Source organism: Crassostrea angulata, chromosome 3 (genome assembly GCF_025612915.1).
Source record: "Crassostrea angulata isolate pt1a10 chromosome 3, ASM2561291v2, whole genome shotgun sequence".
NCBI classification, from domain to species: Eukaryota; Metazoa; Mollusca; class Bivalvia; order Ostreida; family Ostreidae; genus Magallana; species Magallana angulata.
This window is the reverse complement of record NC_069113.1, coordinates 14,644,427-14,766,322: the sequence shown is the minus strand read 5'-3', so window position 1 is coordinate 14,766,322 and position 121,896 is coordinate 14,644,427. Positions and strand designations below refer to the sequence as shown.

General features: G+C 33.4%; 11 protein-coding genes and 1 long non-coding RNA gene across 15 annotated transcripts; 8 read left to right on the top strand and 4 right to left on the bottom strand.

The window, feature by feature from the left end:
• The first annotated feature begins 367 nt into the window (after nucleotides 1–367).
• LOC128176475 (protein-glucosylgalactosylhydroxylysine glucosidase-like) lies at nucleotides 368–11,620 on the top strand. 2 transcript variants are annotated; one of them, XM_052842857.1, is made up of 13 exons: nucleotides 368–427; nucleotides 574–633; nucleotides 1,640–1,836; nucleotides 2,261–2,463; nucleotides 5,217–5,418; nucleotides 5,716–5,894; nucleotides 6,025–6,242; nucleotides 6,493–6,676; nucleotides 6,936–7,142; nucleotides 7,369–7,578; nucleotides 8,084–8,184; nucleotides 8,599–8,724; nucleotides 10,694–11,620. In XM_052842857.1, the coding sequence occupies exons 3-13, from the start codon at nucleotides 1,640–1,642 to the stop codon at nucleotides 11,135–11,137; spliced, it is 2,271 nt and encodes a 756-aa protein (XP_052698817.1). In that variant the 5' UTR covers nucleotides 368–427; nucleotides 574–633; the 3' UTR covers nucleotides 11,138–11,620. The 2 variants fall into 2 exon arrangements, with proteins under 2 accessions (XP_052698817.1, XP_052698816.1); XM_052842856.1 differs by lacking the exons at nucleotides 368–427; nucleotides 574–633 and having other exon boundaries at nucleotides 1,593–1,836.
• Nucleotides 11,621–12,089: 469 nt separating this feature from the next.
• Nucleotides 12,090–17,202, top strand: LOC128177005 (protein-glucosylgalactosylhydroxylysine glucosidase-like). Its single transcript, XM_052843515.1, has 11 exons — nucleotides 12,090–12,496; nucleotides 12,972–13,174; nucleotides 13,356–13,575; nucleotides 13,727–13,905; nucleotides 13,984–14,192; nucleotides 14,324–14,507; nucleotides 14,589–14,798; nucleotides 14,978–15,187; nucleotides 15,290–15,390; nucleotides 15,721–15,846; nucleotides 15,976–17,202. The coding sequence occupies exons 2-11, from the start codon at nucleotides 13,051–13,053 to the stop codon at nucleotides 16,441–16,443; spliced, it is 2,031 nt and encodes a 676-aa protein (XP_052699475.1). The 5' UTR covers nucleotides 12,090–12,496; nucleotides 12,972–13,050; the 3' UTR covers nucleotides 16,444–17,202.
• Nucleotides 17,203–19,327: 2,125 nt separating this feature from the next.
• LOC128178884 (mammalian ependymin-related protein 1-like) lies at nucleotides 19,328–22,176 on the top strand. The gene is made up of 5 exons (XM_052846272.1): nucleotides 19,328–19,418; nucleotides 20,613–20,647; nucleotides 20,996–21,130; nucleotides 21,669–21,931; nucleotides 22,011–22,176. Exons 1-5 carry the CDS (start codon nucleotides 19,328–19,330, stop codon nucleotides 22,093–22,095), a joined length of 609 nt encoding a protein of 202 aa, XP_052702232.1. The 3' UTR covers nucleotides 22,096–22,176.
• Nucleotides 22,177–24,282: 2,106 nt separating this feature from the next.
• On the top strand, nucleotides 24,283–26,208 carry LOC128178885 (mammalian ependymin-related protein 1-like). The gene is made up of 5 exons (XM_052846273.1): nucleotides 24,283–24,424; nucleotides 24,769–24,807; nucleotides 24,942–25,072; nucleotides 25,670–25,941; nucleotides 26,068–26,208. Exons 1-5 carry the CDS (start codon nucleotides 24,358–24,360, stop codon nucleotides 26,138–26,140), a joined length of 582 nt encoding a protein of 193 aa, XP_052702233.1. The 5' UTR covers nucleotides 24,283–24,357; the 3' UTR covers nucleotides 26,141–26,208.
• A 25-nt stretch (nucleotides 26,209–26,233) lies between these two features.
• LOC128178883 (carbohydrate sulfotransferase 12-like) lies at nucleotides 26,234–28,195 on the bottom strand. The gene is made up of 2 exons (XM_052846271.1): nucleotides 27,792–28,195; nucleotides 26,234–27,617 (listed from the first exon to the last, which is right to left on the bottom strand). The coding sequence occupies exons 1-2, from the start codon at nucleotides 27,877–27,879 to the stop codon at nucleotides 26,458–26,460; spliced, it is 1,248 nt and encodes a 415-aa protein (XP_052702231.1). The 5' UTR covers nucleotides 27,880–28,195; the 3' UTR covers nucleotides 26,234–26,457.
• Nucleotides 28,196–29,690: 1,495 nt separating this feature from the next.
• Nucleotides 29,691–34,972, top strand: LOC128178081 (carbohydrate sulfotransferase 11-like). Its single transcript, XM_052845079.1, has 4 exons — nucleotides 29,691–29,813; nucleotides 30,767–30,915; nucleotides 33,391–34,073; nucleotides 34,858–34,972. Exons 1-4 carry the CDS (start codon nucleotides 29,758–29,760, stop codon nucleotides 34,858–34,860), a joined length of 891 nt encoding a protein of 296 aa, XP_052701039.1. The 5' UTR covers nucleotides 29,691–29,757; the 3' UTR covers nucleotides 34,861–34,972.
• Nucleotides 34,973–35,619: 647 nt separating this feature from the next.
• LOC128178082 (uncharacterized) lies at nucleotides 35,620–37,566 on the bottom strand. Its single transcript, XM_052845080.1, has one exon. It carries the CDS (start codon nucleotides 36,853–36,855, stop codon nucleotides 36,193–36,195), a length of 663 nt encoding a protein of 220 aa, XP_052701040.1. The 5' UTR covers nucleotides 36,856–37,566; the 3' UTR covers nucleotides 35,620–36,192.
• A 2,604-nt stretch (nucleotides 37,567–40,170) lies between these two features.
• Nucleotides 40,171–46,618, top strand: LOC128178980 (uncharacterized). Of its 3 annotated transcripts, XM_052846427.1 has the most exons (6): nucleotides 40,172–40,741; nucleotides 41,974–42,166; nucleotides 42,301–42,614; nucleotides 42,722–42,973; nucleotides 43,098–44,996; nucleotides 45,159–46,614. In XM_052846427.1, the coding sequence occupies exons 1-6, from the start codon at nucleotides 40,327–40,329 to the stop codon at nucleotides 45,191–45,193; spliced, it is 3,108 nt and encodes a 1,035-aa protein (XP_052702387.1). In that variant the 5' UTR covers nucleotides 40,172–40,326; the 3' UTR covers nucleotides 45,194–46,614. The 3 variants fall into 3 exon arrangements, with proteins under 3 accessions (XP_052702388.1, XP_052702386.1, XP_052702387.1); XM_052846428.1 differs by having other exon boundaries at nucleotides 40,171–40,741; nucleotides 42,301–42,548; nucleotides 43,098–46,618; XM_052846426.1 differs by having other exon boundaries at nucleotides 40,171–40,741; nucleotides 43,098–46,617.
• A 3,007-nt stretch (nucleotides 46,619–49,625) lies between these two features.
• On the bottom strand, nucleotides 49,626–51,779 carry LOC128177686 (uncharacterized). The gene is made up of 2 exons (XR_008242865.1): nucleotides 51,041–51,779; nucleotides 49,626–50,252 (listed from the first exon to the last, which is right to left on the bottom strand). It is a non-coding gene; the product is annotated as an uncharacterized LOC128177686 (long non-coding RNA).
• Nucleotides 51,780–68,938: 17,159 nt separating this feature from the next.
• LOC128177530 (uncharacterized) lies at nucleotides 68,939–75,878 on the bottom strand. The gene is made up of 3 exons (XM_052844254.1): nucleotides 75,544–75,878; nucleotides 74,409–74,549; nucleotides 68,939–70,040 (listed from the first exon to the last, which is right to left on the bottom strand). Exons 1-3 carry the CDS (start codon nucleotides 75,779–75,781, stop codon nucleotides 69,895–69,897), a joined length of 525 nt encoding a protein of 174 aa, XP_052700214.1. The 5' UTR covers nucleotides 75,782–75,878; the 3' UTR covers nucleotides 68,939–69,894.
• Nucleotides 75,879–80,203: 4,325 nt separating this feature from the next.
• Nucleotides 80,204–81,780, top strand: LOC128175726 (tigger transposable element-derived protein 4-like). The gene is made up of 2 exons (XM_052841553.1): nucleotides 80,204–81,166; nucleotides 81,245–81,780. The coding sequence occupies exons 1-2, from the start codon at nucleotides 80,204–80,206 to the stop codon at nucleotides 81,419–81,421; spliced, it is 1,140 nt and encodes a 379-aa protein (XP_052697513.1). The 3' UTR covers nucleotides 81,422–81,780.
• Nucleotides 81,781–98,052: 16,272 nt separating this feature from the next.
• LOC128177494 (uncharacterized) lies at nucleotides 98,053–104,980 on the top strand. Its single transcript, XM_052844212.1, has 9 exons — nucleotides 98,053–98,321; nucleotides 98,693–98,760; nucleotides 98,915–98,992; nucleotides 99,208–99,276; nucleotides 99,660–99,873; nucleotides 101,290–101,544; nucleotides 101,788–101,888; nucleotides 102,601–102,872; nucleotides 103,178–104,980. The coding sequence occupies exons 3-8, from the start codon at nucleotides 98,990–98,992 to the stop codon at nucleotides 102,679–102,681; spliced, it is 723 nt and encodes a 240-aa protein (XP_052700172.1). The 5' UTR covers nucleotides 98,053–98,321; nucleotides 98,693–98,760; nucleotides 98,915–98,989; the 3' UTR covers nucleotides 102,682–102,872; nucleotides 103,178–104,980.
• The last annotated feature ends 16,916 nt before the right edge of the window (nucleotides 104,981–121,896 follow it).

The following is a 121,896-nucleotide window of genomic DNA, read 5'->3' as shown; positions in this document are numbered from 1 at the left end:
TTGGATCCGTAGATTCCCATAAAACCTTTTCAAACAAACTGAATTCTAACTGAACTATGATTTTTTTGTTTACAATTTTTTTAACGTATACATTTACAGATTCACTTGACCACTATATGCACAGAATTTATTAAAGATTTTCCCCTTTTTTGCATACTGATATATGTGTACCATTGCAAGCTCAAGTTTTTCGTCATGAAAAAAAAAAACCCTCCGAAAATTTTACATTTGAATTAACAATAAAACTCATTAACTTCGTTATTAAGGCTAAATGATATCATTATGCCCAAAAGCTGGAAATTTTCGAGTGGCACAACACTTGAACATAATGACATATTTGCAGTCCATAAGTATCGGTATATACATGTATATAAAAATAGACCGGGGAATAAGAAGGCGGGAGGCGGTGGCGTAGAAACTTTCTAATGTACGTATGTATGGCACAAGTGCCAGTGTTTGTGATCTCAACTTTGATCTCTTCTTTCTTTGTTTCATCTTTATCTAGTATGAGCAGATGCCGCAAGTAAACTTGTACTAATAAATATCAAATGGTGTGCGATTTTTTTTTTACAGCTGACGCTTGTGTTATCGCCCCACGTATCACTGATAGTGAACCACAACGGGGAATAAAACGCAAGTACAAGTCTCAAGTGCTGTAACACATATCCAGGCCTCAATGTTGGGGAGGGACCCAGATATTGTACTGTACTGAATATTAAGGAGGCTGGGTGTTCATCAAATTTTAGATTTGATATTAGTAATAAACTATACTAATTAGTAAAGACGAATTTCAAACATTATACATAAGTTTAAAATTTTAATACTTTAAAACTTCCTAAATTTTAAAGGGAGCTATTTGTGTGACTATATGTAGTCTCAAAATGGCCACGACCACCATTCTCATTCTCTCTCTCTCTCTCTCTCTCTCTCTCTCTCGTTTATCAGTCAGCACTTTTAAAATTTATTGCCCTATAATTTACAATAAGATTGTTTTACTCATTAAAGGGGCGTGGTCACGATATTTTTATTTCAAAAATTAATTTTTTTTGGTTTTAATGTTACAATGCTTTAGTAAGGCATTTATAACTGTCATCCAAAACTTAGGGGTCAGTGGTCAAGTTATAAGCGAGATACAGACCTTACAATTATTTGCTTTAAAAACCAAGTTCTTGTTTACATTTTGATTGTTGAAAAGAAAATGCCAGGTTTAGACCTAAAATGAATGTGACAAACTAAAGGAACTATTTATTTATGTTTAAAACGAACTTGCAGATAGAAAAATCAACTTGAAGAAAAGATTTTACCGGTATGTTGAACCAATGTAAACGAAAACAAGGCACGAGTCTTGTTTACATAACAAAGAATTGTCAGCTCTGCATCTTGCTTATAACTTTACGACTAACTATCAAATTTTGATATATCATGAGAAATGCATTACTAAAGCACTCTAAACAATTGAAATAGAAAAATGAAATTTGACAAAAATCGTGACCATGCCCCTTAATGACTTGTATGGATAGCATAATTCAATAATGTCTATAAAGATAGTTTCCATTTATTTAGTCTATATTATCTTCCTAACATTCATTATAAATCTGCAAGATGGAGTTGTGATTTGAGAATGTCTTTTTCAAAAAAGATGCTGGTATTAGCGCTTACAACTCTAATTATGTGCGACACCACATGGGCTGGAATGCGAAATGAATTACCAAGAGATGGAAACGAAGAAAATGCCAAGTCTGCAATCTCTCATGGCAGGCAAATATTGACTAAGAGTCTGCCCCGCGTGACTTCACCATTTCACATCCCAGGTATCACCTCCCTATCCGTAAACAGGTACCTATCAATCTATTGTATCCACTTTGTTTCATTCTGTTTTATTCCAAAACTTTGAGTAAAGACTTCGAACAAGGCCGTATACAACATTTACTGTAAAGTACGATAGATATAATTAAACGACAACCAACACTGTCACATGGGGTAACTGCTACAAACGGTTTACGATACGTTATTAGCTCACCTGAGCCTCTTCAGTCATCTTTTGATTAGAATGCGCGGAACAAAAAGGGGAGGGGGTCCGGAAACCCCCTGGAAAATTCAAATTCTTAAATTCACACTAAAATTACCGAAAAATATGCCCCGATAAACTTAAATATTTCTTGGACCATCTCGTATCATCTTTTTACGACCCGTTGGTTTGGAGATATAATGCATCGCAAATTTCCTTTTTTCATTCAGTGTGCTTACCCTAATTTTGCAGTTTGCCGGACGACCAACGCCTCATGCCGTCTATCGGGAACGGCCATGTAGCCACCGTGATAAGAGGTGACGCAGTTTTTATGAACGGACTTTATAATGGTCATAACATCACCAGCCATCGTGCAAAAATGCCTGCTGTATTTATTAGGAACATAAATTCTTCGAGTTTTCATGAACAACGATTCACTCTTGACTTCGCTGCTGGTGAGTGAGCAATAACTGTCGTCGTCGTCGTCGTCGTCCTCCTCCTCCTCCTCCTCCTCCTCGTTATCATTCAATCATTCACATCGTGGTTGATGCATGCTTTTTTAGCTCACCTGAGCTGAAAGCTCAAGTGAGCTATTCTGATCACATTTTGTCCGTCGTCCGTCTGTCCGTCTGTCTGTCCGTCCGTCCGTCTGTAAACTTTTTACATTTTGAACTTCTTCTCTAAAACCGCTTATCCAATTTCAACCAAATTTGGCACAAAGCATCCTTATGGGATGGCGAATATAAATTGCAGAAATAAAAGTACGATCTGTATTCAAAGCGGAGAAAACCTTGAAACTGTAGAAAAAGGGGGGTGCATTTTTAAAAATCTTCTTCTCAAGAACTACCGAGGCAAATTCAACGTAGTTTAGCATAAATTATCCTTATGGGAAGGAAAATATAAATTGCAAAAATTAAGGTCTAATTCAGTTTCAAATCTGAGTTATTACGAAAATAATGATAAAGGAAAGGCGTGTTTCAGCTTCGGTTCGGTTCGGCATCCGGTAAAATGGGTAGGCAAGACTTGGCCTGGTCAAAACAAAAGATTGGCAGTTATTAATCTGCCAATCTCATTAAAATTTCAGGATATTTGATGGACCAGTTATATTTGTATTCGCTGTAAATATTGCCGCAAAATAATGCGTATTTGGAATTGACGATTGCCGATCTACCCCGGCTTTTATTTTGCCACGGCCCGGGTTTGCATACCCATTTTACCAAGACTCATATCCTATACTTCTAAAACGAGGTTCTTTGTTTAAAGCAGCCATGACATTATACGAAAAAGGGTCGATCTGACTATGATGAATTTGCTTGTTTATGCAACAGTTCGTGTATGAAGGGAAATTTTTGAAACATGCAAAATATATTGGTGCCGATTTTGTGAAGTAAATTGAGGCTAAATATTTCAATGCGTTGACAGATTTCACACATGACGTTGGGTTAGCTTGTACTGATTTTCGTTTCGTATTCATTATTTATGCTTTGTAATTTAACCTGGGAACTCTCGTATTTCGTGATTTTTACATATCAATTCAAACAGAGACTTCGGTAGATCAAACAGTTAACTCTTTACCTGCGCAAATTAAGCAAAATCTGATGTATCAAAAAAGTACTGAAATACAATTCATTCTATCGGTAATTCGGCATTATCTTTTGCGTAATGGTAGATTAATGCAATAGGTTTTGTTGAGATCGATGCTCGGCATTTTCTCGAGTTTATTCAGTTTAAATAGAGTTTGATATCGCTGAAGGAAATATGTAAGTATATATACATGTATATGTATGATTCATTTCGAAAAAATAAATTGTGTTCTTTATTTGTTATAGTGCATGCATGTTTCTTGTGTTTAATTGTTTACAATTTCTATTTACTAACCATATTTGAGTGTTAAGCTTCGAATTATAAGCAATTAAGATACAGAGATTTGCTCACAATTCTATGTTTGTACACAGATCTTAAAAACTAAAGATTAAAAAAGTAAAAAATTTGTCAATATTAATTAAGAAAATTTTCAAAGTCTGTTCTTCCAGAAACCAATTTTAACAACTTATTGTATTGTAAACTTAACCTTTTTTCGTCATTATTACTCCTACTGTACATGTGATCCTTGACTGTGTTTGTGTACATTTGTATAAACTGATTTTGAACCTCAAATACCAATTAATGAACTGGTCTTGAGTGAATAAAAGAATTGAAAATCTTAGGCCATTCTTTTTTTCCAATTTAAATGCTGAATAGGAAATACCAAGTTAAAAATCTTAAGCTGAATGTAATAAAGTCATGTCAACAAAATATGACTCAAACCTAGGGAAACTGTGAGCTCTGTATCTTGCTTATAATTCTACGATTGATGCTGAAATTTTGGTTGAACATTAGAAATTCTATATGAATTAGAGTATGTTAAATACTTGTACAAAAAAAATAAAAGAATGATATTCTGTATATACCTACTCTCTGGGGTCCCCTCATTATACAATAAATAATGTGAAATCTACATCAATTTTGATAGTTTTTCAGACACGAGTAAATAAAAACGACATCTTTAAAACAGTTTCCATAGTTTTGACACATTTCTGTTATGGGGATAAAATAATTATCGCTATTCCTAAGAAAACATCACAGTGGAAAATTATCCTGGTTTGTACGCGAGGTAAATAACAGTCATTTAATTATAATGGAAAACAAATTAAATTTTTGAATGTTTTAATTTGAGGAATTGAGCACATTGAGGTACAATTTTCTTCTTCACATCTATACATGAAGGATTTTTTAAATAAAATACAATAACTATTATATATTTTTTTTAAATACAATAACAAGTAAGTAGTTGATGAGACAAATGTACCTATATGCTCTCATATATTTTGATCGCTTTACAAAGTGTGTGTGTGTGTGGGGGGGGGGGGGGGGCAGAACGAAAATATAGGGAATTGGAAGTTAACAACTTAACAGTGTACCCCTACCAAATGTTTAGTTTTATATCTTGCGTAGGATTTTCTTATTCTGGTAAAAAATAGTATTTCATGAAGGTACAATGTCAAAGATTACGTGTATGCAAAAATAATTGTAAAATTCGAATACTGGACAATATTTATTTTTTGTTATTCTACCGAGGGACCATATGGCACAATATCTTTTGAACGCCAATTGTTGCTCAGGTGAGCGATGTGGCCCCATGGGCCTCTTGTCTTTGTTTACTTTTCAGGTATGTTTGTAGAGGAGATGGCGGCAAAGGATTTATCTGTCCGGATAAAAATGTTTGCTCATCGAACAATAAAACAGCTACTCGTCACCATGGTGACTGTACGAAATGCAGGGTCAGCAGACGTTAGGTTGGGTTTTAATTCCTCTAGGATTGCTGACACTGAGGATTTGGATATCACTCACGCGGTCAACCAATCTATCGGGTATAATAAAATATATTCCTCAAGAAAAAAGGGTTCGTGATAACTATTCTAGTCTTATTTTTGAATAAAACAGTCATGATGTAACATATTACTAAGTAAACACAATTCTTTTGTCAAATCATGGTCGAATGACCTATGCCTTTTTCCAATTAGTTGTATGTAAACCAAAACGATTAATACCAACTATAAATTAGTACCTATCTATTTTACGTACAATATCCCAAGTCTTCCTATTTTGTAATATACCACCATGTACATATGTACATATATGTAGGAACTATTTCAATCTGCATGTAGCATTATAAGCGGAAGAACAAAAGAAATGGAATATGACGTCACGGGATTACAAGACGTCACCATGGTTCACACTGTTATACCAGAGGAAATCTCCGTGGAAGCATTCCAAGAAACTACACACCTCTTTCTACTAAGTGTTGATCTGGTCCCAGCAACTGCAAAGAAATCTTTCGACAAAGGTTCCTTTTCTGTCGTTACCATATTGTCAATAGAATCAATTTTTAAGCAACTGTTTAAAATACAATTTTTATTTTCAAAAAAGGTTGACATTTGAGACAATACAATTTCTTTTTGAAATACTTCCAATAGGCGTGCAAATGTTTTTTAATGGAAACCTTGAGTCGAGCCACGTCAATGGTTGGGCAGATGTATGGAGGAATGGTCGAATTGATTTGAATGGCAATGATACATTGTCTACTTTGGCGTATTCCAGCTTGTACTATATCATGAGTTCTCTCCCTTTGGGACCGACCCCAGATTTTGTGGGTCTATCTCCCGGGGATTTGGCTCATGGTGAGGGACACCAGGTACTTTCTTGTTGTTATACAAACATCAATTTTATTTACATGTTTAACATAAAAAATAATCGTGAATGCACGAAAATTATTATGATATTTAATGTTTTTAACATAACATCAAAATTCAATTTTAATTTTGTTTTAAAAGTACACGTACATGCTGGCAATTATTGTTTCGCAGAGTGTTATTTAAATATCAAGTCCACGGTTTTAATGAAGAGAAAAGTTAAATAAAAAGTATTTATTTTTGTGTATGAAGGACTACATGGGTCACGTGTTCTGGGACCAGGAAACATGGATGTATCCACCGATACTACTGCTCCACAGTAAGATGGGGGAGGCCATCGTACAAACCAGGGTCCGCACTCTAGACGCCGCCATACAGACCGCCAAGATGAGGGGATACAAAGGAGCCATGTACCCATGGGAAACTGCTATCTCAGGTATAAATCTGTGCGCGTTTCTGTGTCAAATTATAGAAGCATAATGCTATTATAGATGCATTATGTTATAGATGAACATGTATATATATATACTTATATATATATCATGTTATAGATGTATATTGTTAAAGATGAATCATTTTATAAATGTATCATGTTATATATAGACATATCATGACGTATTTTGTCATGGATGATGTATCACGTTGTTTGTTATTATGGAACATCGTTTTGAACAATGGATCTTTGTTTCCTACAGGTCTTGACGTAACAGAAATACCTATTTATTTTTTGAATGAACAACACATCACAGGAGATATTTCGTTTGCCTTGAGACAGTACCTTTATATGACACGAGACATTAGGTTCCTTAACGAGAGTGGAATAAAGGTAGTGCAAGAAATAGCAGAATTCTGGGCTTCACGAGTTTTCCTGAATTCCTCAACAAATATGTACGAAATCCATGGTAGGTTAACAAATTCAAGTGCTCATACATGTGAATTAAATGAGGTTAAGTTGCTATTTTCTAATGACAAACCAAAACCATACTTAATGCCACTTGCCGATTTAACGTCCCGTCGAGAATATTTAGAATCATGGAGTAGTCTCCAACACCAACATTTGCTTGCAAGGAAATGTCGTGTTACTTGTACAGGTATATGTCACTATTTAATGTATTGTATTTTTTGTAGACGTGATGCCTCCCGATGAATGGCACAAGAAAGTGAATAACTCGGCCTTCACAAACGCTGTCGCTAAACTAAGTCTCTTACTCCCGGATTTTGTGGGAAATGTGATGAACACCAAACCCGATCCAAAATACAAAGCCATTGCTGACAAAATGTACATTCCCTATGACAAACAACTTGACTATCATCCCGAATTTGATGGCTACACAAAAAGTAATACAGTTTTAATTTGTTAATTTTCAAGATCATGTAAGTAGGGAAGGGCATGCCTGGCACGTATTAGATGCGGTAAATGCTATTGTCATTTTTAGAACAATTGACCTAATCAGCGGTTTCTAATCTCGATGTTATTTATGCTTGAGAGGTGTATGACATGTATTTCTCAACAACTGTTTTTCTGTGTTAGCACCACAGTTATGATTTTTTTGCTACTGTAACAGTAAAATGTCTAGTACAACAGAAAACTACACCAATTAAAATTCTGTTAAAAGTACACCCCCATATAACAGTGATACATGTTGATGATGTAATAACGAAATTTAATGCAAACCATTTTAAATATTTTCGATTAAGCTTACAGCCACCCCCTCTCCCCAATTAAGGTTGCATGAAAATGTTACATTCAGAAATGATACTGATATAAAGGAAGAAATTTTTAATAAATATTTCTTTCCCATAGAGTTTGTGACATTCTATATACATATGTACACTCTTTCAGATGAACCCGTGAAACAAGCTGACGTTGTCCTAATGGGATTCCCTCTTATGATAGACATGGACGAGTCTACACGAAGGAATGACCTCCGGATATACGAAGCGGTCAGTTCGAAAGAAACCATTCTTTAGCACGAACAGTATAATATCGGAAACAGTTAAAAAATACACTTGCGTATATAATTATTGGCACTCAATGCTAATAATAATGGATTTTAACTGCTTGGCAAGACTTTTTGACATGAAATAAAAACAAAATACGAAGTCAGAATACCTGTACTCTGACACTCAAAAGTTGCATTTGATTGTGATATCGGATTATATTGTGGCAATAGGAATTATAATTTAGACTCGCAGTGTTAAAGTTGTATGTAACAAAGAGACCCCTGGATCAATATAACATCAAGTAACGCAAAATGCAGTTCTAATGTAAAACTATTCCAGCATGTGGTCACGCTTGCTCTGTTCCATTACGTGTGGTTACAAAAACGACCGAGTAGTTACGATTGTCTATTCCAGGTGACATCAAAAGGTCCAGCCATGACCTGGAGTATGTTCTCCATCGGGAACCTGGAGATTGGAGATATAACTAAGGCATCGACCCAGTTTACACGCCAGCTGCTGAATGTCGCTAAGCCATTTAATGTAACTAAACTACTATGGTTAATTTCATCAAAATTTGTTGAATACCAATTTCGTGGATTTCGTCGTTGAGTTGATCCACGAATTGAAATGTTCAGTCTATGTTTTGATAAATGTTGTTGCAACATATTGTATTGATCGAATCATTGGCCAAAATTTTACGTACTAGTATCATTGAAACTGAGTTTTATCAAATCCAGTCCATCGATTTTTAGCCGGGCCCTGCTGAAAGCATAGTCCTGGCTGTAAGCAGGCAAATCGCCAATGTTACTATAAATAGTACAACTTCAAAAGTAAACAAAAAACCAAACAGCGTCGAAGTAAAAGCTTCCGCTATACCAAATAGTTACACAAAGAGCCACATTTTGTCAAAAGTGTTGGCATTTTGTTTCTTCTTTTTTAACTCGAGAAAATTGTCTATCTTTTTTAGTTTTCTTATTAATAACGTGTTTTATAAACAAGCCTATGCATTTTGGAGACAATGCGCATGAATTTCCATATACTACTTTGCTGCGCGATGAAGAAATGGGAATTGAATATATAACGCTTGTTGCAAAATTCAAGGCAGCAACTTGAACTTTTTTCTACTAGACAGACATATTTTTGTTTATAGCCGCTTACAAAATTTGTAGCTCTCTGACGCTTTGCCGACATTAAAAGCATGAGAGAGAGAGAGAGAGAGAGAGAGAGAGAGAGAGAGAGAGAGAGAGAGAGTTATTTATTTCAGTCTTTACTACACAATATGCATAAAACACACCAAATGAGCCCGGCTTTCAGTACTTCAGTACTTTGATTTTGGTGACGCACTGAAGGCAGCAAAACAAAAATTTAACACATCATTTGTACAAAATTATACAAGGTATACCAAAACATCCCAATAAGAGCAAAGATATTAGATAGTTCTATATACATGTATAATGTTCCATTCTTGTCAATTTGTTCTGTTTGATGAGTAAAACAGTCTAACAAAAGTAACTCAAGCATCAATAACTTTAATATAATGGATATTTCGAGCGAGTTGGAAGTCATCATTTCTGTTTTAGTATGCGTTTAAAGGGGCATGTTCACGATTTTGGTCGAAATTTAACTTTTCCTATCTCAGTGTTTACAATCATGCTTGAGCAAGGTATTTCTGATGAGCAACCAAAACTTGAGTGTGTTTAGTGAAGTTATTTGTTATGTAAAGAAAACTCAGTCATGTTTTTGTTTACATTTTCAATGTTGAAAAGAGAAGTCCAGGTTTAGACCCAAAATGAATGTGACAAACGCTAGGAACTGTTTATCTATGTTCAAAACAAATTAGCAGATAAAAAAAATTCGCTTGAAAAAGAACGTTTACGGGACATTGAACCAATGTAAACAAAAACCTGGTATGAAACTTATTTGCATAACAAATAATTGTGAGCTCCGTTCCTTGCTTTAAATTCTATGAATGACAGTCATATTATGGTTATTCATTACAAATTTATTATTAAAGCATTGTACACAATCAAAATTGTGAAAAAATCATCGAAAATAGTGACCATGCCATTTTAGACCAAAAGCTTTTTTTCAGTCTAAGACTCTAATCAGTTTTGAAATAATGGGGTTTGACTATAAAACATCTTAAAAACGTTTTCTTGTGTTGATTTTATTTCTTTTTCATTGATTGGCAAACCCTTTTTTAGGTAGATGAAAAATAAATAAGATTTAAGCATAGATTCGACTTATTTATCTTTGCACAAAACACCTTTGATCAAGCGTTGTAGAACAACTTTCTATTATGAATTCCATTTCACTAAGATACTATTTAAATACACATGTAGTATATAAGGACTCTTTGTTTGTCTGTTTTCTGTATTAGTTATGTATTACGACTTGTAATATGATCTGGTTCCCGTATAAAGTTGTCCACTGGATGACAAGGACATTCATATGCTAGCAAAATGATAGTGAAAAGTCACGTGCAACAACTGCTTTTTGAACATTACAGGTGTGGACAGAACTCGATGACGGTACGGGCGCTGTCAATTTCATCACGGGGATGGGAGGGTTCCTGCAGTCCCTGCTGTTTGGTTATGGCGGCTTCAGACTCCGCCCTGACAGGATCGACTTCCACGGACGTCTCCCTCCCTCCACCTCCTCCTTCAACATCACAGGACTAGACTACCTAGGAGGATCCATAGATTTCTATTTTACCAAAGATGCAACCATTGTGAGGCTGACCAAGGCAGCTGAATTTACCCTGACGTTAAAATACGAAGAGAAAGCCTTCACATTGAAACAAAATGAAATACAAATGTTTTCTTCGACAAAAGCCTCCATAGTGCCAGATCTACCGCTCACACTAGACAGAAACTCAGCGAATCATGTTTTATTTTCATCAGTTCTACTGATTATTAGTGCTTTGTTTTGTTCAAAACTTTATATTTGTTGAAAATTCATATTCGTTGAAGACGATGCAAGCAAAAACATATACAAGCTTAACACATTATATTTCTGCTGACTTATATGTAATATACTATTTTCTTTAGGGAAAACATGCATTAATAAGCATATTAATATCATATTTGGGTAAGATAGTAATGATGCCAACAGCCGGGCGTGTATTAAATTGATATTTTCTGAAGGGAAACATGCATGAATGAACATAATAATATCATATTTGGGTAAGTTAATTAAGCAAACAGTCTGACATATATTATGTTATTAACATGCACCAATAAGTATAATCAAAATCGTATTTGGGTGAGATAATAAAGCTAACAGCCCAAATGTCCAAAGATGGTGTGGTGTCACAGATCTACCAAATGAGCTTTCCACTTTTGCAACATTTAACACCGGTATTACGTCTAACGATAATGTTTATTTAAAAATCGAATTATATTTGAATTTTTAAAAATAAAGATATATACATGTACTTGTATTGTTGATTAATTCATGATATTCCTATAACAGTTTATATTTTTACACTAGATTTTTTTCTGTAATGCCAACAATCGTTGTTTAAAGAATGATTTCAAAAGATATCACTTAAACGTGCTCGCATGTCTGATCCTGGTAAGGGTTGTCTACACTTTGCTAGTATATTAACCTGTCATCATATTGTTTCGAACAAATAAAAAAAAAATAATACGTTGTTTAACGGAAATCTGCAAACATCCCTAAAACGGTTTAGCAAGTATTCATACACCAAAGTTAGCAGATAGAAGTATATATACATGTATTTGTAGGCACATAGGCAAACATGTACTTTACATTTAATATTTTGAAAGAGCAAACTTTGTTTGGATGAATTTAACATACATGTTTTGGAAACAAACAACATATTTTTTGTAATTAATACATGTGTATTGATCATTGGACTACTATTACACATAGAATTACGTATGAAACATCTTGTACAGCCTGATTAGGGTGGTTGTTCCCAGGTACTTGAATGCGATACTCTAAACAAAAAGTCCTCGGTAACCAAGATAACCAACTATCTGTTCCAAAGCAGTGTAAATTGTCACTTAACAAGTACAGAATGAAACATGGAGTCCAGCATATCCCCTAGTGCATTGAAGTCGAACTTTTCTAAGATGTTGCTGCTAGTTTTCCTTGCTTTGTTGAGTATGCTGGAGACCAATGCACGGGCTGCTGAAGATGTAACGTGCTCTGATATAGGAAACACAGCAACGAGGGAAAACGAAATGGTTTTATCCCATTGAGACCGCGAGGAAAAGTTACCACTGGACCTTGATGCTCGAGTCTGGACAGTGACACCCGGTGTAACCGTACTAAGCAGTGACACGTAAGTCAGTACTTGTACGCCAAGTTTTGACCATACATACTATACAAATATAAATTAAGGAGACTGGGTTGTCAGTAAATTAACCACTGATCTTCCTTTTATTTTCTGATTTGCATTGTGTGTTTGGTTATTATCTATGATTTAGTTCAGAAAAAATCCATATAAATGAATACTTTGTTATGTGTTTATAAAAAGCTCTTCTTCTTAGGAAATAAATATAGTAAAAAATTGGTCACGACCATATAGCTCTCTTAATTTGACAGACATCATTAGAATATATGGACATATTAAAATCTGTTAATCGTCGAACATATATATAATCATCCACATGGACCTGATTGTATCATACAACACTTAAAGTTTTTAGATAAATAGCTCATTGCAAAAGCGTTAAGAGATCTTAGTACACTTTTGTTGTATGTCTTATATAAACATGTAGTCGTAGGACATTATTTTTTTTTATCATAAACAACAGGATACCCAATGACACTAGAGTTCTTCCTACCATCGGCAACGGTCACATAGCCACGGTAGTCAAAACAGACACGCTCTGTATGAACGGTCTATACAATGGGTACGCCATAAAAACTCACAGGGCTCTTCTACCAGCTATCCTTGTCAGAAACGTTAGCGTGGACGGCAACGTCACGTCTAAATATAGCCTCGATCTTAAAAAAGGTACATTAAAAATCCATAGTATAAATCTGATGTTGATGATTGAAATTCATATACATGTGTTCAATGATTGATGTGCAATAAAGTGAACAGATTGTATTATTACAGGTATCACTAATTCAAATATCATTAAAATAATTATTATAACAGATTTTAAAAATTTCAATGAAAACATTTTTAAAAGGTATGTTCCTGGAGAGTCATGTCGGGGAAAGCGTCTCCGTGACGTTGAAGACTTACGCTCACCGCTCCATCCCTCAACTGATGGTGACCGAGCTCCTCGTACAGAATCACCAGGAGGCGCCAATTAAAGTCAAACTCGGCGGTGAAGCGCCCGTCGCTACTGACGATCTAGATAATACACTTAGTGGGGACCAGTCGTCACCTTTAGGCAAAGACAGAAGGTACATGGGAATGACCTGTACATGTATCACTTTTTTTAAAGCTCTTAATAGGAAGAATCCTAAACTTTTATTTTTCAAACCTTGCATTCGGCTGAAACATGCGTTTAATCATGGAACTAATATTACAAACAGTTGCTCTTTTTTTCTTCAGAGTTTTCTTTGGAAGAGTTAAAGAGTTCGAATACTCTTGGAATGAAACTCGTAACGTTACAATGGTATATTCTCCCATACCTCCATACGTCTGTGTTGGACCTAATCGAAGATTGGCGAGACTCTTTCTTCTCAGTGTTGATAGCAATCCACAAACTACAAACTCCCAGTTCACCAAAGGTTCGTTTATCAACAGTTAACAATGGAATTCCGATCGCTAGAATTCTAGCTCTTTATTGTAGAATTTCTGTTACGCAGGCGTTGATCTATTCTTCAACAATTCACTGGAGTCCCAGCACATTCAGTCGTGGCAAACATTGTGGTCTAACGGGCGAATGGAAGTATCAGGGAACGACGAACTAGCTACTTTGATCTATTCCTCGTTATATTACATTCTCAGCTCCCTCCCCTTGTCAGAACATCCAGATTTTATTGGTCTCTCTCCTGGAGATCTTGCCCACGGTTTGGTAAGAATTTCATTCCTAAATAAGATAAATAAAATCTTTAATTGTTTATTTGATTGGAAAGTTGCTAGGGTTCCTACGAGGTATTGTTCTTAAAATTAATACTATATTACTATAAACATCCTAATATTTAGATGTATAACGGTCATGTGTTCTGGGATCAAGAAACCTGGATGTATCCGCCCATTCAACTATTGCACGGTGAAATCGGTAAAGCCATCATCAAAACAAGAACAAGAACTCTTGACAACGCCAAACATCAGGCGATGATGAGAGGGTACAATGGAGCCATGTATCCCTGGGAAAGCGCATTCAGTGGTAAAAAAACATTAAAAACTGTAGGTTACCATATATTTATACATACAAATTGCTATAAGCATTTCATTATTTCGATTTCAGGATATGACGTCACACCAGTTCCTCCTTATTTCCAATTTGAAAAGCATATAACTGGCGATATAGCGTTTGCCGTCAGACAATACATATATTTGACACGTGACACTGATTTCTTACTCCATGAACGAGGGAATGAAATGATAAGGGATATAGCCGATTTCTGGGCGTCACGAGCAGTGTTTAATAAAATGACAACATTATATGACATCAATGGTTTGTTCTTTTTCGTCATATAGCATCATCAAGAACCTTATGACTAACTATAATTCGATTTAAACCATCAATTTCTTCTTATAAAGGTCAAAGGAGCAAATGTGGGTTTTTTTTTTATCAAACTGAGGCAATTTTTGTTGCGTAATAAAGTGAATTCTACTAAACTTAATCTTTGACAGATGTGATGCCACCAGACGAATATCACCATCAGGTAAATAACTCTGTCTACACAAACCTAGTAGCTAAGTTAAGCCTAGAACTCCCGGCGTTTGTGGACGAACTCCTGGGTCAGCCGTCTAAACAACTGTACAAGGATGTCGCAAACAGCATGAACATTCCTTTTGACAAAGGCCAACGGTACCACCCAGAGTATGACGGATATGTTCAAGGTCAAGCATACAGAATCTTATAACAAACCCATAAAGCAGCGCATAAGCCTTTTGTAGCAGAACACACAATCGTGTATTTTGTTGATTATTTTTTATTTGCAGGAGAAGAGGTGAAACAAGCAGACGTCATTCTTCTTGGCTTCCCACTCATGATGTCCATGCCAGAAGACGTGCGCAAAAACGACTTGCGCATTTACGAAAACGTAATAGATAGTGAATATTTTTTCTGGTCACGTAATGATAACCTTTCAATCTGCATTGTTTCAAAACAAGCATAGTAAAATGTACTTTTTAAATTCATTAACTAAAAGTTGAACCCCAATGATTCCGACAAACTTTTTTCTATCCATATAATACATACCGTTAAGTACAAGGTTTGGTGAATGAATTTTACTTCAAAGACCTATTTCTTATCGCACTGCGTACAGTGATATCCCTGTATGATATAATTCTACAACAGCTACACTCTTCAAGAATTTGACGAACAGTAATATTATTGAAAGTATAGTGTATATAGTAAACTTATTTTTCAGGCTACACCCGGTGGTCCCGCTATGACGTGGGGAATGTTTTCGATTGGTTATCTTGAACTTAACAACACAGCAGATGCTGCACGGCTGTTTAAAAGACAGGAAGGCAATGTTGCAGCTCCATACAACGTGAGTGAAAGATTCTGATTTATTTTACACAGACTTAAGAATTTCATATTGTTTTCAAAAACATGTTGGAATGATTGACATACGATTAGAGCATATATGTTATGAAGGAAGTGATTTACCTATTTACAGGTGTGGACGGAGAACGCTGACGGTACGGGCGCTGTCAATTTCATCACGGGGATGGGAGGGTTCCTGCAGTCCCTGCTGTTTGGTTATGGCGGCTTCAGACTCCGTCCTGACAGGATCGACTTCCACGGACGTCTCCCTCCCTCCACCTCCTCCTTCAACATCACAGGACTAGACTACCTAGGAGGATCCATAGATTTCTATTTTACCAAAGACACAACCACTGTGAGGCTGACCAAGGCAGCTGAATTTACACTGACGATAAAATACGACGAGAGAACTGTCTCACTAATACAAAATGAAAATCACATGTTTACAACAAAACGGGCTTCCATTGTACCAGAACTACCGCCACCTCCCACTCGAACGCCCGCGTCTTCTTCATCTACCGTAGGAGTCAGAAACTCAACAAACTCTCTCTCATTTTCGTCAATTCTACTTATAATTATTGTCTTGTGCAAAACGCTATAATTTTTGAGATTTGGGATATTTTTTGAAGTCAGTAGAAGCGATCTGAAGTATATTGGCACTAAGCAAACACAAGAAAAGATATTTGCTCGTATTTGGAAATGTAACTCATTTAAATGCCATTATAAGTATAAACTGATGGGCTTTATAAGAAAAAGTTCTGTGTTTGAATAAATACGTATTGTTCTTTAAAGACAGGTATAAATATAATGTATAGCCCTGTTAACTGTGATCATTTTTTCAAGTACTACACACCAGAAGTGTTAATACTTGAACATTACATAATTTTAAGGTTGTATGGGACACTTCTACGTCGTGACGTAATTCCTATCGAAAAGACAATAAAATCAAGTGAAAATTCTAAACCGGTTAAAGTATTTTGATTGTAACAACTTTTGTCCACAAATATTAACCTAGATAAAATCATATGAGGATGATAAAATATTTCCCTAGAAATAAGGTCTCAAAGAAGGAGTCACCTCTTGATGTGTCATAAAAAGCGCGTCATACCAATTAGGTTTGATTAATAAACTTTGTATAATGGGAAGAAAAACACATGCATACAAATATCAGAAAAATTCATACACATTTGTTTTTTTTTAAATTTGCAACCACTCTTCATTCCACTCTTGGACTAGTCTAAGTTCACATTAGTTCACATTAGTTCGTAGCTTAATGGAGATATAAGAAACCCCGCTATTAAACCCTTTATTTCTTTTTGGGGGTATTTTTGCATACTTTTTTCACTATTTCAACAAAGGATTTGGTTTGTATTTTACACGTTGATAGTAAAGTGTTCAAACATGTGCCGGGCTGTATGGTCGTTGCCCTACTTAGACGATATCGCTTTTTTTTTTTTTTTAGATAAAAAAACTCTGTATAGAAAGATATTGAATATTACAAAGGTATTCATATATAATTTTTTAAAAATAATAAATGATATTTTTAATGGCTAAAATCATATCTAATTTTTGAAGGTAGATCTAGTAGTTTTGTTAAGCGTCCAGCGTTTTTAAAATAGCAAGAAGTTACATTATAATTTTAGCGCTGTTTATTATTCAGTGGCTGATTTTAAAAATGCGTGCATAAAGTTAATTGTGTAAATTGTTTTATGGGTTATAAATGGAGGGTTCATTTAAAAGTAATGTCATTGAAACAGTCACGATTATGTCATTAAGTACAGAAGCTTCATATTGTTTCAAATTAGGTAAGTACAATTAAATATACTTGGCTTATATGTTATAATGACTTAATGGATGTTTTTTTTTGTCGATTTGCTCCTACATGTACAATAAAAGTTATTGTTGTAATTCATTATTAGAACTAAACCAATGTAAAACTCATACACATGAACTAAATGCTGTACTTTCATGCGTTTTGTTTTCAATTTTAAACATAAGATTTTGTTTATTTGATGATCACAAAATCAATCACAGCACTGGCGGCTTTAATTTCTAACAAAAGACATGAAAATTAAACAAATTTTTGAATAAATGAACTCACTTAGAACACGTGTTTTGCGCTGGCAAGTCTCTTATGTTCAAAGCATTGCATATATAAATCAGACATGATATATCTTTCAATACATTTAATTACCAATATGTAAAGACCATTGCACAAATTGGCAGGGGCATGCATCTTGACTAATTTTCTTAAACTGCATACATGAATACACAATTAAACTATATATTCGTTGCTAAGGGCACCCGATGCCATGGTAACAGAGACTAAGATAGAAAATTTTTTACGTCTTAGCAATTCTAAAGTAACTTTAAAGTAATAGAATGCAATTGCAGCCTTTATAAGCTATGAAATATGAAATATTTGACCAATTTACAAAAAGAAAATCACTGATGAGCAAACCAATGTCTAAAGAATGTCACCATGGAAACCAGTGAGTATTTTAAAAAAGTGTGTTTTTTCTGATGCAATAGAAGTTATTACTAAATCAAAGTCACAAATTGAAAGCAGCCGAATCTTCCTAAATAGCTTAGAATTACATTTTTATTATGTATTTTTTGCAACCCGTCAAATTAAAACCAAACGCCTTGAGAAAGACTGAGATTGAATTAAATTCGACAAATGAGGATAAATTGATACCCTTAAATCAAAGTTGGCAGTTAATTACTAATTTCGGGCACTGTTATCATGGAAACGTTTAAACCAACAAAATGGCGTCCGGATCATGTAACTAACTAGTTTTCAATTTAAAAAAACAAAACAAATCAATAATTTTGTCATGCAAAAAACTTTCTTCTGGCATAAGATATATTATACTTTAGTACAGCAAATATAGAACAAAAATAATGGCAAGTCATGAATAGGTGATACATTATCTTTCAGTTAATTGTTAAAAGCTAAACGTTTGGGTCTTCTAGATATTTAAAGAAAAAACTCAATTTTAAGCCATATAATAACATAACACACAAAAAATACACTGATAGTTTATAAAGTTTATAAATACACTTTATTTATTTCTTTTATGCATAAACTGAAAAAAAGCATATGGACGGTTTTTTCATAAACAAAACAACACGGATAACAAAAACACCAACCAATTGCCACTGTAGTCTATGAAAAAAATCATATTTTCGATGGATGTATCAATTCATCATGATCTGTTGATATTTCTCTAACAAATTATCTTTTCAAAGGTAGATTATTCTACTTATAAATGTACTGTTAAATAATTTGTTTTTAAGGAATGTGACATTTTGGAGCCATGACTAGTCTATATTTCATCTAGTTTATATTTAGTTAAGTCTCATTTCTAAATTTGTAATCATATGCATGCGACCCACCAACAGGTAAAAAGAAACATAAAGACATGGCTTCTATTTTAAATCAGTGAACACCTAGCTGCAGAACTACTCATCTATTCGGGATTATGCTACTGGGTCGCCTGTCCGGCATGTTCAGTGTTTTAATAACCAGTGCCTCTCTGTATAGGGTGGATGTACAACTCTCAAAGCCATGTGGTAAGACCATAATCGCTAAAAGGGTTTATCGATATATACCACATAGCAAAAATGCCATATTAGAAGCAACTATTTTTTTGAAAAATACATGTTTGTTAGCTTAATACTGTAATGTCTATCAAACTTGATCTTACGTTTAATCATTTTATGTGAATTGCTTTCAAAAATGAAGTGTATACTGTGGAATCACTTAAATTTGTGGGGGCCAATTTCCGTGGATTGTGGGGTTTTTGCTTATTCGAGGGGATGTAATTTCGTGGATGCCCGGTTTTCAGTTTCAGTGAGAAAGATAACTCTTTTTTAATTTGTTTTTGTTGAGGATGTAAATGGGGGAGGGCTACCCACGAAAACCCCGAAAATTGAGCCACCACGAATTTTAATGATTCCACAGTATGTCATACACACTTCATAAACAAATAATACGTCCTTTGCAAATTAAGGGTTTAAAACAAAGCAGAGGTTAATTGTTAAATGCAAACCTTGTTCAAGGTAATTAAAAGCTTTTAAAAGCTTGTTTTCCCCTCAAATTATTTTAGCTGATACTTTAGAAAGAAAAGAATGGATTGGATGATGGATGTAGAATGCATAATACAAAATGCTGAACACAGAATTGCTAATATAGTGGTGTCGGAAGCAAATTGAAAGTGTGTGTGGGGGGGGGGGGGGGGGGGCTACCTTATGTTGTTAAGTAGAATGAAGCTTTAATTTCGAAAGTGATGAATGGATTTGGAAGAGAATTTGGTATGGTAATTAAAACAGTTTCCAAAAGATTGTGATGATTTTTTAACGAGGAAACTATGCACTCTTGTAAAAGTATTACATAAATATCTTGCGACGAGCCAATTTATTTAAACAATACAATGTTTTCTCTTGGGATTCATTCGGGGATATGAAGGTGGTGACATTCGAAAAAATGCATAATCCGGTGTTAGCGTGTTATTTGATTTTTTCTGCAATGTCTGAAAGTCTGACCGTATTCCTTATTGTTTGTTGCTTTTAATGCTTCGTTGAATATGATATATTGTCCAAGAGAATAAACAAACCCATTATATCCCTTTTTTAATGTTATATAGTTATAAGCTCTATCAATGTAAAAGCTCAAATATGAACGTAGACTGTATTTGACTAAAACCCGTAGTATAATTTCTATACTTCATTTATTTTAGATTTAAGATAAATATTCATCTATTGTAGAATCGCCGAAACAATGGGAGGGAAATGTTTACACGGTATGTAGCATCAAAAGAAGGAAACAACGGAACAAAAATTACTGTTTAAAAATCAAAGATAATACTAGTAATTACCGTCACCAAATTTAATTACTGTGTACAGGGAAATATTCGATCCCGTTTAATTTTCGCCCCTGTCGCCCTAGATGTTAGGACCGAGCGATTTCCAATGTCTCAAATTATCTCTTTTTAAACACAACAGTGTCTGCATTGGCAAATTCTAGACGGGGCGAAACTGTTTGCAAGTGTAGAGGGGCGAAAATTACACGGGACGAAAATAATCCTGTATACAGTAGTCAGATATATTTTCAGAACAAGATTGCTGTTTTTCTATTCAAATGAAAACAGGTGGACACAAAGACGAACATTATGAGGAGAGCCCGGGTCGTCTATGACGAGAACGCCCCTCGAGTCCGTATTACAGAAGATATAAGTATAGGTAATCAGGTGGACTTTTATGACGTAGTGTACCTACACAATGTGGTAAGTTAGCAACTAGCAAGTTAGTAAATTATCAGCTGTTGGTTTATACGATTTGTAAGCTGTGATTTTATTTGTTCAGAATCATGAAGCAATTTCATAGATTTCAGACAGAAAAGTCAAAATTTCAATCAGTCAGAAAATAATTATCAATGACAATTTAAATTGATAAGCAACAACGTTGTATCAAGATAATTTTTAATAGCTTTTTAATTTTGTCATGCTATTCAATCAAGATTTAAAACTGTAAAATTTTGTACTGAAGTCTAAGATTTCCTTCATGATCCTTTGGCCTGGTTACAATAATGACAATTGAAAAATAAGTATACACTCTAATTATCAATAAATGTTCATTAGATCTAATACGATTAAAACCCATAACCAGTCGAAAAAATATTGAAATTTACTTATTTAATGAATTAAAGACTTTCATCAAAGCAGAGAGCGAATTTTATTTACAAAAAATGATAGTTAACCTGATTATTGACTTAAAAAGAAAAATCCCTGAACTGTTAACCAATCATATGAATTACAGGGCAAGGAATATCGTCTCAATCTGAAAACACGACAGTGCAACGTGACCGCCTTAACTCATCCCTTCCGCCAATTCGGAGTTCCCCAAGATGCAAACTTCATTGGCAAGGCTACCATTGGCATAGCGGGTATCCCAGGGGAAAATGTCGTCATCGAAAACTATAGTGGACAATTCAGGGACGGGACCAAATACTTCGGTGACGTCACATACCCAAATTGTATACCTGTATCTCGCGGGGTTTACTACAAATCGGGTTTATCACTGGATAGGTATGCCATTTTTCACTTTTGTCTTCCCTGGTTGTTTTCCGATTTGCTTTTTATATCAAGTCATATGACTCTATTTCAGGTTTTACGATATAAATGTTGGAATTGCAGACCCCATGGTATTCATTCCACATAAGGAATGTGCAGAAAAATTATCTGGTACTTGAATGAAAATAAATGAATGTTCAACGATGAACTTATTTTGCGTTTTTATTTTATAACATAACAGGATGTGACTTTTTGTCGATACACTATCTTAATTCAATCATTATGGACGGCAATAGGTGATGACTTATGATGCACGAAACCTTCCGTATGATGAAATATCGAGTAGCTCTTTTTATTTCCGTTGTCATAACCAAAAAGTAAAGAATCTATTTTGAGTCACCGTGCCACTTTAACACAATAATTCAGAAAATATGTCAGTTGAGTTTTGTACTTCAGTCTTTTTTCGATGTTAGGGACGATTGTACTTTAAGTTTTCAATGCCTTCCTGATTCTTCGTCGTGGTGAATGAAATGCCAGTAAAGCGCAATGATTATGATCGCGATAGACACGGTCCTCTCTGGAAGAATTTGTAGATAACTATTTACTTAAAGTGATTTTGGCCAAGTCTTTAAGGAATTCGAATTTGGCAAAATGCAGAAGGAATACAGAAAATGTGTTATTTCTTTTGGTACTTATACTCTGAAAATTTTCAGTCCCGCTACTTAAAACAAAAATATTGGTATCCTCTCTCAACCTTAGACCACAATTCACATTTTACGACCAACAAGCAGTAACAATCACTAAGTATGTTCCATGGTAATATAACAATTGATATTCTGTACTAGTATTTGGATCCTTGCTTATAGGGGTAAAATGAATATAGTCAAAAATATATTGTATTTTGAAATTTACATATTACATATTTTACTGTTTTTTTTTTTTATATCGTGACAGTTATACGAAGAACTCAACAAGATAGTTACTTTCATCAAAGTCTATTTGCCAATGACATTTGACCCATGTATTGATAATGTCTGCTTGAAATGTGAAGAACAATTTGACCAAATTCGATTGTCCTGTGGGTCACATACCATATGCTGTTCAGCTTATCGATTGGCTGTTCTAATCTCACGCAATAACTGTATACAATGTACATATGCAAGCTGTATGGTGCGTTTGGTAATAAAGTATTGCACTATTCAGAACTTAATTTAATTTTAGTAGTTTAACTCGGTTACAACACGATGAGTTCTGCTATGTAACCCAATGACTCTTCCAAATTGTTTATTAAATACCATTTTCAAATTAGATAAAGCTCTTACTGAAATACTTTCGTTACTGAGCTCTTGGGAAAATATTTGTCAGCATTGTGTTATATCATAGCACGATGACATATTAGAATATATAATCATCTTAAATTATGGAAGTACAATTGTCCTCAATTTTGTCTCCATATTTAGTTGAGCTATGCGCAAAAGTACCTTTGAATGGAAGATCTTACCAAAAGCAGCTCATGGCAGCGATAAAGAAGTTATTTGTAACAACATAGGATATATTCTGTGCATTGACGTTAGAAGCTAATTAAGATGTTAAACATTACTCAGTGTTTATTGCTGATGTTTCGGTTGTTTATGTAAGAAGTTCTATATATTGACCCCATTTATTTTAAGATATAAGATAAAGCAACTTAAACTGATAATTAATTTAAAAATGACCATTCAACTTATTATGAAGTTACAGATTGGATCACGTGTGTATCGTGATATATAGCGAGATACATTGATGCATATGCCTTACTTGTTACATTACTGTCTTGGTATCGCAATAAGTTTTAGTGTTGTGGCCTCTTGTATCAACTTTAACGAACATTAAACCACCGAGAGACACAGGAACGTTAGTGTGTAGTGCTGTGTAAAGATTACGAAACAATTGTACCACGATGAAGTTAGATGTCAGTTTTGTCAAAGAAGATAAAAAAGTTAAAGAGGTTCTTGCTTTCCAAGATTAGAGATTTTCTATACATCTGGGTTAGGTTCTAAGCTGACTTGGTAATGAATCTGCCTGACTGGGTTAGGCTCTAAACTGACTGATTAATTAATGAGTCTGCCTGACTGGGTTAGCTTCTATTTTTTACCAATTAGTTATATATTAACCTGTCTATTCTTATATATATTTGATTAAGTTATCATAAAAAAATACAATGCTGTTCATTGTAAAGATTAAAAAATAGATACAGCTTACACGTGTTATTCAAAGGTCGAGTGTAAGGATGTCTTGTATATGTAACAAGACTGGATGCGTCTTTTTGAATCTTATAACGACACAAGTATTTGTGCCACGTCCTCTGATAACGAGAGATAAAGACAAGGGTTCTATTTAAGTCAGTCAAGACTTACAGAACTCCACTATTTTGGATTGTCTTTCTGTGTCGCCGGTCCAGTATGATCCGTTTTGTTGTCCTCAGCGTCCTTCTGTGTGTTGTGTCTGCGCAGCTTCCAAGACCATGTGGTAAGATGACGTCATATAAAAGATGTTACGCAAATACTGATATGCATTGCAATTATACTAGTATTCATTTTAATTCTACAACATTTCTAAAGCGATTATGCAAAGTCTTTTTTCATCTTTCTTGCGGAGTACTAAATAAAAGAATAACAAAATGCTTTCCTTGTGTTGCAAGTACATTTTGGATTATCGTAAATAACACGTTAAGTCATTAAGATATGACCCCCATTTCTTGTTTGTCGTAACATGAGTAAGGTCATGTAACCTTAGATAGCGACTATCACAAGACTGACATGTCGCTGTAACCTTTATCTACTTGTATCTTATTTTGAATTCGTTGATTTTAGAATCACCCAAGCAATGGGAGGGGAAAGTGATCACGGTAGGTATTTAAATAAACATAAAAGTTGACATGAGCAAATTAAAAAAAGGAATGCTTACTTTATCACTACATGCTGACAGATCAGATATCCTTGCAAAGACAGCTGACAAGGCTTTATTTTTGAATAAATACAGGTAGACAGAAAAGAAAATTTCTTCAGGGCCGGGCGCATCAGCTATGACGAGTACGCCCCTCGTTTCCGTATCATCGAAGAAGAGGCTGTTGGTAAACAAGTGGATTACTATGATGTATTGTACCTCCACAATGTGGTAAGTCAGCAACAGGTGTAAAATCATACATGAAGCTGTGCTTTATCGCTCAATTTTACTCCAATTTACTGAATTAGAACCATTATAACAGGAGCTTGGACTTTGGGTAGTTGTGTTAAACAGCAATGTCACGTATGCCTGTCTATTTCATTGCTGCCCACTCAGTGAAAGCTCATTGAAATCAACACGATTTGTCTGGTTTCTGAGCTAAGACTACGCAATCGGTGCATATTTCACTTGAATCCAGCATCATTTTAAACATGTTTTGACGCAAGAAGTGATAGCTACGTCCTACGGAAAGTCCAAGGCCTTGTAATAATGGTTCTAAGTTCAAAAGATCTCGAACACCATATCGAGCACTTAAGGAAAAAGCCCCATAAAATGATACTGTATTCAGTAAGACTTACATGATCTTCATAAAAACTTCGACTTTCCTTTTCCCATCGAAAAAAAGAAAACAACCTTAAAGTTAAATGTTAAATCCTGTTGTTACATTTGAACAAGTGAAATATTAAAATTATCAAGAATTGATATACCTATAAAAGTCATCTCATAGTCACCTTACCTTAATGGTACATTTATTTATATAAATCACAGGGCAAGGAATATCGCCTCAACTTGAAAACACGACAGTGTAACGTGACCGCCTTAACTCGCCCCTTCCGTCCGTTCGGAGTACCTCCAATGGCTAACTTCACTGGCGAGGCCACCATTGGCGCTGCCGGTATCGCCGGAGAAAATGTCGTCATCGAGAACTTTAACGGACAATTCACAGACGGAACCAAGTTCTTCGGTGACGTCACATACCCAGATTGTATTCCCGTTTCTAATGGATTCTTCAACAATGACATTGGATTTGCAATGAATACGTATGCATTAGTTTATATTCTGTAGATTTTGCTTTTGTTGTATATATGTAACTAGTCCTGTTTGTTCTCTCTTTTTTAAATTGTTCCATTGTTCATGTCTAAACTGAATTGACTTTTATATTACAGATTTTTCGATATCAATATCGGAATTACAGACCCAATGGTGTTCATTCCACCAAGGGAATGCGCAGGAAAGTGATCTGAAAATCTTTTTTTATTAATTTAGATTTTTTATATATTTTTGAAATAATAAACTTTAGAAACAAATTTGGTTTAATTTTTCAATACCAAGTTGCACTAAACAGGAAGTCTATTATAAACATACATTGTACGCATGTGATTGTACAGAGCGTTTTCTACTCTTCTGTTTATATATCCCTATAATACGTAGCATCCCAATGTATCTGCACTTATAAAAACACAGTTAATCACATATGGAAATCGTTCATTTTAGTATATAATTAAAAATATTCGTACGCTGTTTAGTAAATAATCGACAACTCTAGACTTTGCAAATTATGGTGGGGATAAATCGTATCGGAATAAAAGGAAATCCAGCTTGAATAATCCTTGAATCTGTGTTATCGTTGAATTTCTGATTGTGCTATAAGCGTTAACCAGTACCCCTCTCCTCTGAATCCTTCGCTTCTCTCTCGTCAGCCTATTCTTTGTGACACACTGCTGGAGATCCTTAGTAACGTTCATTATATTCGGTGTTGTTTTCTGGAGAGAAGGAAATTCCGCCGTTGGAAACGACAAATCAAAGTTTATTTCGCCTTGAAATTGTAGCGCTTTCCATAGCTTGATTAAATAATCTTTTATCGAAGGACATTTTTCTTTGTGTGTTTTCCATTGTCGCATGTACGTATCTAGTAAGCCGTCAATATTTGTTTTGTCCTGTAATATATCCAGCAATACATCTTTCACATAATCAGACACATCAGAATGGTTCAAAATATATTTCATGTCTTTTGTAAAAGATTCAATCTTGGCGACAACGTCATACCTCACGTCACATGGCCTGCATAATAAATAAATGGGTGACCAATGTCTGTTGATCTTTGATCCGTTCTCGGCCCTACTAATGACGTAGTCCACGAATTCCTGAAAAGTAACGTTATACCCACAAGAGACCGGCGATTTTCCGTTATTTTCTGATATTTGACGAGGATATCGTAACTTATTCAAAAGAAATATCTTGTCAACATATGCAGAAAAAAGTCTCGAATATGGATCGCGTGCCATTACAATATTTAGATATGTGTCGTTTTTAGATGGGGCATTTGAGGATAGAAATGGACTGGAAACATGGAGTCTGCTTCTACTTTTGTGAAATATTTTCTGAATAGTTTTTGTTTTATTTTCCACTTGTTTGTGGTACATGTACGCCCGGAATGTCATAAAGATTTGTGTCCACAGAGAGCTCCCAGCCTTGGGGACCTTACAGTACGACATTCCCGCCTTACCGTCTTTATAGTACTTTTCCTTCACTTGAGAAAAATTGAAATTGTAAAGCCCAATGGTCACGTTTTCACAAAACGCACGTAAAATACGCTTCCTTTCTGCCATTTCTTCCTCCATTGTCGATGACGATCTAGAATGCTCTGGCGGAGAGCCATCTTTATCATTTTTATTATGATTGTTTTCTATTCTTTTCCATTCTTGCCAGTATTTTGCTAAATTAAAAGAAGTGTAAATGTTACCTATCAGTTATTCCTGAAGGGCTTTCTAATAATTATTGTCATTGATATTTCCATCACATGAAACATCACATGAACTAACATGATGTTGTGAAAAAAAAATCTAAAACATAGAAACGACATGCCCTAAAATCAAATTAAATGACTTACTGTAAGAAGTTCTCGTCGACAAACTGCAAAAGTAAACTATGAAAACTGAGCAGATGATTATAACGCTTAGTACAGTACTTTTCCCCATCCTGAAACATTCACGTGTCCTGGTCAGAATTGTTGCAATAGTCCTCACTAAATGATTTTCTTTTTTTATATTCCAACAAGATTATGTGTGTTAGTATTTTTGTTCAGAATACAATGAGGGTCAACCCCAATAATCCGATTGTTACAAACGACCCATTGTAAATATAAAAACGCGGTGAAGAGATGTGCACAGATGTCTGTAATAATATCTTCGAGAAAAGCGATTAAACTCCTCAAAAATGTTTATGTGTATAACTCTGTCACAGCTTATAAATTCGCTTTATAACTGGTAATCAATTGTACAATACATGACACAATATATAATTGTTATACTTTCATGTTAAATACTGAAATCTGATTGGTTAAGACGCAGTTAATAATATTTACTATTACCCTCAGCGTTAGCAACGCACTTGGCAACGGGTAACATTAAAAAATGTTACATGCGCGAAAATTATGCGCGTACGGTTCGCTGTAGAATTCACGCTATTCCTATATAAAAGCAGTAAAATTTTCTTAAAAATTTCAAAAAAGACATTCAGTATAACAAAATAAATAGTGCCTGTTTGGGAGGATAACAGTTGAAATTGACACCCCTCGAAAACCATTGTCAACCTCCGCTTCGCGTCGGTTGACAATGGTTTTCTCGGGGTGTCAATTTCAACTGTTACCCTCCCAAACAGGCACTATTTATATAAAATAGTGCCTGTTTGGGAGGGTAACAGTTGAAATTGACACCCCGAGAAAACCATTGTCAACCGACGCGAAGCGGAGGTTGACAATGGTTTTCGAGGGGTGTCAATTTCAACTGTTATCCTCCCAAACAGGCACTATTTATTTTGTTATACTGAATGTCTTTTTTAAAATTTTTAAGAAAAGTTTACTGCTTTTATATAGGAATAACGTGAATTCTACAGCGAACCGTACGCGCATAATTTTCGCGCATGTAACATTTTTTAATGTTACCCGTTGCCAAGTGCGTTGCTAACGCTGAGGGTAATAGTAAATATTATTAACTGCGTCTTAACCAATCAGATGTCAGTATTTAACATGAAAGTATAACAATCAACAATAATATATCTTTCTTCAAGGATTTTCAGCCTCATATGAACGTATATAAAATTGCAGTTTTTTTTTCAAGTGATGATGGTTTTTATCATCTAGCGGAGGTGTATACATTAATTTTCATTCTATAAAGCGAAGTTAAACTTCACGGAAACTTCACAATATTTTTCTCTGATGAGAGTTATCTTTCCTATTAGTTTCAATGGATCACCCGTACTTTAACAAATAACACAAAGTGCTGCCTTTTTATCTTTCCGAAGAGAAAAAAATTCTTGTGATGGTCCATGCAAGCTCATTTCACATCCACCGAGTACGATTCCCATTTTATCTTACGGAAACTTATTCTATAGAGCAGCTGTAGAAACTGACAGGACTGAAATCTTCACGTCCTGTTTATCAATTGATCGAAACTTTAAAAAAAGATCACGGACTGCACGAAATGATTATGATGATGTTAGACTCAAATTACCATGGGTGACGATTTGGCTGTTTCTTCAAGCTAACATACTGATGTACATTAACAGTAATTTTGTGAATTTTACTTACTTTTTACAATCAATTTTAATTATTAATTTGTTAAAAAATATGTAAATGTAGACAATGAAATACTTTCTTTGATGATTCAAGCACGTTATGAAGGTAGCGATTATTGCAGAAAAAATTTACATAAGCAGGTTATGCTTTCTTCATATCCTGCATGAATCACCAAAGTAAGCATTTTATTGTTAATTTACAACTCAATTATCGATTTATTCATTTAGATTATTTCTTAGTCCGACTGAGTTGTAGGACCAAACATGTACAGGAATGTAGTATGCACTTTATGACGAGTACTGTGATAAAGTGTGCACCGACAATATGTCCCAGCAGGTATGAATTTAATGTTCTGTGAAATTAAAGGTATTTTTACATCTGCCTTTGAAGCTCAGTTGATAAATCAGAAGTTTATCGATGCACATATCATATTGTTTTACAATATTGAATTATATCTCTTTATTTTTGCATTAAGCATGATATATGTATATATATGAATATGAACTACTTGTATTGATTTTACATGTAACTCGATTAAAACTATTCGTTGCACTCCTAGCCTGGTATGAATCAGTTTATTACTTCACATTGCCTTTTTCCTAAACACCCTGGCCTCAGAGCACAAACCAAGTTATATAAACCAAGTAAGTGTCATCAGTCAGATGTTTGTAAAATTACTCACTTGGTTTGGTTTTAAAGGGGCTGGATGGTTGTGGCCATTTTCAGACTATTTTAATCTCCCGAGAAGAAGAGATCAGTAAAAAAATATGACAAATATTCAAATATTAAATCAAAAATATTTGAAATTTCTTTTACTTCAGATAGTTTGTAGGAAGATCCGATGGTCAATTTGTTGACCATCCAGCATCCTTAATATCAAATTTAATTCGTTGTTACAAGAATTGACATTAAAGCGATATTGAAATGTGGATAGAGGGTTTCAAGTCTAAGGATGTTTACAGTAGCTTTGTTAATTTCAAGATTAGTACTATATGTATATGTTAGTCACTGTATGACCGTCTTCTCTTAGGAAAAGACGACACAAACAAATTCTGTATCCTCTTTAAGAAAATAGCGATGAAGTAAGGGAGTAACGTTTACATGACTCTGTAGCCGAAAACTCAAACAATCGATTCAGCAAAGAACTTACGCAAAACTTTCATTGTTTTCAGCAGTTAAACCCCCATTTTACCAATAATATACAAAGGTTTTTTCTTTAATTTTACTTTAAGAACCATTTATCTTATTGACTTAATAACTAGGCCCCTTTGTTGTGTCTTCCTTAACAGGTACTCCGCTGATAAGAACTTTATCAGCATTCCAAACTGTCCATACCGTACACAAACCATGAAACTAAACTACTCCTATTTGCTATGTGGAACTTGTATTGTCTTTGGAACTTCTCTGATTTACCTGTCCTATAGATCTTCATCATTTGGTAAGAGATCAACTAAATTATTTTGAATTAATTTGCATTCATAAAAATACATTCTTTAATAAATTAATTATTGTAAGTAAATCGTTTTAAAATGTTCAGTGATAAACCGTCATATATCATTTATATTGAGGATTCAATAATTTTTCTAAGAGGTAAACTACATGCGCGGATCAAGAAATTTTTTTAGGGATAATTTTTCCCAAGGAGGTCCAGAACTAAATTTGTCTTTCGTAATTAACCTGTTTAATATGTGGTTTGAAGGGGTGCGTCTTTTTACCCCAATGAACCCCAATGATACCCTAATGAACCCCAATGATACCCCAATGAACCCCAATGATACCCCAATGAACTTTGAAATACCCAAATGATACTAAGTATGTTCATAATTGATACACTTAATGAATTTTATGTAACAACATATTACACAAATGAAATTCCAACTACGTGCCGTTTTTTCACCGATTGGGCCATATCTTGTGATGGGAAATTATTAGAAATTTTTAAGCTAAAATTTGACTCAAAGATTGTTTGTGACCTGTAATTATGTCCTGATGGAAGCTTTGGTCATTTGTGCTAGTTCAACATAACTTTAAATAAAAGAGACATATCGATTCTTTTCCATTAGAGAAAGACTTCAGTTTTTACTTCTACCTCTTTACGAATAAATGATGAATGCAGAAAAATGAAAGTTAAATGAGATAACCCCCTCTTTCCCCAATTGCTTTTTAATTTTGCTCCCCAATTGCTTTGAATTCTTATTTGGGACAGTAATGATTAATTATAGAGAAATTTGACATTGGAACAAATTGAATATATCATCCATTTCAGTGTGGATTTTTTAAAACCCTGCCAGCTCCTCTAAATATTCAGCCATGGTTTGGATTTTTTATTTTAATTTTAAAGAATAGTTTTTTAAAAAAGAATTAAGAAAACTTTCGGTCAAAAATGAACAAAAGCAAAAATGAAAAAAAGACCCCTTGATATTAATTATATACATGTACGGTGTTTATTCACAAGCTTGCGCGGAAGATCTTTTAACTATGCACACATTTAGTTTCATTGGGGTATTAATATTTCTAAGTTCATTAGGGTATCATTGGGATATCATTTGGTATCATATGGGTATCATTAGATGTATTTGGGTATCATTGGGGTATCATTGGGGTTCATTGGGGTATCATTGGGGTTCATTGGGAATCATTGGGTATCATTGGGGTTCATTGGGTATCATTGGGGTTCATTGGGGTATCATTGGGGTTCATTGGGTATCATTGGGGTTCATTGGGGTAAAAAGACGCACCGGTTTGAAGTATTACGTTTTCGGAAAGGGAGGTGGGTGTGTGGAACCCTGCCCCTGTGCCCTATACGCACGTGGTTATTTTGTGTGTGCTGTCAGTCCCAAGTAATTGATACAATTCATTATTCATATATTTATATCTCCAAATGTTTTTCCAAATGGTGCCTGTATAATGGTTATTCAGTTCATACTAATATTGTCTCCTTAGCAGATATTTACAATAGATTGTATATTAGAAGCATTCAGTGATACAACAAATATAGTCTCTCTGATTTGTCTCTCGAGCTACATATACGAGCTAGTATTGATCAGATTGTCTTACCTAATGATTATATAGGTAATTTAAATTAATTAGGCGGTTAAGTAATTTGGTCAATTATTTCTTTGTGGTTATTTTCTATTCCGTGACTCCTTTGATAATTTATCAAGATAGTCTCATTGAATCTCCTCAATTTTTGAATTTGAAGTAATCTCCTCTATGAAAATGTAATATGTTTAAACACCTTTATTTTCAATTATATATTATTCACATCGTTTGGAGAAAAGAACATTAGCATAAAAACCTGCATACCCATAGGTATAAATGTCTTTGTACCATTATAAATAAGACAGGCTTGTAAATTTGCTCTTGAACGAGCGTATCTTTAAGTAGCGGGTTTATTTATTAGTACTCTTTCTTTCCTGAGATTCAGAAGTAAATCAACTTTTAAGTGTAATGAAGCTCCCAATTTGATTTACAGAAAGATGATTTGTGCAATGAATTTCTTTTTTGTGACATGAATTGGTCTATCTGAACTAAAATCTGTAAGAAAAAAAAATGAAGAAGAATCTAAGTTTCTAAATATTTTTGTACATCAACATTTTAAAATTAATAAAAAAAATAAAGAAAAGCGAAATGTATGATTGTGAAAAAATGCTTTCAAACAAAAACACCCCAACAAAAAAATACTAGTGCATATATAACATCTTGTAAGTACATAATTAGTATGTAGAAAATATGGATACAGACTTCCCATCGAGTCTGTGGGGATTTATAGAGGCGCCTGGTCATACGATAATCACAAGGAAGGGGGTTAGGGAGGGGAGGTGATATGCTCATTTATATTAAGAAGAGTGTTGGACAAGATTGACAATGTTTATTCAAAATAGCTGCTGTATAAAGAGTAATTCTTTTTCAGGTTATGCTCATTGGGCAGCTTTTTCGAAAGAAATCCTCGCGGGTAATCCACTTAGACGCAGTCAAATTTCACCTGCCGATCTGCAGAGGTCCTTGATATTGGAAAGAGTTCAATCACTGGAGTCAGCATGTGATTCAGCAGATTTGAGCGCATATCAGTTTAACTTCTATCAAGTAACCTCTAGGTTTTACGTTGACAAACAAGCTAATCTTTCCTACTGCAAAGTACCAAAGGCCGGGAGTTCTTTTATGACGGAGATTTTTTTTGCTTTAGACAAAGACGAAAAAAATAACAGCAAAAATTCGATTTTAAAGTCCAAATCTATTGACGAAATATTTGAAATGAGTAGAAATCGCGTTCATATGATTGGAAATAGCAAGCTTGGTGCTACTCCCATGTTAAATGACAAGGAGCTTAATACAACAGTTTTACTCGTCTCTCGAAATCCTTATTCTAGACTTTATTCAGCCTATGTTGACAAGTTCTACCTCTTCGGGTTGGTCAAGACAGCGATGGAAATTTCAAATAAAAATAAAAAAAGGCATTCGTCATGTGGATATGAGGTCACATTTCCAGAGTTTCTGGACCACGTGATCACCACCGCATACGGTGGATATCCAATCAACAGACATTGGGCACCGGTTTATCTATTATGTCATGCTTGTGACGTAAAATATGACGTCGTGAGTAAAATGGACACTTTGTCTAATGACATGGAGAGTATTTTAGACTACACAAACGTGTCGTATTCTACAAGGAGTAGTTTGATCAATATAATACACAGAAAATATGAAAACAAAACAGCAATTAGCCTTATCAATGTCTACATAAAGTCATGGAATCAGTACAAAAAATTGTGTCCTGATTTTTTGGAATATCTCTCAAAAATCTGGAAGTCGTTTAAGATTCAAGGGAAATTAAGAATAGATTTACCTTTTCCTAAACGCAAGTTTGCAAAGGCAATAAAAGGGGAGATAAATATTAATGAAGTGATAGCAATTTTTCTAGAATACATGACAAAATACAAAATGACTTCTGGTGAACGTAAACTTCAGAGAAGACGAGCGTTAGTTAAAGCTTTCTCAACAGTGTCTGAGGAAACAATCACAAAAATACAGGAACTGTACAAACTAGACTTCATGTTGTTTAGGTATGATACCTCACCACCGACGGTTGTGTGATAAAGATTATGGACATGTTCGGAGAGAGAGAGAGAGAGAGAGAGAGAGAGAGAGAGAGAGAGAGAGAGAGAGAGAGAGAGAGAGTATGTAGTGTTTATCTTCAACAACGAATAAATATGCATGATCAAATGCGTTTATAATTTAAAACTCCATATGAGGAGTTTTCCAGATATTACTCTTTCATTTGATCGAAACCAAAATTTAATTAAATGTCTCTGTACGATTATATTTTACCTTTCAGTTGAGATAGAAGTTTTTATACGGCACATGATTTTGCTCTTTTCAGTGAAACTGGAAGAGGACACAGCATGCATATTATAATTATATTCATTCGAGGGGAAACTGGGGATTTCCTTCGAACAAGAAAAGTTGCTTTTCAATAAAGTCTATTAAAAACTATACAGGTCCTGGTGCGCATGTATAGTCACTAGTATTCTTTCAATTTCATACATTGAAAAACTTTAAAATGTAACTGGGCACAATATATTGTCAATACTTTACGTTGCTATGGTAACGGGGACTTAATAAAGATCATGAAAATCATTCTAAAGTTTAAGGATATTTAGCAAGTTCAATGAAATATGTATGTGTATGAAAAAGTTTCGTTAATTTCAAAAGTGTCTCGAATCAATCTAATTTTCAATTATTTTAACCCCATTTATTCAGCAATGGGCTTCAATACTCATATACAGTTGCTTTGAACATAAATAAATTTGCATTTTTATAAAAGTAGATACACTTAGATTTACAATGATATTTATGTAAGTTTAATACAATTATTGAAATGTTTTGTAGGAACCATGGTAACATGAAAGATAATTCTTTGCGGGCCGCATGGTAAATGCCAAAAATGTCTTCCTTTGTGTTTCAAATTCTAAAATATTACGTAAACTGGTGAATTTAAATACACATTAACTTTTGATATTTTCTATAAGCAAACAGCTCTTAAGATTTGTGAAAAACAATTTTAGGTGTTTTTTCCTTGGCCTAAAAAAAAAAGTTTCTTATTTGGCAAATCAATACACAGCATATTAAAACTAACAGTCAATGAGATTTAAAACTTTAATACAAATAAATGAAAACAAGAGTTTTTAATACAATGCTTCAAAATAATTTCATTATTAAGCGGTCGTTGCGTAATTTTATCTTGAACAATCAAAAATCGATTACACCATCTAGACAACCAATCATTTCTGCATAAAAGTATTCCAAGTTTATTATGCTGAACACGTCAGCGTCCTTTCAATATTGAAGTATTGCAAAGCATTTTACAATATTAACCATTATATTAATGATTTTCAACAATCTATAAAGTTCCATAGGACTAAAGAACAGCACACATAGCGACCATTACGACATAAATCAATAAAACTTTCTTCAGTAAACCAACTTAACGATAGGGTTGGGTTGAAAACTTTTCGAATTGTTAAGTCAATACCTGCGTTTGTTAACACGGGCTAGGTTCCTACAAATCTTTATTTTGGCACACACTGATTGTAAACAGTTTTAAGTCACAATAAAATACTCTCGAGTTAATCCTCTCTCAAACAATTATTTAACATCGATTTAGTAAACAATCTTTGTTTTACAAGGAAATGACGATCGCTAGCGCTCGCTTAGGTTAATCCAAAGGTTCAAGGCGAACTGGGTACTTTAGCCTTCGAATTGGCGTTGGTTTTCCGTAGTTTGTTTCCCATGCCGCTGGTCTTTCATCTTCCATTCGTTTCCTTCTCTTATCCATTTCTAATTTCAAAATATCGGCTCGTCTTTCCGCCCGAAGACGAGATATGCCGGTATTCATTAGTGTTGAATTTTCAAGAACAATCTGAGTTTCATCACTTAAGTCATTTCTCATTTGTTTCCATGGAACCCAATTTGTATTATCCGAGTCAAATCGAAATCCTATTGAATGATAGGTCTGCGGCATTTCACACGGAAAATGCCTGCAATGATGTCTCCGTTTCGGGGTCCCTAACTCACAAGATACCGCTCGGCGCCGCCGGCGTTTTTGCGCCGATTCCGGTGTAATAGCAAACCTTCCGTATAAATCATCCAACGATCTCCCCGGAATTCCACCTCTTTTCCTATCACTTTCTATATCCTCCAACTGCCTCTGAACACTTTTGATAGACTTCTCCAGCTTTTCGGTTTGGAACTGACATTTCTGTTCGATGAAATGCAGTGTGTTCTCCAGTTGCCTCTCTACTACCTTGTTCTGCTTCTTGACTTTCATTGCTGGATGGAGGATTACGAGCTGTCCCCGACAGTGTGGTCGCCTCCGCATGCTTCTACCATGGTCGCTAGTTGCTCAACTACTTCTCTACGAAATGAATCTGAGCTATTGATTAATTTCGGTCTCATTTCACGCCGCAACGAGGAAAACTTCAAGTGCAATGGTCCTCGGACACATTTATTCCTTTGCAGGTAAAATGGTCTTTTTTATCGGCGACTGTTTGTTCAGTTCTACTTTCAAGATTGACGGGTTTCCTTTTATTCGGTAATTTTATTTGCTCGGCGACGTCATTTTTCCAGATTTGCAATCTCACAAGAAAAAATTATCAATAACGTAATATTTGTGTTGAAAGCATTCATCAAGTTTTTATCAAAAATGTCCAGCGTTTAATCTCGCAAGGGTGGAATTAAACAATTTCAATCACTTTAAAGTTTTCACTCGTACTTCCATAAACTCCTCCCCATTGAACAAAAAAGAGAAAAGGTCGGCCGTATAGGGCTATCTTCTGTTAAATGAGCAAAATGAATGAGTAGCCTTTGAGAATACACACTACTGACATGATAAGAGAGCAAGACCCTTTCTTCTATTGAACATATTGTATTTTAAAATCCAACGCACATGTTCTGCATGCGCTTATTGAGATCAACAATTCTTGCGTTCAACAAATCCCCCATAATCAGAACTCTTTAATACAGAATCCATGCTTTCAATAGACAATTCAATCCAAGTTGTTTTAAAGACTGATCAATGAATTATTGAAAACATTAAAAGCAAACAAGTGGATATGGTTCGAAATTGTTTACGTCACGATATGCAGTTCAGTCACGGGATATAAAGCTTAGGGTTGGGGGTTTTAAATGTCAATATGCTTTCCTAAGGTCGAACGGTTCAACAGCCTATACATGCGACAATAGCAACAGGCGCACCAGTAAGAGGCTATTTATTTCTCGAACGACTTTGAAAAGTCCTTATGTAAGCTCATGAAAGGAGTGAAAAAGTTGACAGCTGGCTACTGGTTCATGATTATTGAAAAACCAAATTACAGGTGAAGGGGAAATCAGTTTCCGTTTTTAATAGACTATGGTCCTTATCAGTTAATAATGTGCATAGTCATAAGACTAGTACTATACCGCTTGCTTATCATACATGTAACAATCGGCTAGGAAACAACTTGATCTAGTACTCAGCCTTTGGATTTATTTATCATACCAATCGGTTAATTGTTCGGCTAACTTTGATATGAAATTCATGATCATCACCAAAGACAATAAAATGTAAAAAAAAAATCGATATTAATTTACCTTTTTATGTACTTATTATTTCTAATATAATATAAAAATTCAAGCCATGTATCCTGCTTTTTTCTTACCCTTGCAGGTCATGGATAAAAATCTGAAATAATATTCTTATTTGAGAGTTCGCCCATACCAATTTCGCGATTAAAGTCGTCATACTCATCGGAAGAATGTTCATATGTATAAATTAATACAGAGAATTGTTTGAATCTTTATGAACTTCTTCAATATACATAGTAGTCTTCATTGTAGAGCAAAGGAACATTTTGTGACTCCCAGGGTCGTGTGTAGCTACGCACTTTGAAATGTTTTTCAAAGTGCGTTTTTGGGACCAAGTTAACCCACTTTGAAAATACTTTTCAAAGTGCGTTGTAAAGGTACATCAAAATCTTTTAGCATCGAGACACTTAACGCACTTTAAAAAAAATATGTATAAATCACAAGTTCTGAAATTGAATTTCTAATTTGTTGATAGTATGATGATTTGTTAACACTAGTGAATCTAATGTACCGTCTTTGAGGGTGCAAGTTCACCAAAGATACAGGTCAATTACCAGTACATCATTTAATTGATTACAGCAAGACGGTCCCCTGACCCTCATTTTTCCAAAAAATTATATTCAGCAATTTTGAGTTAACATTTAAGATCTAAATACATTTTGTTGTAAATTGAGTACAGTGATATAGAAAAAACAAAAACAAGCTGACCAAACAATAATTTCTCCATTGGTATGTTAAAGAATCTATAGGTGTTTTAACATGAACCATCTTTTCAAATTCAAATCAAATAAATCACTTCATTATAAAAAAAAGTTACATTAACAAACATTTAATTATCATAAATTTAAAGATAAGCATAAGGGTGTGGGTGTTTTACTCTCACACTTATCTTTTAAAAGATCATATTGTTTTTGATGTTTTTGATAAAAATAACGGTTCCTTTTTGTCACATCACGTTGGTTTATAAGCACAAACAATTGATATCAGTTGAAATATGTTAAACACTGATATCTATTATCAGGAAAATGCAGTTGTTAAGCAATGCAATTTATGTATCAGTTGAAAAATTGTAATCTCCCGGGTTGTTCTTTTTATGTAAATTGTCAAACTACGTAAGCTTATGAGGAAAGAAAAATAATTCTAGTCGAGAAACTGTTTATCAAGTTAGCTGAGCATGCATTGGGTTCTTTTTTAAAATATACATGTATCTCATTGAGCCAAACAAGTTTAAAACAATAATATACTGTATATAAAAGTATCAATTATTTCTACTTAACCCTGAACAATTTTTTTTCACAGTACGTTTATATGGACTATATCAACGTACTTTGAAAAAAAAATAAGTGCGTAATTTTTCAAAGTGCGTTGTAACAGTAGCGACTTGAATCGTCATGGACATTTTTAATATCTCTCCTTAAGAAACTGTCCTTTCCCCAGTTGTACTAGCATATCAATAGAAAGTTACATCCTTTTTAGCCTCTTTCTGACCACAAAGGTTCATGTTTTCAAACTTGAAGCATATATACATTCAATACATAGCTTCTATAATAAATCCAAGTACTGCTGTAATTGTTCTTGAGAAAATTATTCAAGGAACGGGATGATAGACTTTTGATCACTTCCTTATGGAATCATATTTGGAAAATCTTTAAACTTTCCACCAGGAAGCTTTTTGTTGAAGATTAAATACAACTTACTATTTTGGTTTTTGACATTTTTTTTTAACAAACTGATAAGCCTTTCACATATGGTACAATACGTTAAAGCCACCTGTGCCATCAATAAATTAAAAACATACTTTCCTGGCTGGCTTAGGTATCGTTCGCACAGTAACAATTCAAATAATTCTTTAAATGTAATATAATAAAACACCAACAATTTTAAAATATTGAAATAAACACATTTATTAATTTAAAACTAAAAGATAAAGAGTCTTTATTTTAGGCAACAGGAAATAAATATTTCATTTTCTGGAGTTTTGGTAAGCTGTATTATATCGGAAAAAAACTCTGAAAATTAAGGGAATCGTTTCCGTCCTCATGTTATTAAAATATCACAGATTTTAAAACTTCCAGGAAATAAATGTCATCACAGAATAATGTGTTGAACAACTTCAGTCCAAATTATATTCAACGATTTCAAGGCACACAACAAATATCAGCAAAAGGATTATCTATTGGTATAAATAACATCGTAACGCGACTATCCCTGGATTTAAACACTGAAGATGTCAATGAAGAACGTCACTCAGATGATAGAAAAAGAAAAGCAAAGAGCAGCTCCTCACGAGTATTGGCGAAGTGAAAAGAATCAGAGCAATGAGAATAAGGATTCTGAGGAGGTATCGGTTTTCGACAATTGTTTAACTGACACCGAGGCCACACTCTCTTTCATTGATCTAAATTCTGAGAGCACCGATCTACACAAAGAGAATAAGCATTCTGATCAGACGAAAGATATTGAAGAGGATTCTGACAACATTGCAAGTGGAAGCACTTATTTTGACGATTTAGACGAAACAGACTATTTTGACAGTGAAGATGAATACTGGGATACACTCAGAGACAAGGACATTAAAGAAGAGATTTGTCAACATTGTCAATCGTATCATCTGCCACGGAGCATCCAAGATGAAGCATTATGTGAGTGTTGTCACATCTAAGGCAATTTTTGCGTAATTTTTTTACTTGATCAAAATTAAGTACGTTTTGAAAATACAACCCCTTGTTTAAATAATTATGTTAATATATAGAAAAGGTCTGTTTAGGTTGAGGTTCGATACCACCAAAACTTTAAGCATTTATGTTTTGTTTTTCTTCGTATTTATTAAAATATTCTAACAGACTATAGTCTTGATATTGAGAAATTCTTCATTTGCAAAATGGAAAATAATGTAATGATAAAAAAAAATACTGTTCACTTGTAGGATTAAGTACGTTTTATTAATTGACTATCGACTGAAAATTAGTATGCAAACAAAATAATGGTACTATAAACGACAGCTTACTGTCAGATGCCTTTTTCCGGCGTTTTCTCCAATACAACTGTAAGTTTCAGTCTATTCCATCAATGCCACATTGTGGTTTATATATTTCTCTAAATGATCAATTTAAAATTGTTTTGGATAAACTTCTTAGACATATATTACATTTAATTGAAAACATGGCAACATTCGCTGTGAGACAGTCCATTTTCCATTTTGTACTATATGTCTGGCAAGTCCTCTTTTCTCTGCTTTTGCTAGGGAACCCTCCGCCGCAGCTGAAATGCATTCGCCGTTATCCTCGTCTAGGAGTCTCTAGACTATATGAATGGTAAAACAAGGTTGCTAAGCTACCAGCGTTTAGACCGTGGTGCTTAATTATTAGTATAAGTATAAAATAATTTCAATAACTTTAACTTTAATTTGTTTAACATCACAAAATAAAACAAGATATCTATGAACCAATGTTCACAAGTGTTACTCTGATGTGAAAAAACATAATAAGCAAAGTCGTCATTTAACAGACAATTGACGCCTGGTTTGTTAAAAATGAATCCGACCATATGTCTAAACAACGAGTGTGTTAAAATTTTAAGCAGCTGAAATTGAAAGTTGCTGTGAAATCTCTAATGAAAATTTGTTACGGACAGACAGACAGGCACATGGGAAGAACAGTACAACGCCGGCCAATTCGGGATCCGCGTTGCCTGTACTGTATATCCCCCTCATCTTCGCAGCCGGCTTTAATAAATTACAAGTTTAATACAACAAAGCTGTCTGTTGGTTTTTCTATGTAAATTAAAAGATGAATCAAATGAAAAGACGAAAAAAGCTTTCGTCAATGTACAATTTAAAATAAAAATTAATCATGAGTACTATCTTAATATTCAGGCCCTTTTGAGGAAGTTTATGATCAGTACCAAGCGTTTACACCAGCTGTACAACGATTTGCCAAAGAAAACGACTTTGAAATTCACGACGTGTATGGGGATGAAAACTGTCTGTTCCGTGCAGTAGCAGATCAGTTTATGGTCAACGGATGCCCTGGACACACAGAGATGTCGTTACGAGAGACAGTGATAAAGTAAGGAATGGGGTACATGTATATACATGTACTTCATTTGATTAAATTGTTTTTAAGAGAATCAAAATGAAACTAAATATATAATGTTACGATCATTCAAAACTTAAATCAGGATTGCTCTTTCTTTATCGCAGATGCCTGAGAAAAAATTCAGAAAAATACGGTGTACATCGTTCAGCTTTTTTATCAGAGGAAATATGGGAAGCTTATCTCCACAAAATGAAGAAAACGAGAGAACGGTTAAATCGTACTTTCATGCAGGTGTTGGCTGACGTTTTTATGCTGGATATCAGTATCTATAGTGGCTTCGACGACAGAGTCCAATATTCATGTATTACTGTGGAACCTGCTGAAAAGATGAAAACAGTTTCCATTTTCCTCGGTCAGATTGGAGAATTTCATATTTTTAGTTTTCGTCCTTTGCAATGGATGAGAGAATTGCCTTATAGTAAATAATATGGTTTCTTCATTATTATTTTAAAGAGAATAATATCGTTTGAATATAATAAATTTTCATAAAATGACATAATATACCAACGCATAATCAATTTTCAGAAGCTCTGATATTTCGAATGCTGGCGATTTGCACAGAGAAACCCCTTGATGAGAGAAGAAATCTTGTGGATAGAAAGGTTGCAATTATGTCACCAGGACATTTTCCGAAATCCAATTTAGCTGAGAATGTTCAGTTTGTCCTACAGAGTATTTCTTTACAAGAAGAGTCAAGATATTTACCTTCTTCAGAACATTCCGAATGCAAGAGGATTTTCAAATCTTATAATGGACGTGATTTAGAGCTGGAAGAAGGCACGTATTTAGAAAATATTTAACTAAAGTTGAAGCAAAATATTAATTTTATATGACTAAATGGTATCTTAATTTTGTATAGTGAGGACTTTTAAAGTAAAGTATTTTCTTTTTTTTTAATTAGTTGCAGATATTCGAAGTAGATTAATTGAAGATCAGTCACGGGTTGACTCTTTGTCTGGGATACCCTTGCCTTACTTGGGTTTTATCATGAAACTTATTTTCCCGTACAAAATGTTCGACGGTGAAATTGCCCGATATTCTTTGCTGAGGATCGGTGAAATACATTTTCATTATTTGGGTTCCTCTGCAGACCAAAGTTGTTTAACATTGCGCGATGTAAGTCGCACTCAGAAGATGCACAAACTGGAAATAGACCGGAAGAAAAAGTCAAGTTATTGCAGAGTTGTCGTTCTTAAAAGGGACATCGAAGCAATATATGACAATGATTCTCTAGATGATTACACTGGAGCAAGACATGTGATTGTTGACACCTCAAATTCATACCCTGGATTCTGTAGGCTAAGACTCTCGTCATCCTCTTTAATTAGTGCTAATGAGAACGTTGCCAAAATTGGTTCTGTCATGTATCAAAAGGCATTCAGAATTACTGCCAAATTACGTTCAGATGTAGATGTAAAGTACGGCAGAAAAGTCGAATGTATTGGGGTGCCATGTTATGCATTTCCATTCATGCATCGTTGGACCAAAAAAAGATATGATTTCCCTTCTAGAGAAGTCATTTCTTCTACCATCGAATTCGGTTGCACTTTGATTCCAAAACCTCACCCAAAATGCACGTGTCCTGATCTTGAATGGCAATTTAATTTCTCAATGGCCGAACACTTATTATTCAAGAGTTTAACAACTTCACAGCGACATGGTTTTTTCGTCCTTAAGTTACTACTTAGCAATATGGTGCATCATACACCATTCAAAACAAAACATCTTAAATCTGTATTTTTTATGGCTTGTGAAGAAATGCATGTTGATGTTTGGGAAACAAATTTCAGTGGATGTGTACTGTATGTGCTGAGCTCATTATTGTCATGCTTAAAGGCAAAGTTTCTCCCTCATTATTTCATTCCAGAGAACAATCTTCTTGACTGTTGTAAAGAAGACGACATTAGCACCATGTCTACTATTGTCGAGTACATTCGTCTTTTCCCTACTAGTGTCATTGAATTAATTGCAGAGAAATATGGATTTACGTATGGAGCAAATTTGATTAAAAGTGTCTTGTCAAAAGAAAACTATTCTGCCGATAGGCAAGACTTTCAAGCAGGACTAGATGAATTATTTGGGCAACTCACAATTAAAACAGCAAAAGTTATTGCTAAAATGGGATTCTACAACATATCACTTGATATTCTTCAGGACCGGTTTGAGCAAACTCTTTTGGGTCTACAAACAGGTTTGAGACAAGCATCATTTAGTTTTTGCGATTTTTTCGTTTCGGCTTTGATGGAAATAAGACAAAAATCCTCTCGCGTCAACCTGGCGCGTACTTTTGACATGAGGATAGGAACAAATATATCAGCTATGGTTTTAGAGAAACAACAAGTAACACTGCAAACATATCTGCCTTGGACGGTTGACCCAAGATTAGACTGGATCAAAGTACCATGTACCAATAGCACAGATTTTACTTCTATAGCAAGTTTTTTGTATGATATTAGTAAGAGGGAATATTGGAGGCGAAATACAGTACTTGCTGAGCTTGCCATCACAACAGCGATTCAATGTATTCAAGAAACGTTGAAGCAAAACTCAGGCTCCAGAACAAATGAAGATGTTCAAAACCCAATTTTAAAGAGGAACCTGATCTTGTTTTACATGCATGTGTACAGCATTTCGCGGTTGAATTTTTTTATTTATCCTTTGATATACCATATGGACGAAATAGAAGAACTTTGCACCGAATTTCCAGAAATAGCTGGAATGATTTATTCAATGTATATGTATACACGACAACCTGCCAAAGCCGAAGAATATTCCAAAAAGTTTGAGGCTTACGTATTTGGTAGGAGTAAATGCAAAATACGTTTCAAATACATTGTATAATTGAGCAAAGTCAACTTATTAATAACAAGTACATTTTGTACACTCATAATAAATGTCAACCTTAAACCTCTAAACATTTTTGAGCTGCATTAATTAATCGTGTTATTTTTTTCTTTTTCAGATCACATTTCAGAAACTCGCTACTCTATGGACTGAGACTAAAGTGTGCAACAGAATACTGTTTATATAAAAAAAAATATCATAACATTTACGGCACTGTTCGTGTTCTGTAGAATTCGTCTGTCATTTGATTTTCAGTTTGAGGATTCCTTGTTTTCGCGATATTATGGCCTTTGTACATCATTTGATTGGTTTGAAATTTTCTTTACCTATGTGCAACTAACAGGCAAACTGGGTTCCTATCTATAGGGATATTGGGAAAATTTATTAAATCTAAACCCAACTAACTGGAGTTCCTGGAATGCTTTATAGTTCAGTTAGTAAAAATGCATATATTTACTTGATTTGAAGAACTTTATACGTGAATTGAGCATATCATTTTCAGATAGTGTACCTTTCCTCCAGCAGTCCAATACTTGTCTAGAAAATTAAATACTACTCAGCTTTTCCAAACTAAACCATATAAGTATTTAGTCTCAAAATTATAATTGATTGGTTAAAGCAATAAACAGTACTTCTTGCATTGTATTTACCAAATTATGTCTTGAACAGATGTTGAATGCATGAGAAATAAGGTTTTATTCTTGATACATGTACCAAGAATTTTATAAATTTAAGGTAGTTTGTTTAGAAAGGTCTTTGATATAAAATTGATTAATATATTGATTTTAACATGTTTAGCAGAACCCAATGAAACGTTTCAAATCTCCGAAAAGTTAAAATTTCGCGCAATAAAAAGTTAAATATATTGATCAAGTATATTGATTTTAATTTTAAATTGAATGATTTTTAACATTCTCCCCTTCAGAAACTCTTACTTATGAAAAAAAATTCCCGAAAAACTTCTTATTATTGATTTTAGATAAAAAAAATTCTTTATGAACGTTGTGCATTTCATTAATTAACTAATAATCAACATATTCATAGCCAAAACCATGTTTATCTAACTATGACGCGAAGTTTATTTGCCAAATTCGAGGTTAAATCATTTTTAAATTTAATTCCAGGAAAATATGAATCCCAATGAATAGGACAGTGATATTCTAAGATTTAAAGTATGTAAACCAGATGTTCTTCCGTCGCACGCTTTTTACAGATATCCGGATAATTCGATCAAGTGTGATACAGAAACGAAGGCTTTGGTATCCCTGTTTCTGGCATTTGAGTTGATTGCGCGTTCTCTCGCAGTCATAGAGACTAGGGCAGGTTTTTTCACAGGCACATACATTCCCATTTTTTAACAAAATAAAAGTTAAACCTCTTGTGCGTTCTTTTGATTTATTTTCATTGCACTGAAATTCGATTAAACTTAAGATAAGATATCACTGTATGAGTCTAGGAAGGGTAAATAAGCTGTAACGTTAAATCAATATAGTTTTCGCGAAAGGTTTTTAAGTACCCATTGATTGTCTTATTTGGAAATCAAATAAAAAAATATGAAAGAGAATATAAAAAAAACAAAACAATCGGATAAAAAGTATGTTCTTGAAAATGAAGAGACATACAATAATTATAATATTTCTATAGAACAGTTATGCTGCATATAGTTATTAAAACGTAATTCATTTATGATTCTTAATACGTTTATATCTGTCAATTTAGATGGTTTGTAATTCAGTTCTGGAGGCTGGATGGTCAACAAATTAAAAACCGAAAATTTATAAATTTGAAATAGCTACATGTATTACTTATTATTTGTCATAGAAAAAAATCCATATATAATACATCTTTAATATTTTCCTATATTTGATATAGAGCTCTTCTTTTAAAGGAGGTCAGTAGAGTCTAAAAGATGCAAAGACTATCAAGTTATCTTAAAGTATAACACGACTTCATAATTAAAAAAATCCAATTACCATTATCTTATTACATGTATTACTTGATTGAAAAAATCCTAAAATATCTGTGAACTTGAACTTACTGTTTACAAAGTTTTATATCCTGAATACTTTGCCCTTAGATAAATTTCGTCCAAAATGAGTATCATCAGCTTGCACATTAAGTCTTGCAATTAATGAAAAAATAAAACAGAATATCTTAAAGAGGTTCGATCCTCTGATTTTGGGTAGCCATTTTGTGTCACCTCTAGTCTGGAAATTCTGTGTCATATATGAATTCTACTTGTAAATTCCTTTTTTACAATACCAAATAAACTCTATTGAATAAAATAGTGAAGAAAAAATTCCATATTTAGAGAGTGTAGTAAGGGACTATATTTTGTGGCGGAAGGTTTTTAAGAAGAAAATGAACATTTTTCATAACTCGGTTGTTTTAGAGCACCGTAATTTTAGCTTTCTTATTTTCCGTGCAGACCAAATTTTCAGATAGTTTTTGCACTGGGATATCTTCGTATTGTTTAAAGAAGATATTTCAACAATATTTCAATGTTTCTATCGACATATATTAGCATGTTTAAGTGATATTTCATAAAAGTAAAGAAAAAATTAACTCCAATTTTCCCCTAAAATTAGCTTATTTCATGCCATATCTCAAAATTTACATTATAGACCCATAATTTTGGTTTTATTTTCTGAATATTTAAGTTTCTTTTGACAAGTCTGTCATAATTTGAGAAAAAGTTTGAGACTTTTAAATTATTTAATTACATGTTTAATCGTTTATGAATAAAATAGTAAAAATTGCAAACTTTTTCATTATGATAATTTTAATTTTATTAATTCTAAATAATATAAATTTGAATTTGAAACCATGGTTCATTTCGATAAAAAAATTTTAGAGGGAAAAGCGATTTATGTGCAATTTGCATTCTCAGTGCAGAGAGGTCATATTAAATACACCGTAGCACCGAAAGGAGCATATAGACCCCAAAATTTTGTTTTGAATTTTGGTTTAGATATGTGTGTAGATATTTAAAAAATACTTTAGAAAAAAACTTAGAGACTTTTGATCGCAGGATCCAACGTCCTTAACAGGCTAGTGATCTGACTGGGAAGTGAAGCACAACTTGATTTTATATTTGAGACATAAATTATCTTAAACGATTACAATGGTTTACAACTAGTGTTAACAGGTTACCTTTAAGCTGAATGGTCCGATTTGGATTTATTCTTTTCAATAATATAATAATTTTGATCAGTCATGCAACATCTATAGGATACCAAGTAAAACTGCAAATTGGTAACAACACCGCAATGGATTTAATGTAATGTTTAAAAACAAACACAAACCCTCGGTTTCGTGGGTATTTGTTTCCAGCTTGTTTCACCATAATAGGGTTCAATATATTTTCTAATTCAAATATCTATGAATTATTATCTGGCAGACCACTGAGTCAAATGCCGGAGTGATTATTTTATTTCTTTGTATACTTGCGTGTTGTCTACCAGAACACATTTTCTTTTCTATTTCTGTTTTCATGGACAATATAAAGTTTTTGAATTTGTATTCATCAAAACTTTCATAACTTTACTTGTGTCGACAAGTTGACATTTAAATCGAGATTTGGCCTTTAGACATAGTTGCATTTTGGCCGAATGGGTGTCAGCTGGTTGTGATCGAATACCGCGTGTAATGTAGATTCAGGATATTAATGTGATCGTAATATTTACGGGCGTCTCATGTCAAAATGAGAAACACGTTGAATTTAATGTAAATGTAACAATTACATTGATATTGCATTTATAATAAAACCAGAAAAATCAACAATGATACAGATCCATCAATTATTACTATTACAACACAGAAATATGTAAGTCAAAGATCATTATGTGGTTGTTCTTAGATTGGTTGCTTCGACTTTTTATATGAATTTTATTGAATAAGTCGAGCGTGATATATATATATATATATATATATATATATATATATATATATATATATATATATATATATATATATATACGAAATATTACATCAGCTAGACATTAAGTTTCAATGGGTTTGTTTTTATATAAATCAATTAAAAATTTATTGGTTACGTTTACAAAGATGGTAAAAAAGGAAAACAGGTATGGTTTTGGTGAAAATGTTAAAATGAAAGGTCCTAACGCTCAGGAAAAGGGGTGTGTATCGAAACAAACATAAAAAAACGTATATTTTTTTATGTAATAACGAGTCAGTTAACGTTAAAAAAAATTACACATCACAGGATAGATAGATAGATATAATCTAATTGATTAAGTATAATGTAATTCATCTTAAACTGTAGCTAAATTGTACTTTTGAATACACGTCTCTTTTTAAAATTATCAATAGATATTCACATGACACTATTAACATTTATGTATCTCATGAAATGTTGCATTTGCTAGAAATGTATTTTCAAAAAATCAGTTTTACCTCTTAAGAGGTTGTTCAATTCGTCCACATTCACCGAGGATTTAAAATTAAGAAATTTGTCACAATATGTAAGAAAAGAGCCGGTGAATAAACGTCTATTAGGAAGTTTGAAATTGAAACTGGTTTTTAGTATAGTTTTGAACTTTAATAAAGAAATGAAAGATTAAAATAATTGTAATTTTTTTTAATAGCTAAACAGCTGTTTATTACAGATATATGGACTGTGAATACAAAGATATTTTAATAATTACACTGCAATATGTGCCACATGGTTAATGATGTGTGATATATATGTGACCTCGCGTGCGTTTAACGTGATTTAAGTACCACATGTGATATACCCATATGTTTAACATATGTTTGATCTCAACATATGTAAAAAAATATGTGGCACATATTAATGTGTACCATTAAAACAAAAACATCAAATACTAGGACGAAACAATGTACAAACCTATCAAGCTAGGGCGTGAACCTTAATAACGAATTACAATATTAATGCCAAATACAACGCAATTATTTATTATATCCGTAGATTTTGACCATTATGTCGCATGTTTTTCAAAAGATCTCCAGTTTAATCGTGTATGATACAGAAAGTTAGACGTTGGTATGCCTTCTTCTGGCAATCGAGTTGACATTGCGTTCTGTTGCAGCCATACTGAGGAAGAGGGCAGGCTTTTTCACAGGCATCCAATTTCTGATTGGCGTTCATCAAACATTGGTACTGGATGTTGAAATCGTTACACTGCCCACAGATTACACCAACCAGGCCCAGCAATACTAATAGCTTAATCTAAAATACAGGGAGTTCAAGGCTTGAAAATGTAATTTTGATTCTCAGGTCAAGTTACATATAACAAGGTTGCCAGATTACATACAACATTTAAATAAAATGTTTTTACAAAAATTCGAAATGCATATCACAAGAACATAAAAAATGAAAAACGTTTCCAAAATGTGCTAACCATTATCTACTACATTGTCCAAAATATAATACGAAATATAACAATTAACACGTTTACAAATTCTACAGATCCTAACTTACTACTTTACGGATCTAATTAACTTAGAATTGTGGAAAATCAACAACCTTTTCACACTGTACATAGATTTATACTAGAGATTCAGCAACCAAAATATTACGTAGAATATTGGTATTTTCCTTGAAAATATTTTTGAGATAAGAAATCTTCGCATAAATACAGAGATATTGACGTTTTATTTAAAGTAATATATAAGTAAAACGTCAATATCTCTGTATTTATGCGAAGATTTCTTAACACAAAAATTTAAGTACCCATCGATTGTCTGCGGCAATTTTTGTTTGGAAGTCAAAATTGATAAACATTAGGAAATATTTATAAAAAAAATGTCAAACAGCGATCAGATATTCTTTAAAAAATTAAAAAATGCAATAAGAATAATTCTATTATAAGTGTATTGTATTCTTCTTTTTAAAAAACATGAAATTTTTTAATTGAATTCTCTCATACTTTACACGTTTCTGAACAGTCGGTTCAACTGGTTTGTGATTCAGTTAAAGTTTGACACGACTTCATATTTTAACAAAAATCTACTTACCATTGTATAGGTGCGTCTGAAAAACTCCTAAAATGTGTATGCGCTGTAATATATATATAACAGAGCTTTATATCCTGAATACTTTGCCCTTTGGCAGTATGTAAATTTTGTGCGAAATGTGTGTCATCTGGTTGCGCACAATATGACGATAATTAATTGGATTTCACCATTTAAGGTTAAATCCATTTATCAAAGTAAACGGACAATATTTTTTCTTTTTTTTTTTAAAAAAATTTCGTAATTTGAGCTTTATTGACTTTTCGCGCGAAATTTAGTGAGAACATCATGAATTGCTGACGTCATTATAGTACGCATTTACATCATCAGTCAAAGCAGAAAATTTTATCCACCCTCCAACCCTCTTTAACTAGCTTTTTTGGTTATTGAATATAAAATGTTTCATATTAGTTGTGATTTTATTACACCTTTTCTGCTGTTAGATTTGTTGTATTTACAGGTTGTGTTGCTTTTGATCTTGCTGAGTAAATGTACTGTCTTCATCAATCCCATCGTCATGGCCGTTTTTTGCATCTTCTTCACCAAAGTCTGAGACGCCTCAAAGTGTGGATACGGCTTTTAGGCTTACGAGTAGTATCATTGGACTTGGTTATAACTAATATGTGCTTATCTTGACAATATGTAATTGTGAACATCTGTTCCCAGGGTTCACCATTTTTGCATTTTTAGGGATGCCATACAAGGCTATATATTGATGCCTCGGCTCCCTCACTTAAACGGCCATGGCCCATTCAGTCAATAAAAAGAATTCAGTATGAACTAGCTATTTCTTCTTTTTATTATTTATTGGGTATACTGGCACTCCCTTATTTTAACTTTCACCTTTGATAATGATGTTTGTATTGCTTAACTTGTTATTCCAGATCAAATTTGAGAAATTTAACCCTCTGACTGCGGCAGGGACATATATGTCCTTTTACCGCTGGCTGCGAGAGGGACATATATATGTCCTTCACGACGTCATGAACGTAAAGTCACTTCTCCCTTTCATTTTCAATAGATTTTATATCATTTTTACTCGATTTTTACTATATAGATTGATTTTAATTTTTAGAAACATCAACCTTTTGTTATAGTTAATAAAAATTATCGAATTTTTTAGCAAAAATTTTGAAAATACGCTTAAGATACAGTAACTCACGACGACTTGATGTCGTAAGTAATGAGTGTTAAAGCAATAAGAGTTGCAATTTTCATGTTGATATTTTTTTTTTTGCGAGAATATCTTATTTTCTACTAAAATGACATAAAAATATCATGGTTTTTAAATTTTTGGTGTGAAAAGGCCGTTAAGAAGCTTTTGAGCATAACTGATTTATTGTCGTCCTGTACAAAAATTGATTTGCTATATATTCCTTAGAAGAGAAATATTTCCTCTGACAAAAATGAATGGTTTTTTTCAAACCGTATTTATCATAAAAGTTTACATGTAAGTTATATATGCACTAGCATCTTTTTACAGCAAAATACAATTCTAAAAAATGCAGCTCGTATTGCTTTAACTTTATTGCGGTTATCATCTCTGAGACTCCTGCAGCATTTAATGTGGATTATATCAGACAAATGTGAAATAAAAATAAAGACTGGTTTGAGCTGATATATATTTGCAACTTTGAGCTTCTTGCGATTCTCGTGAAACGGAGTCGCACGAAAATAAGAAAGTTTAAAGTATATCATACCTATACATTTCGTTCTCCTTTTCAATTATTCCGGTTATGAGTATGAAAACATTATACAAACCAAGAAAAAAAAATGAAAAATGAATTATTCAGTCGTCATTACTCCCCCCCCCCCCCCCATCCCGGATCTTCATCTGAATAAAAAAAAAACAATAAATGATACATGCAGTTTCTCGTAAATTGTAAGAGTACATTATAATTTTATTATTACGCAAATTACCGATATCCGAATGCATGCCGTGAAACAAAATGCAGAGTATGGTTTTCCATGTTGACTAGCGGTATTTGCAAGTCATCAGATCGTTTTCAGAAATATGGACTCTTTAGTGCCGTACTCGAAGTTTCCCTATCTAAGATTTTCTAAAAGTACATGTATGTATCTGAAACCCTGGTAGAAGTCTGATATAAATTTTGCTAGAATCAATTGTAAGAACTGAATGAACTACCAAACTATCACGATGAATTTGCAGTCTAATAGTACCTGAAGTTTTGAAGGGAATAAATGGAGAAATCGATCCATCATCGATTCTTTCTGACATGAATTATGTCTTGTAGAAATTTTCAAACATACTAACCATATATACAAACACATGTATTATTGGGGTCGTCTTGGCCGTCATGCAATGATTTTGTGATGGTTTATTTGTACGTAGATACTCCTACACGTACACATACTCGAACAATTATGTACATTCATCCACTTTTGATATAAAGCACAACTTTCAAAATTAATTTGAAAATTTTTGAGAAAAAACTTGTTTGAAGAGGGGGGAGGTGTCATTAAATCTACGTATTCTTTTTTAGATATTACTTTAGTAAAAAATTAAACGACTATCATCAATTTGACCGTATATATAAAGCACGCTAGGCTCCCTTGAATACACAATAAATGCTTACAAATTCTCACTGGAAATGTACTCATTAAATTTGCAGCAGTGGTGTTTTTTTAACAAATGTCAACAAAGTAAAATCAAAATCAAGGTATTGATTTATTACGAATATAATTTATTTCTTGAAAGGTTTACTTTCACAATTGATCACATACGTTGATGTTTGAAATGTGATTAACATTTTGCAAGCAACTTCTTCAATTATATAATTACCATATAAAGGACATCATTATATGTGCTAGTGCTATACCTATTATACTAGTCCAGTGCTTAACCCTAAGATTTAAAAAATAATTAACGAAAATACATCTTTAAATTCGATAATAATAAACATCTACAAATATTTAAATGACATATACACATGTAGTTGGAAATTAAAGTATTCCGGTGTGTTTAATTTAGTTGTCGTAGTTTACGTACAATATAATTTTTGAACCTAATAGAAGGGCAATGCAAGTTTTCATCATGACATCAAACGATCGTGGTGCATGAAACAGCCATAGCAAGCACACATGAACGAAAGTACAAAAGACGTATTTCATGTAGAAAAAAAACCCAACAATTTTAAGTAAATCTGAGACTTAATAAGATTGTCTTAAAAAAACAAAGACGAGCTGACAAATCGCTATTAGTAGATACTTTATATACTATATATACACGGCGAAATAAGATGTTACTATGTTTCGAAACATTTGATTTTAAAGGGGTTTTTTAGCCAGATATCAGACACTATATCCTTTAACAAGATTAAATAAGCCAGTATTTTTCACAGTATAACACTACATGCATAAGTCCAGTAAAATTAAGAAATTATCAAGAATAAAGATTTATACTTGGAAAAACCTACATTTGATTACTGTGTTACTGTAACAGTTGCATAAATGTAATTAAAAGGAAAGGATGTACATAAAAAATGCACAATGCCAAAGAAATGATATGGACGGTAAACAATTGGTATATTCTAATAAATTAAGGGGCTGCGAATTCTCTCTCTCTCTCTCTTTCTCCTTTTCGCTCGCTCTCTCTCTCTCTCTCTCTCTCTCTCTCTCTCTCTCTCAGAATTTTCTCTGAATGGGGAATCGTAGTTGTAGACCCTTATTGTTTTTGTGATCTGAATCTGTCTCTGATGAGATGCAGCCATGCGGAATTCTAAGAGTGATATGTAATGCACTTTGATCTAGATATATATACATGTAACCACCACCCCCCCCCCTTCTAAAAAACTCATACAAAGACAAATTGGTTGATACAACAAGAAATGATATCGTATTTAGTATATTTTCTAAGAATCTTTTGTTTACATGCTTGAGAATATCTCATTATTGTTCTTCAACAAATGTATAAAGATACATCTAAAATACTTTGTCAAAGACAAAAATGCCTCATCAAAAACATACAGTTATTGTACATGTATAAACATATTATGTTCTTGCATATAAAAGACAGTTGTCTTATAATCTATTCATAGTTTTCGGTAAGGATTATCGGGTTCACTGCGCAGACTTATTCCATGTACGAAACGATCTGTGTTGATACTGTATATAAAGTATATATATATAAAGTCCCATATTGACGCTATGCTATGGTAATAGAAAACAGCTACACATATGTCCACGCTTTTCAATACAATTATTGATGAACATTTTTTTAATACCTAAATATCCATCAAAAACAATTTTACATCTATCTAGTTATGTTCATGTAAATACAAGAATCAAATAGAAAACACCAGAATCCGAAGATTTCCACCGCTAATATGAAACGAAATATAATATATATACGAAACCATGAAGCATTGGGCTTAAATTTTGATAAAACGTAAAGTGAATAGTTTTTAGGGATGTTTGATTATTTTTCTATATATATTTGTTTAAAATATCGCAGCGTCATGTAATTCCCATGCAAAAAACTGAGCTATCAATATGTTTTTAGTCAATATTAATCTTGTGAACAAGATGGGTGATCCTGCTTGTCCGACAAATTGCCAGATGATGATGACCTGATATACTAAGTAGATCCAACAACGTGTCGGAAGTCAAAACCAAAACCAAAAAGGTGAAGAAATTAAATTTCAAAAAGCTGTTTATCTACGCTAGGCACTGTGTTTCTTCCCAAGTCAAAGGTTTCTGATCCGCTCTGCCTCTTTGTGAGAAGCGGATCTAGCGGATCAGAAACCCTTGACTTTGAAAGATGGGCACTGTGTTCTGTTAAGGTAATGTTTGTGGCTTACGTTGGATTTTTCATTCTAAGAAAATGCACCCAAGTTTATACATGATATTTCATTCACATTCATAGTCTTTTTTATCAATAAATTCAAAAGATTTTGTCCGTCCGATTTTAGAACTAATAATGGTCAAATTTTATTTTAAACTGCCGATTGAATAAAGTTGCAAAAATTTATCAAAATCTTCATCATATTTGGGGATTGGAGAACGTTTGGGAGTGATACATGTATATCCTAAAAATGTTCAATTATAATGTTCCATTTATCATATCAATCGTTACTTGTAATTTTCAAGCAATTTCAAACAATACACTCCAAATAAGATTTGATAATTTGGTCCGATTCCGCTACTTCAAAGGTAAGAATAATTCAATTTTCAATTGTGCTACACGATACCTTTTTAATTAAAAAAAATATTTTTTTACTATAACCAAATATCTTATCAAAAACAAAGTTTTATTTTCTAACAATATAAAAAACGGTCCGCTTTATATGTAATGATCACAGTGAATATTGAAAAACTGTTTCTTCTTGTGCTCGCGTTCTCTGTTGTAAACGGTATACTCTGACCAGTTACAATGTATTATTCACCACGTGATTTCTAAGTCAATGTAACGTGTGATTATAGTACCGCTACTCTAATTTTAGACCACTCATCACAATATAAGTTCCACCCTTTATGCATATTTATGAATCTTCTATTCAATCAAAGGCAAACAAGTCTAAATCCCAGATATTTGCAGACCAGTAAGAGGGAAAAAAAGATTTAATTTATTGCAACACAGTTTAAAACCATTATGACAATAAATTTCTATTGGAATTTCACCAAACTTTTAAAGAAAGAATTAACGCAACAAGAATGACCGAAAAAGGACCCAAAATGCGGCGATCAGCCCAGTCATCCTTTTCTGATCTTCTTTTAATTGTAACCTAATACTACTTTTATTAAATTTGAAAATACTGTAAGTTTATATAATTATTAAGCCTCACGTGCATTTATGATCTTTTATTATTATGTATCAAACATATGTTGCTTCTGCTTCTGGGCAACTGCAATAAATCCAAGGATACAGTCATGAAATCTTGGGAAAATTAGTGGAAAAGACAAGTAAAAAAATTACGGCTTTGAAATCCGCACTTGGAAATAAGACGCGCACTTGTTATATTCCTTGAACTTTGAGAAAATTCCGCGTAAAAACGTCAAAAACTCATGACGTCGTTTTTAATGTCGCAGTGACGTAAAGTTTTCTGTTCAATAACGTCGCAGCCAGAGGGTTAAGGGCAATCCTAGATTAGATGTTTTTAACAATCTTATATTAAATTTCTACTTTGTTTATGATTTATGACAAAAAGAACTATAATTTAGTAATGACATAAACATAAAAAGAGAACAAGTTATTAATGACATAAACATAAATATTAGATCATAACAGCTAAGCATATTAAAGGTCTCTCTGGAAAGTCAAGCACAATTTGAATTGTTATTTGAGAAATTTAACAAATACAATCCGTTCACAGTTTCTTAAAAAAATAATGAAGGGTATTGGTCTCCAAAATAGGAGTTTCTTGCTCTGACTGATATTGGTCCTAAAAAATTAATTTTCATGATTACTGATTAAGTTTGATGGTCTAGCATAATTTTTTTTTAAAAATTTATTAAGGTATCTCACTTCTCAATGCTTTTGTATCAAATTTTTTTTCGGAAATATATCATTGAAATTGTAGACAGAACTAGATTTTTGGGTTCAAAATATGGTAAGTTGTCTTTCATCTTTTCTCCCATCTACAGTTCTATTTACTCGAGAGGCCAGTGGTCTTTTATTCACAAAATTACTTACAGGATCGTCCCGTTTTGTTTTTGCAACTTTGTTCGGCTTAACTACAATAGTTTCTAAAATTGTTGCTTCAGCTAGGAAAGCTTTTGTCTTATAATGTACCTTTATATCTAGGATTTTACCATACTGGTATCTCAAGTCTCCAAATCATCGAGAATCACGTTAGTGTCTTTGCACAAGAACCTTTTGTTCTGACTGGAAAGATAGAAGATACAGCCATTCTTGTATTGGACGGCACCAGTGTGTGTGTGTACATGTGTGTGTGTGTGTGTGTGTGTGTGTGTGTGTGTGTGTGTATATATATATATATATATAATTTCCCAATACAACAAAAAATAAAAAATAAAAAATAAATCGGCACAGTTTTAAATAATTTAAAAATGATAAATATCCAGAATAAAATCACAAATTGATCCTATTAACCGCAAACGTTTTCGCCATTCCTGGCTCTTCAGGCAGTTGTGTACAAATGACTAATATGTAACGTAGTAACGTCAATAAGCAAAAGTTCATTGTGACGTCATAATAACGTTAAAGTAGCGGAAAGTTAGAGTCACAGAGCAAAAAGGCGCTAAAAAAATAATAATCGCAAATATAACAAATGATTCAATTATATCACATGCATATAATAAATTGTTCACTGGGTGCGATTAAGTTTTGGTTTAAATAATTTAATAAAGTGGTCTTCCTTGGCTAAGCGCAGTATTTCATTTTCATTTGGAAGTTTATAAAATGGGAATAGGGTAAATTTTCCCTGGCCGCATTCAGCAAAATGTTCACAGCATGGAGTATTACGAACACTCGGGTCTTTAATCTGTTGCTTGTGGACACGAACACGCGCGTTTAGTTTCCCCGTCTGTCCAATATAAAATTCTTTGCATGTTGGGCAAATAGCACAATAAATAACATTTTCCGATTTACAGTTCATCGACGAATTGGCCCGAATTTCCATCCCAGATTTTAGTAGAATTGTATTTCCTTCTTCTATGTAGGCACATGTACCACATCTCGGGTCGCCGCATTTTTTCACAGATGGAATTTCCTCCTGCATTGTAAATCGGGCCTTGGTCAATATGTGTTTAAGATTTGGTGCTTGTCGTTGGCTACTGATTATGTCCTCGGATTGTAATAATTTCTTCATATTTTTTGACTGTTCTAATATAGGGTAAAGTCGTTTTGCGTCTGTTAGAATATTTCTGTTCCTTGGATTGTGGGTCACAACAAAAGCAAGTTTCCCGTCGTTGTTGCGATTATTAGAAGACCGGCGAGGATTACGTAGAACATGTAATGGAATTTGTGTCGCTCTTTTTACTCCAGCGTTGATTAAATTTTTCGGGTATCTCTGACGTTGCAGAAATATTTTTAATTCTTCCAGACGTTTAGATCGTAAGGTTTTGTCTGTGATAATTGTACAAATTCTCCGTGCTAAGTTAAACGGAATATTGCGTTTTGTGTGGGAAGGGTGGCATGATCTAAAATCCAGATATTGGTGTGTGTCCGTGGGCTTACAGTATAAATCCGTTGTTATACATGACCCATTTTTTATAATACGTAGATCTAAAAATGGAAGTTCCTTGTCACTCTTCTCCATCGTAAATTGTATTGATTCATTTAAAGTATTTAGTAAAGAATGAAATTTCTCTAAGTCGTCTTCCCCTTTAGTCCAGAAAATGAAACAGTCGTCAAGATAGCGTTTCCAATTGGATCCTATATAGGTACTAAGTTCGGCATCAAACACTTCTGATGTTCTTTCAAAAAGTGTATTTTCTAAATACCCCATTACTAACGTAGCATATGTGGGCGCAACTTTAGTCCCCATAGCGGTACCTTTTGTTTGTAAAAAGAATTCCTCGTCAAAGTGAAAGTGGTTATTTTCCAGAACTAATTTTAGTCCTTCAAGTATGAATTCTTTTGAGAACCGAGTATTTAGAGTGTTTGGATGTCTGTCTATCCAGTAATTTATGGCCTCTAGTCCTAATGTATGTGGGATGTTAGTATAAAGACTTATAACATCGAAGCTGACGAGAATTGTTTTAGGATCAACACTTTTAGGAATATAGTTCAGAAAATCCATATCATCTCTGACGTAACTAGGTAATAATTCACAAAGAGGTTTCAGTATAATGTCCAGTAAGTTACTTAGTCTTTGAGTGCTTGATGCTGGTCCAGCGACAATAGGACGAATTTTCAAGTCGGTTGGTTGAGGTATTTTAATATATATATCAGCACAATTTTTTACCGCGTCTTGGATTTCCTTAGATTTGTGAATTTTGGGCAATCCATAGAAGTTACTGGATTTTACCTCAAAGTTTGTCAAGTAATCAATTTCATTTTTAGTCAGGTTTTCGGCATGTTTTTTAATAAGTTTCTCCACTCTCAGCATTGTGTGTCGATCCTCGTTTGTTGATAATTTACGATAAAAACTTGAATTAGTTAGTTCGTTCAACACCATTTCTCTATAATGGAGTTTATCCATAATAACTACTGCGCCTCCTTTGTCGGCTTCTTTTATAATTATTGTTGAATCCCGTTGTAAGTTGTTGATAGCATGTTGTTGAGATACGGGTAAATTATTATTTATTTTTGTTTCTCCATTGTTTGAGATTGCAGATGATTTAAGACACGTGATGTATTCCTCCAGATGTTTGTCCCTGTTATGAGGGGGTCTAAAGCCTTTTTTATTACGAACAAATGATTCATCCTCATCTGCTGAGTTTTGAAAGAATTCCTTTATATATATATATATATAGTTCCTATGGACATGTGGACATGTTTCTCTATGCACAAAGGTCTTTCTTTCATAAAACCTAGGATGATCACTAGCACTGGTGGCTATATAGTAAGTGTGAAGTGGTCATTATTATTATTTGTAAATGGCAAATATAGCGATGCACGCATTTTGAAAAATATGTTAAATATCTAATGCGGAATAAATAGTCGACTGGCTAAATGAAAATGACATATTTATTCTTGACCGTGGTTTCGCGAGGTAGTTGAAACAATAACTGACTTTGATTTTCAGTGTGAGATGCCAGCATTTCTGAACAAAACGACGAAACAGTGTACAACAGAGGAAGCCAGTAGCTCCAGGCTTGTTACAAAACCTCGTTGGGTGGTAGAATCTGGTAACAGTTAATTAAAACGTTAGAGATTTCTCTCCAGTGCACGTTGTCACAAATGCACAACTACCATTCATCGAAGTCTATGTCAAAATTGTTGCAGCCTTAACAAATGCTTAAAGACAACTTCTTGTTTCTGATAAACCATAAGGCAAACAGCTACCCCAACAAATGCTACTTATGAAATCTAAACCAAATCATGTTATGGAAAAAGTGTCAAATATTAAAATTACAAAGAAAGAAAACTGGGTTAAGCTTAATGCAAGAGCATCAGATGTCAGATTAGACTTCCCTGTCTTATCAGGACAATACTAAAAAGACATTACTTTTAGCATATATCAGTTGAAACAGGCAGTTAATTATGTAAATGAACATATAAGCGCGCAGGGTAGTTACGAGTTTTCTGTGAATCGGAATGAAAATCTTTTAAACTTTATACATGTTAAAATACAATTTCGCCATGTATCTTAAAAAAATGCAAGTGTTGGATTGAGAAGGATCAAATTCAGAGAGTAGTCCTATATATGGCTTGTACTGCGAAAGCAAAGTAGGTGCTAGAACCGACGGATGCTGTGCCCATGTTGCTTCTGTTTTATGGTTTTTGGACTCTGCTTGTAATCAGCCTCACACACTAGTTCCTTCTAAAACCAGCAAATTCAACATGTCGCCAATACATTTGAGTAAATCTTTTTTAACAAGGTGCAGTATTTATGACTCCAAACTTCGAAGTGGTATGCTGTTTTAATGTTTTGTTCGAAAGCGCTCATATTTAAAAACCGAATTCTGTAATTGTTTCAACAACACTGCAATTCCGTTAGGTGCCTGGGGTTCTATTCTATGTTTTAAATATGAAGAAATTTCAATAAGACGAACAGAAAATGCATCAATTAAAAAGGAATATTCCAAATTGTAACTTATGTCCTTTCTATAGCAGTTTCTACAAAATTGGCAGCAAAATGAAGAAATGTTTATTTAAAAATGAGGTGATATGTCTTTTGCCTTTTTAGTTTAATCGGTAGTGAGCTAAGGTTTTGGGTGATCAATCAGACGCGCCAAAAATAATACAGCTTAGTTATTAGCAAAAATCCTGCCGAATTGACTGTGTTCAATAAATCCAAAATGGCATCGATAGGTACTTTGTGCATTTTTAAGTAGGGTATTATCACCCCTGCGAATGTTATTGTCATTTTAACTTATACTTCCGCTCGAAATTTCACAACTGAACAAATCTCGGTGAAGTCTCGTGAACTTTCATTCGAGCACCTCTTGATTTATCACATACTTAGCAACGATAAAGAAAACATTCCGAACACTTTCGCATGGGTGATTATGAGAAAAGTATATAATCGAGTTTATCCCTAAAAGATAAACAATGTTATGTAGAAAGACTTTGATTTTTTTAATGATTAAAATCCGGAATATTTGTGTCCCTTCAAACTGTTTTGACCTTTATTTATCAAAACCTTTATACGCTTGCGCATACTCATCTACTTCCTTTTTCCGCTGTATCAGAAATCAAAAGGACGCAGACGAATTTTCTGACAAATAATATCAGTTGAAATCAGTGGGAACTCTGTCAAAAAACGTAAGTTGTTTCCAAATATTTTCATATTTAATGTACTTTTCATTGTAAATAGTCATTAATTTACGGTTAATTCGATTTTATATATCCCCGAGTACCCAAACTCCGTCACGAAAAGCAGAAAAACCCCTGCGTTTCGCTGTAAATTATTTTTTGTGGTTTTTATCATTTGCAATCACTAAATATAATCTGAAACAATATAATTTATAAAATTATTAACAAAAATATTTTTATTTTTATTCAAATAAGCCCTCTGAATACGACGTTTATCACGCGTGCTTATTATATCTTATCTTATATCCGTCACCCACATGCTCTATGATATGGCAGGGAATGAAGACACATTAAAAATTTAATTAAAACTCCATTTGCATCTAGTCCAAGTTATAATAAGTAAAAAGGTGCATACAATTTAATTGTATTTAATTTCATCGAAATGAAATGATATATTTATATATAAAATCAGCCATGTGACAATTTTCACGCACCATTATTTAATCGTTCATTACGATTTAACATCAATTCTCTGTAACTACCAAAAAAACGTGGCCACGCACTATCATAGAATTGAATTTTATTTGACTTGAAAGAGTGTTCCATATGAAGACTCTCTGTGGGTATATTTTTGACTGTTCATACTCAGTTTCCATAGCAACGACATTGAAACATTTTGCTGCTTCTGGCCAAAATGACATATAGAGTACTGTTATATAAAAAACTCGTATGATCCCTAAATGCATGGAGGTTTGATCATGACATTGGTTTATTTTTATAAGCAAATAATCGATGTAGTTGTACACAGAAATCAATTTAAGTGAAATCTACAGATAACAATACCATCGGTTTTTGTTTCATAGATTTAGCTTATAAAATAGTGAAAAACAGGCATATTAAATAATATCAATTTAATTTTAAGCAGAATTGAAAGCTGGAATAAACATTTTCAGTGAAGGTTGAAAACCTATATCCAAACTATATATAGTACGTAGCTTAGTTACTGAAATAAATGTTCTAAATCTTCTTGTCAGTGTCATATCACTAGAACACACCAGTAGATTGAGTAGAATATTCTAATCTTGAGTGTTATTATGTAAAAATTTTTATACTGACCCTGTACTGAGATACACTGTATTTGATAACAACAACAATAAGGATAATTTTTAATGAAATATTTTGTGACAGTAGATAATGTGAAGACCAACCATACTCTTATCAATTTCTATCATTTATTTTATATGCCATTCATAATTTTTCCATACTTTTCAATGACAAATTACAATTTATTATAGCGTTTACACAAGTAAGCAACTTGCCCGAAGAACAGGTTACTATTTCAGTTAATGGTGAGCCCTGTTATGCTATATCTAATTCAGTTGCAGCTATTAATTAGTGCATGCAGCTATAGACTAAATTCCAAGTGAAAATAACATTAATCAATATAGCTTGAGATAATAATTAAAAGCCATTTCCTCTTTTTCACTTTTGAAATTTTTTACATGTAAACATAAACAGATCAGGGTTTTGCTTCTTATTTGAAAAAAAAAACCCAAAACATTCAGTCACATTTGAACATGTCTGTTGTGGTATTTTATGCGAAATACATACATGTTCCTGTAAATGCATGATTTTATTAAATGATCCATACATGTAATATTTTACTTTTTCAACATTGCAGGGTGTTGAGGAAAATGATTAGAACAGTCCAGTGAATACCCAGACCAGCAAGACAGTCAGACATACAATGCTAGATGAACAAATAATAAACAAACTGAACTCGCTAAAATATTGAGCAATTCAACATTAATTTATTGTCACTGTGTTGTGTATTTTTATTTTATTTTCATGATTTGGAATATATTTTGAATATTAATTTGAAGAATTATTTATTAGTTTTTAAGTAAGTGTTGTTTTTTATTTCTGGAGTTGCATTGAAAAGATATATCATTTCCCCCTTGTGCTGATATTTGGAGTTATCTGCCCTTTATCATACAAAAAAAACAATTTAAGCCTTCTTAAAGTGGTTAAAATCATAAATATTGTTATCTATTCAAGCAGTTAACCTATTTCATTGATGGAAAATATCTAAAAACAGGATTTTATGCATGCTATTATAATTTGTTAAGACTCAATTAATAGGCTTTCTTGCTTGGAGTTATCTGCCCTTTGCAAAACATATATAGTAACAATTCTTATAAAGCCAAATTAAGTTATCCTGATACATTGAATTTTAAATATTTTGAAATATTTAATCAATTTCTCAATTATTTAAGCAAAAAAAGTATTTTAAAAGAGTTTTATGATCAACTTATTGTTTAAAAAATATTTGATAAAATTTTTTAGGGGGTTGGGAAGGTGTCAAATTAACAAATTTTGGAAGTAAAATAAACAAAAACAAAAAAGATACCCGCTCTAGTTTTTGTAAATAATATTTAATATTAATATGTTTTAAAATTTGCATTTGATCTATTTTTTTCTTTGCCTGCAATTTTTGAGAGACTTTAAAAAATACAGGGTGAAAATTGAAATATCAAAATTTAGAAATTTTGGCCATCTTTGAGCCACCAGCTTTAAAATGAACAAGGACATTGAGATTTTTTTTCTCTTGTATCATGTACATCTATATTTCATAATTTGTACTATGTATATTATGTGTGAAATATCTTGAAAATTTATAAATGAGCCTGTCCTGTGACTTTGAGTTTACCTTATTTTCCAACTCAAAAACTGTGTATTTGGGCCCTAAATGAATGAAATTGGTTACCATGGCAACCAAGGTAATGGGCATCATTTTGATGGTGGATAATGTCATACCTTATGGGTATCAATCACCTGAGAAAGTTTCATGAAAATCAGAGATCATGCGTGCCATGACACTATAGTAAAATTTTGGTTTTTACAGAGAATTGATGATAATATGTGTGACCGTTGGACCGAACGCAGATTTAACACAGTGCAGTTTGATTTATGTATGATTAAATCTATTTAAAACGCACACAGTAGGATCCGCCTGCATGGTTGCCTACTCATACCATTCGTCAAAGTTAAACTAAACGTCGCCTGCTCAGTCTACATTATGACGTCATATTTCAGACGTAAAACGTTCCAGGTTTGTCTTCGGAAATAGCCGATACTGCCTGTAATTTTCTTTTCACAGCAGGAATGGGTCAATATAAGGCCAATAAACAAAAATTAAGAAATATCATAGTTAGATTTAATTTAGGAACGAAGAAAAACTGATTTTAAAAACCAGTATTGTAAAGCACATGTATTTAGAAGTACATGTATAAACTTGTGTGATAGGGTGATATCTCATATTAATTAAGTCATAATTTCATTATCATGAAATTATTAATTAATAGTTCTATAAATTATAAGTTTACAGTATTTACTATAAAAGTTGTCAATATAAACAACTTTATGTACAACCTAACAGTATGTAAATAGCTACATTGTTATTTATATAGTATGACATCACAATGGTCATTATGGTCAGTGTAAACCTGTTTTAGTTAATTATATATCACATGGTCAATTCTATTTTTGAATTCTCCATTTCATTGGTCCTTTAAATTCCCTCTCTTTGCTTTGTCCTTTTTGATCTGATCTTCATACTGACCAGATGTATTTATCTTAAGACCAAGAAGAAATCTATAGACTGTAAGTAATTGTTTTATATTTTATGCTATTAAGATTACTGCTTATCAATAAAGTATATTATATTTGCTAGATAAGTAAATGATATATAGTGAAATGTAAATCTATTTAATTGTAAATTATCATGAGTGAAAACTTAGTGTTTGAGCAACACTCATTATAGTTATTTTAATAATCTTAAGCTAGATAACCTAAATGTAGTTTTAAGAGTATTGCTATATGTATATAGATTCCATACCTGAAGAATATAGAAGGATCATGCAGATGCAGATCAATTAGGCTTTGTGTCACACATAGGTATGCATATATATATAAATATCAGATTTGATACTTATTGCGTAAGTTAAGTTTAATATGTTTTATTTATTAAACATTAATAACTATCTGAATTATTAATTACACAGGATAAATATTATTGAACTCTTTATATATATCGGTTAGCACTGTGATAAGGGGAATAACTCTTGCTTGTTAACTGTGCTTGGCAAAATCATGAAATGGATGTTTTGATTCTTATACAATGCAATGATGTATTATGTGTGATCTATTTTATTTTTATGATGATGTGAAATTGATAAATTACTTATTGTGATACATGTATTGTTAAATATTTCAGAGCTTATGATATAATATAAAGTCATAATAGAGAACCCTACGTTGGAGTTGTTGTTTTTATCTACAATAACACCATCATTACAATGGCGCCCACGTTGGGACTGGCTGGACATACATACTGAAGCAGATGCGCCCTACGATGGATGCGTAACCCGGAGGACCCCAGGACGGACCAGGAGGAGCCCCAGGACGGATCAGGAGGAACCCCAGGACGGATCAGGAGGAACCCTAGGAGGAGCCATCAACTGGACCAGGAGGGACCTATCAGGACCAGGACTTAGGATCAACCCCAGGACTAGGACCCCTGTCAAGGACCAGGATCATTCACATTGTGAAGATAGTGACTTCAGTGTTATCCATTGAACCTCTGACAGTCAATTTATTGAACTGCATGTGTTTTTCATTAGGCTTAATTAGGCTTTGTGTCACACATAGAGCTTATGATATCATTGTAATGATGGTGTTATTGTAGATAAAAACAACAACTCCAACGTAGGGTTCTCTATTATGACTTTATATTATATCATAAGCTCTGAAATATTTAACAATACATGTATCACAATAAGTAATTTATCAATTTCACATCATCATAAAAATAAAATAGATCACACATAATACATCATTGCATTGTATAAGAATCAAAACATCCATTTCATGATTTTGCCAAGCACAGTTAACAAGCAAGAGTTATTCCCTTATCACAGTGCTAACCGATATATATAAAGAGTTCAATAATATTTATCCTGTGTAATTAATAATTCAGATAGTTATTAATGTTTAATAAATAAAACATATTAAACTTAACTCAGGCAATAAGTATCAAATCTGATATTTATATATATATGCATACCTATGTGTGACACAAAGCCTAATTGATCTGCATCTGCATGATCCTTTGTTCTCAAGTTCAGTTGTCGATAGTCTACGCACATGCGCAATTCATTATTCTTCTTTCGACAAAGGACAACATTACTTGACCATGGCGACTTAGATTTCTTTATAATTCCTCCTTCTTACAGCTTTCTTAAGTGATCTTTAACCTCTTCAAACATAGCAGGTGGAATACGTCTTGGACGTTGAGATCAAGGAACTCAAAGGAATGATTCAACAGCTTACCACCAAAGTCAGTGCTATACCTATGTGTGACACAAAGCCTAATTGATCTGCATCTGCATGATCCTTCTATATTCTTCAGGTATGGAATCTATATACATATAGCAATACTCTTAAAACTACATTTAGGTTATCTAGCTTAAGATTATTAAAATAACTATAATGAGTGTTGCTCAAACACTAAGTTTTCACTCATGATAATTTACAATTAAATAGATTTACATTTCACTATATATCATTTACTTATCTAGCAAATATAATATACTTTATTGATAAGCAGTAATCTTAATAGCATAAAATATAAAACAATTACTTACAGTCTATAGATTTCTTCTTGGTCTTAAGATAAATACATCTGGTCAGTATGAAGATCAGATCAAAAAGGACAAAGCAAAGAGAGGGAATTTAAAGGACCAATGAAATGGAGAATTCAAAAATAGAATTGACCATGTGATATATAATTAACTAAAACAGGTTTACACTGACCATAATGACCATTGTGATGTCATACTATATAAATAACTATGTAGCTATTTACATACTGTTAGGTTGTACATAAAGTTGTTTATATTGACAACTTTTATAGTAAATACTGTAAACTTATAATTTATAGAACTATTAATTAATAATTTCATGATAATGAAATTATGACTTAATTAATATGAAATATCACCCTATCACACTTGTGTGACGAATCAGGTCGTACCAATTAAATAAAATAGGGTAGAACAGGGTATTTCCATGGTAATAGCCTGTTCCCCCTTGGAAGTAAAAATGGAATGTCTCGAGGCTATATAAACAGCGGTAGTCGGCAGAATCAGGGAGTGTGATCACTGCAGCCAGACTGAGAAGATCTCTAGGAGCATAGAGTAAGTAAAGGATACGTAGGGCTGAAGAAGCCTTATAGTATAGGTTGCGCCAGTTGATCAACCACCGCAGCTTTGACACTTGGCAATACAGGCTGAATAAGCCTGTACACCAGTGTCAAAGGGAGCTGGGGAAATCAACTGGTTAGAGACCTCAGGACAGTAGCCAGAACCCTTGGTAAGGCCAATTGTCTGGGGGCATTGGTAAAGGGGTAGTTTGGTAGTCCGGGCTAATGGACGGGGGAAATTGGACTAAGTTTAACAAGGGGAAACTGGTGGTTGATTTGGGCTTAGGTAAATCCATGTGAAATTAATATTTGATTAAGTGCGAATCGTCGTAAATATCTTGATTAAGTAAATTTATTAAAGTAATCAACGTAAATATATTGATTCAGTTCGTTTTTAGCCTGAAAGACAACAGGCCAATTTAGCCTATAATAAAATGCTCTGCAGAATCCCGGGTGTAACCGGGTACGTGTCCAAATAAATAATAGCAACCGCTCGGCTGGACACACGTTACACTTGAAACCAATTTATTTAAACAATACCCAAAAAAAATGCAGAGAGAAAAACGATAGAACATTTTCTAATATGAAAGGACTATGTGCGGTTTGGTCAAATATCTGCCCCCGATTTTAACCAATTTTTAAATAGCGTCGTATAAAAATAAAATCTTCACAAATCATTGTATAGAGGATGTATAGAGGATGCCTATAACTTAAATCTTGATTTTAGTCACCATTGCTCATTGTATCTATGACGTCACCTAAATGACCTAATTCCCGCAAATTTGCAAACAAATGAAAATATTCTCATTTTTGCCCTATATTTAGCATTCGGAAGTATAGAGCGCAGGTCTGCTAAAGTGCGATTTTTACATATATTTTTCGTCAGATAGATATACACATTATACTAAAAAATTGTACTTGAGCAAGCCTGCGTTCGATGTTTCCGAGTCGAAAAACCATCGGAAAACACCCATATTTTGCTACAAAACATCAATTTATCAAAATAATACAATCTTCATCACGTCATTTCTACATTATGACGTTATTGTGGTGATAACCTTTTACACCTTTATTTCCAATATGGTTTTAAATATCTTTCACCTAATTTTTAAAGCTCTTTCTAAAACTTTGTTTTGGGGGGCAAAAAATGCATAAAACCGCACATAGTCCTTTGACTTTTATTTGACAGAAAGGCAAAATAAAATCCAGAATTGGATTTTGTGTGGCATTAAGGGACAGGTATGACCTCTATCAAGCCGAGGACGCTAGAGCAGCGGCCCCACCGGCGAGTAAAGCAAGGAAAAGGACCCCACTCCCTAAGATTGGAAGAATGGCTCCGATGTTTCCTGGCTTTTTACTAGTGGTAATGACCGGCATTTTGGTCGAATGTGATGTTTCTGGAAGAAGAACAAATTATACTAATTATATACTAAATTCACGATAAAATGAACTTAAGTTACATGTACATGTATATATATACTTACTATATGTATATAGAAATAATAAACTCGAATTTTTTGCCTCTAATACCGTAAACCGGAAGAGTACTCATCGTCCGTCTAATGTTTCATAGATTTTAAACATCATTGGTACTTGAAGATCACCAATATGTTTTTATTTTTTCTCGATTAAGTTTCGCTACTTAATAATCAATAAAAAATCCTAAAAAAAAAATTCCGGAAATCATCAAGATATTTTGATTTGCATTACATTCTCGCTAAACCACGGGAGACTCATCACGGTGTTCATATATGAGAAGACAGAAATTTATATATTTATTTGTTATTTTATAATTTCTCTCATAAGAAATCATAAATACATATAAAAAGAATATATCGCAAATTTCCAATAAAGATTAACACATATTTGTATTATTGTTTCTGAGTTTATCCATGCAAATGTGATATTGTGGAAACATAGACTAAAGGCAAAGAAATATTTGGTTCCATGCAAAAAATTCACATGATCATTTTTCTAATGAGAATGTAGATAGATAATGAAGATAAATGTTGATAAAAAAAAACTTATCAGAATTTATATAAATCATCTGAAATAAATGTAACTAAAAATGAATTAACCTTTTTCAATAATTTAAATATTCCTAGAATATCTGAACAAGAGACAAAGAAATGTGAAGGTGAAATTAAGGAATCAGAATGTCTTAAAATTCTATCCGACTTCAAACTTAATAAAACCCCAGGAACCGATGGCTTTCAGGTAGAGTTTTATAAATATTTTGGAGTGATATTAAAGACTTAGTTCTTGAAAGTATAAATTTCTCCATTAAAAAAAAGTGTATGTCATATGATCAAAGAAAGGGTGTCATCACTCTAGTACCCAAAAAGGATAAAGACAGAACTAATTCAAAAAACTGGAGGCCTATATCCCTTCTAAATTTTGACTATAAATTAGTGGCAAAGGTGTTAGCTAACAGAATCATTGACAGTTTACCAAAATTAGTTGATCCTGATCAAACAGGTTATATAAAAGAAAGGTTTATTGGTGAAAATATTAGAACTATTTCAGACCTTATTGCATATACAAATTTGAAAAATATCCCAGGCTTGATTTTACTAGTAGACTTTGAAAAAGCTTTTGATACAGTTGAGTGGTATTACTTAGAAAAATTTCTTAGTATATTTGGGTTTGGAAATAGTTTTAAGTCATGGGTCAAAATTTTATATACTGATATTTCTAGCTGTATAATTAATGATGGATACACCTCAAATTTTTTTCAATTTAAGTAGAGGAGTAAGACAAGGCTGCCCTCTATCACCATACGTATTCGTATTATGTGTAGAAATTTTAGCAATAGCAATAAGACAAAATAAAAACATAAGAGGTATCAAAATAGGTGAAACTGAATTTAAAATCAGTCAACTTGCTGATGATACAACTTGTTTTCTTAGTGATGAAGAGTCAGGTTATGAAGTTCTCAACATTATGCAAAGGTTTTATAAATTATCTGGACTAAAAATAAATTTGAATAAAACAGAAGCAATCTGGATAGGATCAAAAAGAAATTATAAACCAGGCACTCTGCCAGTAAAATGGTCCAGAGGGGAATTTTTCTCCTTAGGTGTTTGGTTCAATAGTGAAAATGAAAATAACGCTGTCGACAAAAACTTAAAAACCAAATTAGAGGATTTAAAAGTAACCCTTAATCTCTGGAAAATGCGCAATCTATCACTTTTAGGGAAAATTTTAATCGTGAAAACATTAGCGTTGTCAAAACTTGTATTCCTAGCCTCTGTCATTCCAATACCAGAAAACATAATTAATGTAGGACAAAAAGAAATAAATAAATTTATATGGAATTCGGAGATCCCTAAAATAAAATATACTATTAGCTGTCAAAAGTTAGCTGATGGTGGACTAAAAGCTCCAAATTTTGAAATTCAAGTTAAATCACTTCAAATAAATTGGATCAAAAGATTTTTTAGTGAGAGGGATGCAAAATGGAAAAAATTAATTAATGCTTTTTTTTAGTAAAATAGAAATTACTGATCTTCTCTTAACAAGATGTAGCCTGCCAAGTTTTCCAGCTAAGTTACCTACCTTTTATTATAATATAATTACTTCATGGAAAATATTTAGAAATTGTATGAATGAAATCAGCATAAACCCACCCATTTTTACAGAATGCTTGTGGTTTAACAATTTTATATGCATCGACAATAAATCAATATTTTTTTTCTGAATGGTATAAAAATGGTATATTGTTTTTAAAAGATATTATTAACAATGATGGTTCTTTCTTAACCTTAGATGAGTTTTACGAAAAATTTAAATTTAAACCCTCTTTTCTTCAATACAACAGTCTTCTTTCCTCTATCCCAAATAACTGGAAAAAACATGTCAAAGACAAAACACATCCTCCCCATAGCGAAGGGATTATAATGCACCCCTTGTCTGTTCAAGGAAAACTTATACCATTAAGTGAATTAAAATGTAAAGATGCATATTGGATTTTAATTCACAGTTGTAAGGAAATTACTCTCTGTATCCAAAAATGGTCAGAAATATTTGGAGTAGAAATTCCAGTCTCTGATTATAAAAAGATATTTAATTTACCTTTTCAGTGTTGCACAATCTCTTCAGCTCAAAATATTACACAGAATCATAGTACATAACAAGTCGCTTTTTAATATGAAATTGATTCCAAGTCCGAACTGTAACACAGACAACTGTAATGAAATTGACACTATACATCATAGATATTTCCAATGTAAAACCATACAAATTTTCTGGAAAGAACTAATATATTGGTGGCAACAACATATAGAAAATGTCAATCACTTAACAATGCAAGATGTCATATTTGGTATCTACAAAGTAAAAAATGTTCCACTAAATTATTGAATTTTACTTGGAAAATGCTTTATACATCTAATTCATTCAAAATCTCTTGGCAAACAAATTGAGTTCATTGCTTTTAAAATTTTTCTAAGAAACAAACTTCATGCGAAAGAAAATTATCTTTGTTCGAAGAATCAAATGCTCATTTTTAACGAATTATGGCAGCCAATATTAGTTAACTTATAAACTGTAGTCTTTCAGTATTATATGGATTGTCTGGATTGTTTGAAGATTGCTGATTAATGTTAAAAACTAAGAAGCATGTATATTTTAGATCAATGTTAATATTTTAGCTCCATGTCCAAGGTACTCGTATATTGATCTGTTTCCATGCTATTTATCATTTATTCTATTGTGAAACGTTTTGAATTATGTTCTAAAATATATGTACCATAATTGTTGAGCCAATAAAATATTCACTCACAAAAAAAAAAAAAAAAGTTTCGCTGATCAATAATCAATAAATTTTTCCTAAAAAAAATAATTCCGGAAATCATCAAGATTTTTTGATTTGCATTACATTCTCGCTAAACCACGGGAGACTCATCACAGTGTTCATATATGAGAAGACAGAAATTTATATATTTTTATAATTTCTCTCATAAGAAATCATAAATATATATAAAAAGAATATATCGCAAATTTCCAATAAAGATTTACACATATTTGTATTATTGTTTCTGAGTTTCTCCATGCAAATGTGATATTGTGGAAACATAGACTAAAGGCAAAGAAATATTTGGTTCCATGCAAAAAATTCACATGATCATATTTCTAATGAGAATGTAGATAGAATGTTCGCCGTTGCATCTTTGCACTTTTACTCCTTCTCCGCCGCGCCTTCGCAACTTCGCACTCTCGCATCTTCGCCCTATAGGCGAAAGTGCAAAGGTCGAATTAGCCCCATCGGAACAACATACAGAATGGTCTTTGAGAAGAAACATTTCAACAAAACCCCGGACTTTGAGTAGTTGTGTAAAACAGAAATGTGACATAGGCATAGGCCTGTTTATTATCAATACTTCATTATTCATTTAATATCGGGCAATTCAGTCATTGCTTATGGAAATCAACAAAGCTTGTCTGGCTCTAGAGCTGTTTTACATGTAACAAGATCCTAGACTTCGGGTAGTTGTGTCAAACAGAAACATGTGACATAGCCCTCTCTATTTCATTGACGGCCATCAAATGTTGGTTCATTAAATTCCGCGACTACGTAATGTGTGTATATTTCGCTAGAGAAAAACAATACTTCCAATTTGGTTTGATGCAAAAAGTTGAATTTTAATTATTGAGAAAACCCAAGGTCTGGTTGAAAATACTCTATATACTAATTCTTCCTTGTGCAATTGTCACCCATGGGTATTATACCCAGTGAGGGCTAGGAATATAGGGATTGTTTTTACCTTCACAATTGGGTCCGTAGTAGCCAATGTAGCATTCACAAGCGGCTCTAATTCGTTCATATTCATCCACAATCACACTGCATTGCCCGTTCACCCCACAGTCATTCTCAAAATTGTCGAACGGACTGCAAAAACCCAGATCTGAAGCAACAACAAATTCCTATATTATACTACACCAAAAAAATCACATCTTGAATGATATCCTATTGCAAATTCTTTATTACAATTTGTTTTCCCTCGGACTGAAATGTCACATTTTCATTGGATTAAACATGGCACGTGATTGCCTCATATATCTCTATGTAGGTTCTGTGAGGATTAATATTAGGCAATATGGCCGTCATTGGCCGCCGCCTCACCTATTCATCTCGATATTTCATATTATTTAACACAGAAATCGTGTTAATAGTAGGTCATTAAAATATTTAGAGTAGTGGCCCTTTGGAATTATTTTTTAAATTAGAGTAGTTGCCCTTTGAATATTGACGTCACATTGTTGTGTCTGGAGCAGAACAAAATGGCAGCGTCTAAATTTGCTCAAATCTCTGCAGAAGTTTAAAATTGAATAGCAACAAAACATTGTAAGTAATATGGCTGAAGCAAAGTTTTTTTAAGCGTATTTGAAAGGTGGTATTGATAATTTTGAAGAGTTTGAATGAGTTTAATTGGACGAAATGTAAGGCATCTTGTACATGGCTTTGCGTATATCACCGCTATTTGTGAATGAATATGTCGCTTGATAGTCCTCGGGAAAACAAAACACTTATTACGTTAGTTACTGACTCACTACGGAAATATATTGGGTTGATCAATCTCATAGACGGCTCGGCTTCGCCTCGCCATCTATGAGATTGATCAACCCAATATATTTCCGTAGTGAGTCAGTAACTAACCTAATAAGTAATAGTATTTGTTTTAGTTTAGGTAAACAGAATTCAAATAAACTGTTTGCCCCCCCCCCCCCCTTCCAAAAACGGACATGGGTGATTTAATAAGTTTAACTTACAATAAACAATAATATTCATATTGATAATAAAAAAAGGTCCACACTTATGAGATCGGTTAGTAAATAAATTTAGTTTTAGGGAATAACATTTCATATAGTATTGATATTTCGTCGCTATCAATTACGTACCTGCGCAAATGGTTACGGTTTGGCCATCAGATTGAAATGGCAAATCCACGGCGTCGAAACCATCGTTACATTTACACTTCTTCACTTGTTCAGCAATACCAGGAATAACTTCACATTCAGAATTGTCGGGGCAATTACTATTATCCTGGCATGATTTAAAATACTTCTCTACTGCAAAGGAGTACTTTACTTGGATGGAACCTACAACGCAAAGCAAAACCCATTGTAGTATTTGCATGGTTGGATTACTTTCTTTTCTCGGCTTGCAAATCTATAATATACGATGCGTTAGTAGTGTGGAGATAGGGAGCGTCTGATGAAGTACATGTACGTAAGTTTCATGAAATGTGCAACGAAAGAAATTACACATAATTATATATATATATAAGTGACTACATGTATGCGCACGCAGTTCCGGGTGTTGCTAAAACGCGGTTCGGACGGAAAACGGACAAGAACTATGTCGTTTATCGCTTCAATATTGTATAGATTTGACACAAACTTTTACTTTGTAACAATTAATATCTTATGAATGATTATTATCAAAATGTTGCTTAATTATTTTATATAATTCCTACGAATGTCTATCATCTAAACCATTTATATAATAGTGTTGTGTTGTGCATGTACTATGCCTATAGTCTGTCCCAAGATATTTTTGCGGCATATTTTCTTAAATTATTCAATATTTATAAATACCTCTTGGTTCAGACAATGTTCATTCAATAGTATGAAAAAATCCCAAGATTTCCCCTTTGAAACGCCCCCTCTAGCTTGTCGGGTATCAGTACACGGCTAAAAATAAAAAGTCTACGAGGTTTTTCCATTGCCAAGGAGATGAAGACGCCCGGATGATAACGTTGAAAAATTGCGCGAGGTGTCCCGAGTATTTCCGAATGGAGAAAAGATGTCAACATTCCCCATTATAAATCTCAGTAGGAAATCTGTTTTCGTTCCTGTGAATTTTTACGAGGGATAAATGATAATGTGTGAATGAAGTTATCTTGGGAATTTTCCCTTTCATCGATTTTAACTGCACTTCAGTCACAGGTATGTGTATTTTTATTAAAAACCGTTCAAATATGCAGCATAAATATCTTGGGACAGACTATAAATAGTAGTCAGGGTTTGAGACATAGTGCATGAGCCGGAGGAAAAATCACGGAATGCACGAAATAATCATGATGATGTCAGACTCAAATTCCCAAAGGAGACGATTTGGCTATTTCTTTTAGCTAACGTAGTGATGTACATAAACAGTAATGTAGTGAATTAACTTACTTGTTACAATCAATTTATCAATTTGTTAAAAGAAAGATATACATGTAAATGGAACAATAAAATGCTTTCTTTGATAATGCATGCGGGTTATGAATTAAGGTAAGGAGCATTGCAGAAAAAAATTACATAACCCGCGTTATTCCGCATAAGTCACCGAAGAAAACATTACATTGTTTAAACACCGGTATATAAATTTAAACTCGCACACTTACACGTTCAAATGCTTACTATCTCCGATTAAGTGATAATAAACTTAAAACTGTGTATAAAAAAGAAAAAGTTGAAACTTATGTTTCTTCGCCATCAATGAGGTACAAAACAGAAATATTTATAAAATATGCAAATACAAAGTCAGGTAAAGATGAGCATGTAAAACGAGATATACATGTATCTCATGGACTTTTGACAAACGAAGATACTTCATACAATATAAAGAGTGTTATTTCACTGGAGAGAAATGCATGAAAGTATGTTAAATTTTATTCTTTTTCTTTCTTTCTTTCTTTTTTTTTGAGGAGGGGGGGGGGGGGGTTCAACATGTGACTTCAGTACATATATACAGTGTATATACATAAATGTGTCATGCGAAGGGTTCGCCTAGTAAAAGACATCCATCAAGCAATATTTTAGGAAAAGTTGGCAAACCAATCGCAGAAAAATAAACAAGTCAGAAAAATCACCGGAGATAGATGTTAAACTGTGATACGTGTAGAATACCATACAGGTACGTGTATGACTATAGGGTATGTAATTAATCATCCTAGGATGATCACGTCAACACCGGTAGGGGACGTGTATTGCTTATGCAATACTCTCAGAATGCTTGTTATAAAATGACAGATGTCTATGGACCCAGTTAAACGATACTGAGTAGAACCCGTCCCATATGCATATACTCGCTTCGTAGCAAATAAAGAAATATATCGCGCAGTATTAATTTTCATTTGATTGGTCTCAAATACCTACAATGTTGCTCTTTTATAATCCAATTTTACCACATTAACTGTTTTTGCAACGAGAATTACACATACCTTGCATCATTGTCAACTTAGTGTGAATTCTTAAGAGAATATTGCTCTACAATTAGTATGCTACTAATTTTAATTATTATGATACATACAGCGCAACCCCCCCCCCCCCCCCACCCTGAGAGAGAGAGAGAGAGAGAGAGAGAGAGAGAGAGAGAGAGAGAGAGAGAGAGAGAGAGAGAGAGAGAGAGAGAGAGAGAGAGAGAGAGAGAGAGAGAGAGAGACCAGTCCCTGTTTATAGGTGTGTAGTTTCCCACTTAGTTTTAAAATAAATGGTCTGACTTTATGCAATATCTACATAAATTTTTTAACTTTTTTTATTTTTTTCATTTTATTCCTTTTTATTTAATTCAAAATGTCCTATTGTTTATTTCCTCACTACTCATAAACTTACTGTACATGTACATGCATGCACAATTACCTTAAAAATGGATCGATATGACAGTAAAGTATGGCTTTTGCTAGTGTATATTTATATAATCTCTACATTAAAAAAAATTAAAAACAAATCATACGTCAGTGAGGCAGGTATCGCAGTCTATACTGAAATAGCTAGTACACGCATTACAGATGTTTGATCCACCTCCAAATTTATCGCGTGAAATATAGCACGAGAGCTCTGTGACGTCATCCATGACATTATTGGTTTGAACATATTTTATTGTATATATAATATACAAAGGGTTTGAACACTTTAAGTTCTTTCAACTTACTAGGTTCTCACCCAATTACAAGTAATTTGCAATTGTCATAAAACATGGTACATGTATTTACACATATCCCCGAGTACCCAAACTCCGTCACCATAAGCAGAAAACCTCCCACGTTTCTCTGTAAATTATTGTTTGTGGTTTTTATCATTTGCAATCACTAAATATAATCTGAAACAATATAATTTATAAAATTATTAACAGAAATATTTTATTTTTATTCAAATAAGCCCTCTGAATACGACGTTTATCACGCGTGCTTATTTTATCTTATGAACCTAACTCCGTCACCCACATGCTCTATGATATGGCAGAGAATGAAGACTGATTAACAAATTAGTGAAAACTCCATTTGTATCTAGGCCAAGTTATAATAAGTAAAAATGGTGCATACAATTTAAATTGTATTTAATTTCATCGGAATGAAATGATCGCCAGAATAAAAAATAGGTCCATGTAACAACAATCACAATGGCCTTTTCAAGATGTATGGATGCCGTTTGATTTATGTTCTTACATATTTTAAATAATTTATATCATTAATTAATATATTACTTATTATATAATTTATTTATTACATTTTTAGAAATGAAGCATATTCTAAATAGCGAAATACCGGATATATCTATACCCTGTATAAGGCAAAAGTATCGGCATGAGCGATTTGACGTTATCATCAAGAGTAGTGCATGAAGGCTATTGCAAATTGAAAAAAATGTATTAATTACCTTAATCAAAAATGTATTACATGTGAAATGTTTCATCTTGACCTCTCTAAAAATTGCTGACCACCGTAAATGATCGAATGGGCCCGCATGTCAGAAATATCGATATTTTAGTGCACCCGTGAAAAAGTTTTAGCTGATTACACACAATTAATGGTGCATAAAATGAACAAGGTTTAATTCTGTTATTTTTTGACACATTCTTAAATTTAACCGTTGCAAATTGTTGACATTTGATTAAAGATTTTTGACCAGTAAAAAATGACGTCATAATGGCACTTGATTTCAAACGGCGAGGAGTTTTCCGAAAGTGACGGAATTGGGGAAGTGACGGAGTTAGGGGGCTATGCGATATACAGTCGCACCTGCTGTTACGGCCACCTGTAATCAGCGGCAACTCGCCATCAGCGGCCAGTTTCAATCCCGTCCGTTCAGTTTTCCACTATTTTTTAACCCATTTTAGCGGCCACCTGTCTAACGCGGCCAGTGTATTTAGGTCCCGTGCTTCCAACACGCCTGTTTTCAACGGCCATATTTGTTGAACCGCCATTTTGTGTTTTGTCATATGACTTCAGTCTAGCAGTCACGTGACCTCGTATCCAATAGAGAAGCCAAACATAAACAGCTGATAATGAGTTAAAGACCAATAATTGCGTTTGTAGTTTGAAATCTGCTAAGATTTAATGAGATAATTAAATTGTTGATTATTAAGCACCCGTGTTTTGTGTTGCTCTTATGTCCACGATGTAAACTCTATTCAATACATTAAATTGTTTACAATTTCCCCGAGGTAATCGGCTTGCGCTAGCCCTAGCTAGTATTTTTAAAACAAATAAACACAAACCTGTTATAAGACGTGATCTGAGTAGAACTCAAGCATATAGTACTGTACTTGAAATAAATGAAATTAAATGCAATGGAAAGCAGGAAGAGGACAGTCTTTTCTATTCAAGACAAGGCCAAAGCTATTGAACTAAGCGAGAAAGGCCTGTCTTCTCGGAAAATTTCGGAGATTTTTAAATGCGGTAAAACGCAAATTAATAATGTGTTAAAACGTAAAAGGGAAGTCTTGGAGGATTTGGAGTGTAATGTTGACCCTGAAAGAAAAAGACGGCGTCATATCACGGGGAATGAGGAAATAAATGAACTTTGCTGGAAGTGGTTTCAGGATGCCACAAAGCGTAGGATATGTGTTACCGGACCTCTCCTACAAGAACAGGCCAGAAAGTTTTCTACTCAGCTGAACAATGATTCATTCACAGCATCTAATGGGTGGTTAGAATCCTTTAGAAAAAGGCACAATATTTCTTTTTGTTTGATGAGTGGGGAGAGGGGGGGTGTAAACACAGACACAGTAAATGATTGGAAAGAGAAACTTAAATTAATATGTAAAGGATATGAACCTAAAAACATTTTTAACATGGACGAAACAGGCCTTTTTTTCAGAGAAACTACACGAAAAACGTTGTTTGTAAAGGGGGATGATTGTGCTGGTGGGAAAAAATCAAAAGACAGGATTACTGTTGCTTTATGCACCTCTATGTGCGGGGAAAAGGTCAAACCTTTATTAATTGCCAAATCCAGAAATCCAAGATGTTTTAAGAAAATAAAACCAGAGACTTTACCAGTTTCGTACTATTTTAACAAAAAATCCTGGATGAATAGTGAAATCATGGAGGCATGGTTAAAAGGACTTGACCGCAAAATGGGTCGACAAAACCGTAAAATTTTATTATTTTTGGATAATGCCCCATCCCACCCCAAAATTGAGCTGAGAAACATTGAGCTAAAATTCTTTCCAGCAAACACTACATCTCATACACAACCAATGGACATGGGAATAATCCAGACCACAAAGCTTAAATTCCGGAGGAAACAGGTATGGTCTTGATATAAATTTTTTAAAATAAATCTGTTATCATTTATCTTTTATTAAAAAATGCTGTGTAACTTGTAGATGCAGTACATATTGACTCAAATGGATAAACAGCCAGGCGTTGGGGGTACAGAGCTTCTTCGCCAGATAAATATTCTGGACACAGTTTACTGGATTAGTCAGGCTTGGAAAGAAGTAGAAACAAGCACTGTATTTATATTCTCTTTCTTTCCCTCTATTAAATTGCATTGGATTTGAGTGATATTTATAATTACGCATAACACAGAAGACCCAATCACCAAATCTGGTGCGTATGAATACATTCAGTATTCCTTCAGCAGTTCAGTATTTCTCGAAGAACATGAACTGCTTTTCTCGCGACTTCAAACCGGATCACGACCTGATATTATATTCTTACGCTGATTATTATTTCATTGATGTAAATATATTTTGACGGTTAAATGACGGTTCAATTAATTAATTTCTTAGTATACCAAAAGTTAATTCATTAAATTACAGAAAGAAAAATTAAAGTGTGTTATTAGAATTTAAAACGCTGTGCACTATTTTTGTCAGCATAATTCGGCTGTTCAAATGGCTCTTCCGTTAATTTCGCATTTCTCGTTAAGTAAGACAGAGCTTTTTAAAAATAAATCATATTTGCGGGAAGGAAATAAATGTTTAAAAACGTAAATATAAGCATTGAATCATTATTTTTTGGAAGATGTGGTCTCATAACTGCAACGATGTGTGCAAACAAATTATCATAACGCGCTAGCGCGCGTTATTCAATTTGTATGCACACACCGTTGCAGTTATGAGACCACATCTTCCAAAAAATAATGATTCAATGCTTAAATATTGAAAAAAATGGTAAAGAACAAAATAGTATACTTATGTAAATCTGCGAGAATTGATGCTAAAGTTCTGCACAGCTGTGAAAATTCTAACATAAGTTTTATAATCTAGGTTGTCATTACCCCATAGTAAAGTATGCGAATCTATAATACCTAAATTTTGTTTTTGGAATAGTTCATTAAATAAGGTATTCCTTGCATTAGAAAATAGTTTGCAAACAAATAAAAAATGATATACATCTTCTTTCTTTCCACATATGCAATTTGGAGAATCAACAATATTTCTTATGTGTAAATCATAATTTAGTAAACAATTGTGTCTTAATTTTGTATGAATGATGTTAGCTACTCCTTTATTATGAAGAAAATATTTTGGAATTTTTGAATCACTGCTGTTATAAGAGATGCTTTTTGAAACTGGCAGATGGATGTTGATTTTTTAATATCCGAATTTAGTGAGTTCCATTTGCCTATAGCATCTGGAATAAATGATTTTTTATATGTATCATACTTAACTCTAGGAGGTATATAGTTGTCTTCATAACGAGTATTGTAGCGAGAATTATCTTTCCTATAAATGTTAGCAATATCACTAAGATATTGTGGTACAAGATCGTAATGAATTTTGTACATAATCGTCAGTTTACCTATTTCCCTTCTTTTAGATAGAGAGTCCCAACCCGTTTCGAAATACAATGATTCCCTTGAGGCCAAAGTTGGAAGTCCCGTGACAATTCTTGCAGCGTGTAGCTGTACTTTCTCTAACTTTTCAATTTCAACAGAAACATATTCTAATATTGGCCTTACAAAAGTTATATATAATTTTGATAGTCTCTGCCTAAAGTAAATGTAAGTTTCTTAAGTAGTCTTAATTTTTTTACAAGCGATGTTCACTATATCATTGATGTACACAGACCACTTCAAATCATCAGAGAGCGTTAGACCTAGATGTTTATGACAAGAAACAATATTTAACTGACAATCTTGAAAAAACAGTTCTGGGGTTACATTACGTTTTGATTTGCTAAAAAATACAACTTTGGTTTTATTAGGATAAAATTTAAGTAACCAATCATTGGACCATTTTTCTAATACTAGTATTCTAAGGTCATGATTTAACACATTTTTGACATTTCTTAAGTTTTTATCCGCATACTGGATTGAATTATCATCTGCGTATAATCTACAAAAGGACAACATATTTTGTGCAACATCATTGACATAAATTAAAAACAAAAGGGGCCCAAGTACAGATCCTTGTGGCACTCCAGCATTAACACTTAAGCTGGATGATAATAAATCTTTATACATCACTTTTTGAGATCTGTTACACAAATAGCTGCTAAACCATTGAAAAAGATTGCCACAAATACCGTAAGTTTGTAATTTAAAAAGAAGCCCTTCATGCCAAACTCTGTCAAAGGCTTTTAATATATCACAAAAAATAATGCAACATGATTTACCCTCATCAATATTCTTAACAATGCTATGATATGTCTCAATTAACTGGTACACTGTTGAATGACCGGGTAAAAAACCGGCTTGGTATTCATAAAACAATTTGCTACTATGGAAATAATTATAAACATGTTTGAAAACAATTCTCTCCATTATTTTACTTACACAGCTTAGTAAAGAAACAGGTCTATAATTACATGCGAGTGATGGGTCCTCTTTTTTAAAAAGAGGTAGAACATGGGCCATTTTGCAACTATTAGGAAATGATCGTTCTAAAAGAGACTTATTAAAAAGTAAACATAAAGGCTTGCATATTGTAAACATAGTTGATTTTAACATTTTGTGACTAATACTATCAGGTCCAATAGCTTTGTTGACTGGCAAAACAGATATAATGTCAGTCACTTCAAACTCTTCAATAAAAATGTTGTCTAAAGTTTCATCACATTGTAAGTACAATTCTGGTAAAACCTGACCGGTGGTCAGAATATTCGATATAGATGAAAAATATTTGTTAAGCACTTCTGTCTTATCAACATCAGAAAACGCTGTTTTAACATTATTTTTATCATATGTGTATTGTAAAGGTGGAATTTCACTGGTTGTTTTTGTTTGGAAAACGTCTTTAAGAAGTTTCCAGTATATGATTTTTAAGATTTCTTAAAATATTTTATGCATATTGATGATTTCTGTTAAGTTCGCGAGAGTTATCTTTCCTGCGGTATTGTCAAAGTTATACAGCATCTTCATATATGGACACAAAATCAACGTCGCCGGAGGTAACCAATGAATTTATTCCGCGGTAAAATCATTTTAATAGCGTGGGTTCTCACTTCTTTCAGGACGCCGATAGCTAAGCATTGACAAATTTCAAAGCGATCTATAAAGCGGTAAGGTTTATATTTTTGTTTTATTTTACTGATGGAGCCCAATAAAGTACTTATTGTACGCCGCTTTCAACAATTCCTAGTAAGTAATGAGGATGTTAGGTACTGTGAGGATCTTGGTCTAAGAGCAAATCATAGGATATTTTATAGAGGAGTGGGAGGTCGCACTATTTCGGGCATTCTCCACGAGGATGCGAGTTTCATTGAAAAAGTAAAACCTCGTAACATAATTCTAATTGTTGGGGGCAATGATGTTCGACGTGCGACGTCTTCCGAAGAATTGGCAGCAAATATTGGATCTCTTGTATCGGTACTGCACTATAGATTTGGAGTCGCTCAGATCCATGTGTGTAAATTGAACCACGATTTAAGCAATGTTTTGATTACAACAGTACTGTGGATGAAGTAAATATCCTTCTCAAATCTTCTCTGCACAGATTTGAATTCGCTTCATTTTGGGAGCATAATGACCTCTTCCCTTCGCCTAAGTTCAAGGCGTGTGACCATAAATTTCTTTTTGACGGCGTCCACCTCAATAAACAAGGCAACGTTCATCTCTATAGAAGTTTGCGCGGACTTATTTTGTCTAGAATGCGATAAAGTTTCGGGCGATTATCTCTTGTAATTTCAAAGTAATTATATATATATATATATATATATATATATATATATATATATATATATATATATATATCTATATCTATATATCTATATATATATATATGTGTGTGTGTGTGTGTGTGTGTGTGTGTGTGTGTGTGTGTGTGTGTGTGTGGATCTACATACATATTTAGTATTATTTTATTTCTTTGTAATAAGCAAGGAATGGAATTCCGTATTTGATATCCATCACATAGTGTTATCATAATTTACTTGTGTTTTCCTGTAAATTTTCAAACTTTTATTGCCTCACTGAGGCAGATCTCATTGCACTGGAATAAGCATAATTTACAGGTGTTTTCATTATAATTTTCATATGTATTTTTTGCCTCTCCGAGGCGGATCTCATTGCACTGGAATCATCACAATTTATTGGTGTTTTCCAGAGATAGTTCATTTTTGTATAGCCTCCCTGAGGCGGATCTCATTGCACTGGAATCAATACAATTTACTTGTGTTTTCCTGAGATTTTTCAAATTTAAATTTTGCCTCCCTGAGGCGGATCTCATTGCATTGGAATAAACACAATTTACTTGGGTTTAACACAAATTTATTTGTTTAAGAAATGAAGATAATAATTTTTCTATTGATCGACGCGCATTGATGAAATAGTTTTCCGGTCAATTTTTTCTTTGATACGTCGATCAATAGAAAAATTATTATCTTCATTTCTTATCATTTAATAAAACATTTTCAAATCAAAAAATGATAAGTGTCATTGATCAAAAATGTAAATAATGTAAACGAAGCGGCGCGTATGAATACAAAACAACAACAGCAACAATATTTAAAATGGATGCGCCTTCAGCTGATGCAGAGCTACTGAGCTGAATTAATGGATTAAACACAAATAGTGAGTTAAAATTTGAACCGGCTGAATTGAAAACAAAAGGAAAATACATGCGATAGCTTGTGATACTATTCACTGTGCTGAAAAATTCGTAATAAAACTAGTTTTCATGTGTGATCGCTGGAATATGCAACTGAAGATAACCATCCAAGGAGAGGCGATCGTGGACGAATATAGTTGATATGTCGACAAAGAATAGTATGTATAAGCGACTTTTGTAAACGTTGTGGTAACTAGCTAGCCAGTGATGTACTTAAATGGTATACCTGCCGCTTGGAATGCGCCGGAGGAGGTGATGCATTACTCTAAGTCTTAGCTTTTCTTTACGATGCTTATTCTGATGACCGATCATGTACGTGTGTAAATTTAAAAATCATCGTTACCAAATTTGAACAGCAGTGTTACCGTGAAAGTGTATAGGCCTATATGTTCGTTATAATTATTCTGGAAAAGGAACAGCCAGCCTCGCAGTAATGTTGATTGATCTCAAGCAGACGAAATCGTGAGAAGACGCTTAATTTTCTATTTCGTGAATCAAATAATGTGTTTTGTTTATTTTTGAAGGTTAAACTTTCAAGTTTTTATGTTTATAAAATTGTATTTTGTCTGCTGACAATAAAACAGACATAACTTTACATTTTGTTGACAGTGTTTATTTTGGAAATTCCCGTTCTATAAATAGTGTTAGATCAGAACAGTTTAGAAAAGTAGATCCGGCTAAAATTTTATTGATGCAGGTATCAAAGAAATTTTTCGACCAATCAGAAGCGCCGATATCTCATCAAACGAATAAATATTAAATGATTTTTTCCTTACATATTTAATTTTTTGTTCTTAACTCCCAGAGGTTTATTTTATTACATTACAATGTATTTACCACAATTTTATATGCATGCGTTGTTAGTGGATTTTAATTTTAAATCTACTTTTCATTTATGCTTTCCTTAGGTTTGTCATTTAATAGCGAGCGCAGCTCTAAGAACCAGTGTGCGCGGGAAAAAGAACGAGCTAACCAAACAAAATTTTTTGTCTACGTCCCATAATGCTCTCTAAAGTTTTCACCCGTGGTGCTATGCCAAAAATGGCCGATTTTTAACTCGTAATTTACGGTGACTTGAAGTTTGAAGACACGTTTTGAGTACCGCATATGCTTTGGCGATACTCAAAAGATTTGTTACATGCTTCCATTCCTCCGTATTGAGTCGAGAAACGTAAACAAAGACGAACAAAATCATGAATGACGTCACAGTGCACTCGCGCTATATTTCCCGCGATAAATTTAGAGGTGGATCAAACATCTGTAATGCGTGTACTAGCTATTTCAGTATAGACTGCGATACCTGCCTCATTGACGTATGATTTGTTTTTATTTTTTATGCAAGGTATGTGTAATTCTTGCTGCGCTCGCCAGAACGGTAGCACCGTAAAACATATTATTCAATAAACTACACAATAATTAAAAAAAATAAAAATAAAAATAAAAAAAAAAATAAAAAATTAAGTATTCCGGAATTTTCATGTTTTATCATATATTTTCCGATTCTATTCAGACCGGATGTTGACAATGGTTTACTAACCAATATCAGTGAAATTTGAACTAAGTACATTAGTGGTCAAAATCGGCCCTGTTTTGAAAATTCAAAATAACAACACAGAAAGTAGCCGAGGATTCACACTTTAATAATATGTAAACATTTTCTATGTATCTTTTATAGTTTAGTTTATATGCCCATCTGAATTTGGAATATTTAACATTGATTTTTCAAGTCCGAAATGTTATGACGTCATTATTTTTACAGTATTTCATTTATAAAAAACGAATTGTATTGATAAAGATACAGTCATATTAAAAATTCATGAATATAAAAAATGCCAAATATTCAATTTTACTTTAAAAAGATCATTAAAAAAAAAGTAATAAACAAATACAAAAAAGGAATAGCCTTTCATCGACAATAAATGACCTCTTTGCATCTATATTTCATCAAAATATTCAATACCCTAATTATTTTATTATTTTTGTTATGTAAATATATATATGTTATCGATATTTTTACTAAATAATTAGTTAATTACTTATTTATTCATGTTGATCGTCTTTAAACTTCATTGATAGTATCTTTATGTTTACTAGTATATATGCACATAATGAATAATTCTATGTATAAGGCATTTAATTGTATAAAAATCTCATCCATTCGGTTTTTTAAATAATTTAACACAGAATGTGACTTTTTATATAATAAATATCAATATAGTGAAAATATAAAATTCAGAGTGAGACATTTGTAAAATGTAAAACTAGAAATATACAGAATATATTGCTGTAATCTGTTTTTAAAAACAATAATTATTGTTAACAAATTGAAATAGCGAATCACTTCAGATCGAAACCAATCATTTTCACTCATAAGTCATTCCTCGGTGACCTCTGTCCCACTGTCACTCTCATCAACAGCTTCTGGAATTTGTGCTGCATCCTCCACAGAATCCATCCAGTTTCTGTTCGTTTGTACACTCACTTTTGCATGTCTTGCATAGGCTAAATACCAGATGACACTGGTTATATGGGCGCATGCACCAACGACTCTAGCTCCTGACCGGCATCTGCAGTACCATGATGTTACTGCACCTTCGGAATATCTTATCCTGCACTGATATCTGCAATTCGATATGTGCCTGCTCTGTAGTTTGGATACAAGAAGACCAGGAAGTTGCTTGTCAATCCATATCTCGTATGTCCCATCCTGGTTTGTGTGCTCTGCGGTATAGTGTTTTGCCAACTTCACCTGGTAAACGCCTAGAGTCAATTCCCGGACCTCGTCTTCTGTGTACCTAGGAAAGTCATCTAGATCCGCATCCGCTTCATCTAGTTTTGTCCACTTATGAGACTTCTTGTCTAGGCCTAGAGATTCCACCTCATGTTGCAAAACATTGCTTCTTGAAAGGAGGTACCGCATTTTCGAAGCCATACACAAATCTTCCTCTTCATTCCCTTTACTGATAGGAGGTCTGTAAAAATAGTAAAATTACTAAAATTAAAGCACTCATTACTGATTACTTCATTGATTCTCTCGAAGTGTTTGTGCTTGGTTTTGGGTGATTTGATAAACTGATTGATATTTAAATACCGTACTCTGTTTCAAAAAATATGTACAAGGCTAGACCTCTTTTGATATGCATCAGATCTTGTTAAAAAATAAGACATTTTGTTGAGCGGAATATACATGTAAAAATTATAGTATTTAATAATTGCCAGTAGTATTGATATTAATTCGGATCTAATTTGAAAAATAAAATATAGGTATTAACCTTCTTCCATTTAAAACCAACCTGTCTTCTCTTACATTTAAAACTCAAGGCATTTAGAAACAATTACACATTGCTTGCTGAATTTTCAAAAAAATATATTACATGTAGAATGGAATATTTTAAAACGTACTGTTTAAAGATAGAAATAAGTCTTTTCATTTGCACGTATTTCTTCAATTTAATTTATTCTAAAGGTATTTTGTAAAAGCGTACCTTGATAATTAATCTGGAACTATTCGCTTCTTTATATGCTGCTTTTGGCCTTTTTGCAGGAAGGACGGCATTTCCATATTAATTCCGAGCTCGGAAAGTTCTCCCGCTGAATCTCGAAATCCACGGTCCACAATCAAGATGTCATCCTCCTTAATCAATTGATTTATTGTATAAAGAATGACACCAAAACTACGAGAGTTCCGATTGATTAAGAACATGTTTAAATACTTTTTCCATTGTATATTGCTAATAGAAAAGAGTAATCAAAATTTGGGGATTATAATCAATAAAATATTAATTTGAATCTTTGGCACTTGAATTTTATTAAAAGAGTTATCTCTGTCATTAATAAGTATAAGAAAATCAATTTTTCTCTAAATATTTGTGGTAAGTTTTACATGTGTGTATCAACTTTGCGTTTTAAATAGATAAATATTTATGCAGTATAAAATTACTATGAAAATCATAAAACCTAAGAAAAAATCACTATAGTTCACAAATATAACTTAACCATTTTTTTTTTTTAATTCCAAAGGTGAATTATTATTATCTAAAATAAACCCTTTAAAAATTACACACCAAGTTAACAGCATCCAAATATGAAATAAGACCTTTAAGTATTGAATACCTTAATCCATGATTTTATTTCTTGGACATTTGTAGCAAAAATGTGGTTCAGGATCTTGGCATCCGAGTTCTTGCCATCCGCTAAGTAGGGTCCAATGGCAGCCACGATATACCCTGTAGTGCTCACTATCATCATTGGCTTAACAAGATTCCCATGTTTCTGCATGCTAAAGGAGCGTCGCTGAAATGCAAAATCTGTACTTTTTTGGACATAAATATATGTACCATCAAGTACTAATATTGCCTTTTCATCACTTGGACAGAAAAGTTCTTTTGCAAGTGGCCTCGTGTGCTTTTGAATAACTGTGTCTCTGGTCACATGCTGGAATCCCAAATGCTGGGGAATGAAACTGTTGCATAGCGCTTGTCTTGCAGTATTTACAGCCCTTCGAATCTAAAATGTATAAATTATTTTTATTTTGAGTTTGGAGACACGCACAAATTAATTGCTATTTAATTATATATGTTGAATTTTACTGTGTTATTCACCAAAGTGGGTGGGGGTGTTATTTATTTTTCTTACTTAACATTAAAATTGAGAAAAACACTTCAATTCCCCACAGAACAATTGCAAATTCAATTTGACACGTAATATTTGATAAACATTTGTGTACAGCTTAAACTTACCTGTGGTTTAGACATATTGAACAGCACAGCGAGCAGTTTGTTATCCAAAGATGTTCTCAACTTTGTGAGAAGTACAGCAATGCATGTTTTAATGCTTCTTGATCTTGACGGTCTAACATCTGCGGAGCTGACATATGTCAGTATGTCATCAAAATCCCTTTTTCTGAGACCAGTCAGAGTTACATAATCATCATCTGTCATCGATTCTGGGTCATCGAAATCAAGACGTGTCTTTCTTTTCATATTGGCTTCTTCTCTCAGTTGTTCAAGTAGTTCTATGATTGTAGCTCGGTTGACGAACGAGTGATCTTTTGTACATGTGTCCATCTCTAAAGATGTGAGGTTAAGCAAATTGTTGGTAAAATGGGATGGACAACACCGGGACCCAGATGGAATGAACAGATTATGACACAAATACACTTTAAATCTAGCTTCAGTCGGCACCACTATTAACCTTAGTCCGGGTTTTCTGCAGAGGACACAGTAGGCATGGCTTTTTGCTGTAGACTGTATAGGCAAAGAAACTGATGGCGGGCTTTGAACGTTGAACGCTCTTTTCTTCCTATCAGGGCTTTGTATCGAAGATGAAAGTAATGGGACCTTTGATGACTTGTATTAAAATGATGCGCATTTGTGTCTGCACTTGTTGCATATAACTTTTCCATCTGTACTTTCTATCGAGAAACATCTATTTAAGATTTTTCTTGTATCTTTGCTTACAGTCCTTCTTTCGTTTGCTTTTGTGCGTTTGTTACACAAAACACACGGGTACTGCTTTGGACCATGTCCTGGCATCCTGAAATAAGATTTGTTTGCACTGATGTAATCTTAATACACATTACTAAATCAAATCAAAATTACAAAAAAAAAAATCATTACTTTTTCTACTTTTTTAATCCTTATATAACCCCTTCCCTCTAAAAAAAAATTGTAACATGTATTTAATGTTTCAACATATTTTATTTTATTCATCTATTTTTAATTATTTATGTGTTGTTGTTTTTTTTTCTAATAAAATAAAAAAAAATATGCTAGTCTCAATGTGTAAAATAAAAATTAGGCGTTGAAATGTGTAAAATAAGGCCTAAACAATTCTAAAGCATGTCAGCGATTTAAATAAAAAAAAAAATAGAGTCCGGCAGCGGAGAATTGGAACTTCGGACGCTCGGTCCGTATGGAGGAAACATACCGCTACGCTACCACTTATGTTATCATATACAGCGATTGTACTATTATATAAAATGTATGGGAAGAGTAACTATATCGTAAGACTATGTAGAAAACGTTTTAAAGCAGTTTCTGTTTTATTTTGTTGTTATAATCAATGACAAAACAAAAATTTTAAAATCATTTTGTTGCTTCTTTGATGAAATCACTGGGTTTTTTAAAATAAAACTTACACCTATACAACAGTTTGTTTACACTGACGACGTCACGATGGCCGTACCGTATCTGCAGCATTTCGACTACCAACTCTTATTAACCTGCATGAAAACTTTATTACAGTATCAAATTGTGAGCTATAATTAATGTTTCAACGGACAATTATAATCAAGAAGTTATTCCTGATCTATGATTTAATTCGGGTTACCCCTTGTCGACATGTCACCGATTTCAACAAAATTTCTCATGAAGCATGAATAAAACGCCCGAATCCATAAACTCTTACACTTCATATGAATATATTAGAAAATAATACATACCTGTAGATTTGCTGCAATTTATTGTATTAAATACCCAGAACAACAAGCTAAATTAGCTCAACATTTAGAATCAGTCAGAGATATTGCAGACGCCAAGGGCAATTGGAAAGCTTACGACACCGATTTTAGGATGCTTGTTGCCCAAGGACAAGTTTCATGGGGTGATGTACACATGGAGTTATATGTTAATGCCAGACTGACGACAGCTCTATCTTCAAAACCTAACAAAAGTCATAAAGATATGTCATATAGCTCTATGCCAAGAGGTGTCTGTTTCCAGTACCATTCAGGTAAGAATTGTTCAGCAGGCTTGTCTTGTCGCTTCCAACACAGATGTTATACCTGCGGCGGGTCACACCCTTTTATTCAATGTACAAAGCAAGCCAAGCAGCCCTTTCGGATCATGCAGAGGTATCAAAACCAAACAGGTAGTACAAATACAGGGAAACAATATAACCAATCAAAATCATTTGGCACATCCAAGCAATGGGCCCAACACCAATCAAGGTAAATAGACTTGCTCAGGGTATGATGAAGATGAAACTAATTTTCTAGTTCAGGGTTTTTCAAAGGGTTTTTATTTAGGCTTTGTTGGAGAATGTCCTGGAATAGAGTCAAAAAATTTAAATTCGGCTCTTACAAGACCAGAAATTATTGATAAAAAAATACAAAAAGAAATTTCGGCTGGTAGATTTCAAGGACCTTTTGAAAATAAACCATTTTCCAATTTACAGTGTTCACCACTGGGTTGGTTTTAAAAGAAAGAGCCAGGTGAATTTAGAATGATTCATCATTTGTCATACCCAGAAAATCAATCAATTAATGATGGCATACCACCTGATGAGTCATTTGTTCAATACTCATCTATTTCAGATGCTATTCATTTCATAAAAAAAGTGTGGAAAAGGTGCTTTCTGTTGTAAAACTGACATTAAGTCAGCATTTAGAATTATTAATATTCATCAATCTCAGTATCAGTTTCTTGGGTTCAAGTGGAAGAGTAAATATTACTTTGATACATGTTTGCAGTTTGGTCTAAGTTCATCTTGTAAAATATTTGAGCGATTCTCAACAGCCCTACAATGGATAGCACAAAATAAACTTGGTATACCATGTATATCACATGTTTTGGATGACTTCATCATTGTGGATATATCGCCAACTCAATGTGTCTACAAGCTGAAATCTTTCTTGAATATGTGTTCAGATATTGGGGTTCCCATTTCACTTGAAAAAACATGTGGTCCTAACGGTAACCAAGTTATAACTTACCTGGGTTATGAATTGGATTCAACAAAAATGGAATGCAGATTACCAAAGGAAAAAATTGTAAAGTGTGTCAACAAAATCCAGTTTGCGATGGAACAATCTAAATTAACATTAAAGCAGCTGCAGTCAATTATAGGTTTATTGAATTTTGCTTGTAATGTAGTGTTGCCAGGCAGGGCCTTTTTAAGGAGGCTAATAGATCTGACCATTGGTGTAAAAAAGCAGTTTTATAGAATTAGGATGACGAAACAAGTTAAGGATTGATTTCTTGAGTAACTTTAATGGTTCTTCAATGTTTTTCCCAGATATATGGTTAAGTTCAACTGAACTAAGGTTATATACAGATGCATCAGGAGCTGTGGGGTATGCTGCGGTTTTTGGTAGTCAGTGGTTCAAAGGAGAATGGAATGACAGTTGGCGAAATCAGAACATAGCAGTTTTAGAATTATACCCAATAGTTTTGGCTGTTGATGTCTAGTCAAAATATATGGCTAATAAGTGCATTTTGTTTAACACAGACAATCAAGCACTGGTTCATGTCATTAATAAACAAACAGCAAAAGATAAGCACATCATGTTTCTTTTGCGAAAACGTGTATTGATATGCTTGAAGTTTAATATTTATTTTAAAGCTCAGCATTTGACTTCAAAAGAAAATTTACTATGTGATTGTCTTTCTCGTTCAAAGGTAAATCAGTTTTTACAACTGGCACCCTGGGCCGACAGAAATCCAGTCAACATATCTCCACTACCGCCCTTTCCAAATTAAGAGGTGACATACAAAGACTATTGGAGGCGAGCCTTACTAATTCTTCTTTAGCTTCGTACTCCCATGCTTGGACAGTTTTTAAAGATTTTGCCGAGAAATACGAGTTAATTATTGAGTAATTTCCAGTGAAACAACACATATTGGTATATATTATGTTGCCTACCTATTTTCAAAGGACTATGCTGCAACAACTATTTCATCATATCTCTCAGCTATTAGTTACATGTACATCCATAAGCTCAACAGTTTTGGGGATCCATGCTCGTCCTTTTTAATACAAAAATTGCTCTTATCAACACGCAAACTTAAATATTCACAAGATGTTAGAATACCTATTACAAAAAATATTTTGCATTAAATTTGTGACTTTTTACCAGTTACAGTTTCCAATGCATTTGAAAAGGCTTTGTTTAAAGCAATGTTTTTGTTGGCCTTTTATGGATTCTTGAGAGTTGGGGAAATAACATCATGTCAAAAGGTAATTAACAAAAATTTAATTCAGTTTAATCAAATTTCCAGGCAGCAAGATCATTTAATTATCAAATTTGTTACATATAAACATCACATTGGCAAACCATTTTTTCTCACTATTCACTCTGCAAGTAACAAAAAGTATTGTCCAGTTCAATGCCTAGAAGACTACATTAAGTTAAGAGGAGTACAAAATGGGCCACTTTTTTGTTATGTACCAAATATTCCAGTTTCCAGGGGTAAACTTTCGGCGGTATTAAAAAACTGTCTATCATTTGCAAAGTTGGATATGACTCGCATTACTAGCCATTCTTTCCGGATAGGCATGGCGTCGCACTGTGCGGACATTGGCATGAGTGACAGCAAAATTAGACTGTTAGGTCGATGGAAATCAGATGCATTCAAAAGTTATATTAGACCAGTTAATCTAGTATAGAGAGAGCAAAGACTGACTGTGAACTTATGGATATACACGGTTATTCAGGAACATATGTATATTTCTTGATAACTTATAATGCGTTAAAATAATTTGAAATATAATTTGTTATTTTCATGTCAAAGCTTTGAATGGGCTGGACATATGTATGTTCCTACCTATGATTACTATATACATGTATTACAAGTATTAGGTTACATTGTTCATCTTTTTAGGTGGGGCATATGTATATCCTTACCCATGCATGAATAGTATTTGTATGTGTTTGCATGTATATGGGACTAAGGTTTGTAAGGCATATGTATATCCTGGCAAATATTAGTCCATTTTAAAGGTATAGGAATGCACTTTGCCACTTAAAATTTTCTCCCTCCCTCCTTGGGGTCTGAACTTGATTTAATTAGAATTAATCAAGTACATGGCGCTTTCAGACCACAAGGATTATGTTTTTCATAAATTATCTAATCAATCACATCATTGATTACATCAGTAATGGGAGTTATGGATTATTTAAAATTTAGTTGTAAAATATTATGGGTAAAGAATTAAATATTCATAATTTTATGATTAATTTGATGAACTTATTAATTATTGTTATATAATCATCTATTGTCATTTTCTTAATTATTTCAAACCAAATTTGGTTAACAATAAAGTCACAAAAGTGGCAGAGTGCAACATACCTATGTGTTATGTGATGTTTTACTGTACAAAGATGAAGGGCTCAGGTGGTTCAATTTCGAGCGGATATAGGTTAATTATTTCATGAGTGAGAAATAATGCTATATGCAGTAATGGTCTATTTTGAAAATTATCAATGATGGATATATGATTTTTAAGATTTCTTAAAATATTTTATGCATATTGATGATTTCTGTTAAGCTCGCGAGAGTTATCTTTCCTGCGGTATTGTCAAACTTATACAGCATCTTCATATATGGACACAAAATCAACGTCGCCGGAGGTAACCAATGAATTTATTCCGCGGTAAAATCTTGGGAGCGTCATTTTAATAGCGTGGGTTCTCACTTCTTTCAGGACGCCGATAGCTAAGCATTGAAAAATTTCAAAGCGATCTATAAACCACCTCCACCCCTCCACCTTCCTTTTTTATGAACATGTTTATAAAAACGAAAAAAATTTGTGTATTTTCTTTTTTCTTTATTAAGCATGGCGCTTTCAGACCACAATGATTGTGTTTTTCATAAATTATCTAATCAATCACATCATTGATTACATCAGTAATGGGAGTTATGGATTATTTAAAATTCAGTTGTAAAATATTATGGGTAAAGAATTAAATATTTATAATTTTATGATTAATTTGATGAACTTATTAATTGTTGTTATATAATCATCTATTGTCATTTTCCAGATTATTTCAAACCAAATTTGGTTAACAATAAAGTCACAAAAGTGGCAGAGTGCAACATACCTATGTGTTATGTGATGTTTTACTGTACAAAGATGAAGGGCTCAGGTGGTTCAATTTCGAGCGGATAGAGGTTAATTATTTCATGAGTGAGAAATAATGCTATATGCAGTAGTGGTCTATTTTGAAAATTATCAATGATGGATAAAATTTGTTATTGCTTGTACTGGAGTCATCAATAAAAGTTTCAATGTTGTCGTAGTAGTTAGAAAATGCTTGCTTTTTCATGTTGTTAACTTGATTTCGAACTTTTTTATACTTTGACCAGTCACAGATTTTGTTAGTTTTCATTTCAATGCTACGTAGACAATCCCGAATCCTAATTGTTTTACGTAGAGTAGAATCGAACCATGGCTTATCCTTAGGTCGAACAGTAATAGTTTTCTCTGGAAGGCACTCACGTACGCATTTGAGGAAATGAATGGTAAAATTTTCAGCAGCGACAGAGACGTTACTGGCTTCAGATATAAGAGTTGACCAGTTACTATCCTTAATCAAAAGATTTAACCTATCAAAGTCAGCACTTTTATAATCCCAAATTTTACGTTTGTACGCCCGCTTTAAATTATACTTCAGGACAAGCGAGATATGTGTAGCTTTATGGTCGCTAAGAGTAGAGTCAATTTCAATAGTGCCTGCTTCGCCTACTTGAGTATCTATTGTTGTGAGAATAGGGTCTATAAGTGTGCGTGTCGTGCTGGAAATTCGTGTAGGTTCGTGGATGTTATTAAGTACCAGTCCATATAAAAACCAGACAAACTTTAAAAAATGTGATACATGGTATATCATGAAATAAACTTTTACAGTGTAATTTGGATTGGACTTTATTAAAAAATGATATGTTTAAAATTTCAAGGAATTTGCTTAATTGGTTTAGTAAAGAGAGCATTTTAAAGTATGCTGACTTTTTTCTGCAATGCCTACTATTTCTATAGTATACATAGTAGCTTTGGGTTTAATTTTTTACAAAGACCAGATACATGCTAACAAGATATGTGTGTAATATATTCATTTAAATGATAAACTATCTATTTCATATTAAAATTCCGTGGGCTCTATTACTAAAAGATTTTTACAACTGTCTAAACAATAGGAGTTTAATCCTTAAGATTATCTCCCTTTGTGGAACTCTTCTGAATTAGAAACAAGATTCCGTCCATTAAAAATGGCAGACGACTGTCATCCAAATTATGCATTTAAAAACAAATGCAGTTTTTCTGCATTTTCGAACATCACATGCGGATTATCAGCGTTTTTCCCATCTGAAAGGGAATTTGTTCAAATTTCTGACTGTTCAAAAGATGTTACCGGCGTCTTAGGTCTTTAAAACTTGGACAGGACAGCATTCCATCTGAGGGACATTTACTTCTGCTCAGAATTGGATTATTTTCACCTGTTCTGAATAATTTTAATATATGCCCTAATCATCGTGAAAAACTCGGTGTAAAATGGAAAAGACACAGTGTGAAGTGTTCATATCCAGACCATTCTCTGAATCTCACAATGGAAAGATGGAACGGCCAGTGACACCACAAATGTCTAGATTCCTCCTTGGGCACAAAGGAGAGTTAGTGCCTGTTGGATCAGGTTAGTTTCAGGATAATTCACTCTCAATTTTAAAAAAAAGTGATGTTCTTTTAACATTACCAGGATCAAATCCCCCAGGGGGTCTATTTTTTTAAACTCTCAACACTGTTCAAGATAAAATATTAATTTTAAAAATTGTTTTCACCAAATTAAATGAAGGGCTTTCAAGATTAATTTGTGCAGATTGTGTTAAGATTAATTATATATGTATAGTGTTATGTAAATATTGTTGTTATTTCAGAAAATGCTGTATTAAATATGCTCTCAATATATTTACATTTACTTATATCTTTTTAAATTTTTTTTAACCTTTAATTTAATAAGCAAATCTTGCCATTAAATTAACTTCAAAGTCTTCTTTTACTGTCCAGGCATTTGTCGGAGATGTAGATTTGAATTGTACAAGGAGATGGAAAATTCGAACAAGATTGAGAATGAAGTAAGATATGAAAAGTTGATACAGTAATATAAGAGGAATGGATATATATATATGTGCAATTATTTCATTTATAGTTTGAATGTGGTTAAATTAGATTAAATTGCTTTGGATACATTAAGTTTTACATGTAGTTGTTAATTATTATATTTTACAGTTACCACCAAAGTGTACACATCCAGATGTATTGACACCAATAATGATTTAGGACACTAAGGAAGTTAATGTAGATATGGTACACATGGATATTTTTATTTTAAAATCATCAATGATGATTTATTTTATCCTATATCACTGTATGTGTAATTTGGTTAAATCACTGACAATCAATAATATGCATATAAAGATAATCAGCTTTCCTTATTTTTGATTATGTATTTCATGATTTTAATTAGAACCTGATTGATAAAATAATTGTGCATTTTAATTGAAAGTTTTATTTTTATACAGGAAGAAAAAGATGAAATTTGGAAAACTGATGATCACCTGGAGATATTTTCTGATGAAGATTCAGTGGGTGTAAGTATCTGTGATGACTATACTTGAACTGATTACAACTTTGGTCGTGGTGTACTTATAAAGCATTGCAAAATCAACTCATCATTTAATCAACTTTTACTATCAAAACACTGATAATTTATTATATGAATAAAATGTACGACATAAATTACTTGTTTAATTTTTATTGGGCAATATTCACTTGACATGTACTAACAACATATTTATGATAAAACCTACCAGGTAAATGGATGTTAGTTTAAATCAAGTTAATATATATGTATGCAACTGTTTAAAATTTGTTAACAATGTTGACTAAATTACACTTATTCAGTAGTTGTAGAAAAAATATAGCTCTAGTTATAGATTTTTGGTTGTAAAACTGATTTTCTTAATTTTGACAGCTTCTTGGTTCTCAACCATCATCACAATCCTCATCTTGGAGTGAAGAAAATAACAACACCCTAGATATTTTCAATAAAGCTGTAACTTTGCTTGGACATGGGAAGATGAGCCCACTTAAATTCAAAGTACATCAGAGGCTGTACAGCCTTAAGCCCTCCACTAAAAGATTGCTTAAGAGAAAAGCCACAGAAGCAGTCAATTTAGTTCTTGAGAGTATGTTTTATTTCTTTTTTGTAACACAGTTAATTATATAATGCTCTATTAACGAGGCCGGGTCTAATTTGTTCTGCCCTAGATTTTTGGATGAAACTTTTTACATGAATTTCTACTGATATAATTATTATTTTAAGATTAAAAAATAAGACATTTACCACACCGTTTGCTTAGGGGGTCATCTCAAAGTTTGTTAATCTTTAACATAGGACCCTATGGGATTTTGCTTGAAATGTATCAATTTTGCATATTTTTTTACATTTTTTCAAAACTTCTGCCCTAGGGATTTCTTTTTCTGTTCTACATATTAAAGTTATTGCTAAAAGGCATCAAACGGTCAAATAAAAAAACCCTTTTACCTCCTGGTTTGTTCCAGGGGTCTTATCAAAGTTGATTTTTGTATGCCCAATTTCCCAGATTCGTCAGATAATGGCTATTTTTTATTTGACAAAGGCGGAAAAGGTTATCTGTAAAGTATTATTAAAACATTCAGACATATTTAAGTAATAAAAAAATATATAACATCACATATTAAGGGTCATTGATATAAAATACATGGTTACTGTCTTGAAATATATGAATTAAGCTATATTTAGGCGGGTTAAGAAAACTTGACAGAGGGCTAGGCTTGCTGAACCCTCTTCACGTTTTCGACCCGAGCCCAAATATAGCTTATACTTCGAGACATTTATGTTTATTCCACAATATAACATTATTTTTACGCATCAAGCGAGATATTTTCAACAATTTTCGCTGAATATCTGCAGTTGAAACTATCACGCCATGGCGTCAACCAAGCAAAAAGATGACGTCACAATACAATTAAACGCTGCGCGAAAGCGTGCGTACTCGTTCTGTACTCGGCCTCGTTAAGACTCTCTCTCTCTCTCCCCTCTCTCTCTCTCTCTCTATCTCTCCCTCGCACTCTCTAATAGGACTATCTCTCTCTCTCTCTGATCACTGACTCAGACTGTTTGTCTTTCTCTTATTGGCTCAGACTCTCTCTCTCTCTCTCTCTCTCTCTCATATATTTTAACTTTGAACTGATTTATATAATATCCTATTTCTCTGTGAATCAAGATTCTCTCTCTCATATTTATTTTAACTGATTTATATAATATCCTATCTCTCTGTGAATCAAGATTCATTCATTCTCTCTCTCTCTCTCTCTCTCTCTCTCTCTCTCTCTCTGAAATAGTAGTAGTATCTCTCTATCTTATGGTGACTTTAGATCTGTCTTTCTTTGTCTCTTTTTCTTTCTCTCAAAAATTTTATTCATTTATATATAAAATCCATACTAGTAGTAGTACATGTATATCTATATTTTACAATGACTCGATATTTGTCTCCCTGTTTCTCTTTGTCTCTCATATATTATATTTGTGCTCCATATTTACAGTTTTTTATTTATTTTAGGTATAGCTCCAGGACAGGGAAATGAATTGTTAAAGCTCATTCACGAGCCAGAGCAGCAGCAAGAAACAAGCTCTAGCAAACTTTATCAACTTGTTGTTAAACTGTACAGTGAAAGCACAGACAAGGATGTTAAGAAACGACTGTTGTCCATGATTGCTTGCTCTCATACAAAAAAACAGCTTCAGCAGATCATTCCCTCAGTCACCATGCATGCTATAAATGAGGCAAGGAAACATGCTGTTGAACATTCTGAAGGTATAGTAATTCACTTTCATCACTTTATGACTTGCACATGTATTGAATGTGTGTGTTATATTCAGGCCAATGTGTGCTTTAAGAACATTATAAGTGTAATTCATTATTAGCTAGAATAATGATAAATATTTCTAGATTTTTTAATTCCTTAATTTGATTGCTTCATGTTGTGCCCAAATAACTTGTGAGTAAAAACATGTTGAGAATAAGCTTTGTTAATTACATTTAATCCATTTATTACAGGTGCTGAGGTTCCTAAACAGAAACCAGTATTTCATAAGAAAATTGATCTCATGAAATTGGACCATGCACTGGATTTTATCTTCAATCCAGCATTTCATCAGGTATCTATTAATTGTTTTGTATGTATCATGCAGTTCTTTGCAATTATGTACCTCAATGTAATGATAAATCTGTATCAGGTCATGCAAATTAAGGTTTCACTCATGATTTCACTTTGTGTATGGCAGCTCTCTGTGTCTGCAAAAATAATCATGATTCTCTCTAACCAAAACCATTGGCAAAATGATTAATTAATATATTCATTTCAATTGAACTCCTTAAGTGCTATTCAATAAAATATGAAAATATAATTATAACATGTATTTCATGTATTTCAATTATAATAATTCAGATCATGAAGGATGATCAAATAAATGTACTATAAACCAAGTATCATCCTTGTGTGATAAATATTCCTGAGTTCCAATGATTGCATAAAGTGGTATGGTACCATTTAAACAAGTTTAAACTTTTATTAATATATACTTATTAGAATACAGTTACCGGCCAAACATGCCTGTGAAAAAAATGTGACTACTTGTTTGCGGGGATTAAAGAGGTCATCCCCCCCCCCCCCAAAAAAATGATGGGGATAATAATTGGTTTACAGTAATTAAACAATCAAACATGTGCAATTGTAATTTTTGCAATTTCATTTATGCATGAACTCATAATACTTTAAATTGTGTAATTAAAAATTGATATTACATGTGTAGCAGAGCAAAAAAGTGCTAGACCTAACTAGTACATGTATATATAACTTATATTAAACAGGTTTCCTCTGTTGGTACTAAAGAGATGAAACTAGAGGATGGCAGCATTGTGTCCATTCCAGAGGTGGTCAGAACAGTCTAGCTGGCACTCAACTCTGATCAAACTCTATCTGGCATATTGTGAGGAGACAGAGTTTATTCCTCTGTCTAGGTCTACATTGTTCCATATTCTTCGAGTTTGTCCCGCTTCAAGGCGCACAAATCTGAAGGGTCTGGACAATATAACAGTAGATGGAGAGAGCTCATATGATGTGCTTCTATCAGTAGTTGCAGGTTTGTAAAGTTTATTTTTCATGAAAGACAATACGTGTACGTAGATTAAATTGCTAAATTCTCCTCAGCTTCCTGTAGAATTTATACCATAGTTCTTTGATATTGACTTTTTACACTTACGGTATGTGATGGAAATGTCACCAATCAAGGGAATGCTAAATGCACATGTATCTGTAACAAATTCTAATAACCAAAAGCGTGTTTCAAACAGTAAAGACATTCATATCCTCTACTCTTACGGTGATTATCGGTAATATAATTACATTACAACATGTATTACGACTTCATTATGTACTGTATTGTAGATGTGGAAAAGTACATAACAGATGGATTATTGCTAATGGAACTGAAGGAATGCAAAGAATCCTTGGCATCTAGTAGAATTTATATGAAAACAGATTTTAAAATGCATTTGAAACAGGTATTTAATTGCAATGTATTAAAATAATATGTTTTATTGCTGTCATATTCAATATGACTGTTACACTTTATCAATGTAAAATTAAGTGGCAAGTTTAAATGGGACTTTTTTAAATAAAATATAATATCAGATTTGATCCATTTTTGTTATTCATAATGGACTTGCTTTACTGAGGTAATTTGATTTAAATCAATTATTTTTTCTCTTTCAATGCAGACTGACCACTGCAGTGATCTTTATTACAGTACACTGAAATGTTTATAATGACATCAAGCTTTAGAAGTCAAACCAGTTCAACTACTCTTACAGTTTTAATTAATGCAATTCAAACATTAAGGAAATCTTTCAAATACATGACTAACCACTGCATGTTTTAATTATAGGACCTAGCAGAATTAGAAATTATATCTGATTTTGTTTTGAAATCTGGATCAGTTGGGCACATTCAAAACCCCAAAGAAAGCAATGATGTTGTTGATTCTTCAGATGATCATGCTTTTAATTGTCTTGAAGCAGAATGTACCCAGATCTTTACAAGATACAGCGACATGCAAAACCATTGCTTAATCGGCAATCACACTTACCAGCTCCAAGCAAGGTCATCTTATGATGATATAAAAATGAGATGGATGGATGCATGTTGTACACTATCAGAAGATACTCTGAAATACTCTAAAACCGGAGAAGGGGTCACTGAGCAAGTGTGTGTGCAGTCTGATATGGGTTGGGCTTTGAAAAAACAGAGAAAAAGTGCTAGATTCTCAGATGACTTGAAATCATATCTTAGTGATATATTCTTGCAAGGAGAGAGTAGTGGAGCAAAGGTACACCCATCAGTTGTCACTAAAAACATGAGAGTTGCTAAAAATGAAAATGGAGAAAAAAGATTCAGTGCAAACCAATATTTGGCTGTTGGTCAAATCTCATCTTTTTTTTCAAGACTTTCTGCATTGAAAAAAACATCCTCCACAGATATCAGTGATGATGATTTGGATGCAGTTCTTTTGAACATTGCTAAGGCCGAAACAGCTGCAGAATTTCAGTAGGATGGACATAATTGACTGAGATAGAAACATTACTTATTTTGTGACAAGGACTGAAATTGTTTGATACATAGATGTATATAACTTATGCAAAGTGTTTTTACTGTGACAATATCTGTAGATTTTAAAAGAAAGCTGGGTGGTTAACACATTACTCATCAGCTCTTAGTAACCTTTAATTTTTAGATATGACGTGCTAAGCTAAAGAAAATCATTAAATTTCAGCTGGTGAACGTCAGTATTTTTTTAATATCTTTATAAAGAGGTCTTCCCTTTAAGAATACCAGTGAATACTATCTTACAATGACCTCAACCATCCAGCCCTGTTAATTCATTCTTGTTTTATGATAACATGGTATCATTTCAATTGAATTGATGTACAAGATTGTGCGTAATGGGATGAGGGGTGAGCAAAACTCCATCTTAACGAATAATCTACATGAACAGTACAATTATTGTCTGATAATGATTGCATCGGTTGACCAATACACCATGTACATGTAAAATTAATACATAATTGATAATTTGACCAAAAACCATGCTGATATATTGAACCCCATGTATTTTCATATGAATATCATCCTCATAGTTCCTACTTGCTGAAATTCTCCTGAAGAACAATTAAATATGGAAGCTCAATTTAATTTGTTTTTCATATTTTCTTTAACAGGATTAAATAGCTCAATCACAGGTATAATAATATTATTAAATTCAAGTCAAACAAAAAATGTACATAGGTTATTAAAAAAAATACTGTGCCTAATGGATTAGATAAGTTTTTCTTAATTGCAAATTATTTCAAGAAATATATAAAAATGAACTGAAAATCTTGTAAGACAATTGCTCTGCACGATTTAGTGATCGATGTGTTCAAAATTTTAATATTTGGCTCATGATTGAAAGCGCCCAAATGTAAGGTATTGAACAGATATTACATTCTTACCATCACCTGCATATCAATTACCTATTGGTCTATTCAGGTGTGCTAAGTTAAACAAATTGTTCAAATGTCAAAATACAAACAGTAAATGGTCTGACAAACCACTGGTAGTTAAAGAAAATGAAAAAAGGGCAATTTAGCAAAATTTCCCAAAGAAAAAATTATGCATAGTTTAAAACAAATGACCATGAACTTTCCTAAATGACCCTGGGTCAAGATGATGACACACATTCAGATCTTTTGCAATCTTTGACAAATTGTATGAAGTGAAAACTCCCCCAGTTTCTATTCACTGGACACAAATAATGCACTTTTTCTTCAAGTGACCTCGAACTTATCTAAATGACCTTGAGTCAAGGTCTTGTCACACCTCGGGCCATCAACAGTTTTTGTGTGATATAGAAATTCCTAATCATCATGTTACTCCAAAAGAAATATATGGATCAGACACTTTTTATTTAAGTGACCTTGAACTTGTCCACATGACCTTGGGTCAAGGACACAACACAACCTTGTTTCCTACAAATATTATAATTGGTGGAAAAAAAATCTTTTCATAACATTTATCTGATTTATGCAGTAAAACTTCTAAAATTTGTGTTCTTAAAGGGATTTGTTTGTATTTTCAGTATAAAAACAACCATTTTTTGTTGCCTAGCAACGGGCATATAAAAGAAAGAGCCCATGGAAATAAAAGTAGATATAATTATTTCATCTCCTATATATTCATTTTGAATATACTTACCATGCATATTTATCTGACTTTTTTTGCTTTACTAAATTAAAATTGACTAAAAACTGTTTAAAACGCTGATTCAGCAAAATTTGAAAATGACCTATCTTTTGAGGATCGGTAGAAATAAATTCCTTTATCTATTTAATCTATTTTGGTGATGATTATAGTATATAATATAATGTCTTTAAGAAATCAGATTTTGTTTAATCAAATTGATTCTCAAAGATTAAATTTTAACATCTGAAATGGTGATAGTATACCAAAACCATAGAGCAAATTCAGCTCCGTTGCTAAGGGAACTATCTTTAACTGATTTCCATAGTAACGTTTCATGAATTTAATTTTTATTTTACATACACTATATTTGGACCATAAAAAAACAGTATGTGAAATATCATCATAATCTGAGAACCTACATGTATCACCTTTTGTCTGAATTTAATATGGACTGGTACTTAATTAAACAATAGTTGGACATAACATCGACAATTGGATGTGACTGTGGAATATTTAGAAAATCAACATTTAAATCTCCAACTATGACTATTTTGTCGGATACTTCCCCAACTTTATCTAAAGACCATAAAAAAATTTGTCCAAAATCTATTGTCAGCGTGAGGAGGACGATATATGCAACAGAGGAAAAAGTTACAGGTGTGGATTACGATTTCTATCCATAAACATTCTATCCCGACTGGTTCGTATTCAGAGCGTCTATGTACTTGAATGATGTTTGAAACATATATCATAACCCCACCCCCGTAACAGTTTCTGTCTTTTCTATAAATAGTATCAAAACTGTCAAGTGAAAGACCATCGTTCGACACAGTGTCGTGAGATGAGTTTCGGTTAAGCATAAAATGTCGAAATCATGAACCAAAGTATTAAGATGGGCAATTTTGTGTCTGATGCTTCTAATATTTAGGTGAATTATGTCAAGGACATTGTCAGTCATTGGTCCAGGGTTGACCTCAATATCGCCGGATATCATCAAAATAAATATGAAAAATTGTAGGTAAAAATTGATTAAAACTGCGTTATCCCTAATTTGTGATGGTGATGACACAAGATTTGAATATTGAATACATTTTCGAAAACTTAGAAAGAAAATTGGCCGTCTTTGACAAACATCTGCATGAAAAATAGAAAGAGCCGATTGCAGCACGGTATTGCTCAATGGAGTTACCCATTGTCAAAATGTTTGGATTTGAAAAATACCGGGTAACATAAGCGGCTGCAATCGGCAGAAAATAATAATGCCTTATAGAAAAATAGTGCCAAATAGAAAAATAGTGCCGGATAGAAAAATTGCGCTAAGAAATTAAACATTGAAATTACAGAACATGTACTATGACAATTGGTAACATATTGTTCAAGTAAAGTCTCAGAAAAAAATACAACAAAACAAAAATAAATCGTACACATGTGAAGGTAAACATGGAATACAAAAAACAAGGAAGTGGAAACGAAACAACTACGTTGGGAACACTCTCCATTTGGAGAAGTACAAAACCGTAATTGGTAAATGAAAAATAACAAAATATATGTACAAAATGTACATGTATGCAGACAGAGAAGTTGCATGAAAAGAGTTAATTTGTGTGAATATGAAGAGCGAAGTTATGATGGATAATAGTTAGATTTATATAAAATTGCTTATGTTTTATTTTACTGAATTATAGTGGTACATTGTATGTTTAAACAGGTGTGCTATCTTTAGTTTATTAAGAGGTAGTTTTATAAGAAAATAACACCGAGTTCACTTTCACAAAAGGAGTGTAGAAGATAGAAGTCAGTGTAGTCCATCAGATATCGTCCCGAATGTCGTGCCCGAATTGAACCAGCTCTGATTCCTCGCGAATGTGATATACTTTGCCATTGATGTCTTTGACCGATATTTTTACCGTTCGATGACCACACCTTACTTAGTCGACCGCGACGACACAGTTGTCTGTATAAATGCATTAGTCTGTCTCGGAATTTTGTTAGGTCTTCGTTGATCCTGACGTTCTTCGTGTCGTTGTGAAAACGCAGTTTTTTCAGATCCTTTAGGATTCCAAATTTCGTGTCAACAGATTTCAGTCTCGCAATAATCTGTCGGGGTCCGTTTCGCGGTTTTCCAACTCGGTGGGAATTTATGATGTCGTCTGCAGGTCTGGAGAGAGTTCGATCCCGGCCTTGGTTGTGACATCGATAATTTTGGCTTTCGTGTCTTCAGCTGAGGATTCAGGAATGCCCGAGATTCGGATCAGAGGTCTTCTTCCGTATTGTTCTAGTTCATCCAACTGCATTTTGAGTTGCTTGTTTTCATCACGTAGTTTATCAACCTGGATACACAATGATTTGACCTTTTCAGCTATCATTTGCGACATTATTCATCTTTGTTTACTCAATACGAAGGTATGGAAGCATGTAGCAAATCTTTTGAGTCCCGCCAAAGAATATGCAGTACTTAAAACGTGTCTTCAAACTTTAAAACACCGTAAATTACGAGTTAAAATATTAAGTCAGCCATTTTTGGCATAGCACCACGGGTGAAAATATTAGAGAGCATTATGGGACGAAGACAAAAATTTTGTTTGATGAACTGTAGGTTTAGCTCGTTCTTTTTCCCACGCACACTGGTTCGTAGGGCTCGCCAGCGCTCGCTATAACTATTGAAATAATATGTAAACGGTGTGACCGTTGGACCGAGCGCAGATTTAACACAGTGCAGATAAAAATATATTTAAAACGCAAAAAGTGGGATCCGCCAGCGTGGTTGCCTTCTCAAATCATTTGTCAAAGTTAAACTAAACGTCGCGTGCTCAGTCTACATTATGACGTCATATTTCAGACGTAAAACGTTCAAGTTTTGTCTTTGGAAATAGCCGAAGAGAATACGTGATTCCGATTTTTTTTTAATTAAGGTCTTCCGTTTCCAACGGAAGACCTTATTGTTTTCGTTCGGTTTCTTTTTCCCTATTATTATTAAGGTCTTCCGTTTCCAACGGAAGACCTTATAGTTTTCGTACGATTTCTTATTAAGGTCTTCCGTTTCCAACGGAAGACCTTATAGTTTTCGTACGATTTCTTCTTCTTATTATTTTTTTCCACAAATTTTGTGCACGCGATTTCTCGAAAACTATTCGACCGATTTCAATCATTTTTTCACAGAAGATGGGACTTGATGTAAACTTTATACATTTTTGAGATTTTTTCTGTCGTCTCTTCCGGTACCGATTTATCGGCCATTTTGCACATTTTCACGACCTATTTTGTGCAGAGCTGATCTCAGAAACTATCAGAGATATGACTATGAAATCTTCAGGATAGGTAGTCTATAGTTTGAAGTTGTGCACTATTATGTTATTTTACGCCAGTGGCGCCATTTCTTGGAGCTCGCCTGGGCTCGAAAATTGAGTACGAATTTTCATTCAAAATTTTCATACGTTTTCATCTGTATCTTTTTATCAGTTGGTATTTTGTTAAGACATATATAACAAAAGTAGTAGATAATTAAACGTTCTTTCCAACAAAATCAAGAAAAAGGGGCTGGCTTCTTAAATTAGGGGCCAAGGCACTCGTAAACTCTATTACAAATAACTTAAAAACGATCAAAATTTTGTAATGCAAGATAGAAGCAAAGTTGTTGATTGTAGCAATATTTATCAGGTAAAATCATTTTCACACCCATTTATGACGTAATTAGGGATTTTAAGGGGCCAAAGTACTTAAACTTTGATGCAATATATCTTGAGAAGGAGACATATTTTGTTAGGCAATGTAGAAAAGAAAATGTTTGCATTGATGATTCTAATCGATTCCACTATTCAAAACTCTAAAGTCTGTCCCCATTAAGGATCTAGAGGGCTGGCCCCTAAAATATTCAATCATTTGTATCTCAAAAATGAACAACCATTTTAGATGGGTGTCAGAACAAAAAATGTTAGTATTCGTGAGACCTTTCGATTGAACTCAAGAAAAAGGGAGGGGCCAAGACACTCGTAAACTGTATTACAGATAACTTGAAAACAATCAAGATTTCAAATATCTTTGATACCTAGCCTTTTTACAAAATTGATACCAGCGAGATTTTAGTCACTGTAAGTAATTGAGACAAAAAACTTTTATAAATGATAGACAATCGATTGAAGATATATTTAACGGGTTTTCTTTTGTCAACCGTCACTTCCGGTACTCACCAGAAGAGTTCAAACAATTTATTTTTTTCACAAGTTTAACTGATTATCTTTGGTGTTTCATCTTCCATGATTAACAGTGGTGTACACTAAACAAATGTATAAAAAAACCTAGCTTTTATTTTCATAAACCTCTTTTGTTCGTCCGTTTTCGGTCTCGAGACAACAAACCTAGATTCACCAAGATCGCAGATTTGGCAGAGAATATCGATATTTCATCGTATCATATGAAAACAAAATCGGGCGGAAGACCTAATCGTTACTCGTAACGAGATCTAGTTATTATTATTTTTTTCCACAAATTTTGTGCACGCGATTTCTCGAAAACTATTCGACCGATTTCGACCATTTTTTCAGAGAAGATGAGTCTTGATGTAAACTTCATACGTTTTTGAGATTTTTCCTGTCGGCACTTCCGGTACCGATTTATCGGCCATTTTGTACATTTTTACGACCTATTTTGTGCAGAGCTGATCTCAGAAACTATCAGAGATATGACTATGAAATTTTCAGGATAGGTAGTCTATAGTCTGAAGTTGTGCACTATTATTTTGTTTTACGCCAGTGGCGCCATTTTTTGGAGCTCGCCTAGGCACGAAAATTGGATACGAATTTTCATTCAAATTCTTCATACGTTTTCATCTGTATCTTTTTATCAGTTGATATTTTGTTAAGACATATTTAACAAAAATAGTAGATAATTAAACGTTCTTTCCAACAAAATCAAGAAAAAGGGGCTGGCCCCTTAAATTAGGGGCCAAGACACTCGTAAACTCTATTGCAAATAACTTAAAAACGATCAAAATTTTGTAATGCAATATAGAAGCAAAGTTGTTGATTGTAGCAATATTTATCAGGTAAAATCATTTTCACACCCATTTATGACGTAATTAGGGATTTTAAGGGGCCAAAGTACTTAAACTTTGATGCAATATATCTAGAGAAGGAGACATATTTTGTTAGGCAATGTAGAAAAGAAAATGTTTGCATTGATGATTCTAATCAATTCCACTAATCAAAACTCCAAAGTCTGTCCCCATTAAGGATCTAGAGGGCTGGCCCCTAAAATATTCAATCATTTGTATCTCAAAAATGAACAACAATTTTAGATGGGTGTAAGAACAAAAAATGTTAGTATTCGTGAGAACTTTCGATTGAACTCAAGAAAAAGGGGCTGGCCCCTTAAATGAGGAGCCAAGACACTCGTAAACTATATTACAGATAACTTGAAAACAAGCAAGATTTCAAATATCTTTGGTACTTAGCCTTTTTTAGAAAATTGATACCAGCGAGATTTTAGTCACCGTAAGTGATTGAGACACAAACTTTTATAAATGACAGAAAATCGATTGAAGATATATTTAACGGGTTTTCTTTTGTCAACCGTCACTTCCGGTACTCACCAGAAGAGTTCAAACAATTCATTTTTTTCACAAGTTTAACTGATTATCTTTGGTGTTTCATCTGCTATGATTAACAGTAGTATACACTAAACATATGTATAAAAAACCCTAGCTTTTATTTTCATAAACCTCTTTTGTTCGTCCGTTTTCGGTCTCGAGACAAAAAACCTAGATTCACCAAGATCGCAGATTTGGCAGAGAATATCGATATTTCATCGTATCATATGAAAACAAAATCGGACGGAAGACCTACTCGTTACTCGTAACGAGATCTAGTTATTATTATTTTTCTTTTTTTTTCTTACAAATTTTGTGCACGCGATTGCTCAGAAACGACTCGACCGATTTTCATGAAACTTTCAGATATAATAGATAGTGATCGGAACCTTATAGGTTTTTTATTATATTGATGACGTCACTTCCGTTTTCGAGATATTGACGTTTTAGCGATTTTTAGAGGTGTGGCTTGTTCCTCTAACTTCTCCTAAACTATATCAGATATTGAATTCAAACTTTCATGGAATGGTAGACAAAAGATTGTAGATTTGCAATTTTATTTTCATTTTGAACTGGATTGAAAGTCGCCGAAGCTCGCCTGGACCCGAAAATTTAGTTTTAAAAAATGTTGTATTTTTTTCTTGTTTTCTTTGTTTATCTCTTTTCTGAAAAATATTTTGTTAAGACATGTAATGTAAGAAAGGTTAATATTTACAGGACCTTTCATTTGATATCAAGAAAAAGGGGCTGGCCCCTTAAATTAGGGGACCAAAGGGCTTTAAAGTCTTTTATCTGTAGCCCTTTACTGAGAAATTTTTTGTGAAATGTTATAGAAGCAAATATGTTTATCTTACAGTAATGTATCCAAGTAATGTAATGATTTTATCATATGTTACGTAATTAAGGGGTTTTAGGGGCCAAAAGTCAAAAATTGTGATCACCCATATCTCAGAAAGAAAAAATATTTTGTAATGCAATACAGAAGAAAAGTTGTTCAAAATGATGTTCTCAACAAAATGCAACCGTCAAAATTTCGTTAAACAGCCCCTAAAAGGAGTTGAGGGACCGGCCCCTAAAACCTTCTTTCTCATATATCTCCAAAACGGTAACGATATTTTAAACACTTGTTGAACAAAATTTGTGTAGAAATAAATGACCCTTTATTTGATACCAAGAAAAAGGGGCTGGCCCCTAAAATTAGGGGACCAAAGGCCTCTAAAGTCTTTAATATGTATCCCTTTACTGAGAGATATTTTGTAAAATGATGTAGAAGCAAATGTGTTTATTTTATAGTTATGTATTCAAGCAATGTAATGATGTTATCATGTGTTACGTAATAAAGGGGTTTTAGGGGCCAAAAGTCAAAAATTTTGATCACCCATATCTCAGAAAGGAAAAATATTTTGTAATGCGGTACAGAAGAAAAGTTGTTCAAAATGATGTTCTCAACAAAATGCAACCGTCAAAATTTCGTTAAACAGCCCCTAAAAGGAGTTGAGGGACCGGCCCCTAAAACCTTCTTTCTCATATATCTCCAAAACGGTAACGATATTTTAAACACTTGTTGAACAAAATTTGTGTAGAATTAAATGACCTTTTATTTGATACCAAGAAAAAGGGGCTGGCCCCCTAAATTAGGGGACCAAAGGTCTCTAAAGTCTTTAATCTGTAGCCCTTTACTGAGGGATATTTTGTAAACGGTTATAGAAGCAAATATGTTTATCTTACAGTTATGTATCCAAGCAATGTAATGATTTTATCATGTGTTACATAATATGGGTTTTTTAGGGGCCAAAATTATAGAATTTTGATCACCAATATCTCAGAAAGGAAAAATATTTTGAAATGCAGTGTAGAAGAAAAGATACTCAGAAAGATGTACTTAATAAGATGCAATTTTCAAAATTTCGTTAAATGGCCCCTATAAGGAGTTAAGGGATCAGCCCCTTAAACGTTCTTTCCCATATATCTCAAGAACGGTAACGAATTTCTAAACAGTTGTTGAACAAAATGTGTTGAGATTCAATTGACCTTTTATTTGATATCAAAAAAGGGGCTGGCCCCTAAAATTAGGAAACTAAAGGGCTCTAAAATGTTTCATCTGTAGCTCTTTACTGAGGGAAATTTAATGAAAGGCTATAGAAGCAAATATGTTTATCTTACAGTTCTGTATCCAAGTAATGTAATGATTTTTTTCATGTGTTATGGAATAAGGATTTTTTAGGGGTCAAGGGTCCATAAACTATGACCAGCTATATCTCAAAAAGGAAAATGTTTTGAAATGCAGTGTAGAAGAAAAGATACTCAAAATGATGTACTTTACAAAATGCAACCTTCAAAATTTGGTTCAGCGGCTCCAATAAGGAGGTAAGGGACTGGCCCCTAAAACTTTTTTTTCTCAGATATCTCAAGAACGGTGACGAATTTCTAAACACTTGTTGAACAAAGCTCTTATCCCTGAAACACAATAGTATCTGGCCCTTAGAATGTAGACCCCGTTTTTCTATTCTAAATCATGTTAAGCAAAATCAAGATCTAACATATATCTCAAATTCTAAAATCAGACGGAAGACCTCCTCGTTGCTCGCAACGAGATCGTGTCTAGTTTCTTCTATTATTGTTCATCAATTTAATTCATATGAATGCTAATGTAATACCGAGCGCAGCGAGAGGCGGGCGAAGCCCGCCTCGCGAAGCGAGGATTAATGGTAACACGTATATATAAGAAAATCATTGAAAAATGAATGTTGAATCAGGGGTACTAAGGCCAAAAAAAATTTCTTCCAGCCCTGGGCGCCGCCATATTGGCAGCCATTTTGTTTTTAAAAAGTTAGTTCGATCATTGATTGACTGGTACCTATCGATGTTTATTGCCCCTAAACTCGATTAAATAAGTTCCAGTGTTTCAATAGAAGGTAATTTGAATTAAAAGAAGTAAAAGAGGACACCAGATAAGTTTCAATAGTGCTTCAATCAAGAAACACGACTTGTTCAATGTATGTCTTATCAGATTATCAGATGGAAAATAAAAACATTAACGTCAAAGAACTGATCTTTTAATTACTTAATAAAATATTTAATTTCATTACAGCGGCATTCATATGAATTTAATTGATAAACAATGAAAGAAGAAATTAAAAAAAGTCCGGAATAACGTAACTCTCTTCGGGTATTTCCGAAGACAAAACGTGTACGTTTTACGTCTGAAACATGACGTCATAATGTAGTCTGAGCACGCGACATTTAGTTAATCTTTGGCTAATAATTTGAGTAGGCAACCAGGCGGATCCTACTGTGTGCGTTTCAAATTAATTTTGTTCTACCAAAATCAAACTGCTTTGTGTTAAATCTGCGCTCGGTCCAACGGTTACACCGTCTACATATTACCGAGCGCAGCGAGAGGCGGGCGAAGCCCGCCTCGCGAAGCGAGGATTAATGGTAACACGTTTATATGAGAAAATCAGTGAAAAATGAAAGTTGAATCAGGGGTACTAAGGCCAAAAAAAATTTCTTCCAGCCATGGGCGCCGCCATATTGGCAGCTATTTTGTTTTTAAAAAGTTAGTTCGATCATTGATTGAATGGTACTTATCGATGTTTATTGCCCCTAAACTCGATTAAATAAGTCCTGTGCCTCAATAGAAGGTAATTTGAATTAAAAGAAATTAAAAAGGATACCATAAAAAGTTCCAATAGTGCTTCAATCAAGAAACACGACTTGTTCTATGTATGTCTTATCAAATTATCAGATGGAAAATAAAAACATTAAACGTCAAGAAACGGATCTTTTAGATTCTGAATAAAGTATTAAATTTTATTACATTGGCATTCATATGAATTAAATGGATGAACAATGAAAGAAGAAATTAAAAAAAATTCGGAATCACGTAGCTCTCTTCGGCTGTTTCCGAAGACAAAACTCGAACGTTTTACGTCTGAAATATGACGTCATAATGTAGACTGAGCACGCGACGTTTAGTTTAACTTTGACGAATGATTTGAGAAGGCAACCATGCTGGCGGATCCTTTGTGCGTTTTAAATAGATTTTATTATACAAAAATCAAACTGCACTGTGTTAAATCTGCGCTCGGTCCAACGGTCACACCGTTTACATATTAAAATTGAATACTTTATTCAGTATCAAAAAGATCAGTTCCTTTACGTTAATGTTTTTATTTTCCATCTGATATTTTGATAAGACATACATAGAACAAGTCGTGTTTCTTAATTGAAGCGCTATTGAAACTTATCTGGTTTCCATTTTAATTTCTTTTAATTCAAATTACCTTCTATTGAAACACTGGAACTTATTTAATCGAATTTAGGGGCAATAAACATCGATAAGTGCCAGTCAATCAATGATCGAACTAACTTTTTAAAAACAAAATGGCTGCCAATATGGCGGCGCCCAGGGCTGGAAGAAATTTGTTTTGGCCTTAGTACCCCTGATTCAACTTTCATTTTTCACTGATTTTCTTGTATATACGTGTTACCATTAATCCTCGCTTCGCGAGGCGGGCTTCGCCCGCCTCTCGCTGCGCTCGGTAATATGTAAACGGTGTGACCGTTGGACCGAGCGCAGATTTAACTCAATGTAGTTTGATTTTTGTAGAAAAAAATTTATTTGAAACGCACACAGTAGGATCCGCCTGGTTGCCCACTCAAATCAACTACACGTCGCGTGCTCAGTCTACATTATGACGTCATTTTTCAGACGTAAAACGTACACGTTTTGTCTTCGGAAATAGCCGAAGAGAGTTACGTTATTCCGAACTTTTTTTTATTTTTTCTTTCATTGTTTATCAATTTAATTCATATAAATGCCCCGGTAATAGCGAGCGCAGCGAGGCGGCGCAAAGCGCCGCTCGCGTAGCGAGCTCCATAGACAACGTGTACGAACGGAGGAAATTCGAGTTGAAATCTGCACATTGTTCAAAGAAAATTTTGTGGACCCGCGTGAAAACGTTCTACTATCCCAGTGATCCTTTGCGATACATAGCAACATGGCGGAACGGGAAGCGTTTCTAAGGAAAATTCTTACCTGTAAATCGCATACATCATTTTCTTTAACATCCTTTTAAAAACATTAAAGTAAACAACACATATGCTTACGTAAAAAAAAATGTACCTATGACGTCATATCTTATCCCGAATTTGTCCGACAATTTACGAAAACTGTCGAGCGCAAAAAGTTAAGTATGACGTCACAGTGATCTCGCGTTTTATATTCCCGCGATACATTTAGAGGTGGATCAAGAACATGTACGGTCAAACCTTTCAATAATATTGGATATCACACACTAAAAAGAGGGGGAGGGCACATATGTCTACAACGCTTATATAGCGTACAACAATTAAAAAGATTAAAAACAAAATTGATGTCACAGAGGAAAACACCGGTAACAACAAGGAACAAAATGAGAAATAACACAGACACACAATATATTGATTTTAATGATCATTATTAAAAGGTAAAGAAGAGATAAAAAATAAAAAAAAAAACGGCTTTGTGTTTATCAAAATATTTTAATAAGTCTGTTTAACATTTTATTAATGCTCAGTGGTAGTTTTTTGTTTAAGTGTATAAGCCTAGGAAGGGTCCATTGGAATAAAAGTTTGATATCTTGCGGTGGTAAAAGTTTTCGAGACAAAGCAAAAGATTTTCAGTTTGGTTAAGTCCACGGGTTGCATTTTACAATGATGACAGATGTGTGGCTCCTTCTGCGCTCGCCCCAACGGTCACACCGTAAAACATATTAGCGAGCGCAGCGAGGCGGCGCAAAGCGCCGCTCGCGTAGCGAGCTCCATAGACAACGTGTACGAACGGAGGAAAATCGAGTTGAAATCTGCACATTGTTCAAAGAAAATTTTATGAGGCCACGTGAAAACGGTCTACTATCCCAGTGATCCTTTGCGGTGCATAGCAACAAGGTGGAACAGGAAGCGTTTCTGAGGAAAATTCTTACCTGTAAATCGCATACATCATTTGCATTTAACAATAAATAATCCTTTTAAAAACATTAAAGTAAACAACACATATGCTTACGTAAAAAACTGTACCTATGACGTCATTTCCTTCCCCGAATTTGTCCGACAATTTACGAAAACTGTCGAGCGCAAAAAGTTAAGTGATCTCGCGTTTTATATTCCCGCGATACATTTAGAGGTGGATCAAGAATCTGTACTGAATGTAACGTGTAGGAAGTACTCAGTAGGGAGTCACCAATACTGATACTTCGCTCGCTATTAACAGTGACTCTTTGGCTGATTAGTTTTGTTTTGATGATTTTTTTTTTGCTCAGTAAATACACATGCAAGTTTCATGCTAAATTTATTGTCATATTGATCCAATCATTGTATATACGTTAGGTAGGTGACAAAAAATTATTAAAAAAGAAAAGTCTAATCGTTATTAGATCTACGTGTAGCCACGTCATTTTGAAATGAATAAATAAAAGAAAAAAATTAAACTGTTAAAATATCTACATGTATTTGTTATAGTTGCATATGTGCATGGTCAATCGCGGCAAACCTTTCAATAATATTGGATATCACACACTAAAAAGAGGGGGAGGGCACATATGTCTACAACGCTTATATAGCGTACAAAAATTAAAAAGATTAAAAACAAAATTGATGTCACAGAGGAAAATAATTAAAACACCGGTAACAACAAGGAACAAAATGAGAAATAACACAGACACACAATTTATTGATTTTAATGATCATTATTAAAAGGTAAAGAAAAGATAAAAAAAAATTAAAAAACCGTCTTTGTGTTTATCAAAATATTTTAATAAGTCTGTTTAACATTTTATTAATGCTCAGTGCAGTCAGTGGTAGTTTTTTGTTTAAGTGTATAAGCCTAGGAAGGGACCATAGGAATAAAAGTTTGATATCTTCCGGTTCCTTGCGGTGGTAAAAGTTTTCGAGACAAAGCCAAAGTTTTTTGGTTTAGTTAAGTCCACGGGTTACATTTAACAATGATGACAGATGTATGGCTCCTTCTGCGCTCGCCCCAACGGTCACACCGTAAAACATATTAAAATTAATTACTTTATTCAGTATCTAAAAGATCAGTTTCTAGATGTTAGTGTTTTTATTTTCCATCTAATAATTTGATAAGACATACATAGACCAAGTCGTGTTTCTTGGTTGAAGCACAACTCAATCTTATCAGGTGTCGTCTTTTATTTCTTTTCATTCAAATTACCTTCTTTTGAAACACTTCAACATTTTAATTGAGTTTAGGGGCAATAAACATCGATAAGTACCAGTCAATCAATGTTTGAACTAACTTTTTGAAAACAAAATGGCTGCCAATATGGCGGCGCCCAGGGCTGGAAGAATTTTTTTTTGGCCTTAGTACCCCTGATTCAACTTTCATTTTTCACTGATTTTCTCATATATACGTGTAACCATTAATCCTCGCTTCGAGAGGCGGTATAAACTTCTATATTTATCAGTATAAACATTAAAAAATGGAAAAATAAAATTTGAAAATTTTTAAGTCAAATCGTGTCCAAGTCCCTTTAAAAGCCAACTGCACAAGAAAAAATTGTCATTATTTACATCTGTGCTTGAAATGTGGTCAGGGTCACCCATCTGTAAACTGCTGGCAAGGCCAATTGAAACAATTTTCCAAGGTCCCTTCTATGCTACAGACCCATTCGTCAACTCCCTCTCATTCATTTCGCCCAAGACTCTACAGGCCAAATAGACAATAAAGTATACATGGTCTTTGGGAATTAGGCCTTTCCCCAATCAATTAAGACAAATTACAATACTGGCTTTCATTGTACCCCAACCCTTTGATTGCGCATGAATTATTACTTGGATTTAGACATGGGTTTTCATTACAGTATACTGGTCCTCGCATTGCATTATCCTGTAAAAAATTGGTATCGGCCACTGAGCATCAGAATCATCTCTTATAGCAAAATTACTGAAAGAAATACAACTAGGTCGGATCTTGGGGCCTTTAAAAAAATCTCCCATTTCAAATCGTCATTGTAGTCCTGTTGGGGTTGTACCAAAAAAGCAAGGGGGTGGAGAATGATTATGAATTTATCATCACCAGCTCATTGACAATTAGGCATTAGTTAATGTTTCCAACAATAAGACATCAAAGAATGAAAAAGTGATGTCACTAGTAAGATATCTCGTTTTGATTTGCTTGCAGTTTAATAGGGGTGTGCAATATTATCGATATATCGGTATATTGCAATATTAAACCAAACGATAATATATCGCAATATATTTTTCCAATACCGGTATTTACGATATTCTAACCGGAAGTGTCTAATATACGCTCAATATGGTGTTGAAGCTGAATTCCAAACCAGTAATTATTTACTTTTCTTGTTTGGATTAATTACAGTGCATAAAAAATCGAGATTGAATAAAAAACGACCAATATATAACGTGGTATTCACTGCATTCTTAAGTTACAGTCACATACAAGTTACTATATAACACTTTTCCGGAATACATGTCGAAACATTTTGCGGTGTAGAATAGTTGTTTAAAATGGCGGACGAGCACAACGCAGACCAAAGTACTGATATTCCTGAATCGGAATATACTTTTATAAAGAATAACAAATTATAACACATATTAATGTGTGTCATGTTTTTTTCTCGCATCTAGTCAAAAAACTGGTCATGTACTTATGTGTTCTTTTACAGTGCACTAATACAATAGATACGTACATGTATTTTGTTTCCACTTATTTAATGTTATGTAATGAGATTAAAGAGTTGTTATTTAACTTTGATTTTAATGATGAAAACATATAAACTAGTCTTTAAAAACCTTTACGAGAAAAAAGAAGGAAAATAATATATTGCAATATTTATCGCAATATGCAAACAAATATCGCAATATGATTTTTCTGGCAATACCCACCGCTACAGTTTAATATTCAGGTTAGAGCTGAACATGTACCTGGTTCAAAAAATCAAATTGCTGACTCCGTTTCTCGTTTTCAGTGGAAGAAGTTTCGAGACCTTGCGCCTTGAGCAGACCCTTATCCTTGTCAAGTTCCTACAAAATTTTACCAACTTTTGTTGACCATGTCGAAAAATTAGTTCAATCAAGCTTATCAACTAATACCACAAATGCATATGAAAAAGCAGTTCAAGCTTTTCAGTTGTTTTGGGCACAATTTAGTTTGCAGCATAATTGGCCACCTACAGTTGATCAGTTAATAAATTTTTTGGCATATCTTTTTGCAAGAAATTTAAGTTATTCTACTGCCAAGTCATATTTGGCAGGCCTGAGTTTTTTCTTGCAGTTGCATGGGTATCATAATACAGTTAAGGCCTTTATTTTTCAAAAAATGTTGACTGGTTTTAGACGGCAAAATCCTACACAAGATATCAGAAGTCCCATGACATACTCAATGTTGAGAAAAAATTTGGGCGATTTAATACCTAATTTGACAAAATCGTTGTATGAAAGTCACTTGTTCGGTGCTGCTTTTTCCCTAGCATTTTTTTTGGTATGTTCAGAGTTGGGGAGATAACACTGACTCGGCACAGTTCTGTTGAGAAAATACTGCAGTTATCAGATACATACATTGATTCAGATACAATTCACTTGTTTTTAAGATATTCCAAGACTGATCAGTTTGGTAGTGGTACAACTATTACCATCACGAAACCCCAAGAATCAAATGTATGCTTTCAGTTTCTTAACTCTTACTTGCAGTGTAGGCCAAGCCAATTAGGTCCTTTTTTTGTCATATTAATGCTAAACCCTTAACATCATTTCAATTTTCTAGCATTTTACAAAAGTGCCTGAACTTTTTACAGGTTGATACAAAAACTTTCAAATCACATTTTTAGAATAGGTGCTGCAACTCATTTGTATATGGCAGGTATACCTGAAAGTCAACTACAGAATAGGGGAAGATGGCAATCTAATGCATACAAACGTTATCTTAGTCCAGAATTAGTTTAATTAGGACAACAAGTTGTGACAGATGGTTACAACATTTACAATGTACAGTGTTCCTTATTAAGTTTCAGAATACATTTGGATTGTTGGCGTCTTCCATAGTAAAGAGAGCCAGAGAACATATCTCCCAAGATCCTGAATTCAATACAAACTTAAGAACAGACATGAGTATCATTTGGAAAAATGTGTTTCAGGCCTGATGGTGTAACCTCTTGTCGTCTATCCAAGAATTGCAAGTTAAGTACCCAGTGCCGAAACTTTTAGTCATTCATTGTGGGGGAAATGACATAGCAGATATATATTTCATTGTCAGGTTACAAAGGTTCATTAAACGTACCTTAAG

Excerpts from the sequence above, each read along its gene's own strand:
- LOC128176475 (XM_052842856.1), top strand. The coding sequence starts at position 1,622 with ATGTCTTTTTCAAAAAAGATGCTGGTATTAGCGCTTACAACTCTAATT. Across the intron at positions 6,243-6,492 it reads CTCATGGTGAGGGACACCAG|GACTACATGGGTCACGTGTT; the intron begins GTACTTTCTTGT and ends TTGTGTATGAAG. Across the intron at positions 7,579-8,083 it reads ATTTGATGGCTACACAAAAA|ATGAACCCGTGAAACAAGCT; the intron begins GTAATACAGTTT and ends ACACTCTTTCAG.
- LOC128177005 (XM_052843515.1), top strand. The coding sequence starts at position 13,051 with ATGAACGGTCTATACAATGGGTACGCCATAAAAACTCACAGGGCTCTT. Across the intron at positions 13,175-13,355 it reads TAGCCTCGATCTTAAAAAAG|GTATGTTCCTGGAGAGTCAT; the intron begins GTACATTAAAAA and ends CATTTTTAAAAG. Across the intron at positions 13,906-13,983 it reads AAACTCCCAGTTCACCAAAG|GCGTTGATCTATTCTTCAAC; the intron begins GTTCGTTTATCA and ends TCTGTTACGCAG.
- LOC128178884 (XM_052846272.1), top strand. The coding sequence starts at position 19,328 with ATGCTACTGGGTCGCCTGTCCGGCATGTTCAGTGTTTTAATAACCAGT. Across the intron at positions 19,419-20,612 it reads ACAACTCTCAAAGCCATGTG|AATCGCCGAAACAATGGGAG; the intron begins GTAAGACCATAA and ends CATCTATTGTAG. Across the intron at positions 21,932-22,010 it reads TCGGGTTTATCACTGGATAG|GTTTTACGATATAAATGTTG; the intron begins GTATGCCATTTT and ends ACTCTATTTCAG.
- LOC128178885 (XM_052846273.1), top strand. The coding sequence starts at position 24,358 with ATGATCCGTTTTGTTGTCCTCAGCGTCCTTCTGTGTGTTGTGTCTGCG. Across the intron at positions 24,425-24,768 it reads GCAGCTTCCAAGACCATGTG|AATCACCCAAGCAATGGGAG; the intron begins GTAAGATGACGT and ends CGTTGATTTTAG. Across the intron at positions 24,808-24,941 it reads GGGGAAAGTGATCACGGTAG|ACAGAAAAGAAAATTTCTTC; the intron begins GTATTTAAATAA and ends AAATACAGGTAG.
- LOC128178883 (XM_052846271.1), bottom strand. The coding sequence starts at position 27,879 with ATGGGGAAAAGTACTGTACTAAGCGTTATAATCATCTGCTCAGTTTTC. Across the intron at positions 27,618-27,791 it reads GTCGACGAGAACTTCTTACA|CAAAATACTGGCAAGAATGG; the intron begins GTAAGTCATTTA and ends CTTTTAATTTAG.
- LOC128178081 (XM_052845079.1), top strand. The coding sequence starts at position 29,758 with ATGCACTTTATGACGAGTACTGTGATAAAGTGTGCACCGACAATATGT. Across the intron at positions 29,814-30,766 it reads CCGACAATATGTCCCAGCAG|GTACTCCGCTGATAAGAACT; the intron begins GTATGAATTTAA and ends CTTCCTTAACAG. Across the intron at positions 30,916-33,390 it reads CTATAGATCTTCATCATTTG|GTTATGCTCATTGGGCAGCT; the intron begins GTAAGAGATCAA and ends ATTCTTTTTCAG.
- LOC128178082 (XM_052845080.1), bottom strand. The coding sequence starts at position 36,855 with ATGCGGAGGCGACCACACTGTCGGGGACAGCTCGTAATCCTCCATCCA.
- LOC128178980 (XM_052846426.1), top strand. The coding sequence starts at position 40,327 with ATGTCAATGAAGAACGTCACTCAGATGATAGAAAAAGAAAAGCAAAGA. Across the intron at positions 42,615-42,721 it reads GATGAGAGAATTGCCTTATA|AAGCTCTGATATTTCGAATG; the intron begins GTAAATAATATG and ends ATCAATTTTCAG. Across the intron at positions 42,974-43,097 it reads TGATTTAGAGCTGGAAGAAG|TTGCAGATATTCGAAGTAGA; the intron begins GCACGTATTTAG and ends TTTTTTAATTAG.
- LOC128177530 (XM_052844254.1), bottom strand. The coding sequence starts at position 75,781 with ATGCAAATACTACAATGGGTTTTGCTTTGCGTTGTAGGTTCCATCCAA. Across the intron at positions 74,550-75,543 it reads AACCGTAACCATTTGCGCAG|ATCTGGGTTTTTGCAGTCCG; the intron begins GTACGTAATTGA and ends TTGTTGCTTCAG. Across the intron at positions 70,041-74,408 it reads CTACGGACCCAATTGTGAAG|AAACATCACATTCGACCAAA; the intron begins GTAAAAACAATC and ends TTCTTCTTCCAG.
- LOC128175726 (XM_052841553.1), top strand. The coding sequence starts at position 80,204 with ATGGAAAGCAGGAAGAGGACAGTCTTTTCTATTCAAGACAAGGCCAAA. Across the intron at positions 81,167-81,244 it reads TTAAATTCCGGAGGAAACAG|ATGCAGTACATATTGACTCA; the intron begins GTATGGTCTTGA and ends TGTAACTTGTAG.
- LOC128177494 (XM_052844212.1), top strand. Across the intron at positions 99,277-99,659 it reads CTGATGAAGATTCAGTGGGT|CTTCTTGGTTCTCAACCATC; the intron begins GTAAGTATCTGT and ends TAATTTTGACAG. Across the intron at positions 101,545-101,787 it reads TGCTGTTGAACATTCTGAAG|GTGCTGAGGTTCCTAAACAG; the intron begins GTATAGTAATTC and ends CATTTATTACAG.